This window comes from Lampetra planeri, chromosome 15, assembly GCF_965212315.1.
Source record: "Lampetra planeri chromosome 15, kcLamPlan1.2.h2, whole genome shotgun sequence".
Taxonomy (NCBI): Eukaryota; Metazoa; Chordata; class Hyperoartia; order Petromyzontiformes; family Petromyzontidae; genus Lampetra; species Lampetra planeri.
Window position 1 is genome coordinate 6,055,760 of NC_136121.1, and position 105,188 is coordinate 6,160,947.

General features: G+C 46.5%; 2 protein-coding genes across 3 annotated transcripts; one reads left to right on the forward strand and one right to left on the reverse strand.

Moving 5' to 3' along the window:
- Positions 1-27,625: 27,625 nt before the first annotated feature.
- On the reverse strand, positions 27,626-75,324 carry ALG5 (ALG5 dolichyl-phosphate beta-glucosyltransferase). The gene is made up of 10 exons (XM_078600873.1): positions 74,939-75,324; positions 68,429-68,603; positions 68,213-68,259; positions 45,227-45,295; positions 44,259-44,351; positions 41,176-41,289; positions 40,873-40,935; positions 34,966-35,117; positions 28,785-28,870; positions 27,626-28,087 (listed from the first exon to the last, which is right to left on the reverse strand). Exons 1-10 carry the CDS (start codon positions 75,044-75,046, stop codon positions 27,972-27,974), a joined length of 1,023 nt encoding a protein of 340 aa, XP_078456999.1. The 5' UTR covers positions 75,047-75,324; the 3' UTR covers positions 27,626-27,971.
- Positions 75,325-76,605: 1,281 nt separating this feature from the next.
- EXOSC8 (exosome component 8) lies at positions 76,606-91,849 on the forward strand. Of its 2 annotated transcripts, none has more exons than XM_078600875.1 (11): positions 76,606-76,695; positions 79,608-79,644; positions 79,797-79,860; positions 80,817-80,890; positions 83,594-83,639; positions 84,721-84,826; positions 86,034-86,079; positions 86,987-87,083; positions 87,866-87,986; positions 89,814-89,920; positions 90,606-91,849. In XM_078600875.1, exons 1-11 carry the CDS (start codon positions 76,679-76,681, stop codon positions 90,716-90,718), a joined length of 828 nt encoding a protein of 275 aa, XP_078457001.1. In that variant the 5' UTR covers positions 76,606-76,678; the 3' UTR covers positions 90,719-91,849. The 2 variants fall into 2 exon arrangements, with proteins under 2 accessions (XP_078457001.1, XP_078457000.1); XM_078600874.1 differs by lacking the exon at positions 76,606-76,695 and adding an exon at positions 76,973-77,064.
- Positions 91,850-105,188: the final 13,339 nt, after the last annotated feature.

A 105,188-nucleotide genomic window follows, 5' to 3' on the forward strand; every position in this document is an offset into this window, starting at 1 on the left:
TTCAATTTGCCTTTAGGAAAGTTGACATTTTTTTTTTTAAATCGACGTTTATTTCTTGTTGGTGGTTTATCTCAGGAAAATTACGGCAATTCCACGTTACTGTGTCGGGAAGCAACCGGGTCTGAATGCACACAACGGCTGTCAATTAAAGGTCACGCGGGGTTGTTGATTTACACAATTTGACATTCGTAGGTGTTATTGTTGTTGGACCAAGTGATGGGAATTTCACATTCATATGGCAGGAATAAAAACGAATATTAATCCATATACAGTAGAGCCCCTCTCAGCGACCACCTCCTGTTAACGACGAATCGCTTAACGACGGGCCCCCCATAGAGCCCAATGTGTAGTGTGTAGTGTAGTATATACTGTAGTGTATAGTGTAGTTTATAGTAGTGTATAGTGTAGTGTGTAGTGTAGTGTATAGTAGTGTATAGTGTAGTGTATAATAGTGTAGTGTATAGTGTATTGTATAGTAGTGTAGTGCCTCCATAAAGCCCAATGTGTAGTGTATAGTAGTGTAGTGTATAGTAGTGTATAGTGTAGTGTATAGTAGTGTAGTGTATAGTGTAGTACCCCCATAGAGCCCAATGTGTTCGCTTACCGACAATTCTCATATTAAAGACGGGCTTTTGTAGTTGCAGTAAACATTAACTAATGCATCAATTAACTGCGTTTCTTTTAACATCAAGGTATTATGTTATTAGTATATTAATGTATTAAAATACATTGTTTCAATATTATAAAGTAAGTTTTTTGGGGTGAAAGAGGGTAACTTTCGCTGCTGTCGGAACGCATTAAGCCTTTAACGTGCATTCCCTATACTCGCTTAACGACCAGATCACTTAACGAGCGGTTTCGTGGAACCAATTAGCGTGGCTAAGAGGAGGAGGAGGTGGTTCTACTGGACAACATTTGACTATTCATACAATTTGGTTCTTTCAGTAAAGTCACGTAGGTATAAAACTAAAATAAATCACGACGTTTCGGGCGCAACACAAGCGTCCGTCATCAGGTGGGAAAGCATGGCCTGCTGCTGAAGCAGACTGTTTTAAAAGGTTTGGAAAGAACCAACGAGTATGGATTCCTGCAGTCACGAAAGCTTCAAATCAACATTTGACGATTCAATTTTTTATTGAGGGCGCAGCGGTGACGTCATCACGCACAAGTTCGACAGGCTGCTGGTGACGTCATCACGCACGAACCCGGCTCATCTGGCTGCTGGTGACGTCATGACGCAGACGTGCGCGCGCCAGCCAGCTCCGTAGCCAGCCAGCCAGCAAAACTTTTTTTTTCTATCTAATATACTGTACCGTAAAATGAAATTGCATGAGCAAAACAAGTCACCATATCTACTACTGACGCTGACCTATACATAATAACATGTATGCAGAAATAGGCTGCAGATTTGGGCAATGCTCCTTTTGCATATTTAAAAATACTTTTTTTAAAACACACTTTAATGAAATGTACCCTACTCGTAATGGCAGAACTCCACGACTCCAGGAAGGGGTCTCGAAGCTTGCCATAACGTAAGGGGGCCGTGGTGATTTACAGCCAACGTTAGTTGAGCGTGGACAATTAGACCCAAGCCGAAACATAACATATACAAATGAATGTTTCAAAATACTTATTTTCATGTTTTTTGATAGAATCTAGTATTGTCATCAGTATGACATAAGTATACCAAGTTTGCAGTCGATACCACATTGGGAATTGGGTTAAAATTTAGTTACAAGATTTGAGGATACGACAACAACAGACAGAGTGAGTTAAATAAAACGTGTAAAAACAAACACAAAGATGACATCTTCTTGGTTCTTTCGGTAAAGTCACGTAGAATGGAAATAATAAAATAATAAAAATAAAACTTTATAAGTGAGAATTATTTTATTATGTTTTATTTTTATTATTTTTATTATTTCCCTTCTACGTGACTTTACCGAAAGAACCAAGAAGATGAATCCCTGCAGTCACGAAAGCTTTAAAACAAAGATGACAATTGTGAATAAAACTTTGCAGTGCTGTGAGAAAATAAAAATAAAATTAGAAGCTGACATGAAAGGGTTGTGAAATCCCACGTGAACAGTTTCGTGCGAATCGCGTGTCGTGAAACAGCGCAAGGCTTCGATATTCTACGAATTTCAATGATAAACATTGCACCTTTCAAAAGTATGCAATTACACAAATGTTTTAACTGCTCTTTTGATTTAATACGACCATCCGATTTGTCAATTCACTGCTCGATGAAGAACCCTTTTCCCAGGCTGTGTCAGTGACGGGAGCGATTCAGCGTTCACCGTGGCCAGGTGAATCTGAATCCGGTCGTCAACTTCGCGGTGCCGGGCGCCTTTGGGGCCGTCCATAAATGACGTCACGCACCTAGGGGGGGGGGGGGGTCAGACATTTGTGACGATGTGTGACGAGGGGAGGGGGGGTTTGAGAAATGTGACGTCACATCAAAATGCGCAACTTTAAATAAATATAGACAACACGTTCTGCTTAATAAATAAATGTTTTCTCCTCCAACATCAGAGTGCATCGGCACATTAAATACGCACTACAATGGCAATAGTTTAAAGCGATTTGAAGCATGTTTTTTGGCGGGAGGGGGGGGGACAGAGCTTTGTGACGTCATATTTGAGGGGGGGTCTGACTTTTTGTGACGCCGTGTGACGATGGGGGGGGGAGGTCAAAAATCGTCCAAAATCGCGTGACGTCATTTATGGACGGCCCCTTATCTCGTAAAATAAAAAAATGTTTGAGTTTTATTTCCAGCCAAATATTTATCTCCAAGTCCTCAACCAATCACCTGCTTTCCAATGCCTGGCCGTGCCCCAGACGTCGTTCATCCTTGACTTGCGATGACCTCACGTGATCCTTACATTAGTTTAATGTGTCCTTATACGACCTTTGCATAATGTTTGCTGGGTAGTCATGTTCATAAACATACCCCCTGTATATGGAAAGTGGACACTATCTTCAGTTACAAGTTTATCATACTCTTAGGTTTTTTTCGGTAAAGTCACGTAGGTAAAAAATAAGATAAATAAATTAATAATAAATGATAATGAATCAATTAAATCACGACGTTTCGGAGGCAACACAAGTCTCCGTCTTCAGGTGTACCTTGATACAGTAAATTTAGCTGTGACAGTCCCACCTGAAAACGGAGACTTGTGTTGCCTCCGAAACGTCGTGATTTAATAGATTTATTTTCATTTATTATTATTATTTACCTACGTGACTTTACCGATAAAACCTAAGAGTATGAATCCTTGCAGTCACGAAAGCTTCAAATCTAGAATTAAGTTTATCACAGTTTACCAAAGTCCTATACAGCACTTTAAGCAAGTACATCCTTATGTCGCATTGTATTTAGCCATTTACATTTTTGTTTGAATCAGTTGTATCCAATATCATGCCTCAGAAGGATGCAATGTTGAACCCACGCCTACAATCAAATAATCATGTTCACAGAGAGCCAAACACAATTGCACCCTCATTCATGTCAATGGGCGACCACGCAGCTGATGCATTTAAAAGGCTTAACATAATTGTAGTCTATAATTTTAATTATTATAATTACAATTTAGTGCCTATGCGCTTTTATTGCAATTCCAGTCCTTGTGGCAATGCCCTGCTATATATAAATAGCAGGTTAATCAACAATAATCATCGCAGCATTATTTGTTTTACTGCCAATGACAGAAAAGAAAGACGTGAATGCTTTGACTATATGGGCTTATTGGGGGTATTTTTAATAATTGGCCCTAAGTATTGTATATTGGGCTGTTAAAGGATTTTTCTGTAGGCCAATTAGAAATAGTGCCAATAATATACAGTACTTTTCTCTCAGCGACAGTACACAAACATGTAATCGTATTTCATTAACCCATTAGTTATTGTAGACGTTCATTTGAACAACAAAGTTAGTATGCACACACGCACAAAGAGTAATTGGAGATATTTTATTTCACGGGAATTACGGTAAATAAAAAAAATAGAAGCTGATGATATTAAGGAATGAAAAGTGTTTATGCAATAGGAGTAATCTGCAACAAGGCACAGCAAAAGCTTTGTAAACTTAGTTTTTTTTTAAATGTCACTATAACTGTTTTTATTGTACAAATATTGATTTGTAAAATTACGAATACATAAAAATCAATCCAGAGCGACAGTGATGAGTTGATACCAACTCATTTTGCTGTTCTACATCGAGTAGCACTTGACAATGCAATCTGTCTCAAAAAATGGTATACTGTATGTGTTTTAATACGTGACGGTTTTTTATATTTTATCCAAGGTGTATACGTTTCTTCAAATGATGTAACCTAAATATGGTTATCATATAGAGTTAAACTCATGAATTCAAATAATTGGAAATAAAAATCCCAATTAACGATTTTCTTAACGGTATAATTCAGAAGCGGCTGTTGACTAACAAGGGGGTTAAACTTCGTATGTTGAACTTCTTTCGCGCCGTACACAGCCAACCGCGCTAATCGGAGGTGCGTGTGAGCGACAATAAACTAAACACAAAAAGCACTTCAAAGACGGCGGTTAAACATCGGTATAGAAGGCAAGCAAGCGTGGGCCCCATCATCGCAAGCACGCTGCAAGAAAGTCAACTCAGATGCTGTAAGAAGAGAGGAAGACCACCACATCAGAAGCGAGGGAGGATATGAACACGAAAGCGGTGAAGCAGCACAACGAAGGGGTATGGGGTTAATGTAGAGATGGCCAAGGACAAGAATGAGTTGAAAAAGGCGAGCCAAGAAGCTTAAACCGCAAGTGAGCGGTGAAAACGCAAGGAAAGAAATATGAACATATGTCGATCAGATATTTTATTCCGTGCTGCAATAACTCACCTCTGAACCATGAAGTCGAAATCAAGAGCAGAATTGAACAAGCAAGGCAAGCATTTATTAAATGGAAAACACTCCTTGCAGACCGCAACTTGAGTACATCACTGAAACTGCGCACACTGAAATGCTACATCTGGTCAATTTTGCTGTACGGAGTAGAGACGTGGACACTGACAATAACAGCAACAAAAAGGCTCGAAGCTTTCGAGATGTGGCTGTATCGAAGAATGCTGAAAATCCCATGGACAGCCAAAACCACCAATACACAAGTTCTGCAAGATATGGGCACTGACAGGCAACTGCTGAAGACCATCATGAGCAGGAAGTGTTACTACCTAGGCCACATTGCCCGAAACGACCACAAATACCAGCTATTAAAGCTAATCCTGGAAGGAAAAATTGAAGGGAAAAAACGACCAGGACGGCCAAAAACGACATGGCTCAGTGACATCAAAACATGGCTACAATTAACAACAGCAGCACAAACTCTACACGCCGTGCTAGACCGGGACCAATATCATCGTGAAGTCGCACACGCCGTTAGGCAGCACTAAAGAAGAAGAAGATAAACCGCAGCGAGTATTTTGCAGACCTGAAAACTTGGTAATAAAAAGCCAGGGTTGCTAAGGAAAACACCCACGTAACGAGCAAATAAAATACGAACGATAAAAAAAAACTCTGACGTTCAAATAAACCACGGCCAGTTCCGTGAATTTCGTGTTTTTTCAAAGTCTCTTGAAATGCTGTGCTTTGGAAGCGTATTCGCCCATTTAGAAATATTACCAAGCAAGCCGGACAAAAAAATCATCGCGTACGTGTGTTACCACTGGCTGTGCAAATGTGAAATGTGTGCTGTGTTGGCAAGGAACGCTGGCAGCAAATGACACGGGCTGGGATTTCTATGATAAAATATTTAGGTGGCGATTGCAGGCGATAATGATCGCCAGTGTCTTGAGATATGGTGGTATTTACATGCCTTGTAAATCCACATTGTCACGTAATTGTATCAGCGTGTTCATTGCCATGAAGATTACTACCATGGTTTTAATGGCAATATTGCCATTTTGTGTTCAGCTCGCCAGGTGGAAAATTGAGCCGTCAAGTGATGTGCGTGTGAAAAAGTAAAGTCTTTGATAAAATGCAAACAGCCAGCCATGACATATGTATCGACAACACGGTCAATGACAAAGAACATGGTATGAAAATTGTTTCGCATCCAAAAAAATCAAGAAACGATTCAAAAGTGAGGAATAACTCAAGCGGGCGGGTGTCGGAGCGTGTAGCGGCTTAGACCGTGCAAGAGACATACACTCGTTAAGAAATAGCAAGACAAACTTGTGCAGGGCATTTTACCGTAGCAGCTGACAGTTTAAATTTCAATTTAAAGCTTTCGTGACTGCAGGGATTCATCTTCTTGGTTCTTTCGGTAAAGTCACGTAGAAGGGAAGTAATACAATAATAAAAAATAAAACATAATAAAATAATTCTCACGACGTTTCGGCCACAACGCAAGCAGCCGTCCTCAGGTGAAGACGTTTCGGCCACAACGCAAGCAGCCGTCCTCAAGTGAAGACCAGGTCTGTCTCCCCGACAGACCTGGTCGAAACGTCGTGAGAATTATTTTATTATGTTTTATTTTTATTATTAATTTATTACTTCCCTTCTACGTGACTTTACCGAAAGAACCAAGAAGCTGACAGTTTGTGGAGTGGCATCGCTTAAACAACCAAAGGCGAGACGGAGTAATGCCACAAGAGCATACACGTTAAGCCAAACTGAATTGCAATTACGCAGCAGTGGCAAAAAGCTCTAATCTCAGTCAGCATGAGAATGCCTTCATCCACCACCATCATCATCGTCATCAGACACACTTAGGCGACGTTGGCCCGTTGCGCCAATCGTAGCCGCCGTGTTCCACCACGTCGGTACGAGGCCACCTGCAAGGCGAGGCGAGTGTCGCGAGAAGATCCGACGAACTCCACGGAGTCACTCGGACGGCCGACTCGACGGTGCCGTGACAACAGACGGCCAAGGCCCGCTCTCTGCCCTGGGCGGGATAGAAGGCCGGGCACGGCGTCCTGCAGCGTCGACGTCGATGCCCTCTTTGCAATAAGGCCACACGCGGAGCGGGCGATGTCCGTCGACGAGCAGGAAGATCGCTCGAACGACGAGACTTTCGGCATTGCGAACAAAGTCGTTGCCAACATCCGATGCCAAGGTGCCGTCGTCACTGGCAGCTGTGTGTGGAAGGCCTGCGGCCGGGTTTTTTGGTGTCTCTTGACTGCGGAAGAGTAGGCGGATTCATCGGCGCGTTTAAATGGCCCAACGATGACAAATTTGACGTGACGCTCAGCTGAAATGAAGCATCTCGTGACGGAAATATTCCTGGGCGCGGGCCATTAATTTCGTTTCAATCCATTGCGCAAAGACGTGGCATAATATGTTGACTGGAAGAGTATGGGCTTCAAGGTACTACAGCAGGTTGAGCAAGTATTTAAATAGATGATGATGACGAAATCCATTTTACTCGTGGATATTAACATCAAATGGTGATGGCAAATAGTGGGCAAGGACAGGACAACGGAAGGTCAGGTGTGCTCAGCTGAGTTACCTTGGTTCTGTACACACTGTGCAGTACTTATATAAATATACATATACGCATTGCCTACCGCTCTGCTAATATCACTCTACATCCCTTCTCGTGCTCTGAGAGCCAGCAAACCAAGGCCGTATGTCAAAGCCACAAGTCAACCTTTCGATTGAAAGCTTTCGTGACTGCATGGATTCATATTCTTGGTTCTTTCGGTAAAGACACGTAGAAGGGAAATAATAAAATAATAAAAATAAAACACAATAAAATAATTCTCACGACGTTTCGGCCACAACGCAATCAGCCGTCTTCAGGTGGAGAACAGGTCTGTCGAGAAGGCACCTGAATACGGCTGCTTGCGTTGTGGCCGAAACGTCGTGAGAATTCTTTCATTATGTTTTATTTTTATTATTTTATTATTTTCATTCTACGTGACTTTACCGAAAGAACCAAGAAGATGAATCCCTGCAGTCACGAAAGCTTTAAATCGAAATTTAGAACTATTTTTTCTAATTTTACCAAGTAAGGCCCACTGAGCTATTTACATCTTGTTTCAGAAGCGACCTGGTCACAAATTACAGCTGAATGAAGTGGCTCATCACGTGGAAATATATTGCGGCCAAATCCTCTAAACGCATGATGTTGATTCTAAATGTGGAAGGGAAAACCGGAGGACCTGGAGAAAAATCCACACTCTCACGGGGAGAGAGACACGCAAACTCCAACTATACATGTGTCAGGGTCGGGATCGAACCCACGACCTCCTGTATACCAGGCGAGATGGTTAACATCTCACCACCGTGGCACCCCTTTGAGTGTCTTTTCTCGATATATATATTCATTTAAAAGCTATTTTACATACATAACCAACTTTTCCCCATCGTGATGCATGTCCCAATGTTTTTAACACTGTCATGAGATGCGGCTGCATTCAGACCCTACGTAAATACAAACTGCGTTGCGTTGTTCTCCAACGTGAAAGCCTACGCAGTGAGTTGTATTTTTCAAGCAGTTTCAAGAGCAGCATGCACTCAGAGTGCATGCGGCCGTCTGGAACGCTCTTCCATCCGTATATTAGGAAGCCACTGGAGCTATGCACTTTTAAACCTAGATTGAAAACGAATTTCTGTAGAACTGCTTGTTGTTGTGTTGAGTCTGTTGATCTTCCCCCGACCCTCAAGTTAGCACGGTTGGCTATGTACGGTGCAAAAGACGCTCAACACATATAGTAGGAACATCATGCGTTGATTACACTGGTCAACACACTTTTTCTGGCATAAGGAATTCCAACGGTTTTAAGGTAAATTTGGGGTGCTGATTCCAAATCTGGCATCAGTTTTTGTCTATCACATCAGGTTTTTGAGATATCAAATATTGCATTTTCAATAAAAACTGCAGAAGAAAAATATTAAATAAATGTGGATATTGGATATCTACATAAAATGATATTATAAACACACTATCCTTAAAATACAGCACCATATTTTAACACTAAAGCAGTCACTGACTCGCAACAACTTGCAATCATAAGTGACAGAGTTAATTTCGGGTAAAATCAATGCAAATGGGGTATGCCGATAGCATAAAAATGAGATGTGATAGAGCAAATCTGAGATCAAATTTGAAATCAGCACCCTGAAATTAGTCTAAAAACAGCTGCAAAAGTCCAGGCCAGAAAAAAATATTTTTTTTGTTGACCAGTGTAATGGTAGAAAGACAACAGCAATTGTGATCGGGAGAGCGAAGCGTTGTACACGCACGCACTGGTGTGGAATGCACTATCGGGCACAAGTGCTGTATGTATGTGGAGTGTCCTCGTTAAACTAACACAGAGAGGTCAAGTCGTGCCACCAGCGGCGACAATTTCAACCGAGCGCTGTAGAGTTACGCGTGACGTTTGGGGTTGCGCGGTTTTGGAAAATAAGTAAGCACGTGTTTTCGTAATTTAATTTAATGAAGACAATGTAAAAATTCGTATATCTCCGTATATATGAAAGGCAAAGTTGTGATTATGTGTGTCTGTTCAAAATGTTTAGCGTACTTCCCGACATGCAACAAACTTGAAATTTGCCACGTGGGTACTTTCCAGAATGTACACCATGCAGAAAATATTAAAATAGACTTATTTTTTGGGGGGGGGGGGGTAGGGGGGGAGCTCACTAATGCATTTATGTTTTTGCACGGCAAGTGAGCTGTGACGTCACATCTGTCACGTGGACGCGTCACGCATTGTAGTGTAGCGGGTAGCACGCTGCGCTACGAACCCGGCGACACGAGTTCGATTCCCGCTCACGGCCACCATCGGTGACGATTATTTCAACCGGTCCTGGGCCCTCCCCTAGGTCGACTCAGCCTCAAACGAGTAACTGGTGTTGTGTGTGAACATCGCCACTGGGGAGACAAAGGCGGCCGGGCGTGGTCAATCCAAGTCCCGGGCGAAGCCGGGTAGTAAAGCTAGTACATATATAAAGTGAAAGCGATAATGGGTGGTGCTGATGATGATGATGTTGATGATGTTGGCTCAGCTGCCCCATGAATTGTCACATCACAGGATCGTTGAGAGATGGCGACTGCTTGGGGAAGCCTTCGTCCAGCATTGGATGGATCATGAATGATGGTGACGATAATGAGGATCAAGTAGAGTATGGACAAGATTTATAGCACTAAGTAAAATATTCACCCAAGTCCACCTCTGACTACAGAGCCAACAATACTCCCACACAGACTCGTCTGCATGTTTTGGGAAGTAAAACGCATCACTAATCCAGCATTTAATTTTAACCCAAACAATATATATAAAAAAAAATTATTATAATATATTCTACAAGCACACATTGCTGGATTTGTTTCACTCTTTCTTACTTGCTGCCCAAGTTCACCTTATATAAGTGATATCGATCATCATCATAATCATCCATGACCAATCCATTGCTGGATAACGGTCTCCCCAATCCGTTGCCATCTCTTGCCATGTAACGACTCATCCAGCATTGGGGTTTGTCCAGGAAAAGTCCGTCAAATTGGCAACTTTTTGGTCACGTGACAGGAACTGATGTGTATTCAGATTGGCTGGTATTGTGTTGAACCGTTACGATACGCCTAGTGCTGAGATCACGTCTGGGTTTAGTCTGTAGTAAAAATAGTGGCATCTGTACCAACTCACCCACTCACTCACAACAATCATTCGCCCGTTCACCCCCTCGGGTCGCCACCTGTCCATGAATTGTCATTTCATGCTACCCTCGATTAGCGCGGGTGAAAGCGTGCCGTGTGAAAAAAGTTCAACATACATACATATAGTAATAGGGTTTTACCCTTTCAATTGGTACAAAAATTGACACCTGCTTGTGTTGTGGTTATTGCAAACATGATGCCTTGTATAAAGGTGTCAGTTTTTTGTATCAGTTGAAAGGGTAAAAACCTATTACTATACTTTGCCACTGGTAAAGGACGTCTCATAGTATACATACATCTGTTCGGATGGCAGGAATTGATTTGTACTGATATTGGGTGGTACTGTGTTAAACTTTATGAGAGTATGCTGCACAGTTTGTTTTTTTATAGACCTAAGGCTGACTGAGACGTATCGTAATTTCACTTTGGAACACGCGCAGTGTTCGGTCGCTTCTGACGAGAGGGATTTACTCGGAGGTGAACGAAACTGCAGACAAGTTGGGAGGCAGCCAGATGGTGAGCAGGCACCAACATTTTCCCAAGCTCTATGGTTCTCTATATATCCAGATGTTTTCAGCCAATTAAAACGATGAAACTAAACCATTTTTCCAGGTAAGACCCACTGAATTGTGTAGCTCTTTTTCAGAAGCTACCTGGCCACAAATGATAGCTCAACGAAGTGGCTCATCACGTGGAATTGTATGGCAGCCAAACAACTCTAAACGCGTGTTTCTAAATGTGGAGGGAAAAACCGGAGGACCTGGAGAAAAATCCACGCGACCACGGGGAGAGCGGCACGCAAACTCTAAATATTCAGACTCTGTCTCCTCGACAGACCTGTTCTCCACCTGAGGACGGCTGCTTGCGTTGTAGCCGAAACGTCGTGAGAATTATTTAATTATGCTTTATTTTTATTATTTTATTATTTCCATTCTACGTGACTTTACCGAAAGAACCAAGAAGATGAATCCCTGCAGTCACGAAAGCTTTAAATCGAAATTTATATATACAGGCTTCAGGGTTGAGGATCGAACCCACGACCTCCTTGAAAACCAGGCGAGATAGTTAACATCTCGCCACCGTGGCAGACAATGAATGAGCGGTGATGCGTGCGGCAGGAGACCGTAGCACGCGGAGACCACCCACTCTATCCCCTTCCAGATTGAGATTGAACAGTTGCAGATGGAAGTATTCCACACTTATGGTTTCTGCCTTCTCCTGGCAAGCCAGGGTATGGAAACTTCGACGCCAACGGGGATTAGAGTTTAACGACATTTGCGTGATCCACCAAAACTCACCTCCAATGCTGGATTACAGGCTACGTGCATAGCCACCACCAACCCTGCAAGATATGCGGCTTTGTTCCGTGTAAAGGTTGAAGTTTATTTTGTTTAACGAGGCAATGACTTGAGAGGGCGGGGTGCAAGGTGAAAACTCTAATTCTAGATTTGAAGCTTTCGTGATTGCAGGGATTCATACCCTTTGGTTTTTTCGGTAAAGTCACGTAGGTAAAAAATTTAATAAATGAAAACAACTCAATTAAATCACAACGTTTCGGGCGCAACACAAGCGTCCTTCTTCAGGTGGGGACAACGTAGCGAACGAACAACAGCGGGTGTGCATATATATAGGCTTCAGGGTTGGGATCGAACCCACAACGGCGGTTGTGCGTTCGCTACGTTGTCCGCACCTGAAGAAGGACGCTTGTGTTGCGCCCGAAACGTCGTGATTTAATTGAGTTGTTTTCATTTATTTGATTTTTTTACCTATGTGACTTTACCTAAAAAACAGAGTGAAAACTCTCATTTAGCACCTACCCGCACATCGATTCTCCTTTGGGTTATGTAATCAGGCAGTGGATGAGAAGGAAACCGGCACTTTTTGGACACCATGTGTAGAATGCACACCAACAGGAACATTAAAGGCGCGTGTTGTTCAGGGAAAATGCAAGGAACCCGGAAAGAAAGGAAGCCCTAACAGAGAATGGCTTGACGACGACATTAGATTTTGGTGCCAGAAAGATGTTGCACTACACTATACACTACTATACACTATTATACACTACACTATACACTACACTATACACTACACCACTATACACTACACTATACACTACACTATACACTACAATACACTACACTATACACTACACTACTATACACTACACTATACACTACACTATACACTACACTATACACCACTATACACTACACTAGTATATACTACACTATACACTACACTATACACTATTATACACTACTATACACTACACTATACACTACACTATACACTACTATACACTACACTATACACTACTATACACTACACTGTACACTACACTATACACTACACTCGTATATACTACACTAGTATATACTACACTATACACTATTATACACTACTATACACTACACTATACACCACTATACACTACACTAGTATATACTACACTATAGACTACACTATACAGTATACACTACACTATACACTACACTATACACCACTATACACCACTATACACTACACTAGTATATACTACACTATAGACTACACTATACACTATTATACACAACACTATACACTACACTATACACTACTATACACTACTATACACTACACTATACACTACACTGCTATGATGCGGCACTACTTGAGCCATATCGTCTCAAGACAGAGAGGGAAGTGGAAACACATGACGTCATGTGCAGTGGACACCTACTACGGGCTATCTGCCCATGGATTGTGATGATGATGAATATTTAGTCGGAAGCCACTGAGCTATGCAATGTTAAATGTAGATGGAAAACTCATTTAATAAAAAAACAGATTTTTATGCTTCGGGGCCGCTCATAAATGACGTCACGCGATTTTGGACGATTTTTGACCCCCACCCCCCCTCGTCACACGGCGTCACAAAAATCAGACCCCCCCCCTCAAATATGACGTCACAAAGCTCTGCCCCCTCCCTCCCAAAATAGAAAACATGCTTCAAATCGCTTTAAACTATTGTCATTGTAGTGCGTATTTAATGTGGCGCTGCACTCTGATGTTGTAGGAGAAAACATTGATCAAAAAGTCTATTTAATTAAGTAGAACGTGTTGTCTATATTTATTTAAAGTTGCGCATTTGGATGTGACGTCACATTTCTTTAAACCCCCCACCCCCTCGTCACACATCGTCACAAATGTCTGAACCCCCTCCCCCCCTAGGTGCGTGACGTCATTTATGGACGGCCCCTTAGCTTGACGTCCTTCCCCCGCACTCCCGATTAGCACGATTGGCTACGTACGGTGCGAAAGAAGTGTAACATACGTACATGATGATGATGATGATCAGTAGAGGACTCTCACCTACTCTTACAAACACTCGTGCTGTACTGTACATTCTTTCTTGCATGGCGTGGGACGCGTGCATGGCTCACTCCCAGTCCGCGTGTAACGCAAACCCAAACTTACCCCGATTGCTCGGGTTATGTAACGACTTGGAATCATCGATGTTTGACTTCAAAATAACACGGGCGACGTTTCTGCTTGCGATGGTGAGGTTGCTGCACTACAGTACAGCACTACTGACCAATACCACCACCACGGTGCTGTTGATGGGCGCTGTCGTGAGATAATGAATCATGCATGCATTCGTCCATTGTTATATTGTCTCCACGTGCAAATATGCCATAATTGCAGTCCAGCCACCGATTAGCTTTCAGGACTAAAACATATCCAGCGGCATTTGTGTAAGTTAGGAGATTGTAGACCAGTTTATTTGACCTCCAGTGTCTCATCAGCAGTCAGGCTTGTTGTTACGCACCACCGATTAACACGGTTGGCTACGTACGGTGCGAAAGAAGTTAAACATACCGACATATAAATGCTGCTTGGGTTCGTTCTAAACCAGTGGTTGTTAACCTGGGGTCGACGCACCCCTTGGGGTGTGAGATGCCATTTCTGGGGGTGCGAGACACGGGCAATTTTCTTTTTTAATCGAAACACAAATTAAGCAAGGGCACGTAAGTACACCTACTTTGTTTCATCAAACCCTATCTATGTGTATTAACATTATACATTTTTGTTTAAAGATTCAGAATCAAAGGGGGTGCACGGCTGCAGTCAAGGTTAAGAGCCACTGGTCTAAACAATTGGGCCCTATTCAATGTACAAAAAATGACTCTACTGCATAAGCCGATAGAAATTATTCTGCGGCTGTGAGGATGCACTAAAACAGTGCATTGCATTCCAATACATTTAAATCCTAACAGGTTGACAATCATTTTGTTTTGTTTATCAAGGGGATAAATGCGTTCTAAAATACAGCACTTCAAGAGTAGTACACGTGCACTTTTGCATACCAATTCGGGTTGAATAAATGAAAAACAATTGTGTTAGGGAGGGTGTTTAACCATCTGCAGTGGTATCGTAATTTCCAAATCGAGTCGAAACGTTCAAACGCTGCTGTTAAATTATACTACTGGAGGTAGGAATAACTAATTTGCACAACGACGGCGACATTCCAACTGAATATTACGTGGAAATTGCAACAAAAGCAATCCCCGCACAAAGCGAGGGAAACCTGAACGAGGTATTTGGAGCTAAACAAAATCTAGGGCATCAGACACTCTTTGCATTATCTTCCAATGTCCTTTTTTATGTATACTGTATATACAAGGAGGCGAGAGGCCAATTGAGACGTTACGGCACGTTTACAAGGGCAGACGCAATGTTTTGTATTGGGAAGGAAATATTTGTGCAAGAATCACACAAATTATGTTGGCGGCCATTGTAAAATAAAAGTGTCAATTTGGGGGGGGGGGGAAATACGTCTCGAACATTCATTGCCCTAACTTGGAGTTTAACTACTAAAAATTACCAAAGTAACCAAAACACATCTCGTGTTATGCAAAAACCTGCACATATTACAAATCTTACGCACAACCTTCATTGTAAATCCACTGCTGAATGAGTCTATGCGCATTACCGTGCCTAATACATGTAAACACTTTCTTAAGTCAGTTTATTCCATTTATCTTCTCATTCTCTCTTGGCATTTCATAATTCTAACAAGGCGTCTTGAGACATTAGTGGAAGATGCCCTTACAAGTAAATGATGATGATGATGATGATTATGCTTGTGTGGAACACGAGGAATTGCTTCACCACTCTTTACAATGCTTTGTAGGTACGGCGTAGTGACAACTTGCTTTCGCGACCAATATCATCTATAATAGATGTGCTTTGGTTTAGATCGCGTCTATATATAAATGTGTCGTTAAACCCGCCACCACCCGACACAGCCAGCTAGCAAGGGTTGTCACGTAAACAGAACGTGGCCAATTCGTCACCAGCACACCGGTGTGTTGGAGAGCCAAGCCACAACATTTACAATCTGAACCTTAAATTTCGATTTAAAGCTTTCGTGACTGCAGGGATTCATCTTCTTGATTCTTTCGGTAAAGTCACGTAGAAGGGAAGTAATACAATACAAATAAAACATAACAAAATAAGAATTCTTTTATTATGTTTTATTTTTATTATAAAATAAGAATTATTTTATTATGTTTTATTTTTATTATTTTATTACTTCCCTTCTACGTGACTTTACCGAAAGAACCAAGAAGATGAATCTGAACCTTTTTACATATTTTCTTAAGACGTTCCGCATCTCAGGATTCTCTTAATCCCACCACGGCGCAAGGTTTCGCCGCTGAACCCCAGCAAACGGCGAAAGCGACGCGCAAGAGGAAGTGAAAACGTCGAACCGGTCGCATCCACGCGCATCTCGATCGCTGTGCATGCGATGTGTGCGGTTGTTTGGTGGGAGGGAGCGAGCGAGCGAGATCAGGGGGGGGGGGTGGGGGTGGAACTCGGGAGGTGGATGGATGGAGGAGGAATGGGGTTTGGTGGGTGGGGTGAGGTCTGAGACTGATGGGGGATGGGTTAGGGTTTGCGAGGGGGGGATGGTGGTGGTGGTAGGAGCGGTGGGAGGAGGAGGTGGTGGTGCTGGTGGTGGGGGAGTGTGTCACGTGGTGTAATAACTTGAGAACGCCTCCGAAGATGTCACAGAGCAGACTTCGTGTCGCCAGCTGCAGTGACGTCACTTCGCCGCTCTGTCTGCCAAAGCGCCCCCCCCCCCTCTCATCCCCCCCCTCCTCCTCCTCCTCCCCCCCTCCTCCTCCCCCCCTCCTCCTCCCCCCCTCCTCCTCCCCCCCTCCTCCTCCCCCCCCTCCTCCTCCCCCCCTCCTCCTCCCCCTCTCCTCCTCCCCCCCTCTCCTCCTGCCCTCACTCCCCCCACTCGTTTTCTCACTCGGAGGCCCACGGCACAAGACCGCCTTCCCTTCCCCCACAATCTCTTCCCAGACTTCTCCTCCCCCCCTCCTCCTCCCCCCTGACTCTCACCGCTCGCCCCTCTGCCATTCCCACCGTAGAGACGCGTGAGCGCGTGTTGAGTAGAGTGGTGGTGTCGTGGGTTGTGTCGTGGTGGGGGGGGGGTAGGGGAGCGGTGGTGCAGCGGTTAGCGCCACGCTGCGCTATGAACCCGGCGACACGGGTTTAGATTCCCGCTCACGGCCAACACCACAGTGACGATTGTCTGAACCGGTCCCGGGACTCCCCTAGGTCGACTCAGCCTCAAATGAGTACCTGGTGTTGTGTGTAAAACATCGCCACTGGGGAGACAAAGGCGGCCGGGCGTGGTGCTGGCCACCCTACCCCCTCGTGTGCCGTTCCGGCCTTCATAGGTGCTACTCGCTAACAGCACTTGCCCCTACAGTCTGTTAAGGCTACACGGGCGATCTTTGTCTTTCTTATGTTGTGGGTTGTGTTGGGGGGGGGGAGCGGTGGTGTAGCGGTTAGCGCGCCGTGAGTCTGGCCACCCGGGTTGGATTCCCGTTCACGGCCAACATCGGTGGCGAATATCTGAACCGGTTTCGGGACTCCCCTAGGTCGACTCAGCCTCAAATGAGTACATTGTGCGGTGTGTAAACATCGTTACTGGGGAGACAAAGGTGGCCGGGCGTGGTACTGGCCACCCCACCCCCTCGTGTGCCGTGCCGGCCTTCATAGGGTGCTCGCTAACGGCACTTGCCCCAACGGACTGTCAAGGCTACAACGTGGAGGAGATCCTTTGCCTTTGCATCCACAGACGTGAGGCCACCCCGCTGAAGAGGAGAGAGAGGAGGAGGAGAGAGAGAGAGAGGAGGTGGCGGGGGGGTCACGCGTTGTAGCGTGGACAAGCAGATTCGAGTCCTGTCACTTGAAGATGTTTCTTGTTCACGTTTTTGTTTCGTTGCGGTTGCACCCGAGTCAAGAGCCGCATGGCTCACAGGGTTATACCTAATAATCTCCATATATACACAGTGAGGGAAAAAAAGTATTTGATCCCCTGCTGATTGTGTACGTTTGCCCACTGACAAAGAAATGATCAGTCTATAATTTTGATGGTAGGTTTATTTGAACAGCGAGAGACAGAATAACAACAAAAAAATCCAGAAAAACGCATGTCAAAAATGTTATAAATTAATTTGCATTTTAATGAGGGAAATAAGTATTTGACCCCTCTGCAAAACATGACTTAGTACTTGGTGGCAAAACCCTTGTTGGCAATCACAGAGGTCAGACGTTTCTTGTAGTTGGCCACCAGGTTTGCACACATCTCAGGAGGGATTTTGTCCCACTCCTCTTTGCAGATCTTCTCCAAGTCATTAAGGTTTCGAGGCTGACGTTTGGCAACTCGAACCTTCAGCTGCCTCCACAGATTTTCTATGGGATTAAGGTCTGGAGACTGGCTAGGCCACTCCAGGACCTTAATGTGCTTCTTCTTGAGCCACTCCTTTGTTGCCTTGGCCGTTTGTTTTGGGTCATTGTCATGCTGGAATACCCATCCATGACCCATTTTCACTGCCCTGGCTGAGGGAAGGAGGTTCTCACCCAAGATGTGACGGTACATGGCCCCGTCCATCGTCCCTTTGATGCGGTGAAGTTGTCCTGTCCCCTTAGCAGAAAAACACCCCCAAAGCATAATGTTTCCACCTCCATGTTTGACGGTGGGGATGGTGTTCTTGGGGTCATAGGCAGCATTCCTCCTCCTCCTCCAAACATGGCGAGTTGAGTTGATGCCAAAAAGCTCAATTTTGGTATCATCTGACCACAACACTTTCACCCAGTTGTCCTCTGAATCATTCAGATGTTCATTGGCAAACTTCAGACGGGCATGTATATGTGCTTTCTTGAGCAGGGGGACCTTGCAGGCGCTGCAGGATTTCAGTCCTTCACGGCGTAGTGTGTTACCAACTGTTTACTTGGTGACTATGGTCCCAGCTGCCTTGAGATCATTGACAAGATCCTCCCGTGTAGTTTTGGGCTGATTCCTCACCGTTCTCATGATCATTGCAACTCCACGAGGTGCGATCTTGAATGGAGCCCCAGGCCGAGGGAGATTGACGGTTCTTTTGTGTTTCTTCCATTTGCGAATAATCGCACCAACTGTTGTCACCTTCTCACCAAGCTGCTTGGCGATGGTCTTGTAGCCTATTCCAGCCTTGTGAAGGTCTACAATCTTGTCCCTGACATCCTTGGAGAGCTCTTTGGTTTTGGCCATGGTGGAGAGTTTGGAATCTGATTGATTGATTGATTGCTTCTGTGAACAGGTGTCTTTTATACAGGTAACAAGCTGAGATTAGGAGCACTCCTTTTAAGAGTGTGCTCCTAATCTCAGCTCATTACCTGTATAAAAGACACCTGGGAGCCAGAAATCTTTCTGATTGAGAGGGGGTCAAATACTTATTTCCCTCATTAAAATGCAAATCAATTTATAACATGCGTTTTTCTGGATGTTGTTGCTGTTATTCTGTCTCTCACTGTTCAAATAACCCTACCATTAACATTATAGACTGATCATTTCTTTGTCAGTGGGCAAACGTACAAAATCAGCAGGGGATCAAATACTTTTCCCCTCACTGTATTTGAGCAGACTTCACTCGGCTGGTCAGTGTGGGTTGGCAGGGAGCATAGACGTGGATTCGCATAAGCTCACAAAACAACATAAATGGACGTGTTGTCCTCTACCCCAGGGGTCCTCAACCCCCGGGCCGCGGACCGAGACGGGTGCGTGGCCTGTTAGGAACCGGGCCGCACAGCAGGAGCTGAGAGCGGTCAGTCCGAGTGTGCCCCCCCCCCCATTATTTTATTTACCACTTCCGTCCGCGCCTCTTTCCCGCACTGTGCACTTGTCTCAGTCACAGTGTTGGTGAGCCCACAAGCTGCTAACCCCGAGCCAAGATGAGTAGAAAACAAACGTCGCTGGAGAGCTTCTTTGAAAAGGGAGAAAGACTCAATGATGAACCCCCCCCCTACCCAACGGTCCGTGAAAAAATTGTCTTCCACGAAACCGGGTCCCTGGTGCCAAAAAGGTTTTGGACCGCTGCTGTACTCCACACCGTATAGCCTCGTGGACTATGACACTTGTTATGCATAGCGGTGGGCCCCAACCCCCAAGCAATATCCATCCTAGCTCAAGCCTGCTTAGTATTCCAAGATTCGAGGATATCAGCAAAGTGTCCTGGTCTGTGATCAAAGGCAAAACACACGCGAATATTAAGACGCGTAAATCAAAGTGCGGTTCCTCTTGTGAGCGTCGGGAATACAGTTGATGCGTCGCAGAGAACTTGACGACCACCACATTAGTCGACGCCAGTAGCGACAACAGTCGACGCCAGTAGCGACAACAGAGAACTTGACGACCATCACATTAGTCGACGCCAGTAGGGACAACAGAGAACTTGACGACCATTCAATTAGTCGACGCAGTAGCGACAACAGAGAACTTGAGGACCACTTAATTAGTCGACAACAGCCGGGTCGAGTCGTGGGATTCCGCCGTACGTCCGCAGGGCTTGCGCGCGACTCAGACTTGGCTTTCAAGGGTTACGCAACTTATTAAGGCGCGCATTTATTTAACGGTGGTGCAATAACTACGGGTTAACTGGCCTTGTCCCCCCCCCCCCCCCCGCAACTCCTTATGCAATCCTCAGTCCAACGAATGCTCTCCATGCACGGCGAGGACGTGAAAATACGCGCTTGGCAAACACAGCAGTGACGGGGATTATTGTGAATATCTATTGGGAAGGGAAAACTCATTTTGCTGTATTGGCACAGCTGGAACGACGAGTGTGTGTCTGTGTGTAGCCGGGTGATGTACTGAGCGGCGTCAGAGGTTCGATGATGTGGCCCCTTGTGGAACACCGTAACGTGGACGTGAGCAGTGGCGGATTATGCAAGTAGCAAAAGTAGCTACCACGTGGAAATTTAAAGCAGCCAAATACTCTAAACGCGTGTTTCTAAATGTGGAGAGAAAAACCGGAGGACCCAGAGAAAGATCCACGCGACCGCGGGGAGAGAGAGACACGCAAACTCCAAATATACAGCAGCAGGCGTCAGGGTCAGGATCGAACCCCACGACCTCCTGTATACCAGGCGAGGCAGATAACATCTCCTAGACACCGTGGCACCCTCTCGCATTGCATCACGATAGCGGTCTGAAGAAGTCACCGACCGGTTTAAATATTTAGTCAATGGGAGGAAATCAGACTACCTGGAGAGAGAAAAAACCCCACACGCATACAATGGAATGGCACTTTAAACGTCCATAACAGGTGGATTCAAGAACCCAATTTTCACGTAGGTTAAAAAATAATAAAAATAAATAAAATCACGTTTTGGAGGCAACACAGGCGTCCGTCTTCAGGTGGCACCGTCACAGCAAAATCACTACTGTGACGGTTCCACCTGAAGACGGATGCTTGTGTTGCCTCCGAAACGTCGTGATTTAATGTATTTGTTTTCTTGTTTAACCTACGAGACTTTACCGAAAAAACCAAAGAGTAAGTATCCTTGCAGTCACGAAAGCTTCAAATCTAGAATTAACCCAATTTTCGTACCGTCATCCCCTGGCCACCCTGAAACCCGACAGGGCTGGGAATGTCACAAATCTCGATGCGATCCACCAACGAGCCCTGTCCTCTAACGTGCTGGATGACGGCACTGCGCCTCCATGCCCCGAGTGCAACTCCACTCGCCGCACTGGTTGTTGAGGCTGTCTACGTGAATCGGGTCGGACCATGCGCACGTTTATACAGCGTTGGTATCACCATTGTGCACGGCTGCACTATCGCGTTGCATGACATCTGTGTGCTGTCACCAGCAATAACAAAAAACACACGCGCACACGTGTTTGTGTGTGCGCGCGCGTGTGCCGGGTGCACCGCGGGGAGCGGTGGTGCAGCGGTCAGCGCCCTGCGCCACGAACCCAGCGAACCGAGTTCGATTCCCGCCCGCGGCCACCAACACCGGTGACGATTATCTGAACCGGTCCTGGACCTCCCCTAGGTCGACTCAGCCTCACATGAGTACCCTGGTGCGATGGGGAGACAAAGGCGGCTGGCGAGTGGTGTTGGCCACTCACCCCCTCGTGTGCCGCTCGCCGGCCTTCATAGGTGCTACTAGCAAACAGCACTTGCCCCAACAGTCTGTTGAGGCTATACGGGGATCTTTGTCTTTGCAGGATGCACCACCACCACGAAGAGACAAGCGTGTGCCGTTGCGCCGGTTCGAATCGTTTGAATCACACTGGCCACCCTTCGTGTCCCTATTAAACACGAAACATTCCTTAGTAAGTGGCCCACACGTGCATAGAGTTACACTTCTCATACGCAGGAGGTAGCCGAGAGAGAGAGAGGGGGGGTGGTGGTGGTGGTGGGGGGGGGAGGTCAACATCAGAGGTGTGTGGATAGGGCAAGGGGGGGGGGGTGCCCACGTTTTATTCCCAAAGCGTTTGGTCGAGTCGCAGAGAGAGGTTGATGCGGGGATAAACCAGAGGTCGCAAACGGGTACCCGATACCCATACCCTACCCGGTACCCGGCTACCCGTACCCGGCCAGGTACGGGTACCCGTTTGCGACCCTGGTGCGGCCGGGCACGGGTACGCCGTGAGTCACTGGTGAGTCACCGTTTGTCACTCATTTCGGGTAGGGTACGGGTAGGGAACGGGTACCCGGCCGGGTACGGGTACCCATTTACGACCCTGGTGCGGCCGGGTAGGGTAAGGAATCAAAACCCGTTTGCGACCTCTGGGATACACTCCCGCGCGTCAAGCAGCCCACGCGTCAATTCCTAGGCCCTCCGCCGGCCCTCCCGACCGCGCGACTGACTCTCCTGGCACGGTCTCTCGTCGAGAATCTGAATATTTATTTAGTGACACCGGAGGAATCCGAAGAGCTGTGAAGCTCTTTGATATTTTTTTCACACACGCGCACGCGGACCACGTGCACGACCTCCACGCCTCGGACTCGGATCACCGCGGTGGCCGTGAGCGTGGTTCACGTGGGTCCTGCCCCACCACCACCACCCCCCCTGACCAATTCCACCCTCACCCTCTACAGCCTGTGGGCTACGGTGCAGTTGCACAATCGATAGGCACACCGCTGGGCACCACGGTGGCGGGATGTTAACTACCTCGCCTGGCACGCATGACGTCGCGGTTTCAAACCCGAACCTGACGCTGCCTGGATATTTGGAGTTTGAATGTTATCCCCCGTGGTCACGTGGATTTTTCTCGCGGTCCTCCGGTTTTTTCCCTCCACATTTAGGAACATGCGTTTTAAGAGTATGTGGCTGCTGTACATTTCCACGTGATAAGCCACTTCGTTGAACTATCATTTGTGGCCAGGTCGCTTGTGAAAAAGAACTTTCTAGCTCAGTGGTCCTTACCTGGTAAAATAAAAGATTCATAGCTGCATCTCCGTCAAAGTGTTGTCTTCACCAGTGGAATATTCCACATTCTAAAGGTTGATGCCAATCTTCCCACTGAACAACTACTGTAAAACTCCTCGTACGGCCGTGCTCAAGAGAATGTTCTCGGCTCCGTAGGGGTTCTCAAGATGCAGTGATGCTGCCCGAAGTGCTACGAACAAAATTAAATCACAAACACGATTAAATGGTTTATAAATCGCCTCCTTTGCCGAGATGAAATGTGGCTGGAAATAAAAGACTTGGATCACTACGATGCTTATTACATTACAAGGCATTTTTGTATGTGCGATCTTGAACTTCTTTCACACCGTACATAGCCAATCATGCTGTTCGGAGATGCGGGAATTGTTTTTACTGGTGCAATGTCCGTATCGTATTTCTAGAGAGTTAATGTGTTACACCAGACACCAGAACAAGCAACTCACTTGATGTACATGATCATTTAATTCACGTTTTGGCAAGTACCTTTTGCAAAAAGTTAACATTGTGTGCACGTGTCATTTATACATACGGTATGTATACAACCCAACGAATCAGACTCATTATAGTCGTGACAAACGAAAATAAATCCTTCATCAGGAATTGATTATAAACTAGATATGGATAGAAAAGTGTCGAACGCAAACCTTGTTCCGAACCTCGAATCAGTCAGCGTTGCAACCATCCGTGTCCCAAAAACTACCAAATACAAAAGTAATCATGTGGGGGAACCTTCAGAATTGTTGGCCTCCAACAAGGACAATAAGCAACATTGAAAAATGACTGGATAGTCTTGACTGCATAATCGTACGCAGTACGTTACTGATGCTCAAGCCAGGAGGGTTGCAATATGCGAATACTCAGAAACACCAAGCGGAATGATGTGGGTGGTCTGTGGAGTCAGAGTGAAGCATGCTGCGTGGAAGGTTAACCTCAAATAAAATGTCCCTTGCTAATCCAAGGTTCATGTTTATGGAAAAAGGCCCCAAAATACCATTAAGTTATTTATTATAGCGAAATAAATGCCAAATATCATTTGCGGCGGGAGAAAATGTGCCTTGAAACTTGTGGTTGGGAGAAATTTCATTTGAAGCGTAGTTTTCTCGAGAGCTGTTCCCGAGTTCAGCCCCATCGCACGGTCAGCACCTCCTCCCTCTACCAGCCCAGGGTTCTCAGCGCAACGTTCAACTTCTATCGGTACACGTAAACTCGCTCGCTGATCGCGGACACCCAAGGGCTCGGCCTCGGCAAGTTAAGGTAATCTTCTTGGTTCTTTCGGTAAAGTCACGTAGAAGAGAAATAATAAAATAATAAAACATAATAAAATAATTCTCACGTTTCGGCCACAACGCAAGCAGCCGTCCTCAGGTGAAGAACAGGACCTGTTCTCAACGCAAGCAGCCGTCCTCAGGTGAAGAACAGGTCCTGTTCTTCACCTGATGACGGCTGCTTGCGTTGTGGCCGAAACGTCATGAGAATTATTTTATTATGTTTTATTATTATTTTATTATTTCCCTTCTACGTGACTTTACCGAAAGAACCAAGAAGATGAATCCCTGCAGTCACGAAAGCTTTAAATCGAAATTTAAGGTAAGGTAATTTACCCTTTTTACCAGGTGAAAGGGTAAAGGTGTCGACATGCCAAGGGGTAAGGTAAAGGGTCGGGTAAAAGTAGCGTGGAAGAATTACCCGGTAGGGTAAAGGTAGCGCGAAGTATTACCCGGTAAACACCTTGTTTACCGCTCGCTAAAAGCTCTGTGGAATCATCTTGAGTATTCTATATGAATAAAGCGCTACTACCTAGTATTTACCTGTTATAAACCTTTTTCATGTGTAATAGTACCCCAAAAATTACCCTGTAATCGGGTAATTTGTATGGGGTAAAGGTAAAAGGTAGGGTAAAGGCAGGCTCGTTGTTTTTACCTTTTACCTTGCCGAGGCCTACCCACGGGCTAGTGTCAAGTGCTTTGAAGTGGGTGCGGTAATTCAATAACTGTACATGCCAGTTGAATTGTATTTAAGTCGAGCTGGGATATAGCCCATAGCTGAACTATATCTCAGCTCTAAACTTAAGTAAAAATAAAACTGGCATATAATGTTGTTTTATTTTACCAGGTAAGGCCCACTATAGCTCTTTTTCAGAACCGACTTGGCCACGTAAGATCGCTCAAGGAAGTGGTGTATCACGTGGATATTTAAAGCAGCCAAACGCCCAAAACGCATGCTTCTAAATGTGGAGGGAAAAAAACAGGAGGACCCGGAGAAAAACACACGTGACCACGGGGAGAACATTTAATCACCACACCCGCCTATTTCCGCAATCCATTTCTCGACAGCACTGATTTATTGGTTTCCGCGACTCGACTAACCAGTTAGAGAGATAAACAAATACATCTCCCCTCTGTGTGTACATGGTGCCGCTGAACGGGAAGTGATGGGCGTTGCTTGGTGACGTGATCCCCCCATGAGCTGCGTCACTCAAGCTGCGCGAAACTCCTCGGCGGTTTCCCGGCTCAGGGTGGCGGTGGGCCAGGGCAGCCAATGTGAAGAATATTAGAGAATCAGAATCGTTATTTATACCGGAGGAATCCGATAAAGCTCTTTTTCACACATGTCCAGTAAGGGTGGGTGAGAACGTAATTTTTTTTATCCAACTCCTATTTTTAGCCGATTAATCGCCCCAATAGACGAATCGTCCCAGCTCCAAATTAGATCCTCGTAGTCATATTTACCCACAATTCGTATAGGCGGCAAACGAAGCTACCGATAGACGAATCAATTGAGGGCTTGAGGAGGTGGTGGGGGGTGGGGGGGTATGCCCTATAAAAATGAAACCAATTTGACTGAAAATCCTGCATTGATATAGGAGTTGCTGACAGTTTGATAGTGCCATTTCTCCACGCGTGAGATGTGCCTTGCAAACCACGAACACAAATAGGAGAGGGCACAGGAGATGTTTTATAAATGAGCAGCATGCGACTCAATTGAGCTGCTCTTTGTAAGGCAAGAAAATACGAGTCTCGTAGGATTCAATGCGAGACAGAGTTAGCAGGCAATTGTTCCTACGTGCATGTGCGCTCGAGTGCTTGTGCGCGTACACATCGATGCGTGCACACGTGCGCAGATGTGCGTGGAGGCTCGGCTGGCAAACAAAATGGGCTGCGGTGACATCACCGCCACTTAGTAGGGAACGTTGGTTGCATTGCGTTATTCCACGCATTTGCCTCTGTGCGCACGTACACACACACACGCGCACGTGTGCTGCAACATCAAGAATACTCCACGTGTGCGTAGTGTACAGGATTTAATTTGAAATGTTAATACATAAATAAATTTCAGTAAATGAACAGTCGGCAGTCTGTTTCACCACCGAAAAATAACGTTTAGGTCCACTGGCATATTGGTCGTCTGGACCAATGTTTCCCAGCAGCATCTGTTTTTTAAAAGGCCACAGCAGCTTGCTGATGAGCATGAGAAAGTTGAAACCGGCCAGGAGTTTGCCAGCAGAAACAAATACTACTAGAGAACATTCATCCAAGACGCCAATCGGGTTGATGGAGCTAAATGTTATTAATATTGTGGTGGCATTGCAGATCATGTTACATGTATTTATTAAACCCACATCATAATAACCCACAGTCCGTCAAGACGGCACGAGATCGTTTTTATACAAACATTGGTTCAGTAATAATGCACCCAACCACCCCCGCGTATCATCACCCCTGCCATCGAAAACAGGAAGAGTGGCGTTCCCAGCATCACCAATATAACCCCACCTGGGGTTCACCCTCGATAAAATAAAACGACAACCCATATATGGCCACAGACCTGGAAAGGCCACATGATACGAGAACCTCCGCAGATCACTCGGCCTTCAAGTGCACGCTCGGCGGCACAGCGAGGAAGCCCGCGTCAAGCCACCGCCGTCCAGTGCAAAGGCTTAACGAAGCGCTCTGTAGTTTCGTGTAAACCCTCGTTGGATTCGTCCACGGAATAACCACCCCCCCCACACCGCGTGCCGCCAGAGGTCGCAACCGGGTACCCGATACCCGTACCCTACCCGATACCCGGCTACCCGTACCCGACCGGGTACGGGTACGGGTAGCCGTTTGCGACCCTGGTGCGGCCGGGTACGGGTACAGGTAGGCCGTGAGTCACTGGTGAGAAACTGTTTGTCACTCATTTCCCAACGTCTTGTCTCTTCTCACAATTCAAGTTCCTAGAATCAACCCACCCGCGCCTGCAACATGGCTTCATCCCAGAGGTCGCAATCGGGTACCCGATACCCGTACCCTACCCGATACCCGGCCGGGTACGGGTAGCCGGGTATCGGGTAGGGTACGGGTACCCGTTTTCGACCCTGGTGCGGCCGGGTACGGGTAAGGAATCAAAACCCGTTTGCGACCTCTGCCTGCCGCGCCCCCCCCCGCCCCAGGCAACTTCCAAACGCACGTGGTGTTCCAAACGAGACGCTCCCGTGCGGTCTGTCGGCCCATGCGTGGGCAAGCAGGTGGGCGGGCGGGCAAGATAGCAAGTGCGGGCAATGTTCTGTCCACCGCCAATCACTCTTGCTTGTCGACGGGCTCAAGTCTCCATGCGCCGGTCAGGTAGCGCAGGCGGATGAAGAGCAGGTCCCGGCCCATCTGCACCCAGCTCCAGAAGGGAGTCAGCTTGGATCCTGTGGACAGAATTGCACGGTTGCTAAGCAATGGTAACGATAATAGAGGAGACGCGATTGCAATGATACGAAAGCGGAAGTGTCTCCTTGCACAGTGAATACAAGGGGTTGGCGGTAGTGGGCGTTGTTACCGACGGCCCACAGCCACCGACGGTAGAAATTCCACATTCCCACGGTGGGGTTCAGTCTCTCCGAAGGAGCGCTGTTGACTTGCGACAAACACTTTTTATTTAAATTTCGATTTAAAGCTTTCGTGACTGCAGGGATTCATCTTCTTGGTTCTTTCGGTAAAGTCACGTAGAAGGGACATAATAAAAGAATAAAAATAAAACATTATAAAATACAATTCTCACGACGTTTCGGACGCTGTCTTTCCAACAACCCTGTTCTTCACCTGAGGACGGCTGCTTGCGTTGTGGCCGAAACGTCGTGAGAATTGTATTTTATTATGTTTATTATTTTACTATTCCCCCTCTACGTGACTTTACCGAAAGATCCAAGAACATTTTATTTACTCTGGCGGGATCGTAGGCTACTAAGTTAATCTCAAAACGGGATTTGAACTCAGAACCTTTCTGATTCTCAGTCAGATATCCCAAGCAGTGCCATCCAGCTGGATGACAAGTGACAGCTACACGTGTGTGTGTAAATAAGTACAAGTACTTAGACCGCGTATTCAAGTGGGCAATCAACGTACCCTCAATCTCCGTCCACCTCACGGCCACCTCTGCGACAGGGATGCTCAGGCACTGTGCGATGTACAAGAGCTCAACATCAAAGGCCCTGATAGAAAACACAACAGCAAACACGTGTGTTAATACGACGCACCGAGCACGAAGTGCACCGAATGTTTATGGCCACTGCCGGTGGAAAGGCCTCCACTAAATACGGTGTGCCTATGTATGTGTCTCTCTCTATGTATCTCTGTGATATCTGTCTGCTGATATGTCTGTCTAAATGTCCTCTGGTTATGTGTTTTTATCTCTCTCTCAAATTTAGCATTCTCAGGAAGAACGCAATCAACCAGGTAGGGTGTTGACTGTTATGTTATCCGACTCGCTGTTGTATTACATTACATTTCTAAGTATACTAGATTTGTGTTTCTATTTCATTTATACCTGATGATGATTGCTTGTGTTGCAATCAAAACGTCGTATGCTAGTATTTAATTTATTATTTTCTCTTTATACGTGACTTTACCGAAAGAACCAAAGAGTAATTCCTGCAGTCACGAAAGCTCCAAATTAAGTTTGGTGCTAGGGAGCCCCTATAGAGGCTCTTTGGTCTGCTCTTCTGAGCTGGCCAAACATCCAACAAGGGGTGGAAGCAAACGTACTTAATCCCACCACACAAGAACTGTCGTGGATTCATCCTTTGACTGGCCATCGAACAAAGACGGTCACCGCACCACGCGCGTTCAGATGTGCTCCTGCGGTCCGTCTGGAACGCTCTCCCCTTCTGATATTAGGAAGCCACTGGAGCTATGCACGTTAAAATCTATATTGACAACTTATTTCTTTAGGACTGCTTTTTGTGTTTAGTTTTCTTGTCCTTCCCCCGCACATCCGATTAGCACGGTTGGCTACGTACGGTGCGAAATAAGTTCAATAGACATACGTACATCGTGAATTCTGCTGTGCGGGCAGAGGAGGCGAGATTTAAGAAACCTTCACATCGCTTTGATCGCCCCAGCAAAATGACAAAACTGCCCAACTCTGGGTCGCAAGTCCCAATTGTGCGGACCGCTGCACCACGGCAGCATCAAGATCACATCCACGCTGCGAAACATTTTTCTTCCGTGTTTATCTGCTCTCGTCACGAACGTCCTTTATGCAGATATCTTTTACTCCCACAAACCCACGAGACGGAACATGAAAACACATTTTTGCACAACACTCCCACTCGCTTGGGTTTTTCTCCCACAACTACACGGCAGCAAGCAATGTTATTCCCACTGCTGGCGTGCGCGGCACCGACGCCACCGCTTGCACGTCGCGTGTTTTTGACGCGGGCGCGCGCTACGACGACGCTCCGTGGGATCGCGTCATGGAGATGCGTGGTGCATTTCAACAACCGTCTCGAATGCGTATCCACTTAAAATCTTTTACATTCACCCCCCCCCCCCCGTTGGGAAGGAGTTGAGTCTATCGCTCCGAGTCAAATAACAAATTCTCGCATACACCAATGATTTACTGTATTGATCTCGTGCACCCCCCCCCCACTACCTTTCATCATTCAGTTGAACAGAAACAGATTCATCAGGAAAACGACTTGAGTCATGCCTCTTTGCATAGGTCACTGCCCGCAACATTAGCCGACTAAAGATTTTTGTTACTACGTAAAAGGGCAGTGTTAATGCGCTAATGGTGGTCTATTGTTTTTTTATATTGTATTTCAGTCAGAAAAGTATCTTGCTGCAGTTGCTGCCCAAACACACGTAGGTCAGTAGTCGTGTTGTTTGGAAATCCTCCAAATCAAGTTGTATTTATCAGTCACTTTCGCTTTGTTTGCAATAAAGCCATTGATCCAATTTAGTACCACATTAATTATTACATCTACAAAGAGAATTAACCGTTGTCTTGAGCCAACCATGTAAATAATGATGCTATCTGTAAGGGAAGTTACTCTCTCAGACAAGCCTCCCACTACTTTTATATTCATTTGTAAACACTGCCAAGTCGGTAAAGAATTACGAATTAAACCTGGCCAACGTTTAGGTGCCACTCTTTTTTTGTTCCTATTAAAAGAGTGAGCGATCCTGACTTGGTTCGAGATTCCAGACTTCAACTCGAGTTTGGTAACATTAGTAATGTACAATGGAAAATTTAACTTTTCATAGCGCTCTGCACCCACTGAATAAGAACTTCGTGAAATTCTTGAAATTCTTGAAATGATAGCTCAACGAAGTGGCTTACAAAAATTTATAGCAGCCAAATACTCTAAAACGCACATTGATTCTAAATGTGGAGGGAAAAACCGGAGGACCTGAAGAAAAAGCCACGCGACCATGGGGAGAATATCCAAACTCCAAATACACAGCAGCAGGCGTCAGGGTCGGGATCGAACCCACGACCTCCTGTAAACCCGGCGAGGTAGTTAACATCTCGCAACAGCGGTGCCCCTGCCAGTGAGTTGCCACTATCTGAAAGATGGTGATGTGAAATTTGGTTGCCAGCGACAGTTTCAGATCACTCATGGTGCAGTCGGGAATTTCTGTGACATCGCATCAGCCACTGATATTTATGAATGTTAAACAAACCCATTGTAATGTGTTGGTGCAGCCTGGCTTCAAGGTAGTTGCGGGTAGTGCAATATTTAGTTTTTAAGATAATATGTAATTGACTCAAGTTGATAGGCTGGAAACAAATATTTACTGAACATTACTTTAGGACAAAATGTGTAAACACGTTTCCCACCGACATTTAAAAACGGGCGGGTAACAATAGCTGGTAATGAGAAACGTTAAAAACACCGCTCGCTACAATCTACAAGATCACTATTTAAATAAACGGTTTATTGACTAAATATGTTTTTTTTGACTCGGTGCCACAAGGCTCCCTTTGGCCGTGCGGTGAAACCCGGTCTCCTCGTGGAGCCGAGTTTTGACACCAACGAGCGGCTCTGCCGTCTCCCCACAGCTCTAAGGAACGGTGACGGCAGCAACTGAGTCCAGCTGTCACGATCAGCCAGAGCAACGCACAGCGACAAGCGCTTTAGCAGAGGGAGGCCACGCGCTCACGGCGCGCAAGCGAGCGCGCGTACAGACGCAACCGCCGTCGAGCGGCGCGCATCACCGCCAGCAGGGGGTCGAACAAAAAAATAAAAAACCCTCGGAAGCTCCGACGGCGCTTTCGAGCTAAATTTGAAAGCAACCTCCGAAAGCGCGGCCGCAAATTACGCCGCCGGGGGGGCTTGCACGCACGCGCGCGCGCGCGAGACAGAGAGACGGATAAACACGTCGCGTTCGTTTTTCACGTTTCCCACCCTCCCCCCGCCACAACTGCGGGCGTACTCCATGGGCGAGTCCAAACCCGATCCCCCGACGGTTTCAGAGAGTTTCTTCTTTGCCGCCCGCTGGGCACGGCGGCACCGACACCTGTCTGTTGCCGTTTCTGTCTGCGTTGGTGACCTGCCAAAGCACGCGGTGCCCAGTAGTGTCTGTCCGTGTCAACAGAAATGTAACGTCCAACACGGACGGGGCGACCGACGGAGGGACACAACGGCTCAGCGGAGGGGTTGGGGGGCTGCAGTAGCAGCTTGTGACCCTGGTGCCCAGGCAACTATCTCTTGCTTCCCCGCCCACCCACCAGCTCAGTCGCCCGCCTGCCAGCCAGCCAGGCGGCCAGTCGGCCCACCCCTCGCAGCTCCCGGCACACATGCAGGCCGGCTCGTGAGCTGGCACAGTCGCCGGATTGTGTTACTGCCACGCAGCACATCGTGACCACCCGTCGCAGCACAAAGGGGGCCTTATTGCACTTTTAATTCTCAAACCACGCTGCCCAAAACGGGCTTTTGTTTGCTTATTAATATATATTTTTTTACATTTCATGTCCACGGCTGGCATGTGGCAGTTTCCTGCCAGTTAATATCGGCAATTAAGCGAATGGAAAGCGTCTTTTGAGGGACGAACATGCGTGTAAAGTACCATCGCTTTAACACGTAGGCTTTAAAAGAACCAATATCATCCAAAATATAGCTTTGTTGGGTTAGATAGCGTAACAATAAATGTGTCGTTAAACCCGCCACCAGCCGACACAGCCAATTAGTAAGTGTCACGTAAACAGCACTTGCCAATATGATTGTAAATGTTGTGGATTTGTTCTCCAACACACCGGTGTGCTGTACGAGTACACTACACTACTATACACTACACTATACACTACTACACTATTACACTACACTATACACTACTACACTATACACTATTACACTATACACTAGTGCTGTACGAGCAACGAATAGCCACGCTCTGTGTACGTGACAAGCCCCTTACTAATTGGCTGCGTCGGGTGGTGGCGGGTTTAACGACACATTTATCTTTACGCGATCTAACCCAAAAAAAACCCCCTCTATTATGGAGTACCATCGCTGCTGTGGTTATCTGCAAGATCGGTCAGCGTCTCCCCTACTTGCTGGTCAATGTCAGGACCCAGTGTCTTCATTGAGCCGTCAACTCACAATTGAAGCTTGCTAACGCTGAGCTGCTGCTGCAGAATAACAACTCATCCTCAGAGGAGATCAATACTGGATGTCGGAAAACCATTTGCGGTACGGTATGCCGGCTGATGCAAACATCTGTGGTAGGTTAAAGTGTGGGTAACATCCCATTCCGACTCATCCTGTGTACGTACAGTACACGGTAAACCTGTGCCAACAAGATTTCACAAGAACTAAAGGGCTGGGTCCTGGGATTAAACCGTAGAGTATTATTGGAATCTTCCACAAAGTGTAAAGAGCGAAAGGGTTCTTCTCTAACTGGGCGAGCCAAGCCACGTCCCAGAGAACAATAACGGGCTCACATTTGGTTTCCAGATGGGTGAACACGGGAGGCAACTGTGGATACAAGGAAGCACTAACTTCAATTTGCCGCTAGTCTTTCCAAGTAACTTTTTTGGTGTTGCGAAATAATCGCGGGCAGCACTTTTGCGGGGGGGGGGGGGATACGGGGAGGGGGCAGAAAGTAAACAACGGAACTTTCCGCCGATGCCCCGCGATTGGGGCGCAAAGGGCAACACGGTGGCGAGTGAGTGACCGCGTGTGTAAACTCCGGCACAGATACTCGTGACAAAGACAGAGAATCCCTCCACCCCCCCACCCCCCCCCCATAGCCTTCAACAGCCTGTTGGGGCGAGTGCGGTTAGCGAACACATATTGAGGCTGGCACGGCACACAAGGGGGTGGTGGGGTCACCACATGATGCCCGGCTGCCTTTGGCTCATGGTTTTAAATGCCTGGCCAGGTACCCATTTGAGGTGGAGGTGACCTCGGGGAAAGTCAAAAGACCGCTTCAGACATCACTCGCCGCTGACGTTATTTGTGGCGGCCACTTCAGGAATTGAACTCAGGTTGCCGTTACATACCTACCAGGCAGTAATTTTATGCCAAGTCAACCTAGCAGAGGTCCAGAACATCTTCAGATATATCAATTGGTATTCATGGGATGCAACGATTCAAGTAGATTAATACGCTCATGATGCGTGCCACAAAAAAAAAAACGTTTGTATTTGTGCAGGTTGCATGCCGTGAGTTCACATGACCACAAGAGCTACTCAAGGCACCAACATTTAAAAAAAAACGATTCTCAGATCCAAATCACTGCCACAAGACTGTGACAATGCCATGAAATCGCAGGCCAAGTGTTAATGCCCGAGTCTCGCAAAGCCAGACGAAGAATTCTTTAGCGTCGAGTGACCGTTCTGCGAGCCACATAGCGGCAGAAAACCAATTATCAACTACGGATGAAGGTATTTATTAATTAATTAAATTTGTCAGTGGCCCGGAACAGCTACTACGGCCGGAGGACATACCGAGCAAACGAGGGCTCGCGATATCGGCAACACCGGGGGGGGGCGTGGGGGGGGATTTTTCTCCGGCTCCTCCGGTTTTTCCCTCCACATTTAGAATCAACGTGCATTTAGAGACACATGGCCGCTGTGAATTTCCGCGCGACGACACGCCACTTCGTCGAGCTATCGATTTGGGGGTGGGCCCTTACCTGGTTAAAATAAAAAAAATTGGGAGGTCGGGTTAAGAGTGACGTGGATGGGCGGCCACGGGGGGGGGGGCAGGGGGGGAACGCGCGAGCTGGCGAAAGGGGGGGGGGGGGTGTGGGTGGGGGGGACGAGGTGGGGGGGAGAGACCCGCCCGCTCCGGCGTACCAGCGCTCGACGTGCAGGCTGGAGAAGGTGCGCAGGGCGGCGGCGCGGCTCAGCAGCTTGAAGCCGCACTGCGTGTCGCGCACCCCCCGCACGCACAGCAGCCACACCAGGAAGTGGAAGCCGTACATGAGCAGCGTGCGGAAGTAGGAGCGCTGCAGTGCCGTTGTGGGATTTGGTGGCGACGGTGGTCGTGGGGGGGGGGGGCGGGTGGTGGGGGCGGGTGGTGGGGGCGGGTGGTGGGGGGTATAGGGGAGGGTAGAGAGGAGATGGAACGCATGGGGGGGGGGTGGAAGGAGAGAGCGTTTAAAAGGGGGGCAGGGTGAGGATTGGGAGAGGTCATTATGGGGACAAGGGTAGGACACACAAACAATCCAACCGAAATTACATAAAAATAACACATTTCTGTCCCAAGTTTATTACAGTCGTGCTCAGGGCATTATGGCAGAAAGGCGAAAAGTCAATTCGGAATGCTCGCAGAGCAGCGCATCACCTTGTGCGTGAGAGAACGTCCCCGCAGGAGACATCACAGAATTCCTTATGAGACCCCTTCATTGTTTTTTATGCAAGCACGGCTCCGATACAGAAGTACGTTTGTCGCACTAAAGCCAAAGCGATATTTTTATATTCTCAAAGTTGAGATTTCACCAAAATAAGTGAGATTTTTTCTTTCATACGTTGGCTTTTTTTGTGTGAAGTCATTGGCGACTGAGCTAAGACCATCAACTCCCTACACTTAAGAACCCGGTTTAATCACCAGTGGCTGAACCCCGGATTTGAAACCAGAATCCCTTAAAAAGATACAACCCAAAAAACAAACAGCTGTTATCCAAAAGGCACACGTACGAGGCTGTACGACAACACGAGTTTTAGGCATCATTAAGCGTCGCCGGGGAATAAATAAATACTTTTAAAGTTGCGGTCAGACGACCCGACTCTCACTTCCGTGTTGCCACTGCATTGCCACTGCATTGCCACTGCATTGAGACTGCATTGCCACTGCATTGCCACTGCATTGCCACTGCATTGACACTGCATTGCCACTGCATTGACACTGCATTGCCACTGCATTGCCACTGCATTGACACTGCATTGACACTGCATTGCCACTGCATTGACACTGCATTGCTACTGCATTGACACTGCATTGACACTGCATTGACACTGCATTGACACTGCATTGCCACTGCATTGCCACTGCATTGCCACTGCATTGCCACTGCATTGACACTGCATTGCCACTGCATTGCCACTGCATTGACACTGCATTGCCACTGCATTGCCACTGCATTGCCACTGCATTGCCACTGCATTGACACTGCATTGACACTGCATTGCCACTGCATTGCCACTGCATTGACACTGCATTGCCACTGCATTGCCACTGCATTGCCACTGCATTGCCACTGCATGACAGCATAACGGAACGCTCTCGAAGTGATGTCACTGGTGTCGGGGCGGTGCGGGTGACTGCGATTTTAGAGCATTTTCGAAGCTTCAGCGCATGGCGGGGAATGCTTGGGACAGGCAGCCTTGGGTAGGTATCTACACCGCACAGCCCTTTTGCTAATCCACTGCTGGATGAATCCCTCTACCCAAAGTATCTAGAACATAGGCGCTCTGCTTTTTTTGGGTTACGTTTTTCTTTTAGCAACCCCCAGAATACAAGTAATTTTTCCCCCCCATCCCCCTGGGCATCTCTCTTGGCAGCTCTCAAAGACATATTCCACATTCACATGGGCAAGTACCACAGTCTAACCGTGGGACAATCGCCGCTGATTTTCTAACGCGGCGGCGGCGTCACTCTTTTTTATTGACCACGGGAGGATATGTATGGCCGAACGGAATGAAATCAGATATGTATGCACGCACGCACGCACACAAACGTAATACACGCCGAAACACAAATTGGGCGGTGGCTCCCAGCAAAAAAAAACCTCTGTGCACCGCATGCTTGTGCGATTGTCGAAAACGGGCAGATAATAACGAGACTTGACGTTAAGAGCAGCTGCCCAACTAAATACGCGTGACGAATATTGACTCCAGAGCAGAAGCTAAGCGACGTCGAAGAAACAATTCTGCACGCTAATGAAGAGCGAATCGTTCTTTTTGGTCGCGCTTTGCTACGTCGGACGTAGATGCGCATGCACGGCAAATTAGATGCACGTCAAAAAAAACCTCGCTGCCGCGTTTCCGTTGCTTACGCGTGCAACCGAAACATGACAGGAAATCTTCTTAAAAAAAATGCACGGTTAAATAAGCACAACTCTGTTCTGTGTCTCTGAAATATAATAAATGCACATTGTGTTCCGTCGGCCCGGCTGGCTGTCCAGATGCAAACATTAACCAGCGGCGTTTGTTTAAGCAGGTGAAGGTCTGGACTGGTTTTTTCGACATTCTGGGTCTCATCAGCCGAAGTCTGGCTTGGGTTTGTATCTCCAAAAAAAAAATAAGAGGAGAGTAAAACGGGAGATAAAAAAAAATGAGAGAGGAATATTTTTGCCAAGACATTTGAAAGGAAGGAAGCAGGGGAAGCAGCCGGAGAAGAACAGATGCTGCTTATGGGAGGACAGCTGTGTGCGGGAGCGTGGAATCGCGTGAACACGTGGCGGGTGTATTTGTGTCTACACGAGACTCCAGCGAGCCAGCCCGGGTAAGTATGATCACCCGAAACGGACTGGGCGTGGCAGATCCATGTCAAACCCACGCACACACGTTTTTGTTATAGCAGTCTGCGCTCGTTCTACGACCAGCGTGCAGTGGACAGAGCCCGCTGTCGATCGGTAGGCCCTAATATCACAAGCAGCATTGAGCCGCAGAGTATTTCCTCGTGGGAGGCCACTGCAGACCAATGTTGTTGTAAAATAGCAGTCTTGCCCACACGGTTTAAAATGAAAATACATTTGGCCATGGCAAGCTTTACGATACACTCAAATAGCACGTTCTGTTATTGCAAGCAATCTATGTTACAACAATATTTTATTTAGTATTTGTCCGCCCTCATCATATATTTATCATACCAAAATGAGTAAGAGCTTATTTTTGACTAGCAGGAAGCAGGGAGCTGTGGTATTGATGATAAGCTACGCATAAGTAATGACTTTTGACCGAGGTCAAAAAAACGGGATCAGCATGTTACAGCGTGCTCATCTCAGGTCTTAAAATGTCTAAACTCTCTTTCAGTTCCTCTCAATTTCTGTTGAGCTCCATGTTGGGAATAGTTTGTAAAGTAAATAAAAACGTGGGTAACACGTGGGAGACAGAAAGAGTTTCCGTGGAGATGTAAACTAAAATTTCACAGGTATTTCTAGTTTCACACAATCAGATTCTCCAAGTGATTATAAACAACCTTAAGGAGGGCTTTAGACAGTTCAGTCACTTATTGCTGGATCTCTCTCCGTCATCACACAATACAATCTGTGTTTATAAAGCATCTAGATGTGATCACAATTCAAGACTACTGTCGGCGGTCACGTATTTCGTTCTGGGCAGTCCCTCGATTTCTCACAGCGCGCGATCCATCTTCGGGCTGCCAATGCCCATCTCATTTTTAAATCCTTTATATTAAGTTCACTTGCTTGCTTGCTTGCGCGCTTACGACCGTGCAAATCTTTCGGTCGTTTTTTAACCCACTTCCCGTGATTCAATCGAGCTGACATTTTCCACACAGACTCGTTGTGCGTGACAATTTATTTTCGTGAAAATGTTTTTCCATAACTTTACACTTTTTAGGAAAAAAAAAATTATATTTAATTACCAATTGCTTAATGGTGGCAGGCAATCATCTGACCCATAGGTGGCAGCCATCTCAAGCCAGAGGACGAGGGGACTCTAGCCGCCACGCATATAAAGGATTTATAGTGAAAAACTTTGTTTTTACGGGTACATTTTTTTAGAGCTGCTTTTTGTGTTTAGTCTTGTTGTTGTTGTTGTCCTTCCCCCGCAGAGTCCGATTAGCGCGGTTGGCTACGTACGATGGTGCGAAGGAAGTTCAACGTACACACACGCGTACCCACATACGTCGCATGTCTCGATGGGGAAAAGGGATTAGGCTCACTCCAAAGTAGCGCTTGTGGGCGTTTATCAATAATTAACTTTGTTTCAGCGCAAAATAGATTTTTAAAAAAATTGATTCTCTTAGGAGAAAGAGAGTAAACTCGTGTGGACATCCTTGTTGACGACCGTTTGTGTTTTACTCGTTCCGGATAAAAATAACCGTGTTGGATTAATGACGAAACCCTGTTGTTGGTCGCCTTAACGTCGTTGGCCGATTCAAGAGGGAACACGTGGCACTTGATTATTTGTGAGTTCACGTTTGCGGCCGGTAAGATTGTTTTATCATCTCCCCATTGTCAAAATTTAAGAGAAGGCATATTAGGAGGCAATGTTGAAATACGTGGGGATATCTTTTTACATTGATAAATATAGAACGCTTAAATGCCCTTTTTAAATATTCTTGGTTCTTTCGGTAAAGTCATGTAAATGGAAAACTAAAAAACTAAAAAAATCTAATAAAAATAATCAAATTCAATTATAACAAAAATAAAATATTAAAATAATAAATAGAAAATAATAAAATACAATATGAATTCCTGCAGTCACGAAAGTTTTAAGTCAAAATTTTACTGCCCTTTTTAACTTTTGTACCTGAGTGCAGCGCTCATACCAAGCTGCACTTTGCTACAATTTAGCATTCGTTACATTTTTATAAACCAGTCGTAAAATAACCGTTCAGCGTTGAACTGCTCGGATATCGCCTCACGTTTTCTAGACCCTCAAAATACACAACTATTAATGTGAGCGTAAAAAACGCCGGTCAGTTTTTTCTCCAAAATAAATATCCTGCTTGCCAACGAGGCGGCGTGTTGCGACGGTTTAGCGGATCGAATCTCCCCCCTCCCGCCCTCCTTCAAGCAATGCCGAGGGTCGTAATGATGTCACAGGGTATTTAACATCCACTTCATAGCAGATGGTTGCACGTTGGTAATTCGCTCCCCCCCCCCCCCCAAAATCATCACATGGTGGCTCGGGGAAGTAAGCACAAGGACACCCCACCAATATCGGATGACATTACGTCTCGGTAAAAAGGCAAATTAGCGCACGGCTCGCTGCCCTCTTGGAAGAGCTGCATCGCCCACAGTGCCGCTCGGTGCAGTACCGTCGGTCCCGAGAAATGATTCGCGCAAAAGGCGATTTCTAGACGCCACAAGGAGTGTACCAGGAACCACACGATCGGTCCTCCCGTCAAGCAAGGCAGGACCGATTGTATGGCGACAATCGCGCCTCTTGCCGTCTAGAAATAACCTTTTGCATCTATTAGGATGCTCTGTGCTACTATCATTATTTTGTTTCCAGCCTGCACGCACACGCCTGTCTGATGAGTGTCTCAACATTTAAAGAAAGTGTTTCGGAAATAGTTTGAACTGTAGTCAACTACGATCTCCGTGTGGGTAGCAACTCCCCGGCGCATGTTTCCAATGCACAAACCCCCAGCAGCTGGCGAATGCCGTGGAGTTCTGCAGAGGTTCCTAAATAAAGCCTCGCCGAGAACCCCAAACACTACGCCCACACATCTCTGAGCTGCCAACAAAAACTGTGGTGACTGTGTTAACCCCCTTCAGAACAGCAAAAACTGCTGCCTGCGCACACCTCTGCCACAAAGGGGGAGATTAAAGATGACCCACGGTGCGGTGACCGTGGCCACCAGAACACAACGATGGACAGACATCTCTACCAACTGCATTCTCCGTCCCCGCTCTCTGGCGGACTGCGCGGAATTAATCGCGCTACTCCCGATGCCATGACGTGGCTCGCAATCTTAATCCTGGGACGTACACATTGACATGAGACGTGGCCATGCGTTATGACGACGGAGAAGCGCAGCGGTGCTCGAGTGTGCGAGCGGCTCACCTGAGCGATGGAATCCTGCTCTAGGTGGGCACGGGAGCCACAGGAGATGGCCAAGAGACCCGGCTGGCAGGACAGGGAGACAACGTGGGTGTTTGTTTACACGGCGGTCCGGTTAACGGTCAACAAAGTCGCAGCCAACGAAATCATCGTGCATTTTGAGACCGGTGTTTTTTTTAAAACGAATACTTTCAAAAAACGCCTTCAGATTTCATGACGTGAATTCTGTATTTTCTCACGCCGTTCATGCAGCTAAATGTAACCCGCGCCGTGAAAGGGTGCGGTCGACGGGAAACCCAAACTCACTTCTCTCCCCAGGAGCTTCTTTTGTGCCGCCTCCAGTTTCTCCAGGTCGGGGAACTTGGTGGCTCCATCGGCGTCTGCCATGAGCAGAGACTCTCCACGGGCACAGAACATGCCCTGCGTTGCGGGGGAAGAGACATGTCGCCCGTCACACCGGCGTTCTTCCACCACTCTCCCCTGGCTCAGAGTAGAGGTCGCAACCGGGTACCCGATACCCGTACCCTACCCGATACCCGGCTACCCGTACCCGGCCGGGTACGGGTACGGGTAGCCGTTTGCGACCCTGGTGCGGCCGGGTACGGGTACGGGTACGGACTCAAAACCCGTTTGCGACCTCTGGCTCAGAGACAAAGTTCCCCCGCGTGGCCTTTAAGAGACGATCGGGGCAAGTGCTGTTAACGAGCACCTATTCATGCTCGGTCACCTTTGGCAGGACAAAGGCACACAGCACCAGGTACTCATTTTAATGCCAAGTCGATCTCGGGGAAGGCTCAGGACCAGTTCGGACATCACTCGTAGCCCATGTAAGTAAGTGGTGAACCGTAAATAGAACTCAGGCCTTGACTTAAAGCTTTCGTGACTGCAGGAATTCATATTCTTGGGTCTTTCGGTAAAGTCACGTAGATAGGTTAAAAGAAAATAACAAAGAAGAACAAAAAACTACGACGTTTCGGTTGCTTGTGTTGCGATCGAAACGTCGTAGTTTTTTGTTATTTTCCTTGAACCTATCCACGTGACTTTAGCGAAAGACCCAAGAATAAAAACTCAGGCGGCTTGGATCCGAAGCGCAGTGCGCTCACCACAGCGCCACCGCTCCCCAACTCTTGTACAATACACAGGACTCGCGCGCGCACACACACACACACATGAAACACGCAATAATTCACACACCCAGAGACGAGGGGAACTGTCACAATTGTGATTCAATTCGAGATGGAATTCTTGTTTCGTTTGTACTGTCTGCACCTATCTGTCTCGTTTGCTATGTCTTGTTCATCCTGTCTTCTCCATTCCCGTTAGCCAAGATGTTATATTTGCATACAAATTGCATGAGAAGTTAATATACTCTCAGTACGAGCTGTAGCGCAAGTATCTCGGGCTTAATAATGGACTCTTAATCAGTCGATGCATTGCTACGCAACGCACTATTGTTACATTAACAAATGCAAAATATCCAGAATTATGCTAAAATTGTGCTACACTCACCCCGTTTAGCAAATAAACTTTCTACGCTTGCACGAGACATATCATCTCCGTTGCCACAACCGTCAAGCATCTCATTTCCAAAATAAACCTTGAAAGTCCTTTATGTAGCCAGGGAAGCCGCTAAAAGTTGCAAGACCCTTTTTGAAGGGGTCCTGCTTATGATGTTTGTCCAATTCCTTGTTGGGCTTTTCATTGCATGTGGGAGGAAACGCTTATGCCCGAAGCCCACAGCGGGCAGCAAGGATGCACACAAAATAAGAAATCGAGAACGAAGGACTAATGAGAATATTGGTACGGACATGCAAGGCAATGTCTGGGTTTGCACCAGCTATTATGTTTCAGAAATTATATTCCTCGTGTGCAAGAGTTCATAAAGACTTTACTTTGCACGTGCTCTTGAATTCTATCATCACACCCAGTTGGCAAAGATCCTCCATGGACTTGCCACAGCCTATCTCTCCTCTCTCATCTCATTCTACTCCCCTCCATGGACTCTTTTCTGCTCCAGAAACCAAGGCCCTCTGTTGAAGCTCCCAGCCAAACGGTGTCTTCACGAATGCTGCTCCTATGATCTGTCGACTCCATGTCTCTGTCCAAATCCAGGTTCAAGAGCTCCCTTTTATCTCTGCCTACGACCCGCTTCTCTCTTAGAGAATAAATAAAAGCGTACGGTGTCTTGAGATCTTAGTCGCATTTCGATTGCTGTACCGACACAAATGGTACTTGTGCTGCACCCGTATATATCCAGCTGAACCAATCACGCACTACGCACCATATCACCACCTCGCGCGCTGCAGAATTTCCTCGGCAGTCTTGCCAAAGCCACCTCGCCGACGATGTTGACGAAGCTTTTGTCGAATACGCTCCAACGTTATGGAGCCATATTTTGACGTGAACTTTGGTTGTTGAATTCTAAGCAATTGTTCAAGAGCGTGGCTCTTCCGCAAAGGCATTTTCAATTTGAGCGCAGTTCATTAGGAGAGTGTCTGTGTGCGTGTGTGGTTATTGATTGGATGCAGGACCTGGGTGAATATGCCTAACAGGCACTTTGGGTGCGGTGTGTGGGATGTGTGATGGGTGTGGTGTGATGAGTGTGGTGTGTGGGATGCGTGATGGGTGTAGTGTTGAGGATGTGTGATGAGTGTGGTGTGGAGGATGTGTGATGAGTGTGGTGTGGAGAATGTGTGATGGGTGTGGGGTGGAGGATGTATGATAGGTGTGGTGTGGGGGATGTGTGATGGGTGTGGTGTGGTTGGTGTGTGAACGATGCATTTCCGTAAGTTGCAATGTAACAATGTGTTATGGATGAGCTAACCGACAAGCAACGAGGGAACAAGACAAGCAATGTCTCCCATGCTGTTCAATTCAGGTTGCTGAAGGCAGAGACCACAGATTTGGGGCGGGTGTACAGTACAACAATGGGTTTTGCTGCACTCTGCTGCTCGCCACGCAGTGCCCCCGGCGGCGGACACCCATCCAAGCACCGTCCAGGCTCAATCCTGCTTAGCTCCGAGCTGTGACGAGATTGGGCGCGTTGCGGGCGATGTACCGAGACTCGCGCTTGGCGTGTCGACACACAGCGCTTTGCACGTGCGTCGAGCAGCGGGGGTGGCGATGTACGTCGTACGTGTGTATGTATGTTGAACTCCTTTCGCACCCTTATGTAGCCAACCGTGCTAATCGGAGGTGCGGGGGAAGGACAACAAACTAAACCTAAAAAAGTAGTTCTTAGGAAATGAGTTTTCAATTTGCATTTTAAAATGGATAGCTCCAGTGGCTTCCTAATATCGTAATGAACAGCGTTCCAGACAGCTGCAGCAGCACAATGTGTGTGTTAGGTGGTGCGGTGCGGTGAGCGGGGATGCCGGTGTGACGCCCACCCGCTTCACGGCGCCGCCCTTGCCGCGGTTCCGCTGCAGTGTCAGCACCCGCACCCTTTCCACCCCAAAGCGCTTCACGTAGCCAAGCGCCACCTGTTACCGCACAAGCGGTGAAACGGACGCAGGACCACAACACAGAACAACGTTCGATTTAAAGCTTTCGTGACTGCAAGGATTCATCTTCCTGGTTCTTTCGGTAAAGTCACGTAGAAGGGAAATAATAAAATAATAAAAATAAAACATAATAAAATAATTCTCACGACGTTCCTGTTCTTCACCTGAGGACGGCTGCTTGCGTTGTGGCCGAAACGTCGTGAGAATTATTTTATTATGTATTATTTTTATTATTTTATTATTTCCCTTCTACGTGACTTTACCGAAAGAACCAGGAAGAAGAACAACGTTCATTTTGTTTGCCACTTCTCCCGACTCCCTGACAAGCCGTAAGTGAGCATTTGCGGGTTTACACCTTTTTTTTTTACCCAAAATACATTCCAATTTTGCGTCGAGCAGTCCCCCTCCGTAACGTTTATCAGCGCTAGGCCATGAGCCAAAGATGCATCAATTTGGAACCCTTGGAAGGGCAGTGCATCAGCAGCCGATGCTGGAGAAGAGCCTGCAGAAGTTGGTATCACAGAACTACATCTCCTCCTCCTTCCTTCTGAGAGCCCTTTCAACGACCTCTCATCTACACGAGGGGGCAACTGCAATTTCCCATACGTCCTGCTGAAGAGATTTTCATCGCGTGGAAGTCCAAAAACGAAATAATTCTCAGAGGTGGAAATTTGCCAAATTAATTTGCGAACTCAATTTTATCCGGCGCGCGTGTGTGCAGTGATTGACGACCAGCCTGAGATCAAACAATAGAGTGGGAACCCTCCTGACGGGAACTTGCCAGCACGATACAAGCAAAGACAGAGAGGAGGTTTTATCGCTGAGGGCCGATGATGCTGCTGCAATTCTTTCACCTCCGTCGTTTTATCTTTGCTGCCGTCATCCACGACGATCAGCTCGTACGAGAACTTCCCGTCGCGTTTCTGCGCGACAGAAAATATAACAAGCGGAGACAGACGATGCCTGTTAGATGCACACACGGAGACAAAGATCACCCCCCCCCCGGCCGCCCCCTTGTATCGCCTAGAACACACTCCTGTTGCGAGTAGCACCTATTGAGGCATGACGCCCGGCCGCCGCCGCCGGTTTCACACGCCGGGGCAGGTACCCATTTAAGGTGGAGTTGACCTCGCGCGGGAGGTCAAAAGACTACTTCAGATATCACTCGCCACTGTTGTTAGCCGTGGCCAGGAATTGAACTCAAGTTGCAGTTACATACCTCCCAGGCACTCCTTTTATACTGGTAGAAACCTCCTGGTTACACCAGCCCACAGGGGATTATTGTATCTGTCCATCCGGGTGGGGAGGGGCTGGGTGGGGAGGGGCTGGGTGGGGAGGGGAAGGTGGGGAGGGGCTGGGTGGGGAGGATGGGGCTGGGTGGGGGGTGGGAGGGGTGGGGCTGGGTGGGGAGGGGCTGGTCACCCTGTGGTGCCCTTATAAAACTCAACGTTTAACCTACTCACGCCGGCGTGTGCCCGCCCTCACAGTCGGGCATATTTGCGGAATACACCACGCCGCCGTTGACCCTGGCCATTGATCAAGCAACCCAACGTTCCTACCAGCTCCCTCCGCAGGAATGTGTTTATTATGACGGAAACGGTTCGAGTGCTATGACCACCACCATGACAGATTGCCTTTTGACTCCGCATTGCTGTTTTTACTCCGCCACGGTAGCGAGATGTTTACTACCTCCCCGGGTATGCAGGAGGCCGTGGGTTCGATCCCGACCCTGGCTCGTGTATATTTGGAGTTTGCATGTTCTCCCCGTGGTCACGTTGGATTTTTCTCCGGGTCCTCTGGTTTTTTTTTTCCTCCACATTTAGAAACGTGCGTTTGCAGTATTTGACTGCTCTACATTTCCACACAATAAGCCACTTCGTTGAGCAACCATTTGTGACCAGGTCGTTTCTGAAAGAGAGCGATGTAGCTAATTGGGCTTTACCTGGCAGTTTATTTGCACACTGCACCAGGTACTCATTTCAGGCAGAGTTCACTTACACACCACACACAACATACATACACGCACACACAGGCCTACGATTCACTTGTGCATATGCACAAACCATAAATTGAGAACAGCCCTCTTCTTGTTATTTTAACCTTGTTATTTTGCACTCAAAGGAATAACAGTGACGCAAACGCCACTCCCTTTTCCACAGTTGATTTTGCCAATCCTTAACGAACGTTTGTCACACAGCAGTGGGTTTACATTAGAGCTGGATTATCCAATTATTTAAGTAATGGATTATCGGTTTCATTACTCTCGACCGATCAGACATCACGGAAATAGTCGGGGAGGAAAAAAAGTCTTACCCCTGTTCCTACATGTGCCGCTTGATGGGAGGTAATGGGGGGAGGAACCTGATGACCTCATCGGCATCATCACAACGGTCACGCTGGGCGTGGCTTTAAGGGGGTTTCCTGCCTTCGGGAGGCATAATGTGGGGACGGGCCGCCATTTAAAAGGAGCTTGAGTAATCGACCACGAGAAAAGTAGTCGGTGACAATCTTTAACCGATTCGTGGACGAATTATCCCAGCTCTAGTCCACAATGTGCCGAGCAGGCAATGCGTGTTGTATGTGTGTTCAACTTCTTTCGCACCGTACATAGCCAACTGTGCAGTTTTAAAGAAGTGAGTTTTCAATCTAGATTTAAAAGTGTGCACCTCCAGTGGCTTCCTAATATCGGAAGGGAGTTCCAGACGGTGGCAGAAATGGATCTCAAAGCGCGCGAGATGCAGTGACTGCCTTTGTTCGATGGCTAGCCAAAGTCCGCTGCGAGGATGACCGAAGTTCGCGTGATGGAAAGGCAACGCACCAGCTTTCTTTACAGGATGACAATTTGCCACTGGTGGGATTACAACGCACAAAGAACAGTCGTCACAATTCGGAGAATCCACGCTTTGTCGTGGCCTACAGCTCATGTGGGCAGGTGGCGTGTGGCTCATAGTACGACCCGGCGGCATGGTAAGAGATGGACTGACAAGCCACTCCCTTTTCCGTTGTCATCAAGGCCACGGCAGAAAGGGGGGGGGGTGGTTGACTCATCGCATCTGGTTTCTGACGCACGTGGCTTGGCAAGAAAAACACACAGCCAGATGCTAACCACCACACCCCCAGCCCGCCCGCCACCTCCTTGTTGGCGAGGGGTGCGTGAAAACAAGTGGATGATAACGGCAGAGCTAACTCGCCTACGCAGATGCGCGCACACACACACAAGGCCAGCACGTGTAATCGCGCTGATACCACAGTGCGCCAAATTTTAACAAGTTATTTTTCTTCTTCTGCCATTGAAAGGAAAGTTCGTCACATTTCGGCCAACTGGCTTTCTTCAAGGAACAAAAGAGGCTTACACGGAGAGAGAGGGAGATAGGAAGAGCGCGAGAGAGGCAGGACTAGAATTGAGCTCAACTTAGTTCCTGTAGAAGGTTCCAAGTGCGAGGAGTGAAACGTCGGAACACTGCATCCGCCAACGCACAGCACAACCCGAAAACACAATATTAAAATCGGTAATCACACACCAGCTTGCTGCTCTCCTTTCAGTCGTGCCATGCGGGCCGCATATATGCACAGCGCCGTGCCATGTCGACGTATTACGCTCGCAGATGCCCTTCCCCCAACATCCTCACGCCTGCCCCCCTTCCCTCCCCTCCACCCGACCTTCCCTTCCCCTAAGAGCTGGCCCTTGCATCAATAATTCAGGACGTGGAGTAACGGAGGAGTGAGCGCAGGGGTGAGTGGGTGGCTGCCGAGAGAGGAGGGGAGGAGGAGGGGGCATGGAATGGATGGCGAGGAACTGGACTGGGTAATGGATAACACGAAGGTGGTTGAGCGGTGCCGTCTGCAGGGGACACCACAGAGGGATTGGGCAGAAGGGAGAATGGTAGAAACAATGAAACGGGGTTTTAGGGAGAGTGAAAACAAATTGATGTGCTGGGGCCACAGCTTCAAATCTGTAACTGATGAGAAAAGCTATGGCATCAGAAACGTAACCACAGGCTGGAAACAAAAAGAGATAATCACACAACGGTGCGCAGCACTGCACGTGCTGTGTAAAGCTCTCGGCCTTATCCAGACCACTGGCTCAATAGAACTCAATCTGTGGCCAATGAAGTCATAAAAGAGCTCAATTTTATTAGGCAAGAGCCCTCATCAGGAATATAGATAATTGTTTTGGCATATTTTCACGTGTGTACGCTACGATTTTGATATTTTATTCCACGTGTTTTTGTATCGCTCGGTTCTGCATCGCTCCATTTGTCTTCTCGACATCAGGCCTCCCTTGGCGAAGCGACGGTTCAATCTCAATAGGCTCTCCTTACCCGGTTACAAATAAAGACTGCGGGCGATTGATTTCGTGTAGATGTCGTCACCGCCGCAGGGACAAACCTAGGCCAGACCGGAAGGCGTGAATTTGGCACCAGCGATGCGCGCGTCGCACACTCCGCTAAGCCGTGGCGTCCGCGATAAACGACAACAAAGCTGGCCAGCTTCTTCCTGTGCTCAACACCACCCACAACCACCGCCTTTCGTCAAGGATGCGGTGGGTGGTGGAGGGGGGGGGGTTATTAATTATTAATTTACATCCGACACTTCTTTTATTCCCTCTGCCCCTGCCCTGCAGGCACGGCGTTTCAGTCCGTGCCTCCCTGCGAGGTGTGTTCTGGGTGGGGCGACGCGGAGGAGGTGTTGGATCTGGGGGGGGGGTGGAGGGGGTTGATGGGGGTCAGGGGGGGTCCCTTAAGGAGGGAGGCAATGGCAGGATTAGTGATACGAGAGGAAGCTTACATCACGGTTTTGGGATCAATTAGCGTCGGGTTTTTTTTTATGTTGGCAACAGCTGTGAGAGGTGGTTTTACTCGGGGAAGAGAGCACGGGGACACCGAGAGGGAGGCAAGAGAGGACGGGGTGGCGGGGGGGGGATTTTCCTCAAGAGGGCTCGACTGTAGGAGAATGTTTCTTAGAAAATAAAACAATTAAACATTGAGACTCCTTTGTCAATTCACTGCTGAATGAAGACATTAGCCCACAACATGTCAGCCGTAAGGCGGGGGGGGGGGTGGGGGGTGTTGTTTAACCATACTTCACCATGCTGGTCGGTGCGGGTGCGGCGAAGGGTGGGGCCAGGCAGGGGTAGTTCACATGTAGCTCGTCAACGGTTACCCGCGACGGGGGATCGAACGCAGGTTGACAGGTTCGTCGCGCGGTGTGCTAACCACTGCGTCGCTCACCACTCCATCCCCTGTATGGATCCGTAACTCAAACATGGAGCGGGGTGCATGAGATGCGGCTGCTTGCGTTCTGAGAACACGGCGAGCAGTCCTTCGTCCGGATGTGGGGGGCACATGGCTACAATCCAGCACCTTCTAGGCACGGTTGACAGATGCCATGCGGTTCATTCTGGGCATGAGGATGCCCTGGGCCTGCTGAAATTTACAAGATGTTTCCACTACGCCTGTGCAGATGTTGTACTACCCCCTCACCTGCATGGGGTTTCTCTGGGCATGCCTGTGTCCTCTACTCCAAAAGGAAATCGCGTCCCGAGAAAACGTTTCGCGACTCTTTAATAAACGCCGATTACAGGTCACAAAAGTGACGTGTCGCCTTGGTAGATGACGAAAACTTAAACGATAAATTAATAAAAAGCAACAGGGCGGTTTTTTTGCGTAAAAAAACTACGTGTTAAACTAACCGATTATAAGCCTTGGTCCAGAGAACCTGCTGGCTCGTGAACCCGCGTCTTATTTTTTTGTTATGCGTTGGTGGTAAAAAAAAATACCCTTCTCAGAAAATTCATTAATTATTAAAGATTTGGGCAGGGAGGTTCTCAGACAATTATCAGAATCTTTATTTAGACTGGAGGAGGAATCCGATGAGCTATGAAGCTCTTTTCCACAGATGTCCAATAGGGGCACTTGGTCAGAAACAAATTGCAATAACTGCAAAAACACGATAGGAGTCCAATGTATAGGAAAGGTAAGAAAATCACAATTTTTTGTTTTACCAAGAAAAGCCCAATGAGCAATGAGCTTCTTATTCAGAAGCGATCTGGCCACGAATGATAGCTCAAAGTGGCTTATCACGAGGACATTTATAGCAGCCAAACTATCTCAATAATCTTAACGCATTTTAAAATGCGAAAGAAGAATTCGTTCGAGCTGCAATTCATGACGAGGTTCACATTGGAATTTAAGTTGACGTGCCGTAACCTCACAGTCAATAACAGACGGGTGAACGTGGCCAACACGAAGATGGCAATTCTGGTAAACAACTCACTTAGGAGGCTCTTGAACGGACCGCAAAAAATCACGCGACTTGCCAAAATGTACGATCTGCTAATGTGAAATAAATCAACCAAATCTTTCTAATCCCAAGCTCCTGGGCTTCCTTGGCAGACCTCGCCCCTCTTGAGCGAGTACATTTTTTTATAAAGTAGAAGAAAAACAATATGCTTGTACCGTGTACAATACACATCGTGGCACAGGTAAGGTGTTACTAGAACATGCACTATATCACGTGCGCTTCATAAATAAACGTGATTAGAAGTTATCAAGGTGTAAAAACATGCTATGAAAAGCATAGGCAGAGTTAACGGTCTTTTTTTTTAAGCTCACACCCATATTCATAAAGTGATCATTGTGAGCAGGAAGCACTGCAAAGTGTTAAAAATCTGCAGAACATCACAGTGGCGTGACATTTTTAAGTACAATTATCAACACCATTGGAACCTCATTTGCCAGTAAAAAATATGATAATTGGTTTTTTACCCTTCTATCTGGCAACAAAAAACTTAGTGCGCATTTTGGCGTCATCTGGTCCAACCCATGTGAGACTAGGCTCTAAGGAAAGCTGTCTCGGGTGTGGACCAATCAACTTCAAGGACAGTGCATTCATTATCAGAGTTATGTTTTTTGTTTGCATTATGACTGCAGGTATTGTGGTCTATGCAAACATGACTCCTTGTAAAAAAAGGTGTCAGTTTTGTTGCCAGATAGAAGTGTAAAAAACCAATTATCATACAATTATCAAATTGTGTTTGCCGTCTCTTATACGAAGATCTCCCGTATAGCCTTAACAGACTGTTGGGGCATGTGCTAGTTGCGAGCTCCTATGAAGGCCGGGACAACACACGAAGGGGGTGGGCGGACAACGCCACGCCAGGCCGCCTTTGTCTCCCGAGCGGCGATGTTTACACACTGCACAAAGTACTCATTGGAGGCTGAGTCAACCTAGGGGAGGCCGAGGACCGGTTCAGATAATCATTACTGGTGTTTTGCGCGAGCGGGAATCGAACTCGGATCACCGGTTTCGAAGCACAGCGCTGTAACCGCTGCACGACCCGCTCCGCATTTTTAAGTATTCCAGCGATCGAATTCTGTTCGCGGTTGATTATACACTCACACACACGCTAGACTTACTTTCCAGATAATAATGAATTTGTTAAGAGAGCATTTAGGTAGTTTTCTCGGTGCAAAAATAATGCCCTCTTTTGCTTATAAAATCTGAAAATTGATATTGCTGATAAGCCAGTGAGAAGGTTCATAGCCTTATCACACAAGCCCCACTGGCTTATCAGCCATTATGGAGCCCCTGGCTGCTAACCCTGTCATTCAATCCCCCTCTCTGCGGGTAATTTAACGGCAGGGCAATCTATCAAGCCATGCAGATATGATCGCCACGCATCCCATAATCGAGTTTCAGCGCACTACGGTTTCTGACTCTGCCTGTCTGAATTAGCGCCCTGACACAAACGACCACCGCCATCCAATTTATTAACCATTTCACCTGAAAGGGCCCGCTTTAAGCTTTTCATTTATGTGTGTGCACGCGCCGTTTTTTGGCTTTCCGTTTCTTTTTTATCAAAAGCTGCCGTTGTGAAGTATAAGTCAGCTCGGCGGAGACACGTGAATTATAGAGCGGGGGTTCAGAGTTGGTCGGTTTACTTTAAGGTATGTTTGCATGCTACAAGCGAGCGAGTTATGTAGATTTAATTTTTGTTACGTCCGATTTCCCACTGCGCATTTATAATTATTTTCTCTCGTACGAAGGAATTTCATGATCAGAAAAAAGAGGCGGTAAATGTCATACTTGTTTAAACTTAGCAGCTGGTCAAACCTGCAAAGAGACACAATTATAGTAAACGCTTCTGATATTGTATACAAACTCATGCGTTGTTACGGAGCATTATGGCTAACACAGCATATGTAGCAGACGTAATTTTAGATAGTATATCCTCATAAAGGTGCATAACAGAATTCTACTTATTTATAGAGTACGTCTGATCGTGGCAAGTTTATTGTACTTTACATTAAAAAAACGCCAGATCTTGCGATGTTAATTTGCGACCGTCGGAGGCAATAGCTCTGGCCCCTACGGATGGGGTTTACGGGGAGTTTAGCGCTCCCACGTCCCACATTTTCACCGCTCACCCCGCTGTCGTTCCGCGCAGGTTGCGGGGGGTTAAATCTCTAAAACGTCGTGGGGGGCTTGGGATTCATTTCGTCCTCGACCACTGCACAAGGGGCCCCCGCGCTTGCAGAGTGAGCTATGACCTTCAGTTCACAGAAAGAAAAAAAACCCCAAGCGCTTGGCTCAACCCAGCGAATAATTTTGTTAGGATTGATTTCCACTCGTGATTCACCATCGGCTGGTGTTTTTTCCCCCCCCCCATCCCCCTCTCTCATCTCTCTCCTCTCTCCCTCTCTCCCTACGAGTCCAAGTCACATGGATTCCCAGAAAGGCCGTGAATTGTGCAACTTGATTCCAAGTAAAGGGGGAGAGGGAGAGGAAAGAGAGAGAGAGAGGAGGCGGGAGTCAAAACGTGGAAAGAAAGGAAGCGCCGCTTTGAACTCTTCCACGATTTCACGATCAATTGACCGTGCGCCGTTATGCAACGGACGTCACATTGACGAACGGCGTCGCCATATTTGTCTGCAACTCCATTGTGCTCGACAATAGCTCTACGGTTTACTTTCTGCACGAGCCTTCCGAAGGCATCGTTTCCTTCTCAAGGTTCTGTCCGCTGCCCAGAGGTCGCAACCGGGTACCCGATACCCGTACCCTACCTGGTTACCCGTACCCAGCCGGGTACGGGTACCCGTTTGCGACCCTGGTGCGGCCGGGTACGGGTAGACCGTGAGTCACTGGTGAGTAACTGTTTGTCACTCATTTTCCAACGTCTTGTCTCTTCTCACAATTCAAGTTCCTAGAATCAACCCACCCGCGCCTGCAACATGGCTTCATCCCAGAGGTCGCAATCGGGTACCCGTACCCGTACCCTACCCGATACCCGGCCGGGTACGGGTAGGGTACGGGTACGGCCGGGTACGGGTACCCGTTTGCGACCCTGGTGCGGCCGCGTACGGGTAAGGAATCAAAACCCGTTTGCGACCTCTGCCGCTGCTTCGCGACCGGCTCTGTGCGGCCAGGTTTACCTCAACCCCTGCCTCCCCTCGCTCCCCCTCCCCCCGGCAGCATTAAACAATGTAACATCCCAGGGGTACCCAGAAGCCGTACGTTAGTATATTAATGAACGAGCCTCGGACTAGGCCATTGTATGGTGGTATTAGTGTCACCGAGCACAGGTGTCTTAGCCAATACTCGAGATATTTACGGGCACTTCCTCAATTACCGGACCAGTCGCGTCCTGAATGCTGGCCGGGGCTAAAAGTTCCATTGCCACTCCAGAGGGATTCGCTCCGGATAAAATGTCGGCAAGGCAACACCTGGGCTATAAGCGAAGGATAATGATGTATGTATAATAAATGTAGAGCCCTTTTGTCAATCCACTGCTGTATTGAAGGCCTCCAAAAGCTATGCCTGCCATGCGGGGGGGAGGGGGTGGGGTATTATCTCAGGTTACTATTTATTATGCGTGTTTACCCAGGGAAGTCAGTGTCTGATGACTCGTTTTTTCACGAGGGTCTTGGCGCAGACGATGACTGTTCTGTAGGTTTTCTACTGGTCAGTGCTGCTGGGTTCAGATATCACTCACTGCTGGATATGCATGTTTTGCACCTCCGATTAGCACGTTTGGCTACGTACGTTGCCCCAAGAAGCTTAACGTATATACATAATGAGTGTATATAAATGTATGTAGACAGTGTATCATCTTACTTTTTGCGTAGTTTTATCACTTCATTATTATTATTTCCCTAGCAGATTTGCGTATTTGTTTGTATCCTTTGTTGTGTTTGGCAATTCCTTTCCATATCTCTTATTTTCTTCAACGTGCTTTGTTTACTTATTGTGCCGCCCACTTTCGGTGCGTCGCCCTTTGCAATTTTTTTGATGTCTAAAGTTTTTCCCATTAAAGTGGCAACATCCATTCAATGGTTTCTCTCACGACTGATTGAAGATGTGGGAGTGTGAAACCAGCAGAAAGGAAGTTTATGACTAATAATTTCCAAACAGTCGCCCCCCTGGAGAGAAGGATGGGACCACAGCAATGCATAGGGACAGAATTATGAAACTAGCGAAGGAATTCTGTGCAGATATTTATAGGAAAAAGGTTGAGTATACCCGCAGAAACCAACTATTTATTAGATGTATGTTTAACTTATTTCGCACCGTACATAGCCAACCATGCTAATCATAGGTGCGGGGAAAGGACAACAAACTAAACACAAAAAGTAGCTCTCAAGAAACGAGTTTTCAATCTAGATTTAAAAGTGCATAGCTCCACTGGCTTCCTTATATTGGAAAGAGCGTTCCAGACAGCTGCAGAAGTGCATACAAAAGTGCGCGATGCAGTGACCGTCTTTGTTCGATGGCTAGCCAAGAGCCACTGCGAGGATGACCGGAGTTCGCGTGAGATAAAGATTAAGTTCCAGATGTGACACTTGACGATGCAAACACCACCCCTTTGCAGCATGGAAAAAGGAAAAGGTCAGAGTAAATAAAATACGAGTGGCAATCATTGGAAGAGGGGGACGTTGGATCTATATATGTGGACCTATTAGCAACTGAGCCATAGGTGGAATTTCCACGTTACTATGGCAAGAGGACAGTTTATCCATGTATTAATATAAACGTATATACTAGCAAATGGGAATTCATATTCTTGGTTCTTTCGGTAAAGTCACGTAGAAAGGTTTTCACCCGATGACGATTGCTTGTGTTGCAATCGAAACGTCGTGAGAATTTTATTGTTGAATTTTTTTTTATTTTATTATTTCCCTTCTACGTGACTTTACCGAAAGAACCACGAATATGAATCCCTGCAGTCACGAAAGCTTTAAATCGAAATTTCAATGGGAATTGTATATGCCAATGTGAAAAGTCGAGCAACAGGATCCCACTGGAAGTTTGTGTACGATGACATTTAAGCTGCGCGCAAGCAAGACTGCAACCGTATCTGTTGGCGCGACGCAAGCAGTACGCAGCAGGGGAAGAGCACTTGCTTTTCCAGCTGCCACGTCTGAAGTCGCTGCAATACCGCCGATTTTAACATCGTTTAACGCCAGTGTTGCCACAATATAAAACTTCCCTGCGCATTCTCCTGCCGTTTTGGTTTTGTTCAGCAATGCAGACTTCATCTGACGACAACGATCGCACGTTTGAATCGGTGGCAGCGCACAAATGCAAATAACTACAAACCTAACGTAATCATCAGCATCACTTCCCTTTCGGGACATAACTCTTGCCCAAAATGTCTATTCTCGATCATCTAGGTGCTATCTACATAGATAATTGGAACATAGATCTTCTGTGTGCTATCATCTATGTGCAATGCAAATAGACGATCTGTGTCAGTGGTTCTGAACCTGGTGTGCACGCTGCACCTCCCGGGGATGCAAAATACCCTTTCTGAGAGTACGAGACATGGCCAGATTTTTCGATTTAAAGCTTTCGTGAATGCAGGGATTCATATTCTCAGGTTTTTTCGGTAAAGTCACGTAGGTAAAACATTCAGCGGATGTGAGTGTGAAAGCGGTGGGTATTACCTTGTTATCGCGGCATCTCTTGAGGAAGGCCAGCGTCTCGAGAAGCTGTGACTTCTTGTCTCGTTGTCTGTTAAAAACTCTAACAGATAGGTGGAATTCCTCCCCGTAGAGGGCATTAATTCTAGATTTGAAGCTTTCGTGACTGCAATGATTCATATTCTCAGGTTTTTTCGGTAAAGTCACGTAGGTAAAACATTCAGCGGATGTGAGTGTGAAAGCGGTGGGTATTACCTTGTTATCGCGGCATCTCTTGAGGAAGGCCAGCGTCTCGAGAAGCTGTGACTTCTTGTCTCGTTGTCTGTTAAAAACTCTAACAGATAGGTGGAATTCCTCCCCGTAGAGGGCATTAATTCTAGATTTGAAGCTTTCGTGACTGCAATGATTCATATTCTCAGGTTTTTTCGGTAAAGTCACGTAGGTAAAACATTCAGCGGATGTGAGTGTGAAAGCGGTGGGTATTACCTTGTTATCGCGGCATCTCTTGAGGAAGGCCAGCGTCTCGAGAAGCTGTGACTTCTTGTCTCGTTGTCTGTTAAAAACTCTAACAGATAGGTGAGATGCCGCGATAACAAGGTAATACCCACCGCTTTCACACTCACATCCGCTGAATGTTTTACCTACGTGACTTTACCGAAAAAACCTGAGAATATGAATCATTGCAGTCACGAAAGCTTCAAATCTAGAATTAATGCCCTCTACGGGGAGGAATTCCACCTATCTGTTAGAGTTTTTAACAGACAACGAGACAAGAAGTCACAGCTTCTCGAGACGCTGGCCTTCCTCAAGAGATGCCGCGATAACAAGGTAATACCCACCGCTTTCACACTCACATCCGCTGAATGTTTTACCTACGTGACTTTACCGAAAAAACCTGAGAATATGAATCATTGCAGTCACGAAAGCTTCAAATCTAGAATTAATGCCCTCTACGGGGAGGAATTCCACCTATCTGTTAGAGTTTTTAACAGACAACGAGACAAGAAGTCACAGCTTCTCGAGACGCTGGCCTTCCTCAAGAGATGCCGCGATAACAAGGTAATACCCACCGCTTTCACACTCACATCCGCTGAATGTTTTACCTACGTGACTTTACCGAAAAAACCTGAGAATATGAATCATTGCAGTCACGAAAGCTTCAAATCTAGAATTAATGCCCTCTACGGGGAGGAATTCCACCTATCTGTTAGAGTTTTTAACAGACAACGAGACAAGAAGTCACAGCTTCTCGAGACGCTGGCCTTCCTCAAGAGATACCGCGATAACAAGGTAATACCCACCGCTTTCACACTCACATCCGCTGAATGTTTTACCTACGTGACTTTACCGAAAAAACCTGAGAATATGAATCATTGCAGTCACGAAAGCTTCAAATCTAGAATTAATGCCCTCTACGGGGAGGAATTCCACCTATCTGTTAGAGTTTTTAACAGACAACGAGACAAGAAGTCACAGCTTCTCGAGACGCTGGCCTTCCTCAAGAGATGCCGCGATAACAAGGTAATACCCACCGCTTTCACACTCACATCCGCTGAATGTTTTACCTACATGACTTTACCGAAAAAACCTGAGAATATGAATCATTGCAGTCACGAAAGCTTCAAATCTAGAATTAATGCCCTCTACGGGGAGGAATTCCACCTATCTGTTAGAGTTTTTAACAGACAACGAGACAAGAAGTCACAGCTTCTCGAGACGCTGGCCTTCCTCAAGAGATGCCGCGATAACAAGGTAATACCCACCGCTTTCACACTCACATCCGCTGAATGTTTTACCTACGTGACTTTACCGAAAAAACCTGAGAATATGAATCATTGCAGTCACGAAAGCTTCAAATCTAGAATTAATGCCCTCTACGGGGAGGAATTCCACCTATCTGTTAGAGTTTTTAACAGACAACGAGACAAGAAGTCACAGCTTCTCGAGACGCTGGCCTTCCTCAAGAGATGCCGCGATAACAAGGTAATACCCACCGCTTTCACACTCACATCCGCTGAATGTTTTACCTACGTGACTTTACCGAAAAAACCTGAGAATATGAATCATTGCAGTCACGAAAGCTTCAAATCTAGAATTAATGCCCTCTACGGGGAGGAATTCCACCTATCTGTTAGAGTTTTTAACAGACAACGAGACAAGAAGTCACAGCTTCTCGAGACGCTGGCCTTCCTCAAGAGATACCGCGATAACAAGGTAATACCCACCGCTTTCACACTCACATCCGCTGAATGTTTTACCTACGTGACTTTACCGAAAAAACCTGAGAATATGAATCATTGCAGTCACGAAAGCTTCAAATCTAGAATTAATGCCCTCTACGGGGAGGAATTCCACCTATCTGTTAGAGTTTTTAACAGACAACGAGACAAGAAGTCACAGCTTCTCGAGACGCTGGCCTTCCTCAAGAGATGCCGCGATAACAAGGTAATACCCACCGCTTTCACACTCACATCCGCTGAATGTTTTACCTACGTGACTTTACCGAAAAAACCTGAGAATATGAATCATTGCAGTCACGAAAGCTTCAAATCTAGAATTAATGCCCTCTACGGGGAGGAATTCCACCTATCTGTTAGAGTTTTTAACAGACAACGAGACAAGAAGTCACAGCTTCTCGAGACGCTGGCCTTCCTCAAGAGATGCCGCGATAACAAGGTAATACCCACCGCTTTCACACTCACATCCGCTGAATGTTTTACCTACGTGACTTTACCGAAAAAACCTGAGAATATGAATCATTGCAGTCACGAAAGCTTCAAATCTAGAATTAATGCCCTCTACGGGGAGGAATTCCACCTATCTGTTAGAGTTTTTAACAGACAACGAGACAAGAAGTCACAGCTTCTCGAGACGCTGGCCTTCCTCAAGAGATGCCGCGATAACAAGGTAATACCCACCGCTTTCACACTCACATCCGCTGAATGTTTTACCTACGTGACTTTACCGAAAAAACCTGAGAATATGAATCATTGCAGTCACGAAAGCTTCAAATCTAGAATTAATGCCCTCTACGGGGAGGAATTCCACCTATCTGTTAGAGTTTTTAACAGACAACGAGACAAGAAGTCACAGCTTCTCGAGACGCTGGCCTTCCTCAAGAGATACCGCGATAACAAGGTAATACCCACCGCTTTCACACTCACATCCGCTGAATGTTTTACCTACGTGACTTTACCGAAAAAACCTGAGAATATGAATCATTGCAGTCACGAAAGCTTCAAATCTAGAATTAATGCCCTCTACGGGGAGGAATTCCACCTATCTGTTAGAGTTTTTAACAGACAACGAGACAAGAAGTCACAGCTTCTCGAGACGCTGGCCTTCCTCAAGAGATGCCGCGATAACAAGGTAATACCCACCGCTTTCACACTCACATCCGCTGAATGTTTTACCTACGTGACTTTACCGAAAAAACCTGAGAATATGAATCATTGCAGTCACGAAAGCTTCAAATCTAGAATTAATGCCCTCTACGGGGAGGAATTCCACCTATCTGTTAGAGTTTTTAACAGACGAGACAAGAAGTCACAGCTTCTCGAGACGCTGGCCTTCCTCAAGAGATGCCGCGATAACAAGGTAATACCCACCGCTTTCACACTCACATCCGCTGAATGTTTTACCTACGTGACTTTACCGAAAAAACCTGAGAATATGAATCATTGCAGTCACGAAAGCTTCAAATCTAGAATTAATGCCCTCTACGGGGAGGAATTCCACCTATCTGTTAGAGTTTTTAACAGACAACGAGACAAGAAGTCACAGCTTCTCGAGACGCTGGCCTTCCTCAAGAGATGCCGCGATAACAAGGTAATACCCACCGCTTTCACACTCACATCCGCTGAATGTTTTACCTACGTGACTTTACCGAAAAAACCTGAGAATATGAATCATTGCAGTCACGAAAGCTTCAAATCTAGAATTAATGCCCTCTACGGGGAGGAATTCCACCTATCTGTTAGAGTTTTTAACAGACAACGAGACAAGAAGTCACAGCTTCTCGAGACGCTGGCCTTCCTCAAGAGATACCGCGATAACAAGGTAATACCCACCGCTTTCACACTCACATCCGCTGAATGTTTTACCTACGTGACTTTACCGAAAAAACCTGAGAATATGAATCATTGCAGTCACGAAAGCTTCAAATCTAGAATTAATGCCCTCTACGGGGAGGAATTCCACCTATCTGTTAGAGTTTTTAACAGACAACGAGACAAGAAGTCACAGCTTCTCGAGACGCTGGCCTTCCTCAAGAGATGCCGCGATAACAAGGTAATACCCACCGCTTTCACACTCACATCCGCTGAATGTTTTACCTACGTGACTTTACCGAAAAAACCTGAGAATATGAATCATTGCAGTCACGAAAGCTTCAAATCTAGAATTAATGCCCTCTACGGGGAGGAATTCCACCTATCTGTTAGAGTTTTTAACAGACAACGAGACAAGAAGTCACAGCTTCTCGAGACGCTGGCCTTCCTCAAGAGATGCCGCGATAACAAGGTAATACCCACCGCTTTCACACTCACATCCGCTGAATGTTTTACCTACGTGACTTTACCGAAAAAACCTGAGAATATGAATCATTGCAGTCACGAAAGCTTCAAATCTAGAATTAATGCCCTCTACGGGGAGGAATTCCACCTATCTGTTAGAGTTTTTAACAGACAACGAGACAAGAAGTCACAGCTTCTCGAGACGCTGGCCTTCCTCAAGAGATGCCGCGATAACAAGGTAATACCCACCGCTTTCACACTCACATCCGCTGAATGTTTTACCTACGTGACTTTACCGAAAAAACCTGAGAATATGAATCATTGCAGTCACGAAAGCTTCAAATCTAGAATTAATGCCCTCTACGGGGAGGAATTCCACCTATCTGTTAGAGTTTTTAACAGACAACGAGACAAGAAGTCACAGCTTCTCGAGACGCTGGCCTTCCTCAAGAGATGCCGCGATAACAAGGTAATACCCACCGCTTTCACACTCACATCCGCTGAATGTTTTACCTACGTGACTTTACCGAAAAAACCTGAGAATATGAATCATTGCAGTCACGAAAGCTTCAAATCTAGAATTAATGCCCTCTACGGGGAGGAATTCCACCTATCTGTTAGAGTTTTTAACAGACAACGAGACAAGAAGTCACAGCTTCTCGAGACGCTGGCCTTCCTCAAGAGATGCCGCGATAACAAGGTAATACCCACCGCTTTCACACTCACATCCGCTGAATGTTTTACCTACGTGACTTTACCGAAAAAACCTGAGAATATGAATCATTGCAGTCACGAAAGCTTCAAATCTAGAATTAATGCAGGGATTCATTTTATTGGTTCTTTCGGTAAAGACGCGAAGAAGGGAAATAATAAAATAATAAACATAAAACAATAAAATACAATTCTCACGACGTTTCGGCCACAACGAAAACAGCCGTCCTCAGGTGAAGAACAGGTCTGTCCCATTCAGACGCTGTCTTTCCGACAGCCCTGTTCTTCACCTGAGGACGGCTGCTAGCGTTGTGGCCGAAACGTCGTGAGAATTGTATTTTATGTTTTATTTTGATTATTGTATTATTTCCCTTCTACGTGACTTTACCGAAAGAACCAAGAAGATGGCCAGATTTATTTTAGAAGCTAAATCATTGAAACACAAATTAAGCATGGGCATGTTGGTACAACTACTTTGTTTCATCAAACCCCTATGCATTTATTAACATCATACATGTTGTGAGAATAGGATTTCCCCTTTTTTTCTGGCAACAAAACAGGTGATAAGATGTTAAAACACCAAACTGAAACCTTTTACAAGGAATCATGTCTGCATTAACCACAATACTTGTGGTCAGAATGCAAACAAAAACATACTCTGATAATATATGCATTGTCTTTGAAACTGATTGGTCCACACCAGAGACAGCTTTCTTTTGAGCCTCATCTCAAAACGGTGTTAGACCAGAGGACGCCAAAAGGCGCACAGCTCAAAGACAATGCACTATCAAGAGTAATGAGAGCTCGGGGTTAGTAGCTACATCATGGTACCTCTTTTGCCAGTACCAAAATATGAGAATAGGTTGTCCCCTTTTTTCCAGCAACAAAACAGCTAGATTTGAAGCTTTCGTGACTGCAAGGATTCATATTCTTAGGTTTTGTCGGTAAAGTCACGTAGGTAAAAAATTAAAATTAATAAAAGTAAAATAAAAATAAAATAAAAATCACGACATTTCGGAGGCAACACAAGCTTTCGTCTTCAGGTGGAACGGTTCCATTATTTTACTTTTATTAATTTTAATTTTTTACCTACGTGACTTTACCGAAAAAACCTAAGAATATGAAACAAAACAGCTGTTAAGATGTTAAAACACCAAACTGAAACCTTTTACAAGTTTTAACGATTGAGAACCACTGCAAGGCTGCAGTAAAGGTTAACAACCACTGATCTATGTGCTCTTGAAGAAGAGCCATTGCCCGAAACATCGCCTATTGTCACGTTTTATTTTAACGGCAGTGGTATGTTGATGCATATGTTGAGCTTTTTGTTAACATGTTCATCATTATCCAAGACAATACAATGTGTTGTACTGTAATCAGTGTTTGACTGCGGTCTGGCATTGCAGTTTTCATTTTATGCCGCACTGTATTCACAGTGGTGCAGTAGTTAGCGCACTGCACAACGAATCCGGCACACCGATCTCGATTTCTTGCCGCTGCAAACAATATTGGCGCGTGATATCTGAGCTGATCCTGGGCACCGCACGCTTGCCCAACCCACACTGGACCAGTCTGTATGCACGTGTGTGTGTTTGTTGAACTTCTTTCGCACCGTACGTAGCCAACCGTGTTAATCGGAGGTGCGGAGGGGGGGGAAGGACAAGAAACCAAAAACAACAACAAGCAGTACTAAAGAAATTATCTTTCAATCTAGATTTTAAAGTTTAGTGAAGGACGGTTAAACCCCCGAAGCCGATGCATTGTGGGGGAGGTCTACATTCGGCAGTGATAGTGACAAAGGGCTCTAAATTATGAATAATATATACTCGTGCCACAGTGAGATGGTTGGTAGCTGGTAGAAATGACCTGCAGCGCTTCACAATCTATAAATGCATCAATTTATTGATTAAAATACATTGTCAGGCTCAGGGAACATGCATCGAATTGCAAGCGTAAAACTCGACTATTTTCAATGTGTAATTATATATTGTTCTTGGCTCACATTTACCGCAGTCACCAGCAGCTCTACATTCGCCACGACGGTAAAGAGAGAATTTAATCTCATATTGAACGTTGACCCCGGATAATGAGAATAAAATCGAATTGGAAGAAAGGCAAACCATTGCTTGTCCAGTCGCTACTCCGCTCTCATTGATTGTGGATTCAATTTCACTCAGCAGTGTTCTGCTACCCTGTTGTGGAGCCTACTTCCACTCCTACTAAACTAAACAATATTTATTTTACCAGGTAAGGCCCACTGAGCTATGCAGCTCTTTATCAGAAGCGACCTATAGCCACACACGATGGCTCAACGAAGTGGCTCGTCATTTGGAAATTTATAGCAGCCAAATAATCAAAAACGCGTGATGTTGATTATAAATGTGTAGGGGGAAAAATCGGAGGACTCGGAGAAAAATCCACACGACCACGAGGAGAACACGCAAACTCCAAATATACAGGCATCAGGATCGGGATCGAACCCATGAACTCCTATATACCAGGTGAGGTAGTTCACATTTCACCACCACGGCACCCAACAGGAGACTCATCTCTACACCCGTGCCAATCGAGGTCCCACAAACGTATCTCAGAGCACCTTTAGCCACCACCTTCAGATGACTTCCCACTCCTGCTGTTTCCCATTTCCCACGGAAGGAAGCGGATGGCAAGGAGTGGCGGCACCTAAAGGAACAACAAGCTCCGATGCGCTCTTGCCCGTGGACTTCACGGTACACACACACACGCGTGCATGTACAGCACTCTTTTGTCAATGCACTGCTGAACGAGGGCCTCGCCACACCACACGGTTATTGGGGATTGTTTGGTTATACTTGCCCACGCCGCTTCATATGCGTTGGTAAACGTCGCTGCATGGACGTGGGAGCAAAGTCCATCACATAACCGACCGCTGTCCATTATTCACTTCTACAGGAGGCACGGACGATAAGCATCAAGCTACTCCTGATGTCATCGAAAGGACTACCATACTCAAAACACAGTTATAATATTTAGTCAGCTGCTTTTTAAGCACCATAAGGATTTAAAAATGATTAATACAGCACAAACATGGATTTGGCTGCCCTCCACATCGCGGATGCAGCAGCCGAACTGTCGAGTGTGCGAACTGTCGGAGCGGCGACCGCGGCTGACCCCCCGAGGAATCCCACTCCTCTCGATCGAGCGAGCGAAGGGTTTTTTTTCTTGACGCGCTGCAACGGCGATGAAATTGATCCGCAACAGAATTAATGACAAATTGTGCTAATGCAGAAGGAAGCCAGTTGGCATCAAGGGGCGGCCTAATGTGGGGGCTTTTTCGATCCACAAATCGTCTCTTTAGATCGACAAATTTACGCGCGATCCACAAATCGTCGGTTTTGATCCACAAATCACGTGACAGGAATCACCGTGCTTGATCCATGATGGATCCAGGTCGATTCCCGTTTAATCGAACATAAATCGTCAAAAAATGTCAATTCCCCCGTTGCAGTATTCCTTATATGGGCAAAGCCACACTCCTTTAATCCATATATGGGCCAAAACATTAACATAATTTATCATTAATTCTGTCACGGATTCATTTAATCCTGTTAATTGCCCATCATCTCAAAAACAAACCAATTAGCACGGTTAGCTACGCACGGTGCGAAAGAAGCACCAATATACATACATACACAACGCACAAAACCCAATGCATAGCTCAAGTAAGTCAATGGAGCTATGCACTTTCAAATCTAAATTTTAAACGAATTCTACATAACTGCCTTATGTGTTTAGTTGGTTGTCCTTCCCCCTGCACCTCCGATTGGCGCGGTTGGCTACGTACGGTGCGAAACAAGTTCAACATACACAAATGGATCGCATTCAAAAAGCACAGCAGATGTCAAATACAGTCGACACACTTGCATCTACAGGTAAGTGCTCGTTTAACGTTTGGTGTTCACACTACAACGACTTTTCGCCATGACGCGGTTCTTCCATTCGGGAACGCATGCCGTTATAACGCGGTTTCTGAGCGGTCGAAGACAAACTACAGTGAAACATTGGATTGCGAGTAACTTGGTCTGCGAGTGTTTTGCAAGACGAGCAAAATTTATAAATAATTTGACAAACGAGCGATGTCTTGCAATACGAGCAGTACGTACAGAATACGCTTTGTCTGCCGAGCATCACGTGATCACAACTGAGCCAATGGTTGTTTTATCTCTCTCGCTGCGGGATTGTGGGTAATGGTCTCCCATGCTCGGTCTCAGTCGGCGTGCCTCACTCGTATATTCAACATCCGTGCGAGCGTATACTATAGCATTGGTATTAACATGGGCATTTTCGTTCTTTTGTCTATCCTCTCTGCCCATTGTGTTGGCGTGTGCGGCAGTTGGCCGCTTGCGCATAATCGCTCCATTGTGTTGGCGTGTGCAGTAATTAGCCGCTTGCGCACAATCGCTTGCACGCCGTCGCCCACCCTTTTGGCCTCGCCCCCCCTCCCTCCCGATACGTTCCATTCATTGGCTACCATAGTCTGATGAGCTCCCCCCCTCCCTCTCCTCCCCCCCTCAACTCGCTTTTAAGGGATTACATCTTGAATCATTGCCTCACTTGATGCAGCTAATCTGGCTGTGACGGTCCCACCTGATGACGGAGACTTGTGTTGCCTCCGAAACGTCGTGATTTTTTATTTTATTTTATTTTCATTCATTTTGATGTTTTACCTACGTGACTTTACCGAAAAAACCTAAGAAGAGTATACTATAGTGTTGTATAGTGTTGTGACCACGAGTGTGTGCGTAAAGCATGTTTTTATTTTGTGTCCAAGTGTAGTGACTGTTCTTTCGTAACTGTGCTGCAAGTGAAAGTCGTCCTACACAATAACCCTCCTCTCCTCTCTCTCGTCTCCCTCATACCAGCCACGATTAAATTTAATTAATTAATTTGATTACTTTATATTCCATTTAAATAATAAAAATATAAAAAGCTATTTTGTACTAATCATTTTTATATGAATACAGTATTTTTGGGTTGTGGAACGAACCATCTGAGTTGCCATTATTTCTTACGGGGAAATTCGCTTTGATATACGAGTGCTTTGGATTACGAGCACGTTTCCGGGACGAATTATGCTCGCAATCCAAGGTTTCACTGTACTTTCTTGAGCTGCGAAGCTCAGCGGTGCGATACAATGCGCGGAATGATACAGCGACTCAGCGGCGTACCCTCAGTTATTTGTCCCGCCATCTCACTGCGCGTGCGCTTAGTACCTCGTTTCCCGGCAAATGCTTTCGTGCCATTGTTTATGGGGAAATTGTTTTCGCTTCACGCGCTTTTCGCTTAACACGGCACGAATCTACCACGTTAAACCAGTCGGTATTTATAGATAAATAAATGCAACTATTAATATCGATGCTTGTGCTATGATACACGCATCGAACCGTGCGTGTGAAAATTTATTATATTCAGTTGAAGTAGTATGTTCAGGAGCATTTATCTCCTGAAAATTGTCATATGCAAGAATAGAATACTTGAAGTGAATTATGTGCAAATGTTACACTTAGGAATAACGGATCAAATAGAATCGTACAAACGAGACAGAAAAAAACGAGAACCGAATAAATAAAATTGTTAAAATGAGACAGGAAAAAAAATCGATTTGTGAATCGAATCACGACCCTAATATTTGACAATGCATCCAATGGGCATGGGAGTGCATTACAAGATGCCTAAGATGTGAAGACTACACCATGGTGGATGTGTGCTGCCCCCTGGTGAGCTAAAGGAGGTTCCATAGCAGCAACAAGACCACCACATTCTTTTCTTAGGGTCTTTTGGTAAAGTCATGTAGATAGGTTCAAAGAAAATAAAAACTAAGACGTTTCGATTCACACAAGCAGTCGTCATCAGGAAAAGGGGGTTAGCCTCTAAAGGCAAACTGTTTATAAAGGTTTAAAATGTTGCCTTTCGAGGTTTATACCCTTTGTCTGTATGACGACTGCTTGTGTTGAGATCGAAATATCGTAGTTTTGAATTTTCTTTGAACCTATCTACGTGACTTTACCGAAAGACCCCAAAAATATGAATTCCTGCGGTCACGAAAGCTTTAAGTCAAGATTGAAGACCACCACATTCCGTCTGTGACTCTTTCACGGCTTAAACTATTTTTTTATTTCACCAGGTCAGGCCCACTGAGCTGCAGAGCTCTTTTACAGAACCGACCAAGCCACAAATAATAGCTCAACTAAGTGGCTTATCATGTGGACATTTATAGCAGCCAAATACTCTAAACGCGTGTTTCTAAATGTAAAGGGAAAAACCAGAAGACCCAGAGAAAAATCCACGCGACCATGGGGAGAACATGCAAACTCCGAATATACAGGTCGAGATCAAACCCACAACCTCCTGCATACCAGGCGAGGGAGTTAACATCTTTCCACGGCATGCTAAGGCATTAGGCATGGCTTGCTAACAATGGAGGGAATGGTGTTTGCTTAATAATTAATAACGTATTTATAATGTACAAAAAACGAGTACAAACTCAATATGTAAAATAGAACTGCAAGATCTGCTGAATGTATGAATCAATGACAGGTTTTAATCACAACAGTTTAGTTCGTTCAGTGTTGGGACTAGTTGAAAAAGACATGGCATGTGTATGAAACCAACTGTATTTCTGAAAAGTGGATGGGCTTAATATGTAATACGTTACCTTTCTGTCTTCTAGATATTTCATAGCTTCATCCAGCATGGCTGGCACTGTCAACGGGAATAAATAATGAGACTAAAAGACCGCACCAAGCACATATCGCATTATCCCAGCATTGCAACAGCCCAACGTACACACAGCATACTGGTGCAAACTGAATCCCAGCGGCCTCTGTAAACGTTGGAAGCGAGAGAAATGCGAGCGGAGTGGCTGACTCACTGCGCTCCTCCTCGTTGTACGCGGGGACGATGACGGAGAGGGCGAGTGTCGCCGGATCGTGGCGCGTTGGGAAGAGTCGCCGGGCCCCGGTGACCGGGTCCAGGAATTGCGGCTCCTGCTTGCCGAGCCACAGCTCCGTCTCTCCGGACGCCGTCATGTGGGCCACGAGTGCCAACTGACGGAAGACAAACCACCACCCCCCCCATACCCACGGTCAGAGAGGCAGAGTGGAGACACACACACCTATAACCCAGATCCTAGTGGCTACTATGCGCGTGGCCTGGACTCCAGCACTGGTGAAGGCAGCGAGAGTTGGTAGATCACCGCAGAGGTGTTGTTAAACTGCCTTCCCGTGGGCCAGAGGTCGCAACCGGGTACCCGATACCCGTACCCTACCCGATACCCGGCTACCCGTACCCGGCCGGGTACGGGTACGGGCACCCGTTTGCGACCCTGGTGCGGCCGGGTACGGGTACGGGTAGGCCGTGAGTCACTGGTGAGTCACCGTTTGTCACTCATTTCGGGTAGGGTACGGGTAGGGAACGGGTACCCGTACCCAGCTGGGTACGGGTCGTCGTTTGCGACCCTGGTGCGGCCGGGTACGGGTACGGAATCAAAACCCGTTTGTGACCTCTGCCGTGGGCGCTGAGGTGCCGTACCCCGGCTCGGCAGTAGAAGGCGGTGCGGCAAGGGGACTAATCAGCATCTGTTTCCATCTGTATGGGGATGGAGTGTTGTTCCCCCTCGTGAGCATGGGTTTTCTCCAGGTGCCCCGGTTTCCTCCCACTTGTTTAAACAACTCATTAATTTTCTGGGAAAAAAGATCGTAATATAACACAGCGCAGGATCCTCCTGAAAGAGTCCTATGACTCAGTATTGTTTTCCCAGACAAATAATTAAATTCTAATTAAATAGGTAAATTATTATAAAAAAATATTATAGCTCCAACCAGAGGGTCGGCTCTTTAAAGACTCCTTAGTGACGTTATAGTGGTAGGAACCCACTGGTTCCAACAGCCCACAGGGGATAATTGTGTCCGTCGCGCATGCAGGGAGGGGCTGGGTGGGGAGGGAGGGGCTGGGTGGGGAGGGGAGGGTGGGGAGGGGCTGGGAGGGGAGGATGGGGAGGGGCTGGGAGGGGAGGGTGGGGAGGGGCTGGGAGGGGAGGGTGGGGAGGGGCTGGGAGGGGAGGGTGGGGAGGGGCTAAGAGGGGAGGGTAGGGAGAGGCAGGGTGGGGAGAGGCTGGGTGGGGAGGTGCTGGGTGGGGAGGGGCTGGGTGGGTGGGAGGGGCTGGGTGGGGAGGGTGGGGCTGGGTGGGGAAGGTGGGGCTGGGTGGGGGGTGGGAGGGGTGGGGCTGGGTGGGGGGTGGGAGGGGTGGAGCTGGGTGGGGAGGGGACGGGCTGGTCACCCCATGGTGCCCTTATAAAACTCAACGTTTAACCTACTCACGCCGGCTTGTGCCCGCCCTCACAGTCGGGCATATTTGCGGAATACACCACGCCGCCGTTGACCCTGGCCATTGACCGAGCAGCCCAACGTTCCAACCAGCTCCCTCCGCAGGAGGAATGTGTTTTATTTGAAGCAGTCTGCTCAGGAGCACTTATCTCCCGAAATGACCATATACAAGAATGGAGTAGTTGAAGTGAATTGTGTGCAAATGTTACGCTTAGGCTCATGGCTCAAACTGAATTGTACAAACGAGATGGGAAATAACGACCGTCTCATACTCAAAAGCATTGCAGCTCTTGAAATATTGCGGGTTTTCTTTATTGAATTTGAAAAAAAATGCCTCTTCTTGTTACGTTGGTTGCTGACCCCTGGTCTAACCCGATGTTGTACAATCTGTTTTTGTATGTTCCTTTTACAGACGAGGGCTGAGGTGCGAGTTGACATCCTCCAAACCAGAGCGGGAGTGTGGTTGTGTGACGTGGTTGTTGATGTCAGGTGAAAACCAAGGAACAGCCAAAAAATAAAGAGCTATACATGCTAATCATCAGCCATGATCGATCCACTGCTGGATGAAGACTTCCACAAGCCATCGCCATCTCTCACAGTCTCGTGATCAAATCCATCTTTTTAAATCCTTTATATTAAGTTCGCTTGCTTGCTTGCTTGCGTGCTTGCTTGCTTACGACCGTGCAAATCTTTCGGTCGTTTTTTAACCCACTTCCCGTGATCCAATCGAGCTGACATTTTCCACACAGACTCGTTATGCGTGACAATTAATTTTCGTGAAAATTTTTTTCCAAAATTTTACACTGTTTAGGGAATTTTTTTAAAATATTTAATTACCAATTGCTTAATGCTGGCAGACAATCATCTGACCCATAGGTGGCAGCCATCTCAAGCCAGAGGACGAGAGGACTCTAGCCGCCACGCATTTTAAGGATTTATAGTGAAAAACTTTGTTTTTACGGGTTAATTTTTTTATTGTTGACTTGCACCACATTGGGATTTTTGCACACAGCGTTTTAATACGGGTTTTTTTTAGGAATATGTGCTGGTTTATTCCAGGATGTTTCTGTTACGTGTCGTCGCTTTAAGATGTTTCTGTGTTCATATTTTGTCTCTTGCGGTTGCACCCGACTTAAGAGCCGCATGGCTCACATGGCTATACCAAATAAATGAAACTTGAAAATGAAAATCTAGGAGGTGGTCTCGTCTAACGCATATCTTATAATGCCTGCAAAAGATAAAGGAAACGTGTAAAAAAAGATTGCAAAGTAATATTTTGTTACATGTTCAAATAAAACGCTATACACTATTAAAATACGTGTGACATTACGACAGATAATTGTAACGCAAATTAGTGAATACTGTCTAAACAAGATTGGCAAAAGATGGTGTCATAGGATATTAACAAACACATTTACTTGGAACGTCCAAGCAATGAATCCAGCCAGTTCGTCGTGGTCATAGTCACCCCTCGACGTCACTGGATTGGTGGAATGAAATGCATGGGAGTAACTTCACAATGACGCCACTAAAGTGATGCAATGATGGGCTGGACTGTGATTACAATGGAACAGTTATACTGGTAGGAACCACCTGGTTCCACCAGCCCACAGGGGATTATTGCGTCCGTCCGTCGTGCATCCAAAAATGGGAGGGGTGGGGCTGGGTGGAGAGGGGAGGGTGGGGAGGGGCTGGGTGGGGAGGGTGGGGAGGGGCTGGGTGGGGAGGGTGGGGCTGGGTGGGGAGGGGTTGGGTGGGGAGGGAGGGGTTGGGTGGGGAGGATGGGGAGGGGCTGGGTGGGGAGGGTGGGGCTGGGTGGGGGGTGGGAGGGGTGGGGCTGGGTGGGGAGGGGCTGGTCACCCCGTGGTGCCCTTATAAAACTCAACGTTTAACCTACTCACGCCGGCTTGTGCCCACCCTCACAGTCGGGCATATTTGCGGAATACACCACGCCGCCGTTGACCCTGGCCATTGACCGAGCAACCCTACGTTCCTACCAGCTCCCTCCGCAGGAATGTGTTTTCCCATGAACGAAGCTTCAAATGCACGTTGGACAACGCCAGACAGATCTGCTGAATGAGAGTATATATATATTTGGATCTCACGTTCCATTAAGCAGGTCTTGTACTCTCAGCATGCTTGTAGAAGTTGGCCAGTGCCAATGCTAGGGTGACAATTTGGGGTCATTAGATGGAAGCTACCCTGAAAACAAATGTACCTGGAAGATTTTTGCTGTTTTTTTCCTGGATTTTTCTGTTTGCGCATAGTCACTTTAAGATGTTTTCCTGTTCATGTTTTTGTTTTTTGTTTGTTGCGATTGCACCCGATTCAAGAGCCGAATGGCTTCACAGGGCTATACCAAATAAATTAAACTGAAAAAAATCCTGGGCTGTGTCATGGACTGACGATCACCAGCTTCTTAAGCTTCATTCACGAGAATGACTTACTTTAACGCGAAGGCTGTTTAAATGGGCACAATCTAATTTGAAATAATTAATGATTGTTATTTAGATGACCAATATGGCGCGAGGAGACGATCACCAGGCAATAGATTTACAAAGGGCTGAAAAGTAACATTCAAACTATTTTAAAATATATACCATATGTCTTTGCTAATTTTTTATCATCCGACTGTGCCTTGTCACGTCATTCATTGGAATTTCTCTCAAAGCAAAGCAACCCTCCATATTACGCAACGACCCTCGGAAGTAGATCCCACAGTGCTACTTCCGAAATCCCTTCCACGTGATCTCCGATCCACAATGTCGAGGGGCAGCAATTTCCTCCTCCGCCCCGGCGACAGAGAGTACTGTTCATCGCACGACATCCAAGCCGATATTTTGATTACTTCTCGGAGCTAGAATTTAGCAAAATTAAGTTGAGAATCAACTTTTCTGAACCCTTGTTTGTGCGGTCATTGATGACAGCGATGACAATCAACATTTGAGAACCAGATTTAATCACAAGTGGCCACCGATAAAAATAACATTTATTTATTTGTACTACTAAAAAAGAGCCTTTTTAATTATTGTTACGATTGTATCTGTTTCCCCAGCAAAGCCTCGCCAGCTGACTGCCAAATCTCATCAAGGGGGTGTTGATAAGTTTCAGAGTTAAGAAGCGATGTTGCGGATAAAAAGAAAGCTAATTACAAAAAGTTATTTGCGGTGATTTTGTTTTACTAAGATGCGTTTAGATTATTTCTTTAATTTTTGCTTGAAATTTTCACACGATAAGCTATAAAACTGGTCTACAGCCAAAATGCTTCCGAATGAAATGTAGTCCAACTTTACTAATTCTGGGTCACTGAGAATGAAAATGATTCGTAAAATTGAATGGCTCTAGTTTTCAAAATATGCTAACTGGGTCAGCATATACGACCCTTGACTTGGGAATGGCGGAGGATATAAAGGGAAGAGATCTCAATTTAAACCAGAAATGGGCTTTACTTGGTAAGAAGAAAATTAGCTTCGTTTTGTTTGTATTTAAAAAAAAAGTGATTTTGATTTGTTTACCTTTCCAATACTTTACATTCTTGTATTGTTTGTTGTAACGTTTTGACCAGCCTCTACTGGACATTTTATTTTATTATTTCCCTTCTACGTGACTTTACCGAAAGAACCAAGAATATCTACTGGACATCTTTGAGAGGATTTATAGCTCATCGGATTCCTCCAGTCTATTCCGATTCTAAATTGGCACACTTGAACCGTGACACCGACACACGTGGCCACACTTATAACGTTTACGATACAGCACTTTACGCGTCAAAAGAGCCTCTCATCAACGTGTCAAACATTCCTACCCCGCGGTCGCCGTCCCTGTGCGTCCTGCAAGCGGGGCTGTCAGTCGAGGGGGCGATGACTGTGGCGTTACACAAATTCAGTCACCCATATTACAGGTTTTTTTGGGTTAGATCGCGTAAATATATAAATGTGTCGTTAAACCCGCCACCACCCGACACAGCCAACGAGTAAGGGTTGTCGCGTAAACAGAACGTGGCCAATTCGTTACTAGTACAGCACTAGTGTATAGTGTAGTGTATAGTGTGGTAGTGTATAGTGTAGTGTATAGTGTGGTAGTGTATAGTGTAGTGTATAGTGTGGTAGTGTATAGTGTAGTGTATAGTAGTGTATAGTGTAGTGTATAATAGTGTATAGTGTAGTGTATAGTAGTATATAGTGTCGTGTATAGTAGTGTATAGTGTAGTGTATAGTGTAGTATACTAGTACAGCACACCGGTGTGTTGGAGAGCAAAGCCACAACAATTACAATCCGAGTACGACGTTTCGCCAGTAATTACAACCAGCTTCATCAGGCGGCAGCCAGATTTGTGGAGAAATCCTCTTGTTTCGTGCCTTAAATATAGGGGTAGATGTGATGACATCACTTGTGAGCCCTTCTTCAGCGAAGTGGGGGGGGGGGGGGTTAATGAATGCATATAAATAACAATGGGTATCCATTAAGTAATGTGATATATTGAAAATATTGCTGTGACCGGTTGATGCTGTAGCATACATGGCCTCCTCCATTTAAGATCACGGGATCTTAAACGTCTACTGCTAAGCAGACGTCGCTTTCATCGTCGTCATCACCACAGTACGTTACGGCTAACAGCCAATACACATTTCGATTTAAAACTTTCGTGACTGCAGGGATTCATCTTCTTGGTTCTTTCGGTAAAGACAAGAAATTTTATTATTTCCCATCTACGTGACTTTTAATGTTTTTAACTACGTGACTTTACCGAAAAAACCTGAGAATATGAATCATTGCAGTCACGAAAGCTTCAAATCTAGAACCAATACACAATTCTCTTCTTGCATATGGCAACAATATGGTTCAGGATCAAAGTGCCAACGCCGAGTTCTGACAGCGCGGGTGCTTTTACTATCGGGCCCACAGTGTCCATACGCAGCATTACCCAGGGCGGCCGCTGGGGGTCAAACCGCGAACTTTTTGAAACGCGCTCCAGTCGCCGTGCTGCTCTACACTCGCGTGCCGCTCTGCCCCGTGGGGCCAGTGGCGTTCGCCCGTCTCTCTCGAGGAGGGTTACCAGCAGCAGCGCGGCCAGGCAGAGCAGAGCGAGAGCCGCGGCCGCTTCAGCCACGCAGCAGCAACGAGACGCCGCCGTCACCGCCGCCTCCTCCATCACCGCCGTCATCTCCCAACACCCCCCCTCTCCTCTCTCTCCTCCACTGCCGCCACAGGCAAAGACCCCCCGTATAGCCTGTAAACAGACTGTTGGGGCAAGTGCTGTTCAGTCGTAGCGAGTTAGCAGCGCCGACGAAGCCGGGTACTGTCAGAGGGGGGCAGCAACCACGAAACCGGAAGCAGTTAGTAGCCACGTGACAGGCGCGCCACGTGACGAGCGCGTCACGTGACAGGCGCGGCACGCGGCCACTCACGCGCCGGCCCGTGGAGTCTCCTGGACGGTGCGCGCGGGACGCTCGTCACGTGATCGGCCCCCGAGCCAATAGCGCGAGACCTTCCCTCAGCCCCCCTCCCCTCATCCCCCCTCCCCTCATCCCCCTTCCCTCCTCCCCCCTCATCCTCCTCCCCCATCATCCTCCTCCCCCCTCATTCCCTCCCCTCATCTCTCCCCCCCTCATTCCCCCTCCCTCAACCCCCCCTCCCTCAGACCCCCTCCCTCATCCCCCCCTCCCTCCCCCCATCACCCCCCCCCCATTCCCCCGCTTCCCCTCCCCCTATCAAGAACGGAAACGATCGCGAGTCACGTGGGCGACACTTGGCCAATCGGTGACGCATTAGAAAACTGCGCGCCAAATGTCGTTGGCGATCGCATTGTCACGTGATGACCGAGAGGACCAATCGCTGAAGAGAACGTTTGACAACTGGCTACGAAGAGCCCATTACAGTACCCGACACGTCTCGAATGATACATTATTTTTTGTGTTCACTTGTAAGACCATACGTTGTTCTTGATTAACGTGTTCAATTTTATTTGTGCGCCACTGCCTACGCAACATCAAACAGCGCCAGAACCACCAAATGAGAGTTCAACGTATAAAGATAAAGTAATAAATTAAATTATCTTTATACGTGACTTTACCGAAAGAACCAAAGAGTAATTCCTGCAGTCACGAAAGCTCCAAATTAAGATTGAGAGTTCAACGCTCAAGTGAGGCAAGGGCTCGTCACGTGGGGTTAGTTGACCAACCAGAAGTGCCTCCGTGCGGTATTTACAAAATGACGCTGTCACGTGGTGTTAGCTGCCCAATCAGTGTGCGACAAGCGGTGGTGGGCGCGCAACGACGGCCACGTGGCTGTGATCGACCAATAAGAGATGCTTCTGAGTCGGTGCGATTATTGGCCAATCGCAGAGAGGCTTGCTCTCTCCATATCACGTGGTTAGGACGGGCCAATGGGAGGTGGGAGGAGGCCCGCGCAAGATGTTGCCCACAGTCGCACGTTCCGCGCTGCCGATTCGCGAACGCGACAACGATTATTCTTAATAAAAACGAATACAAATAAAAAATAATAAAACATTCTAAATCTTTTATTTTATTATTTCCCTTCTACGTGACTTTACCGAAAAAACCAAGAATATGAATCCCTGCAGTCACGAAAGCTTTAAATCAAAAGATGATATTCTAATTCGCTATTTATTCTAAAACTGCATTCGCTCAATTAGATCGCCAGATACCGCTCGTTTAATTTTTCTTGTGCGTAATGTTTAAAAAATATATAAATTAGCATTACACGTGTTGTGAATCAGCGACGCCGAATCGCGCGTTGGCTGCCGGTGAGGGGGGGGTGGTCGATCACAGGCACCATGGCGGCAGGCTTCAAGTGAGTTTGCGAGTCGCGGTCGGGAGTCAAACTCGGCTCGCTCGCCTACAAACAACGACGTGGGGGGTGGGGGAGCTGTGGGGTTTGGAACTTGTTCGTCCTCGTAGCAATGAACGAAACCTCTCTCCCTCCTACCCACTCGACAAGCCGGGCCGCTATCGGCCGTGACCCCCCCCCCCCCACGTGGTCGCGCGTGGAGGGGGTTGGGGATAGAATTGGCGATTCTAGATTTGAAACTTTCATGATTGCAATGATTCATACTATTAGGTTTTTTCGGTAAAGTCACGTAGGTGAAAAAAAATAATAATAAATGAAAATAAATCGATTAAATCACGACGTTTCGGAGGCAACACAAGTCTCCGTTTTCAGGTGGGACCGTCACAGCTAAATTTACTGTATCAAGCGAGGACAAATCAAAGAGACTATCTTATATACAAGTTAGGGGGACTTATCTGAATGTGGTAGTCAGGGAATGGAACGGTGGTGGGGGGGGGCTAGCAGGGAGGGTACAATTGGTGCATCTGACTGCATCATAGAATTGGCCGCCCGGTCTCCTCATTCCCCACCACCACCACGTGCTGTGTTCGTATTGTACGCAACGAGCAGCTCCAATGATTATTACCCTGAGCGCTGTCGTGAAATACTAACGTTGATACGATAACGTTGAAACATTGGCGGTCAAAAGCCAATGGGATTGGGCAGGACGGCGATCGCGGCTTCTGGGTTTTAAGAATCATGGTTTCGTCTCGTTTGCGTTAATTCGTTTTCTCCCCATCGTATCTCTTCCCCCCCACCCCCCCTAAGCTCTCTCATTATCTTCTTGGTTCTTTCGGTAAAGTCACGTAGAATGGAAATAATAAAATAATAAAAAATACAACACAATAAAATAATTCTCACGACGTTTCGGCCACAACGCAAGCAGCCGTCCTCAGGTGAAGAACAGGTCTGTCGGAAAGACAGCGTCTGAAAGACCTGTTCTTCACCTGAGGACGGCTGCTTGGCGTTGTGGCTGAAACGTCGTGAGAATTATTTTATGTTTTATTTTTATTATTTCCCTTCTACGTGACTTTACCGAAAGAACCAAGAAGATTAATCCCTGCAGTCACGAAAGCTTTAAATCTCTCATTATCTTGCTCAATTCAAGCTTATCGCAGTGTTGGTGGTGCTTCGCGTGTTGGGGCTGTGCTCGGCACATATCGATGAGACTTGACATTGCCGGTCGGTTGACCCCGGGAGGTCAGAATGCTGAGTTGACGCCGCCTTTAATCCTGGGTTCGAATCGCGAGTTTCGGTCGCATTGGGATGAAAGACCGGGTTAAGCCCTCGCCCTGCTCACCAATAACTTCATCAACAACAATAACAACAAAACCCAGCGTGAGAAATGAACTTCATTTAGCTAAGTTCCAGCTCGAATAAAAAAAAGTTGGACATTAAAGCAGTGTAGGTGGGAAAGCGGTCATTTTGAAGGGCTATCAGAAGTGCCGTAGTTCTTTGACGCCTCCTTCCGCGGACCGTTCTCTAGTAATGGATTATGTCGTGCCGCTGTATCAATAGCGCAATATGCGTCAAAATGTATTGATAAGCACCAAAAGTAAACGTACTTACTCCTGTAAGCGTGTTTTACTTTAACACTGCACCGTTAAACTAAGCTGTTGTAGTTTAACCCGTAGGCTTCCGCAACCAATTTTATCCGTAATATTGTAAATGTTGTGGGTGTAATCTCCAACACCGGTGTGCTGAGGTAGTAACGAATTGTCACGTTTCGTTTATGTGACAAACCTTGGGTGGTTGCGTGTTTAACGACACATTTATATTTACGCGACCTAACCCAACAAAACCTTTATGATGGATACACTGTTGTACTATCACGGTGAAAGATACCATTCATAAATAACATTTTTTTGTTGGGCCTTCCTTGCCACAGAATCACTATAAGAATAGCTTTTACCCTTTCTGACAATAAAATAGGTGTTAGGATGTTAAAACACCAAACATAAACCTTTTGCAAAGGAGCATGTCTCCATCACCACAAGTATATGTGCTTAATGCAGACGTGATTCCTTGCGAAAGGTTTTTGTTTGCAAGGAATCATGTCTACATCATCACAAGTATATGTGCTCAATGCAGACGTGATTCCTTGCGAAAGGTTTTTGTTTGCAAGGAATCATGTCTACATCATCACAAGTATGTGTGCTTAATGCAGACATGATTCCTTGGAATCCTTGCTAAAGGTTTCTGTTTGCAAGGAATCATGTGAACATCATCACAAGTATATGTGCTCAATGCAGACGTGATTCCTTGCGAAAGGTTTTTGTTTGCAAGGAATCATGTCTACATCATCACAAGTATGTGTGCTTAATGCAGACATGATTCCTTGGAATCCTTGCTAAAGGTTTTTGTTTGCAAGGAATCATGTCTACATCATCACAAGTATGTGTGGTTACCATACATACTATGGTTGCAAGGAATCATGTCTACATCATCACAAGTATGTGTGGTTACCATACATACTATGGTTGCAAGGAATCATGTCTACATCATCACAAGTATGTGTGCTTAATGCAGACATGATTCCTTGGAATCCTTGCTAAAGGTTTCTGTTTGCAAGGAATCATGTGAACATCACAAATATGTATGGTTGCAAGGAATCATGTCTACATCATCACAAGTATGTGTGCTTAATGCAGACATGATTCCTTGCAAAAGGTTTCTGTTTGCAAGGAATCATGTCAACATCACAAGTATATGTGGTTGCAAGGAATCATGTCTACATCATCACAAGTATGTGTGCTTAATGCAGACATGATTCCTTGCAAAAGGTTTCTGTTTGGTGTTTTAACATCCTATAACACCTGTTTTTATTGCCAGCAAGGGTAACACCAATTCTTCTAAACCTTTTTTTGCTTCTACAGGACAGCAGAACCAGTGGAATATTACCGGAGTTTTCTGGTAAGAATGAAGACTGCCGGTCTCGTCGAGTGTGTGGCTTCTTCCAAACAGTTGAGACAATTGTTGTGCTCGCCCCATTTACTGACGCGTAAGACGCCGCCGGAGAGCCAGGTAGGATGGTTTCGTTTCACCGCTCCGAATGTTACCTGCAGAAAGAAAACTGCAGGCCGGATGGCAGAGAACTGGGAGAATTTCGCGTCACCACACTCAATATCGGTAGGCGGCATTTCAATTTAACAGTCCCTCACATTCAGATATTTACACCTCCCCCACCCCGTTTACATCCACGTTGAGGTTGCCAAAGAACAGGACAATGACAGCATGCTGAATACATTGATTATATAATTTTACATGCATTTGATAAAAGCTATGTCAAAACGTCAAAAGGTCATCGTGCTTGTACAGTATGTTGAACTTCTTTCGCACCGTACGTAGCCAACCGTGCTCACCGTATGTAGCCAAGCCTGCTAATCGTGGTCAATACTGTTGATATCAGGACGGCTTGCCATCGCTGTCTTCTGCTAGATGCCATCATTCTACTGTGCAGATTGTTTGCGGTCGGGCTGTATAGACCTCCGATGTGCCTTCGGTTTGTACCGTGTGCCATTCAGCACTATGTGCAACATTTCTCTCCGCGTGCTGGTTGGGGGTCTCTTCAATTTACTTGCTGAAAAAGCTTCCAGCGTGTCGAGCGAAACGTCGGACATAGTGCCGAATAGCACACCGTACTTCCGAAAATACATGGGAAAGAAATCTTGTACTTGTTTCCAAGTCGACTCGTGACTTGCAGGATGCCACCATCCGGAGCTTTTATGTCTTCTTTGTTTATCTCGTATATTGTTACGGTGATTGAATTTTTTCTATTAAACCGGTAAGACTCATACATGCTCCTCCACTCACACCTCCAATGGAAACATCACAAAATAATCTATTTTTCTTAAAACGCTGCACTCTGCCGTAGTGTGAGCGCAATGCATTAACTGTGCAATCTTTGCAACAGCAGCAGAACTACATTAATTAGCCCGAACATTTTTGCATTGTTGCAAGAGTTTTAACTTCCGCGGCCATCGCCATGGTATTACCAATTCCCCTTCCCTGTATTTAATCTCCGCCTCGGCTCTGCAACGACTCCCCCTCGCCACACCCCCCCCCTCTCTCTGTTGTTGGAACAGGCTCGCTCTCCACGGCCGATGGCTCGGCGCTGGTCAAAGTGGGAAACACCACCGTGATCTGTGGTGTGAAGGGGGTGAGTGTGGAATGGAGATGCCCTTTGTAAGCGCGAATATTCCTTCATGTTACGTGACATTAACGTAACATAATCTTAAATCCAGGATCAATCCACTGCTGCATGAAGTCCTTACCAAGCCTTTGCCTCTCTCATGTTCTTTTGATTTAACAATCCACCCATTACCTGCACACCAGCTGATTTCGCCGCTCAATAGAAAACAGTAATAGCTAGTAACTTGAAACCCTTGTGTCATTCCTCTGCCGGAGGAAGGCCTCCCCGCATGTCCTTGTTGTGTTGTATAACCATAAGTTCACCATTCTGGACAGGTCAGGTTGAAGGAAGGGGGCCCAAAAGCGGTTGAGATGTCACTTGCCACTGATGTTAGCTGTGGCCGGGAATTGAACGCGGGTCACTGAGCTCGCAGCACAGAATGGTAACCATTGAGCCATTGCTCAACCCAATAATTTATATTTAAGTGATTAAATTGGCACAAAGAATAACCTGAAGCAGGAAGTGTATTTATTCCACAGTTAAAAGTTCCTTTATTGTAAGGACAGTTAGAGAGACGTTAAACCATGCAATTAAACTGCCTGTAAAGAACGTTTTTCAAAGGTTTAGTTGTGTTGTGTCCAGTAGTATTTATTGAATGTAAATGCTGAGATTTTTATCTCGGCCCATTGTGCGTTGACTGCCTGAACACACAAGCTGCTTGCAATCATTGTTGTTACGTCTTCTTGACGAATGGTCACGTTTTAATTGAGCTGCGCAATTCCATAATGGGATGTCGTCGATTAGATTACATTTATAATAATTACCTGTACTATAGCGTGTATATGAGAGCTATTAGTCTTGTCTCTTTAATCATTCTCTGCAACTGCTTCACAATAACCCCATGCCAAACGTATAATTAGAATCGGTCAATGCCCTTAATTATAGTGGATGCATTGTTTTCATTATGCATAGTTGCGCGCAATTGATTAAGCTGGAATCTGTTCTTGTTAATTAAAGTGTGGCTGTAAGTGGTCACTTACTGGGCCGCTAAGATTTTCATAGAATCAATGTTCAGTCCCTTGGTGTTTATCTCTTTGCAAAAGCTCTGGGTATGGTTTGTGCGGCGGCTCGGAGATGGACTTGAACTCGGAATTTGTTTTCATCTTAATGGTTATTGTTGAGGGACTTAATTTTTTGGTAGCAATGCACAAGCACGCACTCAAAAACTCTCTAGGCATTTGTCTACAGCACTGCCCATAGTCGAAGGTGCGTGACAGGTTGACATTTAAAAATGTTAGCCTGTTATATATTTACGTTGTAAGGCAGTGCGATTGACGAATGTGATGAGTGTTACCGTGTAGGGCAGGGATCTTCAACGATGTTTTCCAACGAGCCTCATAAGAGTAAGAATTTTGTTACGATGTCATGTGACGTAAAAGAAAGTCTGCATACCTGACCAGAGGTACCTGTGACTGCACAATAGGGCAGCCCTTCCTATGAACGGGGTGACCAGACACCTTGACAGCTGATGCTCACCAGCCGCATGATGCTCATGACTCAGTGACATAAACAATTCAGCAATTGTTTCTTGCTGTGGTTGTCCCACCTGATGACGGACGCTTGTGTTGCGCCCGAAACGTCGTGATTCAATTTTATTTTATACCTACGTGACTTTACCGAAAGAACCAAAGAGTATTGATCCCTGCAGTTACGAAAACTTCAAGTCAAGATTGACAACCCCGCCACTCGCCTAATACAACTCACCGTATACACTAAGCACTCACCAGACACTCATTACGTGCTAGTTGCTATTCAACGCACACTCATCAATCGCTTAACACCACTCATAAGAAATGTCTCCTGAAACGTATCACTCAGATTTGGCACTCACTACCGACCTGACGGACCACTCATCTCACACCTGGCATACTCACCACCTATATTGCTCGCACTTAACATGCATTCTCCTCTTCACTGTGGTTGACATTTGTTATCGAGTACACTTTGTTTGCTGGAACTACGCAACGTGCAATAGCGCGGCTCAGCCAGCAGGCGGCGCGTGACTCGTGACTGCTCGCCAGAGGTCGCAAACGTGTTTTGATTCCTTACCCGTACCCGGCCGCACCAGGGTCGCAAATGGGTATCTGTACCCGTACCCGGCCGGGTACGGGTTTCCGTTCCCTACCCGTACCCTACCCGAAATGAGTGACAAACGGTTACTCACCAGTGACTCACGGCCTATCCGTACCCGTACCCGGCCGCACCAGGGTTGCAAACGGCTACCCGTACCCGGCTGGGTACGGGTAGCCGGGTATCGGGTAGGGTACGGGTATCGGGTACCCGATTGCGACCTCTGCTGCTCGCAGTCACGGTTTCTTTCACTGGCATGAAAGGTCCCAAGGTTGTGTCCATGTGTAAAGTCAAAAGCCACAGGTTCTTGGATTCTTCGAGTCAGACTGGGCCCTCACTGGACTTTGATGAAAAAGACTTGTATGAAATCCTGTGTCGGACTGAATGACTCAAGATGTTGCTTTTTTTTCAAGAATAATTTAACCCGTTAGATTCACAGCCCATTCCAAGAGCCTCCATGACCACCAGCTAAAGAACCACCGGTGTAGAGCATCAGATTAAAAGCCCTTGTGATATAATCTCCTTTTTTTCAAAGAGAGACTTTGGATAACCAAGGTAAAGAAGTGTATTCAAGCTCTGGCTTTGTGTTTTTTCCACCAGGAACTCGCTGCCCCAACCTCTGAAGCGCCAGACCAGGGATTCATCGGTGGGTCGACTTTGTTGTGAACGCTTAAGTTGCTACCGACAGCACGGCTGGCCACGCGGAGTAGGGAGTTCTAGACTACAGCCGTTCTCAACCGGGGGGCTTGCGGACCCCTGGGCGGTACGCGAGGTGATTTATAAACGTGTTAAATTATATCATGCACGAGAGTCATTGGTGAATAATCGCGTATGAATCTGCCAATGTAAAATGACTACGACAAATTTAAATACAAGTGTTAACCTAAAATGATAAAGAAGACCTTTCTAAACTCATAGATCGTAAACGACATGGTTTCCGTAGAATGTTTTTGTTCGCTTGCGGTTACTAGCTTAGTTAGGCTTATACCTCACGACATTGACAATCGGTTAAAATATTGATGCTCATTCATACATCTATTTCTCAGAAGCATGTTGGGTCAGACAAGGGGTTAAAACTAAATTCAACAAGGGGTAAAGTATCCTAAAAAGGTTGGGAACCACTGTTCTGGACCATGCGGGCAGAACAACTCGTGTGTGTGTGTTTTGTGCACAATCAGTTGGCACCATCACGTTCGTTCCAGAGCTTTGCTGTGCATCTGTTTGCCAGATTGCCTACTCGGCACACACTGTAGGCGCCATCACTTTCAAAGTGCTACGCAGCGAAACTTTGTAGTCGCACACAGACACTTTAATATGGGATCGAGTTTTGCCCCCTCGCACACGAGTCGTTTTTTTTTCCGGGTGCTCGGGTTTCCTCCGATAAAATCATTAATGGACTGAAACCATCCTAATATATGGAGGACCACAGAGCTTCGGCAATTGTTGGCACTGGGTCGCCACCTGGCTGCCTTCTTCCAGCTTGTCTCTGATGGTTCAGCGATTGTGTGATGCAGTTTGAACGAACGACGCTATGTAAACTAAGAATTGCATTATATTATCCCTTTCCTGTAAAGTGTCTCCAAAGCGCTGGACTACCGACGTGTTGTATGCCAGCACTGTTTTGGTTTGGAAATCTTCAGCAGGGTGGCTCCGTGAAGCGTTTAGAACGCTGCTCCTAAACTTCTTGCCGAAACCCTCCTGCGTCCCCCCGTGTCTCCCTTCGGCAGTGCCGAACTTGGAGCTGCCGCCGCTTTGTTCTCCACGGTTCCGGCCCGGGCCGCCCGGTGAGCAAGCACAGGCGGCAAGCCAGTTCCTGGCGGACGTCATTGACAGGTGAGCCCCATGCTCGTTCTCCGGTAGCCGGTGCGGCAAAACCCTCATAGCCACACGTGACATTTCATGATTTACGCGAATTTTGGTCCGTCTCTTTTAAATTCTCACCTGGATAACGTCGCATCAACGTGTTTTGTTCTGTGCGTCCGTGCGTGCGTGTTTGTGTACCTCTGCTTGGCCCATTTTATGATTCGTCATTTTTGGGTTAAGCCACGGAATTCAACTGACCAAGTTTTTGTGTCGTTAACATCCTCCACTACAAGAACAACAACCGCCATTCGCCACTAAGTGGCGGTGACGTCACCACGACACTTGTGCCAGGCCATGTGCACCTTGAGGCCACGTGAAGTGTCGAACGCCCGCTGGCAGGAGGTCACGGGGCAGACCCCAGGTGCCACGGGTCGACTGACTCCACTACACACACGACACAACATACGAGTGTTTTAACGCACCAGTTATTGTTTCAGCTCACCGGTAAGTTGAAGTGCCAATTTTCAGAATCGTTTTTTCTTTTTTCCCCCCCTCTTTTTAATTGCTAAATTTGGTTGTGAGTATTATTCTTCAACTTGACCGGTGAGGTGGTGAAATAATAATAATTGGCGCTTTAATCGCTTGCACACGTGACAACACAATGTGTTTGGCTGTCGGGTGGTGAAGGGTCTAAATAGCAAGATTGTGTCCAGATCATGATTGAGTGGTCTCGCCCAAAAATCAGTTATGACTCAGTATCCATGTCAGCTATCCCCAATCTGCACTGTAAAGTAGTGCATGGTATAAAAATATATATCTAATCCATAGGCCACATTTTTCTTTGAATCCATGATAAGAGAAATGTGTGACTTGTGTTCCCGCATTGTATTTGTAAATGCATTCCATAACTTTAACATTATGTACAAGTGATATACACATGAAGCAGGCAACGTCCTTTGGGACACTTTCTGCAGTTCTCCTTGCAAGTGAAACATCTCACTGGGGTAGATATTAGTGATTTTTATCAAAATAATAATATATACATTTTTCAATAGATACATGATGTTTACTGTCATTTTATGATCGAAAAATGTAATTGAAGCATAGAACTTAAATATTTGTTTCTGATTTTCACATGTGAAGTCCGATTGCTATTGACCTTGATGTCAGGTTGTTTTGTTAGGCATCACCAAGATGTGTGTCCGAGTTAATTCATTTACCTCTTGTTCCTGTTTAGCTCTCATATTATTGCCCTTCAGGATCTGTGCATCGAGAAGGGGAAGGTAAGGATGTTCCCATTACACTCATTATTAAGTGGAATATTTGGGTTTCATTAGTGTTTCTAGTTAAATAATAATAGTTTTTAATAACAATTTAAATATATAAAGCGCCCAATCGTTCTCAGGGTGCTATGCATGGAAAGGCAGAAATAGTTAATAGAAACCAAGGAAAGAAGAAGTGAGAACGACATTTGAAAATACCTGAAGAGAAAACCCAATTCTAAAATACATTTTTTTAGTCGAGATTTGAAGATTTGTAAGTGTGTCTCTGAAGTCGTGACCACGAAGGGGCAAGGGGAGTTCCAGAGTTTAGGTGCCGCAGTTGCAAAGGCACCGTCACCCCCCAAAGTGTGTCGCCTAGACCGTGTGGCAGTGAGCAGTGTACAATCTGATGATCTTCATGATCTTGATGGAATTTATGGCTGAAGGAGGATTTGTAACATGCACGGTGTTCGTTCACTCCGGGAGAGAGAGTGGTCCTGATGAAAATGGGACTCATCTATACACCACGTCATGAGTATGTGACGTATGGTAAAATAACACACCTGATGATGTTTGCTTGTGTTGCAGTCGAAACGTCGTGAGAATTTGTATTGTTTTATATTTTTCTATTTTTATTATTTCCCTTCTACGTGACTTTACCAAAAGATCCAAGAATATATAACCCCCAAGGTTTAGGGTGTGGGGAGGCCCTCATCCAGCAGTAGATTGATATATGTCCATACAGGAGGTACCGACTCATATGTATGTTGAACTTCTTTCACACCGTACGTAACCAACTGTGCGAATGGGAAGTTTAGCAAAATAAAATGTAACTTTGTCCGTCTTTTTAAAGCTCACCTGGAGAACGTTGGATGAACATGTTTTTGTCTGTGTGGGCATGCCTGTGTGTGCGTGCATGTGTGTCCAGCTCGCTTGGGTGCTGTACTGTGACTTGATGTGCCTGGACTATGATGGGAACATATTGGACGCTTGCTCCATCGCACTTCTGGCCGCATTACAGAACCGTGAGTCCGCTTGACGCGTTGCCTGGCATGTGCTCGTGACAGCTGTGCCCCAGCATCGTTCGTTAAATGGCACTTTGTTCCACTCGTTGGGGTGGTTTTCCCCGCACGTTGGGAGTGTTTTTCTTTTTGCCGAGTGCGTTCCCTCGATGTTTAGTTTGCTACCATTCAATAGGTGGCCAAATGCGTAATAGGCCTTGGGGATGAGGGATTCATGTATTGAGTTTTAAGTTTGTTTTGTTTCGCCGGGTGATGACTAATGAGACGAGGATAGGAGTCTCATTTGTAAAAAGTGATTGGTCTGGTTCACCCAAAATGACAGGGGCTAAACAAATAAAAGAAACAAAATAATACAAGTGACATAAAAGTACAGCGATGAAACAAAATAAAAATCAGAATAAAAAACTAACAAACTGTATCCCTTGAGAAATTTCAAATGTTGCACAAACACATGAGAAGTGAACATTGTACGTAATTGAATATAGCCCAAGGTCAAACGGATCAGCTTGGGCACTTAGTGTAATTTTGCGTGGTAGTAGCAGTGGTCAGTGACACTTGGTGGGTTTGATTTGATTTACCTCGGATGAACGATTGGCGTAGTAGGATGTATAATTGATAACATGCAGTCTTTTCAAGCATTTAAGCCGTGAAAGTCTTGGTCTTGGTGTCGGGAGATCGTTATGAATACAATTTTACTAAATGCAGCTGAGCGATGAATATGCATGTGAGGTTATGTCAGATGTGTTCAGCGTCGTGTCTGCTCACAAGCATCCTGTGTGCCACAGTTACGCTGCCCAAGGTCGGCGTGAGCCAGGAGACCGGTCTGGCCCAGGTGACCATGCAGGAGAGGTTGCCTGTGAAGGTTGGCAACCACCCAGTGTCCACGTCCTTTTCCATCTTCGATGGGTGAGACCCGTCAGTTACACAGCACCTTGGTTAGCACGGTTGGCTACGACGTATGGTTGGCGACGTATGGGCGCGGCGATGGCGAGACGTTAACTACCTCGCCTGGTATACAGGAGCACGTCGGTTCGATTCCCACCCTGACGCCTGTATATTGGGAGTTTGCAAGTGCTTTCTCCCCGTGGTCGCGTGGATTATTCTCTGGGGCCTCCGATTTTCCCCTCCACATTTAGAATCAACATCACACGTTTAGAGTATTTGGCTGCTGCTAGACATTTCCATGTGATGAGCCACTTTGTTGAGCTATCATTTGTGGCCAGGTCGCTTCTGAAAAAGAGCTACGGAGCTCAGGTAGGCCTTACCTGGTAAAATAAAAAATAGTTAATAGTTTAGCTTAAAGAAGCTCAACATACATAAATACGTACACCCAACTCCTCACGTAAAAGCCTGTCCCCCGCTCCCAACGAGCAATGTGGCAACACACATCTTCATTGGTCCACCCCAGAGTCGGTGATAATACACTTCTACATTCCTCTCAGAAGCTAAGCAGGTTCCAGCCTGGAAGGCACTTGGATGAGCGACCGCCATACATAAAAATGGTTCTTATAGGCTGCGGGGCTACATGGTGGGCAGTGCAGAAAAAACTATTGGACTGCACTATGCTCCCACGTGTTTACCCTGCACTCATGAACCCACACGAACCAGCATGGTGAAGTATGATAAAATAACCCCCAACACGTACACAGTGTGGGGAGGCCCTCATCCAGCAGTGGATTGATATATGTACATAGAGGAGGAGCGACTCATCTTAACTAAACCACTCAACGTTGACTGGAGGGATGGCCGACTGAGTGAACCCAAACTAGAGATTTTAAATTTTAACTTTTGACGGCCGATTGAGTTTTTAAATGCTATTTGGTTGGCAGCAGCTATGATCTACGTTGGAAATAGTAAAATCTGCTGCTTGCATGTGTCCGTGTTGTGCACTAGGTCGACTCAGTCTTAAATTAGTACCTTCTGCTATGTGGAATACTTCAGGACTGGAAAGACAAAGGCGGTCGGGCGTGGTGCTGACCGCACAACCCACCAGATGCTCGCCATCTGCACTTGCCCCAACAGTGTCGTCTTCGGGAAGACGTTCGTCTTAGTGTATAATCGTGATTTGCTCACTGCGCTACGATCATGGAAGCCTGAAGTTCATTCCTGGGCTCGATTATCAGTGGCAAGTGGTATCAAGTCCTGTCCTGGTACCCTCCGAGGTTAATTTGGTCTTAAATAATTACCTTACGCAATGTGTAAACGTGAGCATGAGGGAGACAAATGCCATTAGTGCTGAATGCGCTACCCCATAATGTGCCGTACTGGTCTTAGTTGCTGCTCGCCAACTGCACTTTGTTTCGAAGGCTAAATCAAGGTGGACCCTTGTATATCTGGTGCTTGCTGCAATCCTGCCAACTCGGGTTAAACGTGTGGTTTAGCCGTGCCACTGTGTTCAATATTAACGTCGTCCCATGATAAAGGTATTAGCCCTTTCCTGTTCTCAAATGTCTGCAAGTTGCAGGGTGGGTGTCCCGTTCACCACCGAATCGCGGAACGCGCAAACGGCTCGGCTTTAATTACATTATTAGAGGCATAGCGCGATTGTTTTAAATGACATTGTACTCACCGCAGAGAACTCCAGCGACACGACCGCCGCACCCTACGATAGCTGTCGCCAAACTGCCAAAACGTCCTCCCGCATGGTCCTATGGGAGCCTCGGCACCGATAAAGTTATTTTACGATGCGCACGAACGAGGAAAGGGGTTAACCGGCGCGATTGCGGCGTGCAGCACGGTGCTCCTGGTTGACCCCACGGACGAGGAGGAGGCGCTGTCGTGCGGCACCGTCACCATCGTGACGGACGAGGCGGACCAACTGTGCGCCGTCCACAAGCCCGGTACGGAGCACGGCTCACGGCAGTTGCGGTGGCGGCGCCGTCTCTCCCCCCCCCCAGGCTTTACCACCGGACCTCACGATGACACTGGGAGCCAATAATCAGACACGTTTTCACACCGATGTTAGATAAAGATCCGCATTTATTTACACAGACCAACCCACCTACCTACGCACTCCTATCCAATCAGCTACCCACAAACTCGCATACAATACCTACTTTTGTATATACCTCACTACTTTACCTACATGCATTCATGCCTGTCTGTATTATTTACGCACAATTTTTAACTACCTGATATCTACACAGCTACCTACCCATTTAGTGACCTTCCTACCACCCAATTTACCAGCCTGTTCACCCACCCGCCACATGAATCCCATTCGATTTGGATAGATTCGTCGTGTGGTCCCCCCCCGAAGTCCAATGCAACAGCATCCCCACAACGCTGTACATTATTTATTATATATAAGGACCACAATCTCATATACACAGTTGGCTACGCACGCCGCTAAAAAAGCCCAACACACGCCCATACCAAGCAAATGAAAACCCTACTATCAAGAAAATGAAAAATGTATAAATTAAGTGGCACCAAAAAAAAACAGTTCGTTTGTGTTTTACTTGGAATACCCCCATGTGTGCTGACAATGACTGCACCCCCCCCCTTCCCATGTGTTGAGTGCAGGAGGGAGCCCCCTCTCCGCAGAGCAGATGCAGGACTGCGTGACGCGCGCCCTCCAGCGGGGAGCGGAGGTTCGCCGCCTGCTGCACGAAACCATCAAGAGCGTTCGACACTAGCTACCCACCGAGTGTGTTCCCCGTCCCCATCGTCCACCCAACGCACCAGAGCAAGTTCCGGCCACGTATGGTGGCTCCGAGTCTATTAACGAGGCACGTAGCAATTCGGCCTCCCACCCACGGTTGGTTGGGATCATCGGTTGGAATCGGAGGTCGCGATTTGGTTTGAGAATTGATCCTTCATTTGTCCCGTTTGGAAGTCTCGTCTGTACTGCGCGTCTTGTTTATATTTGTGTTTGTGTACTGTGCTGTCTTGTTTGTGTACTGTCGAGTGTACTGCCTCATGTTTTTTTATTATTCACCTTCGTCAATTTCATCCGTGCTGTTTAGTTTGTACCATCTGCCCCATCTGTACTTTGCGTCTTGCCTGTACTTTTGTTTGTCGTTGATTCTCACCATCACTCTAAAGGGATAAATGTGGTTAAAATCGCGTTAAGTGAAGATTATCGATTCTTACGCACAATTCTGTGTATCAAGAATCGCTTTTAATTAATCTTTACGTGCCTATTGTTAACAGCTGATGGTGCCGCTGTTGTACAGATACAATGTTATTCATTGGAATCGTGTGACCATCTAGTTCACACTTGTCATTGGTGAAGCCAACTGCTGAGCAAGGTTGACAGAACATTGCCCCAGTTGGGATCAGCGCAGTGGACGTGTTGATGGTTTAAAATGATCAAAATATCCTGAAAGTACAAATACCCCGTGGTGCATTGGTCACACACCAGTCGTTGTTGACTTGCCACGTAGCGGTGGTCAATGGCACTGGTCATTTTCTTCACCCCAGGGGGATGATTGGCAAAGTTGGACGTGCAATTGGTAAAGTGCAAGTCTTTCAAGCGTGATCATTTAAGCCATGCAAGTCTTGTCGTTTTTGTTGGAGATTGTTATAAATACAAGTTGACTAAATGCGGATGAGCGATGAATACACATATTTTTGTAAAGAAAATGCTCCAAGGTTATCGGTTAGCTCAATATATTGTATCAGATTTGGAATGTTTTTTTTCATACGATTGTGGTTGTATATTTATGAAAGGAACTTGACTTCAGAATTGTGTTATAAGCGGTCTGAAAATACTTTTCATTTAATTGTACTGCTGTTTACTGTTAATAAACGATTGTTAAAATATATCTGTCGAATGCTTTTGTACTCCTTGGTTTTTTCGGTAAAGTCACGTAGGTAAAAAATAAATTTAAATAAATGAAAACAACTAAATTAAATCACGACGTTTCGGGTGCAACACAAGCGTTTTTTCGGTAAAGTCACGTAGGTAAAAAATAAATTTAAATAAATGAAAACAACTAAATTAAATCACGACGTTTCGGGTGCAACACAAGCGTCTTTCTTCAGGTGGGGACAACGTAGCGAAAGCACAACCGCTTAAATGTGTCTAAGAGATGGCTGTGACAAGGAATTATATAGTCGCAGGGGATGGAGGGAGGGGAGGGGCCATGGTGAGTGTGTGGGCGGGCTGTGGACTGGGAGGCAACGCGAGGCACGGGGGGGGGGGGGCGCTGGGAGGCAACGCATGGAGTTCAAACTGAAGCTTTGTGATGCAGGGGGCGGAAGTAGATAAGAAAGCTAAGATTAAGCAGCCTTTTGTTATGCTGCGGGTGGGGGGGGTAAATTAGAAATGCGCGAGCTGAAAAACGTCTGGTCATGGTAGTGTGTGAAGCTGGGGGTAACAGACTGAATATGGATATGATTATGAAAATACATTTAAACTAGCTGTCTAGCAGTAAACTGCACGGCAGCTAAAGTTTAACTTGGTTAATTACATCCTTCCAATGATTGCTCAATTTGAATCCATCAGTTGAAGTTATGTTTGTATATCTGGATGGCTTCATGGACAAATCTTTGGTAGTATCCAGGAGGCTTGCAGAGTACCTTGGTTTATAGTATTTGGCTGCTATAAATTTCCACGTGAAAAGCCACTTCGTTGAGCTATCATTTTCGGCCAGGTCGTTTCTGAAAAAAACAGCGAAATAACTAGTAAATTTTTTTTTCATTTAGAAACTAAAAACAACCAGGAGAGAGGTGGCCGGGCGGTTTCTAGGGTCAGAGCAATGACACAAACCTCTAAATCCATGCAGCCATCCATATGTCAACCGGGCTCTCGTGTGGAATGACCAGTGCTTGCACTAAAACAATCCTGGAATTTGGGTTTTGCGTTAATTTCACAAAACGACCCCCGCCCATGGAATGAGCAAACATGCCAAGCGGCAATTACCTACTGAAGATGAGTGCAGACCATGAGTGGGTTGAGATGGGCGGTGGTGTAAAGGAATGCAATGAGGTACCGCTGGCCAAAGCTTGGGCCTCCGGTGCAGGTGCACCGCCTGCACACATTCAACAGCTGAACAAACGCACTAACAATGCCATTTCATAACACGGAAGCCTCGACGATATCATTTATTACAGGAGACGCTTTGTAACAGTACGGTACGGTACTGCATTGCATGAACGGTGGATTTAAATCTACATATATATAAATATAAAAGGCTAAGTTGTGAATGTGTGTCTGTTCAAAATGTTTAGCGTACTTCCCGACATGCAACAAACTTGAAATTTGCCATGTGGGTACTTTCCAGACTGTACACCATGCTAAAATTATTAAAATACACTTTTGTGGGGGGTTTTTTTTTGGGGGGGGGGCTCAATAATGCATTTATTTTTTGCACAAGTGAGGTGTGACGTCACATCTGTCACGTGACCCGCGCACGTGGAAGCGTCACGCATTGTAGTGTAGCAGGTTAGCGCGCCGCGCTACGAATCCAGCGACCCGAGTTCGATTCCCGCTCACGGCCACCACCGGTGACGATTATTTCAACCGCTCCTGGGCCTCCCCTAGGTCGACTCAGCCTCAAACGAGTAACTGGTGTGTGAACATCGCCACTGGGAAGACAAAGGCGGCCGGGCGTGGTGGATCCAAGCTCGTGTGTATATAAAATACAGGATCAGAATCGTGAGTGTAAAGCCCAGTGAGCTTAAGGCCGACTCGACCGGTAGGCAACATCAAAGCATTCCACGGTTACAGTTCCGTATATCATCTCGAGAACGCTACGTTTGCTGCGAGACATTTCTATACGCGCGGTACAAGTGTTTGTTTTTATTCGCGCGAGTTACCCGTTAATCCACTTTATTAGGTAAACACATTCCTGCGGAGGGAGCTGGTAGGAACGTTGGGTTGCTCGGTCAATGGCCAGGGTCAACGGCGGCGTGGTGTATTCCGCAAATATGCCCGACTGAGGGCGGGCACAAGCCGGCGTGAGTAGGTTAAACGTTGAGTTTTATAAGGGCACCACGGGGTGACCAGCCCCTCCACAGCCAGCCCCACCCTCCCCACCCAGCCCCTCCCCACCCAGCCCCACCCAGCCCCACCCCTCCCACCCAGCCCCTCCCCACCCAGCCCCTCCGCACCCTCCCCTCTCCACCAAGCCCCTCCCTCCCTCCCCACCCAGCCCCTCCCCACCAAGCCCCTCCCCACCCAGCCCCTCCCTACCCTCCCCTCTCCACCCAGCCCCACCCCTCCCATTTTTGGATGCACGACGGACGGAAACAATAATCCCCTGTGGGCTGGTGGAACCAGGTGGTTCCTACCAGTAAAACATCCCAGGTTGAGAAGACCCACTGCTCTAAGGAAGTGGTTACCATCCCCCCCGTTATCCGTGACTCAAATAAATGTCTTCAAGACGCCGGTGTATGGCAAGCAAGAGCTGTTGAGTTTAACACGGAGACTTTCGAGACCAATATCCATAATAGAGTTGTTGTTTTTTTGGGTTAGATCGCGTCAGGGACCGTCCATAAATGACGTCACGCACTTAGGGGGGGGGGGGGTCAGAGAGTTTGTGACGATGTGTGAGGAGGGAGGGGGGGTTTGAGAAATGTGACGTCACGTCAAAATGCGCAACTTTAAATAAATATAGACAACACGTTCTATTTAATGAAATAGACTTTTTAATAAATGTTTTCTCCTACAACATCAGAGTGCAGCGGCACATTAAATACGCACTACTATCCCAATAGTTTAAAGCGATTTGAAGCATGTTTTATTCTTTTTGAGGGGGGGTCTGACTATTTGTGACGCCGTGTGACGAGGGGGGGGTCAAAAATCGTCCAAATTCGCGTGACGTCATTTATGGACGGCCCCTCAATATATAAATGTGTCGTTAAAACTCCGCCAACACACGAGTACAGCACTATACACTAGTGCTGTACTCGTGACAAATTGGCCACGTTCTGTTTACGTGACAACCCTTACTAGTTGGCCGTGTCAGGTGGTGGCGGGTTTGAACGACACATCTATATAACAGGACCCTGCGGGGTGGGCTGGTAGGAACGAATAACCAAAGAATATAAACATAATGTATTATTACACTTATTAAGCCAGGAAAGCCCCACTGAGTCAAGAGGTTTTTGTAGGGTCCTGCCAAGTGTTTGCAGTAGGGGGCGATGTTGATACACGGACGGAGGGACGGACGGACGGATTAATCTATTGGTGGTCTGGTCCACTTCGTTCCTACCAGTATTAGGCACTGATAAGGGGTTGACAGGTTTGATCTATATATTAGGCACTGATAAGGGGTTGACAGGTTTGATGTGCCAGCAACGTTCTTCCCCGGCCTGACTGGACATCTGTGAAAAAGAGCTTCATAGCTCATCGGATTCCTTCAGTATAAATACATGTGGTGTGATTCTGAAGTGCCTATTTTTACACGCCATACGAGGTACGATAATAGTGTTATCTTTTCCCCACACCTCCGATTACCACGATTGGCTATGTACGGTACGAAAGAAGTTGCACATAATAATATGATAATTCATCTTCTTGGTTCTTTCGGTAAAGTCACGTAGAATGGAAATAATAAAATAATAAAATTAAAACGTAATAAAATAATTCTCACGACGTTTCGGTCACAACGCAAGCAGCCGTCCTCAGGTGGAGAACAGGTCTGTCGAGAAGACAGAGTCTGAATGACTCTGTCTCCACCTGAGGACGGCTGCTTGCGTTGTGGCCGAAACGTCGTGGGAATTATTATGTTTTATTATAATTATTTTATTATTTCCATTCTACGTGACTTTACCGAAAGAACCAAGAAGATGAATCCCTGCAGTCACGAAAGCTTTAAATCGAAATGTAATATGATAATTGGTTTTTTACCCTTTTATCTGGCAACAAAACTGACACCTTTTTTTACAAGGAGTCATGTTTGCAATGACCACAATACCTGCAATCGAAATGCAAACAAAAAACATAACTCTGATAATGTATGCACTGTCCTTGAAATTGATTGGTCCACACCCGAGACAGCTTTCTTTAGAGCCTAGTCTCACATGGTGTTGGACCAGATGACGCCAAAAGGCTCCAATGGTGAAGTTGCACATACATTCATTTTAGGTCAAGTCGACCTAGTGCATGCCCAGGACCTGTTCAGATATTTGTCACAGGTGTTGGCCGTGAGAAGGAATAGAACTCGCTGGTCGCTGGGTTCGTAAAAACTCCCCTCACCACCCGATTATAAACTACCACTTTGTAATGTGTGCGATACGTTTTGAAAAATGCTTTGCACTGGTTTTACAACAACCGTTTGGTAAATCGGTTTAAACCGGTTCATTTCCATATTTCGGGCAATTAGTGGGGAGTGGTGGCGCTCCGGTTAGCGCATTGCATCTCACCATCTTTCATTGACCAGCGTGGTGAAGTATGGTTAAACAACCCCCTCGACTAACGACATTGCAAGTCCTTCATCCAGTAGTGGAATGACAAAAGAGCTGAAATTAAGATAGTATGCGGTATGATTTCATATATTAAGTACTGTATTATAAACTATTGGTTATCCGTGTGATGAGTCATACTGAAATGTGAAACGATTAGAGAGATTAGTAGGGTGTAGTTGGTTTTAAATTGAACGGTTTTAGTCAAATCGGGTTTTCTGAACAAGTACATTTCGTCCGTAAGGAGCTAGTGGTACAAAGGGGTTTGCCTTTGAACAAAAATTCAGGTTTATTCTACCCAGCTGTCTATAAAACTTAACACGTGTTTTTTTTGGCTTGATTACGAATGGTGACTATCTGTAGGCTTTAGGGTTTTGGTTACGTATAGCAAGTTCTTCGGTCATAACTGCGATGACAGTGCTGAACGAGCACAAATAACAACAACAAAAACTCAATAGCTTACCTTCAATAGCACTGTGGCCTTAAAATACATTAATAAATATATTTAACTTAATATTTGTTTCAATTTAAAGGCAGTATTATTCACGCATGTATTGATTTTGTTGGTTAAATTGTAGGTGTGTATTTGGCAAAAAAAAACCGTTTAAGGTATGTTCAGGGAATCCTAAAGTTTTAGTCCGTAAGTCTGGAGGCGTTTTTTTTGCTTGTGATCTGGAAACACTGGTTTGGCGAGAAATCCACTCACTGCCCGCCCCCCTGCCCCTACAAAACAACAGCCGCCAATGCTGCTGCCAGATGTGGAGAATAAAAATACTGTGAACTCGGGCGCAAAATCCTCTAAATATAGTGAAACTTTGCGAAAACTACTAAACCAACCACCTCAATCGTGATGTTAGCTTTCAGTTGTCACATTCTCTCCCAGATAGGTAAAGGTGTTAAGGATCCTCAGGGTGGGGGGGGGGGTTATCGGAGCAGTGGTATCGTGGTTAGCGTGCTGTGGGATTGGAACCCAGCACCACAATGACTAACATGAGTGGCACAGTGATAACAGGATTGATCCTGTCAACCACCCCCCCACCACCCCCCCACCACCCCCCCACCACCCCCCCCCACCACCCCCTACCACCCCTCCACCACCCCCCCACCACCCCCTACCACCCCCCCACCACCCCCCACCACCCCCTACCACCCCCCACCAACCCGCACCGACCAGCATGCTGAAATACATCTATGGGACCTTTTTTGCCAGAATCAAAATGATGAAAAATACTCTTAGGTTTTTTCGGTAAAGTCACGTAGGAATAAATAAATAAATAAATAATAAATAATAGAAATAAAATAATGATGAAAAATATAAGAATAGGCTTTATCCTTTCTGGCATTAAAACAGGTGTTAAGATGTTCAAACACGAAATAGATACCTTTTGCAAGGCATCAGTTCTGCATTAACCACACGTACCTGTTGGTATAAAACATGTAAAACAAACATGGCTCTGATGATAATATATGCATTGTCTTTGAAACCGATTGGCCTAACTGCTCAACCCGAGCGATGATGCCCTGACACGTGCATGGTCGTTGTACTGGTCACATTTTGGCGTTCTCTGGTCTGACACTGGTGAGACTAGGCCATAAAGAACAAGGCTGTCTCTGGTGTAGACCAATCAGTTTCAAAGACAATGCTTATGTTACCAGAGCACGTTGGTTTGCATGTTTTTCCACAAGGGGCCGTCCATAAATGACGTCACGCGATTTTGGACGATTCTTGACCCCCCCCTCGTCACACGGCGTCATAAATATGACGTCACAAAGCTCTGCCCCCCCCCCCCAAAAAAAATAAAACATGCTTCAAATCGCTTTAAACTATTGTCATTGTAGTGCGTATTTAATGTGGCGCTGCACTCTGATGTTGTAGGAGAAAACATTTATCAAAAAGTCTATTTAATTAAGTAGAACGTGTTGTCTATATTTATTTAAAGTTGCGCATTTTGACGTGACGTCACATTTCTCAAACCCCCCCTCCCTCGTCACGCATCGTCACAAATGTCTGACCCCCCCCCCCCTAGGTGCGTGACGTCATTTATGGACGGCCCCCAAGTCCGTGTGGTTATTGTAGACTTGGCGTTTGAACATCTTAACACCTCCTGGCCACGAAAGCCTACGTGATAAACCTCCTGTTTTATTGCCAGACAGGGAGGGTAAAGTCTATGGTTATATTTTTCATGTCTTACAGCGTGAGGAGACCTTCATCCATTGGTGGATTGAGAATGACAATTTTTTTTTTATTTTAAGGGATCCTATAAGAAATCCTAAAAGTCACAAATTCAAACCTGTCAACCCCTTATCAGCGCCTACCTTATACATCTCAACGTTCATCCTACAAAGTCCCATCACAAAGGAGAAACACAAACAAATAAACAAAAAATAAGTAATATTTAAAAATCCTTTTTTTAAAACACGCTTTAATGAAATGTACCGTACGAGTAATGGCAGAACTCCACGACTCCAGGAAATGGCCCCGAGGCTTTCTATAACGTAAGGGGCCTTGGTCATTTACAGCCAACGTCAGTTGAGCATGGACAATTAGACCCAAGGCGAAACATAACATATAAAAAAGATGGTTTACAAATATTTTCTTTTCTTTTTAATGATAGAATATAGTATTGTCATCAGTATGACATAAGTATACAAAGTTTGTAGTCGATACCACATTGGGAAGTATCTTAAAATTGAGTTACAAGATTTGAGGATACGACAACAACAACAGACAGAGTGAGTTAATAGAAAGCGTGTAAAATAAATGGTCTGTATTGAAACGGCTGTATGTCATATCGACCCGAAAGCTCTATCCCTGTACAAGAATACGGGTAAACCGTATGGGTTGATAGGTATACTTCTATACACTACTATACACTACACTATACACTACACTATAAACATTGCCCTATTGAAATGGCTGTACAACGTATGGACCTGAAAACTCAATTGCACTCGACAAGGATATGGGGTAAACCCTATGGGTTAACAGCTTATGCGAATTCATACACGCCAACCCCAATCAGTTCAAATCGGTGGGACCCCCGACTGAAAAACGTTGGGAAAACCCCCAAAAAACTGAGAGAGAAACCCAAGAAAAGAGAGAGAGAACGCCAAGAAACTGGGAGGAAGCACCAAGGGATTGATCGATTCAAGAATCCAAGAATAAAACCCAATAATCAGAGTTACACACCAACTTAAGTGTCCCGCAGGTAAGGGCGAGTCCACTTTTGGAGAAGATGGGAAGAAGGTTGTCACTAAACAATGCTTGCATATCACAAATTAGTGAAACTCCCCCAAAGTAAACGATTCATATTGATAACCTTCAACAGTTGTTATTACTTTCCCGCTTCTTGCTCAGAGAGAGGCTGTGACTAGGCACACGTAAAGATCTAAGACCGGATCCATCGGCAGTAGCTGCCGGTGCATTGCAGTAAAGAGGGCCCAGTCAAGTAGATTATTTACAACAGGTAAACAACAACAGACAACGCGAGGATCCATTGCGCGCCCCGTGAGACACTCAGCATAGATGACACTGGTCAACAAAAAAAAAATTCTGGCCTGGACTTTTGCAGCTGTTTTAGACTAATTTCAGGGTACTGATTCCAAATCTGATCTCAGATTTGCTCTATCACATCATTTTTATGCTATCGGCATACCCCATTTTCATTGATTTTACCCGAAATTAACTCTTGTCACTTATGATTGCAAGTTGTTGCGAGTCAGTGGCTGCTTTAGTGTTAAAATATGGTGCTGTATTTTTAGGATAGTGTGTTTATAATAGAATTTTATGTAGATATCCACATTTATTTAATATTTTTCTTCTGCAGTTTTTATTCAAAATGCAATATTTGATATCTCAAAAACCTGATGTGATAGACAAAAACAGATTTGGAATCAGCACCCCAAAATTACCTTAAAACCTTTGGAATACCTTATGCCAGAAAAAGTGTGTTGACCAGTGTTATCAAGGGTAACTCGTGAGATTTGACACGTGTGCAACTTAGAGCTACTATCCCAAATGTCCTAAAGCTGTTTTAAAAACGAATTTATGCGATCTTGGGGGGCAACCACTGGTTTGGCAATTTTTTGACATTCACCCTCCCATTTAGTCTACCCCAAACGTTCATGATGATGAGATGTAGTGCAGCATTTGTTTAAACCATAACATCAGTGGCGAGTGATATCTTCCCCACTTTCACCGGTCAGCACTGGTCAGCCTGGCCAAACAAACACCCATGATTCACACGGCATGGGGAGGCATTTATTAAGCAGTGCATTTACAAAGGGCTGTCAATTTATTTCTGGGCTGTACAATTTGCATATCGCAGGACATGTAAAATATCAGACACAATTACAGAATAAAATAATAAAAATAAAATCAAACATAATAAAATCATTCTCACGACGTTTCGGCCACAACGCAAGCAGCCGTCCTCAGGTGAAGAACAGGTCTGTCGGAAAGACAGCTGTCTTTTCGACAGACCTGTTTTTTTCCGACAGACCTGTTCTTCACCTGAGGACCGCTGCTTGCGTTGTGGCCGAAACGTCGTGAGAATTATTTTATCATGTTTCATTTTTATTATTTCCCTTCTACGTGACTTTACCGAAAGAACCAAGAAGATGAATCCCTGCAGTCACGAAAGCTTTAAATCGAAAAATACAATTACATAAATATAACAATCGTCACATATTCACACCACCTGCACCAAGATGCTCTTAAGCCACCCCTATTCATGTACAATACACACGACCATTATCTACTATAATACTCCAACTAGAAATCCCGGCTCCTAACCCACTTTAAAACCCGTCAGAAATTGACGTAACACCTCCACTTTCGCACACTGACACATTCACACCACCCCAATCGTCAACATGCCACTCCCACCCGCTCTGTCACACAGAGACATGCCATCAGGATCAAACGAACTCTTTATCCCCAACATCATACACACACACATACCCATCCTCATTATAAGACACACTCTAGTCTCAATCACAACACACAAGCACGCGACACACACACACGCGAGGCATGTGACGGTACTATAATCCCAACTATTAGATAAGTTATCCAACAACCAAAACACCCAGACTATAAGAACACCCACCCTCAACATAACACACATTCATACCCCCCACCATAACCGCACTTGCCCCTACTACAGTGATAATACGCACTAAAAATCACCATCATCTGACACACTACAACAAAGATAAAGATGCCCCGTGTAGCCTCAACAGACTGTTGGGGCAAGTGCTGTTAGCGAGCACCTATGAAGGCCTGCGAATGTTTGAACCGGTCCTGGGCCTTCCCCTAGGTTGACTCAGCCTTAAATGAGTGCTTTGTGCGGTTGTGTGAAATCATCGTCAATCAGGAGACAAAGGCGGTTGTGCGTGGTTGCTGGCCACCCCACCCCCTCGTGTACCATAATACAACCCCCCCCCCCCCACTATCAAACACACACACACCACTCCCCCATCATTCACACACTGACGTCCCCCCCCACCATTACCCATCCTATAACACACACACAGACACAAATCCTCCACCCATCACGCCCACGCATATACAGCCCCACGACTGCATACAAACTCTCTCGTCACTCCCCCATCTTACACACACTCTCTCAGGCTAACCCCCCCACCACCACCAATGTTTCTCACTCACAAAAGCATGACCCCCCCCCACACACACAACACTCTCAGAGGGCTAATCCTCCATCTCTCCTCTCTCTGGCTCACATAGTCACACAGCTACGCCACTCCCTCATCTCTCACACGCAAACACTCCCCCATAGCCACACCCCCATCACGCAGACACACACACAGATCACAGCCCTCATACTCACAGTCCCACGCCACTCCCTCTGTCACACAGACACGCATTCCCCCATCACACACACACATCATACACAGTCTCACTCTACTCCCTCTGTCACACAGACACACATTCCTCCATCACACACACACACCTCATACACACAGTCTCACTCTACTTCCCTCTGTCACACAGACACACATTCCTCCATCACACACACACATCATACACAGTCCCACGCCACTCCATTTGTCACACAGACACACATTCCTCCATCACACACACCTTACACAGTCTCACTCTACTGCCCTGTCACACAGACACACATTCCCCCACCACACACACACACCTCATACACAGTCTCACTACTCCCTCTGTCACACAGACACACATTACTCCATCACACACACACACATCATACACAGTCTCACTCTACTCTCTCTGTCACACAGACACACATTCCTCCATCACACACACACACATCATACACAGTCCCACGCCACTCCATCTGTCACACAGACACACATCCTCCATCACACACAATCTTACACAGTCTCACTCTACTGCCCTGTCACACAGACATACATCCTCCATCACACATACACATCATACACAGTCCCACGCCACTCCCTCTGTCACACAGACACACATTCCCCCATCACACACACACACACACACCTCATACACACAGTCTCACTCTACTGCCCTGTCACACAGACTCACATCCTCCATCACACACACACCTTCTCAGTCAAACAGTTCCACGCCACTCCCTCTGTCACACAGACACATTCCGCCACCACAAACACACATCACAGAACCCACCCCCTCACTCACAGTCCCACGCCACTGCCCTATCACACAGACACACATTCCCCCATCACACACACATCATACACAGTTACACGCCACTCCCTCTGTCACACAGACACACATTCCCCCATCACACACACCTCATACACACAGTCTCACTCTACTCCCTCTGTCACACAGACACACATTCCCCCATCACACACATCATACACAGTCTCACTCTACTCCCTCTGTCACACAGACACACATTCCTCCATCACACACACACATCATACACAGTCTCACTCTACTCCCTCTGTCACACAGACACACATTCCTCCATCACACACACACATCATACACAGTCCCACGCCACTGCCCTGTCACACAGACACACATTCCTCCATCACACGCACACAAAACCCACCCCTCACAGTCTCACGCAACACCCACACGTCTCTTTCTCTCGCACACACACACACACTCCCCCGTCACACACACACCTCAACACACACACACACCTCAACACACACACTCCCCCGTCACACACACACACCTCAACACACACACTCCCCCGTCACACACACACACCTCAACACACACACCTCAACACACACACCCCCGTCACACACACCTCAACACACACACACACCTCAACACACACACTCCCCCGTCACACACACACACCTCAACACACACACCTCAACACACACACACACGCCCGTCACACACACACACCTCAACACACACACACACACACACCCCCGTCACACACACCTCAACACACACACACACTCCCCCGTCACACACACACCTCAACACACACACACACTTCCCCGTCACACACACACCTCAACACACAGACACACACACACCTCAACACACACACCTCAACACACACACACACCCGTCACACACACACCTCAACACACACACACACCCCCGTCACACACACCTCAACACACACACACACACCTCAACACACACACACACTTCCCCGTAACGCACACACACCTCAACACACACACACACCCGTCACACACACCCCTCAACACACACACCCGTCACACACACACACCTCAACATACACACACACCTCAACACACACACACACTCCCCCATCACACACACCCCCCCGTCACGCACACACACACCTCAACATACACACACACCTCAACACACACACACACTCCCCCATCACACACACCCCCCCGTCACGCACACACACATCAACACACACACACCCCCGTCACGCACACACACCTCAACATACACACACACACCCCCGTCACACACACACACCTCAACACACACACACCCCCGTCACGCACACACACCTCAACATACACACACACACTCGTCACACACACACCTCAACACACACGCACCCCCGTCACACACACACACCTCAACACACACACACACCCCCCCGTCACACACACACCTCAACACACACACACACTCCCCCGTCACACACACCTCAACACACACACCCGTCACACACACACCCGTCACACACACACACCTCAACACACACACACACCCCCGTCACACACACACACACCTCAACACACACACACACACTCCCCCATCACACACACACACCTCAACACACACACACACTTCCCCGTAACGCACACACACCTCAACACACACACACCCCCGTCACACACCTCAACACACACACCCGTCACACACACACACACCTCAACATACACACACACCTCAACACACACACACACTCCCCCATCACACACACCCCCCCGTCACGCACACACTCCTCAACACACACACACCCCCGTCACGCACACACACCTCAACATACACACACACACCCCCGTCACACACACACACCTCAACACACACGAACCCCCGTCACACACACACACCTCAACACACACACACACCCCCGTCACACACACACACCTCAACACACACACACCCCCGTCACACACACGCACCTCAACACACACACACTCCCCCGTCACACACACACACCTCAACACACACACACCCGTCACACACAAAGTCCCACATGACACAAAGACAAAGAATCCCGCTTACAGCCTTTCACAGCCTGTAGGGGGCAAGTGCTGTTAGCGAGTGGCCAGCACCACGCCCGGCCGCCTTTGTCTCCCCAG

Coding starts and splice junctions, on each gene's coding strand:
- EXOSC8 (XM_078600874.1), top strand. CDS start 77,006: ATGAAAATAAATCGATTAAATCACGACGTTTCGGAGGCAACACAAGTC. Junction 84,827..86,033: donor CTGGCGGACGTCATTGACAG/GTGAGCCCCATG, acceptor GTTCCTGTTTAG/CTCTCATATTATTGCCCTTC. Junction 86,080..86,986: donor TGTGCATCGAGAAGGGGAAG/GTAAGGATGTTC, acceptor ATGTGTGTCCAG/CTCGCTTGGGTGCTGTACTG.
- ALG5 (XM_078600873.1), bottom strand. CDS start 75,046: ATGACGGCGGTGATGGAGGAGGCGGCGGTGACGGCGGCGTCTCGTTGC. Junction 68,604..74,938: donor GCCTGGCCGCGCTGCTGCTG/GTAACCCTCCTC, acceptor GTCTTCCGTCAG/TTGGCACTCGTGGCCCACAT. Junction 35,118..40,872: donor AGCAGGATTCCATCGCTCAG/GTGAGCCGCTCG, acceptor ACGGCACTGCAG/CGCTCCTACTTCCGCACGCT.